Consider the following 137,687-nt stretch of genomic DNA (forward strand, 5'->3'; position numbering starts at 1 on the left):
CTCTCCTCCTGCCTTGCCCATGTGCTTTCCGTCAAGATGTCACCATAGGTCACATCCTCTCCTTCTCGCCCGTCGCCCCGGTGTCCTTAGAAGATGAGGAAGACTCCGACCAATCAGACACCCTGTCTGGGACGGAGTCGGAGCTCGGCCACGCCCACAGCCTGCCGCCAGGTGAGATGGGCATTACTCTGGCAGTTGCCGGGGAGACGGGTCTGGCGGTTAATGCAGAGATGAAGGGTTAGTTTGGATGCGGATCTGGCAGCTTGTAAAATAAGCAGCAGAACGGAAGCCATTTGCATGTGGCCCTCACACAGGGCTTGGGTCATGCTCCCGGAGCGGCTGCCGTGGTTACCTTTACACAGGTGCCTCCCCGTCAGATACAGACCCCTTCTCTGTCCTCACCCTGACACAGCCACCCAGACAGCAGCCACGGGGGGTCATGTCCCAGGCCCAGGCCGCCTGGGGTCATCCCAGGACATCGGTCTGACAGGCGCTGAGTGGCTCAGAAGGGGATTATGGGTAATGCCCCTGTGATGGCAGCTCAGATGTCAGCACTAGACTTAAACCTGCTGACGCCGAGGCCCTCCAGGTGTTGGATCAGTGCAGTAAAGTGTGTAGTGATGCTGTAAAGTGTGTTGTGTGATGCTGTAAAGCGTGTTGTGTGATGCTGTAAAGCATGTTGTGGGATGCTGTAAAGCGTGTAGTGATGCTGTAAAGTGTGTAGTGATGCTGTAAAGCGTGTAGGGGGATGCTGTAAAGCGTGTAGCGATGCTGTAAAGCGTGTAGTGGGTGATGCTGTAAAGCGTGTAGTGATGCTGTAAAGCCTGTAGTGATGCTGTAAATCATGCAGTGGTGCTGTAAAGCCTGTAGTGATGCTGTAAATCATGCAGTGGTACTGTAAAGCATGTAGTGATGTTGTAAAGCCTGTAGTGATGCTGTAAAGCGTGTAGTGGGTGATGCTGTAAAGCGTGTAGTGATGCTGTAAAGCCTGTAGTGATGCTGTAAATCATGCAGTGGTGCTGTAAAGCGTGTAGTGATGTTGTAAAGCGTGTAGGGGGATGCTGTAAAGCGTGTAGTGAAGCTGTAAAGCATGCAGTGGTGCTGTAAAGCGTGTAGTGATGCTGTAAAGCGTGTAGTGATGCTGTAAAGCGTGTAGTGGGTTAGGGTTAGGGCTGTCGGTGTGCGCTGGATGATACCATGTGGCCCGTGTTCCTGACTCCCCCTCCTCTCTCCCCTCATGGTGTGTCCCAGGGGGGAAGCGGGGGCGTTTGCGGGTGCTGTCCGAATCGGAGGCGTCCTCGGCGGTCCGGGGGGCGGAGCCGGAGTTCCGGGATGGGGCGGGGTCAGAGGAGGCGCCGTTTCGGGGGCGGTCCCAGTCGGCCCCCGCCGCCCTGTGGGCCGCCAAGCGCTACGGCCGCCAACTGCGCCGCATGAGCGATGAGTTCGACTCCTGGCTGGACAGGGGGGGGCAGGTGAGTATAGTGGGGGGGCAGTTGAGCATGGGGGGCGCAGGTGGGGGGGGGGGGTCAGCAGTGGGGATATGGGGTTTACGTTCAGTATTCCGCAGAATGGTGAAATAACTGTCGTGTTCTGCCCCGTTTCTCTCTCTCCACCACACCCCCCCCCTTTCCGCACCCCCCCCATAGGAGGTGAAGCGGGGGCGTGGGGGGGGCGCGGGGCGCCAGATGAAGACATCGAGCAGCTGGTTCTCCTTCCTGTGGAGTCCCCAGGAGACGGAGGACGAGCTTCATGGCAACGGCGAGCTGCCTGAGAATGATGCTGCACACTGAGGGGCGGGGCATGGGCAGGAAAGGGCGGGGCATGTGCAGGAAAGGGGCGGATATGGACAGGAAAGGGCGGAGCCAAGGCGGGTCATACTAAACTAACATTGCTGGGGGCGGTGGGGGGGGGTACTGGAGACAGTGAATTGGGGGAAGATTTGATGGTTTTTTCTCTAATTGTTCCTAAGAGCTAGATTACTTCCTGTGCTTTTTATTATTCCAACAAATTCCAGTAGCTAACTTAAACTGTCCATAATGTTTTTTATTATTTTTTATTATTTTGATGAAAATACTTGGAAAATGTATAGAAATCGTTTCGGTTAGTGGAAGAAGGGAAGAGACAGTGGGGCTGGGAAGGAACACTGTGCTGATTTAACCCAGCTGACCACCAATGCTCAGAAAGAGCCTGGAGGACTGGAGTTCATCAGCACAGAAACATAAAAAATAACGCAACCCAAAAGGATGCAAGGAGACGGGCTGCATAATCTGATCAGTGAAGTAATATTCTAGGCCTGCTGAAAGTGGTCCTTGGAAAAACCTAATGTGTATTTACTGATGCAATAAGACAGAGTACAATCTTGATGAGTGACAATCTTTCCAAGTGCCAGCAGGAAGAGATTAATAAAGACTTTAATAAGTGCTTCATAAACACATGCCCTTTTTAAAAATGTTTTTTTAAACAGTGTTACGATTAATAGTTTGAAAATAATGTCTGCATGTGGCTGTAATTAGTTTTAACTGTGGAAATGTGGGGTGTTTTTCTATGAGGAGTCAGGAGGTTGTGTCTTATTTTGTACTGCTGCAGGGAATTGGCGGGTTTAGCAGATAATCCTGAGCGCTGTGTCACTGCTGTTTGAATGAGCGGAGATGGCGGTACAGCTAGGTGCTAATCCCCCCCCCAACGTATGGGGGTTACGCTGCACAGGGAGGGGCATCGAACCCTGAACCCTGAACCCTGAACCCTGCCTCCACCCATCACACACCAGCCACGAGTGGAAATCACATTCTCATTCTTGAGGAAATAAATGATTTATATACTGTCCTTGGGAAATGTAGTTTTCTTTAATTGTAGTCCCCCCCCCCCCCAGGTGATAGTGTGTCCAATTCGCCATTACCATGGAGGCGTGTTTGGAATGAATCTCCCAATGGGACACCGCACATAGGAGGAGATGAACCACCCCCCCCCATTCTGTAAAACACCATACCATCGAGGCTGGCCAGGAGGCGGGGCTTAGGCTACAGAGCAGTGCAGCTGGGCGGGGCTTCCGTCCGATCGCCATCGCTGAGTAACCGCCGACTAATCAGCGGGTTGCTCCAGACCACTGTGCGCGAGACGCAATCTTTTCATACTTCCCTCTTTTTTAAAAACTAAATTTGAAAAAAGCTGTGCAGATGTTTTTTTAAATGCATTTCTTTTTACTGTAATGTATGGTAAAATAAAAATGAGCTTTTAAAATCTACTTTTGTCGTAGTGGTCTTTCTTTGATTACAGAGTGAATGCGAACAGCAGCGTGAGCTCTAAGCTTTATTATTATTATTATTATTATTATTATTATTTATTATCTGTTTGTACATTATTATATGAACTGCATCGCAGTGCAGCCCAGGATCAGTCTGCACATGAAAATGAGCCTCCCTGGCTAATTCTGGCACGTTGACAAATGTTATTAATGTTGCACTGATCCTGTCATAAATTAAAATTAAATGAAAATTTAAACATGGCAGTTTTTCATAGGTACCTGATGCGCCAGACTGTTGTGCATATTTCAACTGTACAATTACCCTTCCACTGTGATTTGCTGAACATTTACATGATGCACAGCAACTAATATATATCATTTTTTTACAGTAATTCCCTATATCTGTACAACTATTAATGTGGCATATACACCATACTTTACAGTAATTCCTCCTGATCAGTATAACTAATAAATGTGACACATATACACCATACTTTACAGTAATTCGCCCTGATCTGTGGAACACTGCTTGTACTCTCTGGTAGCTGGGGTCTAATCAGTGATACAGAGTTGTTACCTTGGCAACAGCAGGGGGTCTGCTGTGCAGTTAGCTCCTCCCACAGACCAGCTCAGAGAGGCTCTTCCTGTCTCTCCTGCCAGACCTGGTGCAAATGCCACTTTTAAAGCAACCCTGCTAATCCTGTAGGGAAGCCTGATGGTTCCTTCTGCAACAAACACTGCTGAAGGTACATGTTTTAAAAGTTGTTTTACGATGTCTACAGAATTAAAGTATTTTAAATAGGTTTCTAGGTTTCCCCACAATGTCTGCAGGTTTAACTCCAGTCCTGGACAGCTGCAGTGTCTGCAAGTATTTCTGTTAACATTTGTATTTGTAAAACTTAAAAAATAGCCAGTATTACTTCATGGGAACCAAATTTAAATGTGCTCAATTTGAAAAAACAGAAAAAAAATGGCATGCATTGTTGGGCTGAATGGCCTTGTTCTTGTCATTATGCTATGTTATGGTTTTACACCTGGCAGTCACCTTGCAGTCCAGGTGTTCGGAGTCACAGTGCAGATCCTGCCAGCCAGCCAGGGTGAGAAGGACTCAACAGGACTCCAGTGTTCGTAAACCAGAAGTTTAATGAAATACAGCTCAAATTAATCATACCGGTGAGCGGCATCACCCCAGACAGTTCTGTACACCTGCAGGATAAACATAGGGCGACCCATGTGAGTGACAGCTCCGCGTCCCAATGTCCTGACCTCTTATTTAGGGGGGAGGGTCCAAAGAATTCATCACTAAACCAGATGGGCAAATAAAAGAAAAACAAACAAAAAAACAAAGCAGTGGATTTACTTGTAAGTAAAAACAAATTTCTAAAACTAAAAGTAAAAAATAAGTGGACATACTTAACCAGAGAAAAATTACCATGGTAACCCAGATATAAGCGTAGGGTCCTTTGCATCTTAGATTAATCAGAGTAACTAACATCACCCTAAAGGCCAAAATTTCAAGTGAGTTACTGCAGAGATCCAGTAGCAATCCATTATGTCTGCTCAAGAAGAGTATTTTAAATGAAAAGTGGGTTTATTTTAAAAAGCAAAGCACTCACCCCAGCCTTCCAGGTCTCAGTTCAGCACAGCTGGTGTGCTTCGCCGCTTCTTCCCCTTTTGCCCGCCTTCTTCCAGCGAAAATAACAGCTGAGGTTGTGCGTGGTTTGGGCACCAGATGGCGCTACAGAGCTGTGATAGGACCCCACAGCCCTCCTTCTGATATCATACTTCATACTGCACTGTGATAGGACCCCACAGCCCTCCTTCTGATATCATACTTCATACTGCACTGTGATAGGACCCCACAGCCCTCCTTCTGATATCATACTTCATACTGCACTGTGATAGGACCCACAGCCTCCTTCTGATATCATACTATACTGCTGTGATAGCCAGCTCCTTGATATCATACTTCATACTGCACTGTGATAGGACCCCACAGCCCTCCTTCTGATATCATACTTCATACTGCACTGTGATAGGACCCCACAGCCCTCCTTCTGATATCATACTTCATACTGCACTGTGATAGGACCCCACAGCCCTCCTTCTGATATCATACTTCATACTGCATTCGTAATGATATATCTGATTATGAGCCAGCAAATCCTAATGATGCTCATTTAAAAAAAGCAACATGTGTCAGTGTGGCTAAAGCAGACAGTGAGTGAACAAGGCATGGTTTTGACCTGAAAATCAGCGAGATGACAATGAAGACTACCAGCTAAAATATGGCAGAAACACAGTCAGAAATATTACATTCTAAATAGAGCTGCGTTCTTGCAAACAGGTGTTATGGAGGAGCAACAGAAGCTGATCAGTCTGCTGCCATCCCAGAATAACACCATCTCTCCCTCATATTACCCCCCCCCCAGAGCTTACTGAAATACACACGTTCCATCTGTCTCCCTCAACCTGATATGCCTATCCACATGCACACACACACACACACACATACACACAGACATACACACACATTAGCAAACACACACACACCACACACACACACACTAGCACACACACACACACACACACATACACACACACACACACACACACGTGCATGCACGCGCACATACCACACACACTTTCACTCACTCAAATACGTACAAGTGCAAATACGTGTGAATGAGTCACAAAAACAATGAATCACTGACAGCATTACAATCCTCCCCTTTAACCCGTTTCCACGCCCTGAGCGGGGATCAGACACAAACCAGCTTTAGAATGATTACGCCACGTGAGCAAGCCAACAAACTAACAAAAACCATTAAAAAAATAATAATAACAGTGAAATGAGTGCAAACTTAAAATTTCAAACTGGCAAATCATTGGTCAGAGGCACTGACAAAATGTGTCGATTGGCTACTTAACAGAGAAACAAAGAACAATATTGCTAATGTAACACATCTTTTTCTCTCTCTAGCACTGGCTTGGTCAGACCTCATTCAGGGGTTTAGACAGACTGAAATTCTCACATGGGAACAGGTTTGAATAGCAGCACGCAATGCTGGGGTAATGGAGGCCCACAGACACTGAAGGCCCACAGACACTGCAGAGAAGGCTACAGAGAAGGCCCACAGACACTGCACTCATATACATGTATATAAAACATTACTGGTAGTGGTAGTAGCAGTAGAAGAAAAAAACAAGAAAGTTTATCCCTTTTTAAGCGTTGTTCCTCTTCTATTTTCAGAGAAAAAAAAGTCAATTTGGCCGGGTCTGGGTAAGGACTGGGTCAGAACTGGAACAGAATGGATGGACGTTCTAGATTCCACCTGTGTGTGTGTGTGTAGTGTGTGTGTGTGTGTGTGAGTGTGTGTGTGTGTGTGTGTGTGTGAGTTGTGTGTATGTGTGATGGGTTTGTGTGGTGGGGAAAGTGGATTTTGTTCTGTGTGTGTGTGTGTGAGTGTGTGTGTGAGTGTGAGTGTAGTGTGGTTGATGTTTCGGTGTGTGGTGTGTAGTGTGAGTGTGAGTGTGTGGAGTGGTGTGGTTTGTATGTTCTCAAAGTGTGTGAGTGTGTAAGTGTGCAGTGTGTAGTGTGTAGTGGGAGGTCTGCAGTGTTGTTTGTATGTTCTCTAAGTGTGTGAGTGTGTAGTGTGTAGTGTGCAGTAGGAGGTCTGCAGTATGTGCAGGACTGGGCAGGGTGCTCTAGGTGGCGCTGGTGCTGCTGGGCACTGGGTCGGGCTGGGTGGGGTCGGTGTGGGTGGGGTCAGGCTGGGAGGGGGCGGGGCCTGGCTGGGAGGGGGCAGGGTGATCCTGAAGGTTTCTCTGGTTGAGGCTGACCTCCTGCAGGGTCTGGAGCCTCCTCTCCTCCAGCTCCTCCAGCCCCCTCCATAACTCCACCCTCTCCCTGTCTCTCTGCTGCTCCCTGGGGGGGGGAGGAGGGGGAGAGAGAGGGGAGGGGGGGGGAGGGGAGGAGATAGAGAGAGGGGGTGAGAGGGAGGGAGAGAGAGAGGGGGGGACAGAGAGAGAGAGAGGAAGGGTGTCACATTCATATGTACACTAGTGTCTCCTTAAGACAAACACACCAATAGTGCATTACACATACACACATACACACACACTCTGTAGTACAAGCTGTGGGAAACTGCTCACTTCTGCTTCTCCACTTTGTAAGAGGCGGTGAGATCGTCGAAGAGTTTGCTGTTCATCTCCATGAAGGTCTTGAGAACGTTATAAATGAGAGAGACGATGGTCCTGAGGGAGAGAGAGACAGGCTGAACTCCACACACAGCCTACACCTGCAGCACCCACATAACTCACTCCCACTGTTACACATCTCTACACCATCAATAAGCCAATGGCTTTTCAGCAGTTACATGTTTTGAGAGCGATGTTGAGTGTTCCAAGTGAGTAATGTTGAATGTTCATGGGTGATTTGATGAGTGATGTTGGAATATCTGTTTTATGTGAGTGATGTTGTATGAGTGATGTTGAGTGTTCTAAGTGAGTAATGTTGAATGTGAGTGATGTTGTATGTTAGTGATGTTGTAGTGAGTGATGTTGTATGAGTGATGTTGTATGTGAGTGATGTTGAATGAGTGAGTTGTCTGTTTTATGTGTGATGTTGAATGTTCAATGTGAGTGATGTTGTATGAGTAATGTTGAATGTGAGTGATGTTGTATGAGTGATGTTGAATGAGAGTGATGTTGTATGAGTGATGGTGTATGTGGGGATGCTGAAAGTGCCAGAGGGGAGCACTGACTGGTTCCAGTGCTCTTTGGAGACTCTGTAGAGCGTGCTGAAGACCAGCGGCAGGATGACCTGGCAGTTCTCCTCGATCAGGCTCAGGATGTACTCGTTATTCCAGAAATACAGAGCCCGCTCTGCAACCTGCAGAGAGAGGGCAGGAGGGTGAGTCAGTGAGGCCCTGACAGAGAGAGGAGGAGGGGGGGGGGAAGAGGGATGGAGGGGTGAAAGGGGAGGAGCATGGTCATGCCTGGAAGTGTGAGCTGGATATGCAGGCAGCGATCTGTCTGAAGAGCGGCTCCTGGACCCGGAGGAACTGCGAGGGTTCAATAACGTCCAAGATCTCCTCCATCTCCCCCAGGAACATCACCTGCAGCAGACACACACCTGCTCACAGGCCACGCCCACTTTACCACACACACTGGCAACACCTGCTTTCAACATACCCCTATGTGAACCTACCTGGTAAAGTCAAATAACCCTGAATTTACCTGAAACATAGAACTCTGAACCCACCTGGTAACTTAATTCAAGCAGAGATATTCTGACTCCTGGATGTCCCTGAACCCTGAACACCTGCTCAGGTTCATCAATGACCCAATCGGATAAGAGCACCTGTAACCCCGCCCAGTGCAGCCCAGCAGGTAAGGCCACAGGTGAGCTCCAGCCTGCTCTCTCACCTCTTTCTGAGTGCAGGTCTTCGGCCAGTATTTCAGCAAGCCGCGGATTATCTGAGAGGGAAGGAGAGACAGGAAATTACATCATTCACAACCTAAATCCCTGAACTCTGCATCCTAAATCCCTGAACTCTGAACTCTGCATCCAAAACCCCTGAACTCTGCATCCTAAATCCCTGAATTCTGCATCCTAAACCCCTGAAATCGCGGTGTAGGGCGATACTTTGTAAATGGCGCAGCACTAGAATAAGGTCTGACTGTCTGATGGGTTAAATGAACAGCAGCGCAGGTGTTGCCATCGTTCTTGCAGGTGAGTCTGCCTTCCTGCGGAGTGAGAAGGGGGAACAGCTTACTCACGTATTCCGTGACGGTGGCGTCTTTCTCCATAAACTGCACCACACAGTACGCCAGCTGGAAAAACAAAAACACATCAGCTGACATCCAAGGGGACAAAAAGCAATGTGGAGCTGGCTTGTTTTCTGTTGGACCTGTAAGTTACCTCCAGATATGCAACAATGTACAGGGTTTTAATGTGGCATGGGCATTAGCTATGCCAGTGTAGAGAGTGTTTTAATGTGGCATGGGCATTAGCTATGCCAGTGTAGAGAGTGTTTTAATGTGGCATGGGCATTAGCTATACCAGTGTAGGGAGAGTGTTTTAATGTGGCATGGGCATTGGCTATGCCAGTGTAGGGAGAGTGTTTTAATGTGGCATGGGCATTGGCTATGCCAGTGTAGGGAGAGTGTTTTAATGTGGCATGGGCATTGGCTATGCCAGTGTAGAGAGAGTGTTTTAATGTGGCATGGGCATTAGCTATGCCAGTGTAGGGAGAGTGTTTTAATGGGGCATGGGCATTAGCTATGCCAGTGTATAGAGTGTTTTAATGTGGCATGGGCATTAGCTATGCCAGTGTAGAGAGTGTTTTAATGTGGCATGGGCATTAGCTATACCAGTGTATAGAGTGTTTTAATGGGGCATGGGCATTGGCTATGCCAGTGTATAGAGTGTTTTAATGTGGCATGGGCATTAGCTATGCCAGTGTAGAGAGAGAGTTTTAATGTGGCATGGGCATTAGCTATGCACTGGCTGTCAGGCTGGCTGCTCTGAATAATGCATGCTGGGGAATGTAGGGCAGATATGCAGCTTCACAGTAAAGCAACAGCTCTAACAGAACTTGGGATACACACACACTGCATACACAACACACACACACACACACACACACACACTGCATACACAACACACACACACACACACACACACACACTGCATACACAACACACACACACACACACACACACACACACACACACACACACACACACACATTGCCTACACAACACACAATCAAAACACACACGCGCACACACACAGACAGACAGACCCTGCCCCAGAGAAGAAGTGAGCGCCATGGCAACAGCTGAACCCGCGCGAGCGTCTTCCTGTCAGCTGACCCTGCTGCTGAGGAGTCAGGGACAGGACCCTAACCCTAACCCTGACCCTGACCCTGCTGCTGAGGAGTCAGGGACAGGTCACAGAACAGAACCCAGCCTCAGCCCCCTGAGCTCACAGCCTTCAGTCACCCCAGTACGGCTGAACCCCCTAACCCTAACCCCAGTACGGCTGAACCCCCTAACCCTAACCCCAGTACGGCTGACACACCCGTCAGTCACCCCAGTACGGCTGAACCCCCTAACCCTAACCCCTTCCGGTCTGCAACAGAGCCGTGCTGCTCATACACGCACCACAGCGGGGAGACTAACCCTGACCCTAACCCTGACCCTGACCCTGACCAGCAGCCCCCAGCCTCAGGTTTTTAGTTCTGTTTTTTTTTTTTTTTTTTTTTTTTTAAATCTCCAGTCCAACAGTACTGCATTATGCTCTAAAACACACACACACTAAATCAGATATCAAATTCAATCAAATTTTATTTGTATAGCGTATTTTACAGCAGTTGTCACAATACGCTTTACAGACAGCCCTGGCCTAAACCCCCACAGGAGCAAGTCTAAGGCAACAGTGGCAAGGAAAAACTCCCTGTGGCAATTATATGAGTGCATTATAGGACGTAATTTAAATTGAAATTAAATTATGTCCTGTAGTATCTTCATAAATGAAAATGAATTTGTTGGCAGTTATGAAATTAGAAATCTCAATAAAGCAGGTCATGTTTTGTGGCCTCTAGTGGAGGACAATGGGTACTGCAGTTAAGGGAAAGACGTGTAAGCTGACCAGAAAATGGTAAGGCTGAGAGAAACCCAGCCTGAACTGAAACCCCTTGCAGCTACTGGCACTTGGGTGCAGCCATCTTGGAACAAGCTAGGCCGTGACATCACTAGGTTGATTAGTCTCGGCTGCCGGTTACTAGACTGCTGAAGAGGGACTGATTGTACCGATTGGCTGAGGGGCATACTGATTATCAGTGGGGCGTACTGATTGATCGTGGGGTGTACTGATTGGCTGAGGGGAGTACTGTTTGGTGGTGTGGTGTACTGATTGGCTGAGGGGAGTACTGTTTGGTGGTGGGGTGTACTGATTGGCTGAGGGGAGTACTGTTTGGTGGTGGGGCGTACTGACTGGCTAAGAGGAGTACTCTTAGGTGGTGGGGTGTACTGATTGGCTGAGGGGCATACTGAATGGCTGAGGGGAGTACTGTTTGGTGGTGGGGTGTACTGATTGGCTGAGGGGAGTACTGTTAGGTGGTGGGGCGTGGCTGAGAGGAGTACTCTTAGGTGGTGAGGTGTACTGATTGGCTGAGGGGCGTACTGATTGGCTGAGGGGAGTACTGTTAGGTGGTGGGGCGTACTGAATGGCTGAGAGGAGTACTGTTTGCCATTGGGGCGTACTGATTGGTGGTGGGGAGTACTGATTGGCTGAGGGCATACTGACCTGTGCGTGGAAGATGGACAGGGAGCGGGCGGTGTGCAGAGGGATCAGCACGCGCACCAAGAACTGCTTATGTTCCGCCTTCAGTGGCAGGGCGAAGCCATTAATGATGCTGAGAGAGAGAGAGAGAGGGAGAGAGAGGAGGGAGGGGGGAGAGGGAGAGGGAGGGAGGAGGGAGAGGGAGAGAGAGGGAGGAGGGGGGAGAGAGGGAGGGGGGAGAGGGAGGGAGGGGAGAGGGAGAGGGAGAGGGAGGGAGTGGGGAGGGAGGGAGGGGGGAGAGAGAGAAAGAGAGAGAGAGAAAGAGGGAGGGAGGGGGGAGAGAGAGAGAGGGGGTGGGGGAGGGAGAGAAAGAGAGAGAGAGGGTACAATCAGAAGGAGGAGAGAGAAAAGGCGAACCATTCAATCCCTTTCTCGCCCCCCCCTTATGTCTCAGTGACAGGGTCCATGTGGGTGGTGCCATAAATAACCACATGAGAATAAAACAGCACCCACCCCCCCCCAGCTCCTGTCTCACTCACTCTCTTCATCCTTACCTCCCCCTGAATCACTAAGATGTGCGCACTGTGGTGTCCGCGTCTTTCAGTGAGAGGGACAGAGTGTGTATGTGTGTTAGTGTGTGTGTACCTGCCCAGAATCTCGAGGAGCTCAGCAACTCCATTAAAACGCTCTGTTTCATAAATAAACCTGCAGAGAGAAGAAGAGAGGGAGAGAGAGAGAGGGTGTGAGAGAGGGAGAGGGAGAGAGGGAGAGAGGAGAGGGAGAGAGAGAGAGAGAGAGAGAGGGAGAGGGAGAGAGGGAGAGAGAGAGAATGTACTCGTTCATGTTTTCCGTAACAATAAAGTTTGTTTGCAGACATTTAGCAGATGCTCTTACACAGCTTACATTCACATTCCATGTGAGGATGAGGATGGTGCGCACCTGAGGAAGATGTTGTTGATCTGCTTGCGGATGTAAGCTCGCAGCCCCAGTAGTTTTCCGTAGACGCGGTGCAGGATGGTCTTCAGGTACTCCCTCTCTCTGGGGTCCTCGCTGTCAAACAGCTCCAGCAGCTGCGTAGAGACCATGCAGACCCACACAGATGGACCCAGGCGTATAGAGACAGACAGGCAGACAGGCAGACAGGCAGAGACAGACAGACAGACAGGCAGAGAACATTAGATGTCCAGAGTCATCAACAGTAAAGTGTCCAGAACAGATACAGTAATAAGTATCTCCCTCTCTCCCTCCTCCTCTCTCTTCCTCCCCACTCCCCACCCCCCCCCCCTACCTGTAGGACACACTTCTGGTCCAGATAGCGTTTGGCCAAAGAGGGCTGGAAGTCCGGGCTCTCCAGGAGCCGCAGGAAGAACTCGTACACCAGCTGCAGGGAGCAGAGGACAGGTGTGACTGTACAGGTGTGCAGTGGGAGGGGCCCTGTACAGGCGCGCAGTGGGAGGGGCCCTGTACAGGTGAGGGGCAGGGCCCTGTACAGGTGCGCAGTGGGAGGGGCCCTGTACAGGTGAGGGGCAGGGCCCTGTACAGGTGCGCAGTGGGAGGGGCCAGCAGGTGCGCTGTGGGAGGGGCCAGCAGGTGTACCTGCAGGTGAGGCCAGGACGCCTCCAGCGTGGGCTCATCCTCCTCGGGGTCGAACTCGGGGTTCTCGCTGGGCGGCAGGGTGCGGAAGATGTTCACCGAGATCTGCAGGGAAGAGAGAGAGGTAAAACGCCTGCCTTCGTCTCTCCTTTTCTCTTCCCTCATCCCTCTCCCCTTCTCTCTCTCCATCCCTCCCTCCCTCCCTCATCCCTTTCTACTTCGCTCCCTCTGGTCCCCCCCTCCTTTATCTCTCCCACTTCCCTCCCTCTCTCCCTCTCTCCCTCTCACCATCTTGACGGCCTCTGGGTAGACGGGTTCGATGAGCACGCCGCGGCCGGTGGCCAGGCCTTCCACCAGCTCGTTCAGCGCCGCCCTCTTGATCTCCTTGCCCTTCAGGTCTGCCACGCAGTCCAGGAAGTCAAACAGCACACAGCACTGCTGCAGCTTCTTACAGAAGAGCTCGTGCAGCTCGGCCACGGGAACGTCTGGGGCGGGGACAGGGCGGGGACAGGGCGGAGTTAGAGAGGGGAGGAGTCACACACTGCAGCAGGGACAGGGCGGGGACAGGGCGGAGTTAGAGAGGGGAGGAGTCACACACTGCAGCGGGGACAGGGCGGAGTCAGGGCGGAGTTAGAGAGGGGAGGAGTCACACACTGCAGCGGGGACAGGGCGGGGACAGGGCGGAGTTAGAGAGGGGAGGAGTCACACACTGCAGCAGGGACAGGGCGGGGACAGGGCGGAGTTAGAGAGGGGAGGAGTCACACACTGCAGCGGGGACAGGGCGGAGTCAGGGCGGAGTTAGAGAGGGGAGGAGTCACACACTGCAGCAGGGACAGGGCGGGGACAGGGCGGAGTTAGATACAGCCACTGGAAAGGGGCAGAGTCACACTCTCAGCAGCTGGAAAGGGGAGGAGTCGGTCACAGTCGCTGGAGAGGGCTCCCATTGGCTGATAAAAAACATACACACACACAAACACGCACGAACACACACACAGGTATACACAGACACACAAGCTTCACTGGGTCAGACAGAAGACCACATAAACAGTATTAAATGGTTACTCATCTGGAGACACAACCTGTTTCTGAAATGCACAATACTATATGAACACATCACCTCATTATTATTACCTCATGATAACTTCCAACAGGGCAGGGGGATATATATACTGATGTGTGCATCTGCATGCATTTCCTTGTGTGTGTGTGTGTGTGTGTGTGTGTGTGCACAAGCATATATGTGCACACGTGTGAATGCCTGCACATTTGTGATTGTGCCTAGGAGAAAGACAGAAGGGGAAAGAGTAGAGAGAGAGAGAGAGAGAGAGAGAGAGAGAGAGAGATCTGAGTTACAGGGTGACATCATCTCTTGCTCCCTCTCTTCCTCCTTTCCTCCCCCCCTCTCCAGATTATTCCTCCTGCAGGTGACTCTGTTGGGGTGTCAGGAATATTTTTGGCTCAACAGGATTCCAGTCCCCACAAAATCATGCACAGTAACAGCCAATCAAACACACACACAGGCGTGCACATGTACACATATACTGGTGTGCACTTGGGCAAACACACACACACACACAAACACACACACACATGAATGGCCAAACGGGGGTAATAACTCACAGTGCCCCTGTAATTAGGGGAGGGGCCAGGCCCCCCCACTCTGTCCCTTAAACACAGAGCTGTCAGTGCTGATCTCCAGGGCTGCATGAACAGCTGCCAGATGGACAGAGGAGGACAGGGATGCCGCTCGGCATGCTGGGTACGGAACGGACAGGGCTGCCACTCGGCATGGTGGATACAGATCGGACAGGGCTGCCGCTCGGCATGCTGGGTACGGATTGGACAGGACTGCTGCTCTATGGAGCTGCTCTCAGAGATCAGCACACACAGGGAGAGTTTGGGCTCTGAGGGCCCGTACACACAGAGCACATGGTGGCACAGAGTGTGGCAGGTTCACTTCAGCTGAGCTGCTTTTTAGCATGGATCCCGCACCTGCACTGAAAGACCCCTAAAAGAGTCAGACCATTCCTGGCAGTCCAGTCAGCTGCACCAATCAGCTCACGGCTGTACCACAGATTCATGTGGGGCTCATAGAGACACAGGACGTAAATATAAACGTGTTAAAACAACACAACAGCGACCTGGAAATCAGGACTGAATATTAGATAAGATTACTAAAAGGGGCGGGGATGAGGACAGCTGTTCGGCGACGTTCAGCGCGTGAAGGCCTTACCTTTGAGCAGCGGCAGCGGCGTCAGCTCCACCTGAGAGCTCTGATAGCGGAACTGCGAGGAGCTGTGCGACCTGCGCTGGCGCGCTCTGCGCATCGACCGCCGCGGGAACCCGTCCACCTTCTCCGCGCTCGGCACCGAGAAGCCCGTAGTGGGCGAGGACGGGCTGGACGGGGGCAGTTTCGTGGTCTCCATGGCTGCAGCTGGCGCGGCACGTAGGAGAGGGGAGGCGATGCACCGCCGACGGGAGAAGTTCCTTTATTTCTGTTCAAAGTGTGAGCAACATAAACGCCGATAACTTTGGAATTGCCGGAGAAGCACAGAATTGCACGGGACGCCCAGACGCGCGCACGCGGAGGGAAGCAATGAGCAGCAACGTCGCGAGACAGCCTCAGAACCACAAGCAGCATTAGACGGGTACGGAATGAACGCGATGGAAATAACCTAAGGTCCCTACGACTCCCTTAAATGTGCGTTCCAAAAGACCAAGGAAGAGGTTTATGTTAAAAAAAGAACCAACGCGCGGATAAAGACTTATTTTATATTTCCGTATCTCCTCATAGAGATGTAGGCTAGCTAACCGCACATGTGCTAGTCCATTACTATAATAACTGCTTTGCAGTATTGGCGTCACCAGTCAGTCGACGGCCTAAATTTGGCATTTATTTATATATTTATCGTTTGAATAAATATAAACATCTCACGCAAACACATAAAACTAATAATATTGGGAATTACATTCCGTAGTCCTAAAACGTTAAGAATAAACATCACTCAATTATTTACATCCACTAATCTGTGCAATTCCATGTTGCAATGTTGGCATTCTTTAAAAACCTGCACACAGTCTCTACCACGTTGCAAATTAAAGCGAATTTGGCAGTTTCTTATTTCTGGTTTCACTTCTGCTGCGCGTTTCGGTCCTTTTCTTGTCCCTAGCCGTGTTCCCGTCAATATTACGTAAGCCGCCCTGTCCTGCAGGATCAGCGCGAGCTGAAGTGGACCTTGCAGGGCGGGGACGGCTGGTTCAAACGTGCCGACATGTGCCAGCCTTCAGCGCTGCACCGCCACCCAGCATTTCCACAAAATTCAGCACCCGCCGCGCGGACAGAGACCCCGCCGGTGATACAAAAGAAGGGATGTTGGAATATTCCTCTCGTCCTCGCGCGCAGTATCCCTATTTCCCTCTTCCCTTCCCTTTCCTCTCCGTCTGCCACTGTCTCGGATGTGCAGGTGATGCAAGGAGAAGGATGCACACTGCGGATGACGCTCACTTCCGATTTAATTATTTATTTTCAGCGCGTCCGCTTCTTCAGTTTTCCGTTCCTTCTCTTCGCCAGTTGTGGTCTGGGATACTTATTAGCTACAGCCGACCCCCGGATTCACGCGCTCACGGTTTGTTTAGTCTTGCCTTTCTTTCAGACTGTCCTCCCTCCCTCCCCTTTCCCCGTGCCAGTGGGCGCTCCGCGTCGGCCTTCCAGTCGCTCCGGATTAGCCTCTTTCCTGCACGCGCAGACACCGCGGAAACCACTGCTCTGGATTTATTCTTCTTTCCGCACGCGTTCAAATTAAACTGTGCTTTTTCCGTCGCGCGGCTGTGTTCGCTCTCCTCTGCGCGCGAGACCAGTCGTTCCAACCCGAGTGAAATTTATTTATCGTTGACGCATCCACAGAAGTGTCGTCATGCTGACCGCGTATGTACCCCCCACCCCTTCCTCCCAGGCCCGGCACACATGGTTTACTCCCATAAACAACTGGGGCTGTAAACAGTGGCGTCTTTCCCTAACGACAGCCGTCCTTAGCATCCGTACGTTGCGCATCAGAATCCCAGGTAGGCGTCTGTAGACCAGTTTATTTACATTACACCGAACCTACAGTGTTACGCTTCTTACTGTAACACTGCCGTTTCAATAAGGTTTCCTTATGAATGCAGCATACTGCCAGCAGGCCTGCATACTAAGGCTTTAGAACACCTGTCGTTGTTTTAAACAGGGACTCGTTTATGGATTGTTTTGGTTTATAACTCTAAGAATAGCTATGTTAGGACAACCACTGATCTGAAATTCCTAAATATTTATTCAGCACAGATATTACCTGTGGCTCACCTAAATGACGAAATTAAGATCCGCTGTAAAACAACTGTTTTGTGTCACTCATGTTGGATGCAGGTGTAATTACTGTACAGATAAATCCCTGGTGTGTAATTATGCAATGCACTGCAGGGTAGTTTACAAAGTGTCCACTAGGGAGCACTGTGCTCCCAATGTGCATGTGCACACAAGCGCCATCTGGTGGCCAGACACCACATCACCATAACCAGTACTAAGGATCTACTGTATTCCATATTATATACTGATCAATGACAGGTTCTGAGATTCAGTCAGGGCCCAGAGCCCACACACACATCCACACATCCTCTGAAGTGCTGAGAAAGATGTGTGTGTGTGTGTGCGTGTGCATGTGCGTGTGTGAGTACGTGCGTGTGTGTGAGTGTGTGTATGTCTGAGACCAGAGTGTTTCGAGGAATTCCACCTCTCCTCAGTTGAGCTGAAGCCAGCCTGCCGACCCCCCAAATATTCCACAGCCCTCATCTACGACCCGTCCAACTAGCCAAACCAAGAGCTTCACTATCAGCAAAAAAATACACCCTTCCAGTATGTAATAAAACATACACACTGGAACAGTGAGGGTAATTTATGAAATATAAAAACACACTGAAACAGAAGTAGTTTCAGAATGCAGAATGATATTATTTTTAAGTCTTGGTAGATCTGATAATGTGGGGCGAAGGCCCAGTTCATCAGGGGGGTGGAGCAGCCTGCTTATGCCCAAGACACTCAGCCACGCCCACCCAACAAGCACACCACTTCACACACCGACCCACAAATCAGCACAGCCCGGTGAGGAGGAAATGGGCGTCTGGAAAAAGGAAGTCACCAGGGGAACACAAACACAAAATAAATCTCATCACAGTCACCTATGACAAATGTCGGTTTATAACCATGAGGAAGTGTACAGGACTATTAGTGCTGATGTGCATTTAGGAACTGGGGGGGGGGGCTTTCTTTCACCACCCGCTTGATAAATTAAAGCTCTGAATAAGAGCAAGTTTCATTCCAGTTAAAACTTTAATTAGTTCTTGGATTTCAGCGACCAGTAAATGTAGGTCAAACGCAGCCCCTGGGGTGCGGGGTAGTCTATCCCTGGATTACAGAGGTAGTGAGGAGACCGTTAGCTACAACAGACTCTAGAACCAGCTGACCACTTCCAGTGGCCTAATGATTCTAGTCTGACATCACAAAAGGAGCTCTGGAACCAGCTGGCCACCTTCACTTGTCCAATGATTCTGTTTATGACATCACAAATGAAGCTCTAGAATCAGCAAGCTATTTCTGCAGTTTCAGTGATTCTATGGTTGTGAGTGATCAGAAGGGAGTTACCACAGACATCATATTACCATATAAACCTTCCAAGGAAGAAGAGTCTGAGCTGAGGTTCTGGAGGCTGGATCAGGTGTCAGAGGAGACAGGTGAGAAGGTGGTAGCGGCTCACCTGCAGAGAGGAAACAGGAGAGAATGAGTTCAAATCAAAGAGCAACAGCCTCATTTCATGAGAAACGAATCAAATGTACGTGTGCTGTTATATCCACAAGCACTTCCACTTCTGTCCACACCCACTGGGCATGCCAGACAAACACAAAGAGCAGGCTGCATTTATGGTAGGGCTGGAAGGAAAGTTTGGGATGGGCTGCCCATACAGTATCCGGAGAACAGGACAAGTGACTGGAGGACAGGAGTGCGTTTTAAACTGTGAGACTTCATCAGAATCAGCTGCAGCTTACACTGGAGGCTTCAGACCATGCAGGGGGTGCTATCCCTGCAGGTTTAACTCCAGTCCTGGTGGAGTAGAGACTCTTCAGCCAATCAGAGACCGAAATTAAACGCTCAACATAATGGGGACACTGGAGGCCTCCAGGACTGGGCTAAACTGTTTTTCTACTGTTTTCCAAATTCAGTAAAATGGGGTGAAACTCTCTTGAGAGAGAGAGAGAGAGAGAGGGGGGAAGAGAAAGAGACAGGGAGAGAGAGAGGGAGAAAGAGAGAGAGGGAGAGAGAGAGAGGACGTCGTCAAACTCCAGTGAAGACGAGATGTGCTGAGCACTGGAGAGGAGCGCCGTGCAGAACTCCAGCCCCCATAATGCACTCCTCACAGGTGAGGTCACGTGACCCAGAGCCCGTAGGGCAAGGCTGGGGAACCACGGCAACTTGCAGTCCTGATGCAAGACCGGACCCTGAACAACACGTGCTTAGTGATGGCTCCAGGAGCAAACTCCATTCACCTCCGAAGTCTACCAGGCAGAGGGATCTTCTGCTGGCCCTCTGGGGGGGTTACAGGGACAATGTGGGGTAAATCTGGGGTGGGGGAGAGTTTGTACCCTGGCCATGAGTGTGTACAGTAAGTGTTTAGGGATATCAGTCACATTAAGTGGCTAATGTTGGTAATTATGAAGTCAGGGATACAGAGGACCTGCTCTCCTAACTCCTGGGGCTTCACTCTAAACTCCATTTCAAATTAATGTTTTTTCTAAAAAAAAATTTAAAAAAAATGACTTACACCTGACAACTGTGAGTGTGAATTGAAAAGAATGTGTGAGAGAATCACTGTTGTTTCTACGTATGTGACATGCACCCCGATTAACCCCAGACAGACAGGTGGACAGATACATAAACACACACACGCGTGCGCGCACACACACACATAAACGTCTGCATGCATACATACACACACACACACACACACAAAAACGTCTGCATACACAGGCATACATGTCTGATGCTGGAGCCTCAGTTTGAGTTCTGCTGGCTTTTGTTTTCCTGGTTCAGACCCATAGCAGACATCTGGGATGAAATAACCAAGCCAGCTCTCTGTAACGTAGGACTTACCATGGCACTGTCCACCACACACAGCACTGCCCGTGCCCCAACCTGTCACTCACTCAGCGCAGATGGGTCACCTGACACCTGGCCCCGCCCTCACCTGCGTGCCCTCTGGCACAGCTAAAGGGACACGGCTGGCCACAGTCAGCTTTTCTGCCATCCAGGATGTGAACCAATAAGCACATCATTTCAGGGGCAGTGACCCACATTTATACTGTTTATACTGTAACCCTCCTAAGAAACAGTGAACAGCGCTACAGCTACAGCAGCAGGACCATAGTGAGAGGGGGTGGGGGTGGGGGTGGGGGGGGGCTTTGAGTTATGTTTTCAGTGTGCATGCGAGTTTGTGTCTGTGTGTGTGACAGTGTGCATGTGAGTGTGCATGTGAGAGTATGTGTGTTGATGAGTATGTGAATGCGAATTTGTGTGGGTCTGTGAGAAAGTGTGTGTGTGTACGTGTGTGTGTGTGCACGTGTGTGTGTGTGTGAGAGTGTGTGTGTGTGTGTGCACGTGTGTACGTGTGTGTGTGTATGTGAGTGTGTGTGAGAGTGTGTGTGTGTGTACGTGTGTGTGTACGTGAGTGTGTACGTGTGTGTGTATGTGAGTGTGTGTGTACGTGTGTGTGTGTATGTGAGTGTGTGTACGTGTGTGTGATGTGAGTGTGTGTGTAGTGTGTGTGTGTGTGTGTGTGTGAGTGTGTGTGTGTGTGTGAGTAGTGTGTGTGTGTGTGTGTGTGTACGTGAGTGTGTGTGTGCGTGTGTGTGTGAGTGTGTGTGTGTGTGTGAGAGTGTGTGTGTGTGTGTGTGTACGTGTGTGTGTGTGTACGTGAGTGTGTGTGTACGTGTGTGTGTGTGTGTGTGTGTGTGTGTGTGTACACGTGCATGCATTCGTGTGTGAGACCCGAGATTCTTTCCTGTAGCGGAATGAAAGACGTGACCGGATCAGCTGAGTCAGAGAATTCGATGTTTTATTATTTATGCGGCTGGAAGACAAATGTCTAAATTAAAAAATTAGAATGACTATTTTTTGTGAAAAGAACCAAGACAAGCAGGAGTGGTGTCGGTGCAAAGCTCTAACAACCGGCAAAAAAAGCAAATAAAAAATAAAAATGTTCTAAGATAACGGCTGGTTTCTCACAGCAGAGTGGAGGCGGACTGCAGGCGCAGTGAGATTCACAGAATTAACAGGATGTGTGTTCAGCAGCAAACGCTCAGACAGAACAGGATGAGCACTGAGCAGTTCAAATGCAGCTATTACAGAATCAGCAGCTACGGCAGGACTTATTGCAAATATATCGTTTTAAATTGCTATTAAAAATTTAGAGAACAAAGATTCACACCAACTTTTTTTCCTTGCCCCTCTGTACAGGGGAGAAGCGAGCGGATCATCCATCAAAGTGAAAGGAAGTAAGCGATCAGAGAGAGAGAGAGGCGTCTGTAACAGCGACCCAGGCAGCGGGCGCGCGAGCCGTCGGCATGGCACTCGTTACCGCGGCGATTTCGTTTGTTTCGGGGTGAGGTGCAGACGAGGCGGCATCGGATCCGGATTCGCTCGGTGGGCCGGTAGGTCGGTTGATGCGCTGCGATTGGCCGGTCGGTCGGTCGTTCGGCCGAGGCGAGGCGATGCGATTGGTCGGTCGGTCGTTCGTTCGGCCGAGGCGATGCGATTGGCCGGTCGGTCGGTGCCACGCGATTGGCTGGCCAGCCGGTCGGTCGATGCGATTGGCCGGTCGGTCTGCCCACCGGTTTTATATACTCCACCAGTTCGGATTTACGGTTTCAAAATAAATTATTTAAAATAAAAAAAACCTTTATTCATCTTTTTCTCCTCCTTTCCCCCACCTACCAACCCAAACACACAGCTACTCTCCACACGCACGCACACACACACACACTCTCTCACACTCACACACACACTCTCTCTCTCTCTCTCTCTCTCACACACACACAAACTCAGGACACGGGGGCCATGGAGAGAGAGAAAGTCCCCAGTCAATTTTGGGGAGTGGTGTTTGGGGTAAGACGGACTGAAAAGATGAATGTCCAATACCTCAGAGGACAAAAAAGCCCACAGTCATCAGGCCTTGCACACACACACAGGCAGCATGGGGGGGCAGAACAGCTGTGCATAACCACAGCTGCAGCACCCTGACCCCCACCTGTCCTCCCTCAACACGCCCCCGCGCACGCCACCTTAAACACCACCTTAAACGCCATGTTAAACCACCACAGCCGCTGCCGCCTGGCGAAGCTTCTGAAGGCAAATTTAAAAAATAAAAATAAATCACTGACCAGCTCCTCAAAGACCCTGTCCACACACTGATTATGGCTCTCATACACTCTGCATGCAAAAACACACTCCACTACAACTACTAACTAAATACTGAGGAAAAAAATCACTCAAATGTAGCATCGAACTATGCGTCTATTCAAAGGCTGATATGGTCTGCAAAAAAGAGCTTGTAATTCAACTACAAAGGAAAAGCTTTTTACAGAAAGTTCATATGCACCGTTTTAACTTCAAACCGCTCCACCGCCCTACACTTCACTCAGCATCTACAGACAGTGTTTATTCCCATTACGCTAAAATATTCTGTACAGTTACAAATGACCTCAGCCCTCTCTATCCTTCAGGCAAACCCCCCGTCCCGTCCCGCCCGCGGCAAACACGTTCCTCTCATCTCATCACCCCTGCTCCCATTCGGGCCCCTCCCGAACTTCCCCCTCCCATTCCAGTGCCAGGCGGGCCCACACAGGACCTGACCCCACGCCCCCCCCTCGCCTCAGTAGCCCCTGCTGAACCCGTTGCTGTACTTGTCATCGAAGTAGTCGTCCTTCTCAAACCCTGAGCCCAGGGAGTAGCGGTGATAGAGGGAGGAGGCGGAGGAGGGCGGGCGGGGGGAGGGGGGGCACCATGCTGGCGCTGGTGGTGCGGGCGTAAGAGCGGGCGTAGCCGGCGGCGGCGGCCGAGGGGGGGGGCGGGGGCGGGGGCAGCAGGGCGCGCCGGCCCCCGGGGGGGCTGCGGTCGCGGTAGTAGCGGGCGGAGAGGGAGGGGACAGCGGGCGCTGAGGGGGGGGCGGCGGGCGGCGCTCGTACGCGTCGCGCTCGTAGTAGCGGGACGACCCGCCGTAGGGGTCGTAGCGCACGCCTCGCTCGTAAAGGTCGCGGTCATAGTAACCGCGTGGGGGAGGGGGCGGGAGCGGGGGCGGGGGGGGCAGGCGCCCGCGCGGAGCGTAGTACTCGCCCGGGGGCAGGCGGGGGGGCAGGTAGTGCGGGTGGGGCGGGTAGTGGGGGTGGTGGGGGGGAGGAGGGGGGAAGTCGTCGCCCCTCCCGTCCCTGGCCTGGTTGCTGCGAGACAGGGACACGAAGATCTTCTGGCCCTCGATCTTGGAGTGGTTGAGCTCGGAGATGGCCTCCAGCGCCTCGTTCTCCCGCTGCATGTGCACGAAGGCGTAGTTCTTGACGATGTCGCACTCCACCACCTTGCCGTACTGCTGGAAGAGCTCCTTGATCTTGCCGGCGGTGACGCCCTCGGGCACGTTGCCCACGTAGATCTTGGTGGCGTTGCGCACCTTGGTGGTGGCGTACTCCACGGTGATGCGCGAGCCGTTGAGTTCGTGCTTGTGCAGCGCGGCCACGGCCTTCTGGGCCGCCTCCTCCTCGTCCATGTGCACGAAGCCGTAGTTCTTCAGGATGTCGCAGTCCGACACGGCGCCATGCTTCTCAAACAGCTCCCGCAGCTCCTGCTCCGTGGTCGACGAGTTCACGTTCCCCACGAAGATCTTCACCATGGCGACGGCGGGCGGGGGCGCGTGCGATCAAAAGAGAGCCTGTACTTCCTGTGCACAGCCTAACGAGAGCCTGTACTTCCTGTGCACAGCCTAACGAGAGCCTGTACTTCCAGTACACAGCGTAACAGCCTCTTCAGATCTGAGGCCTGGGTTCAAGTTATATATTTACTCTCATTAAAAAGCAGTTCCTGTTGGGAAAACAGAGAGACACCATTAAAAACGGAATTGATTTCCTTGCAAAACATTAAAATTACAATCTGATTATTCTGTGCCAACAAGCCTATAGCGAACAAACCGTAATACAAGATCGCGTGCATTCACCCCACCGTACATCAGAGCAGCCTATGAAAGTGGGGGGAAATATCGAATGTTTTCATAAACCGTCCGAGGCCTGTTATCCCATTTCTAACACCCCAGCTGCTAGGCTCACACACGCAGAAACTGTCATTTGTGCCATTGTTTTCAATTACCTAGCAACGGTCAGTGGTCAAACAAATCGCCTAATAAATGTAGCTAGCTAACAATGCGATCTAATTCATGCATTATTTATTAATCTGACAAACCGTAGGCGGCTAAACCTTGCGAGCCAAACTCAAACACAAGCCTCGTTATTCCAACACCGGAACCTTAGCTGCAGAGTTGCTCAACGTTAGCTAGTCAGTCAGGTAGAACTGTAATCTAGCCATCTAGATAGTTATGTAGCTAGCTAGTCGACTTCTCCAAGTTGGCCAACTAGTTAGTTTAGGAAATTACCAAGCCCCCTCCCCCAGAACTAATCACAGGCAGATAACGTTACCTAGCTAACGAAACATGAAATCGAATGGTTAGCTTGCCGTAGCTAACGTAATGGGCTTGCACACCGCCGTCTTAATGAAGCAGAGCCGCAACATACGACACATTAGCGCCCTACGCCCTAACGTACAGGGAATGAATGGAGCAAATGTGTCGCCAGCTAGCTTGCCGACTAGCTACCGTTATCTATCTTGCTACCTTGGCCTTCGAGCTCAGGGACCTAAAAATGTAAAAACCGAAATAAATGAATGTCATTTCGGCGATATTTGTGATTTCCACAATTGACTTTGAACGAAATTGCAATTAAAAAAGCAACCTCACCTTCAGCGAATTCGACTTGGCCTAGCCAGGCTTTTCCCTTAACTTGTATCCTTTCACAACGGAAACTGCGCATTCCACAAAAACTACGGAGCCCCGAAGAGGACATGGACGGTTAAAACGCGCTTGGTACAGAACACAGAGGGTAATTATGTCTATGGTACAGCAAAGGGTAATAATTCAGTTCTGCCAACCTTTTTAATGTTTTGACGTAGACTCATCTCCCCACAGCCATTCAAACTGTCTGAAATGTGATATTTGCTACTACCAAGTTTTGGCTAAATATAGTATGTTCATCAAAACCCTCTTTTGGTGTAGATCCTAGTATATATTCTTCAATTACACATTTTAATTATTTGGAAAGGTAGAAAGCAGTACGTAGGAAATATCATATTCTGTACATTCGCATAAAGGAACCGAGCCGGAATGTACACGAAGTATGGCAATTATTATCCAGCCAAATCTTAATTTAGGTTACTGGAAAAGGGGGAGAGGACTTGAAATGGAACTAACGAACAAACTCATTGTTTGACACGGAGCTGAAAAGAAGTGGGACAGACGCTTTGAAAGATGGAAGTGTAAGACAAAACTAGCTATTTTAAAATATAGCTATTTGTTCAACTCTAAAATGTTTTGCATTAAAGAATATTTTTTGATGTTGTTTGTCGACGATTCGGTTGTACCCATTTTAACATGCTGAAAGACAGTCGGGCAGCCACGCTGGGTATTCTAGATAATGGAGCGTGAAGTTAGCTTCCGGCCAAACAGCTAGCTAGCTGACTTAATTTGTTCCATCGCTAGCTCGTCATTAATATGCTCTCAGGCCTAATATTGTTACTAGCTTGCTAGCTCGCTTTTCTGATAAAAGCCGTTTTAGATTTAGCCAGCTGAGCCGTGGTTATCTGTTGTTCTGTTATGGAGAATTCGATTATACTTTACTGTCTATGGCGAGCTCACATGTAAACTACAGTTCCTCATAACTACAACTACGCCGGTTTACTGGAACTGTCAATTGGTTGTAGCTTTATAATGCCTCCATTACATGACCAGCAGTGGGGCTTGTTACTAGAGAGTGCTGTCAGTCTTATTACCCAGGGCTGAACTCCTGTATTCCCCCTGGGGAGTCCGTACTCTGAACGACTGTATCGTTCACGTTAAGCTAGTGAAATAAGCATCTTGCTGTGGCCATGAACGTACAGTAGATTGTTCTGTACTTGTGTAACTCCCCTGGGCCCAGCAGTATGTTAATACCCCTGGTTTAGGAAGTTTTAATAACAATCATCATAATTCAGCCTGTTTCTTTGGGAGAGGAAGCTGTGGAGTGTGAGGCTGAATGCCAGTGGATCAGAGATCATGGCCTGCATGTGAAACACTGGGTTTTAATGTCTTTCTCTCCGCCTTTCAGGAAGGACGCTAACGCTGCTATGCTCAGTAACTATGAGGTGAGTGCCAGTGTCCGAACTGGAGCAGAGGAACAGGTTTCCTGGTGTCTCTCTCACCCCATTAGCCCCCCTCACCTTTGGGCTGTTCTCCGTACCTATGCACAGGTGTTCCAGCTTCTCACTGACCTCAAAGAGCAGAGGAAGGAGAGTGGGAAGAGCAAACACAGTGCCGGGCAGCAGAACCTGAACACCATCATGTACGAGGTCAGTGACACACTCAGAACCTGAACACCATCATGTACTAGGTCAGTCAGACACTCAGAACCTGAATGCTCTGATGTTCCCTGTCTCTTGTAGACCCTGAAGTACCTGTCCAAGACTCCCTGCAGCCACCAAACACCAGAAACAGTGAAGGAGTTTCTCACCGCCATGTTACCACATAAAATCACAAAGTATGTACACAGCACATCACCTGCACTATGTGTAGTACACAGCCCTTTGTACGCGTGCGTGCGTGCGTGCGTGCGTGCGTGCGTGCGTGCGTGCGTGCATGTTTGTGCATGGGTACATTACCCCAGGCCAGCGATGGTGTGCAGGATCACAGTGTGTGTGTGTGTGTGTCTGTGTGTGGTGTGGCTGCTGGTCTCTAGTTCTTCTGTGTGCTCAGGACCATATAGACCCCAGATGCTGCAGGGCCTGTGGGGCCACTTAGAGAATGTCACGGCCCCGCCCCCAGCATGCCACGCCCCCAGCCTGCTCCGCCCCCCATTTTAATTATTGACGGGAGTCAGGAAGCAAACCACGCAGTTACGGTCCTCACTGTCACAGCCAGCGCTTGTGTCCAGTGTGTAAAGCCAGCTGCGGCCGTTCTGATTACATGTTTACATTCAGAGCTGTGTAATTTAAGCACAGCTCCACCTTATATCCTCCAATCAGTGGGGTGATTAGCTTTGACCCAATGCAGGATTACAGCGCTGTGATTTGGCCTTTCGGCTATCTGCTTGCTGCTGCTTGTCATGTGATTGGTTAAGCTCTTTCTGCTGTTTGTCTCAGAGCAGAGAAACTGCAGCTCCTGAATCACAGACCACAGACAGCAGTGGAGATCCAACTGGTGAGTCCTGTTCCCCCTCTTCCTCCTTTATCTTCATCACCACAGGATGTTTGCTCATGTAATAAAGACCAGAGCACATCCAGAGTTTCAGTACAGAGTGACTCATCGGGTCGGTCAGTCATACAGAACATAGCTGTTAATGACTGTGTTCTGGGATACGTGCACATCGTCTGATGATTCTAATCTCGTGTAGGGGAACACGTCATTTTGTATGTACAGATATGATATGTACATGGACGTGGTTTTTTTTATTTTATTGGGGAAATCCACCCATGCTTGCGTCTTCATCTCCACCATCAGGAGAAAATAAGCAAAGAGCCAAACATCACTAACGCTGTCCTGTCCAGGATTATGACCGGATAGCTGCTTTATTGTCTGCTTCACTCATTTTATTAATCCTGTGTGTGTGCGTGTCTGCGTGTGTCTGCCTGCGTGTGCGTGTGTGTGTGCGGGTCTGTGTGTGTGTGTGTGTGTGTGTGCAGATGGTGGAGGAGAGTGAGGAGAGGTTGACGGAGGAGCAGATAGAGGATCTGTTGACCAGGGTGACAGAGATTCTCCCTGGGGACCCCCAGCAGGACAGTGGCGCCGCCCCCGAGGATGCAGAAATGGAGGAGGGGAAAAGCTAAGCAAACTGCGCCCTCTGCTGGCTGGAGGACTCTGCATCAGTCAGAACAGTGCTGTGCAGCTCTGGGTTAATAATGCGTTAATGTTGAGTTTATAATGTGTTAATGCTGAGATTATAATGTCTTTATGTTGAGTTTCACTGTGCAAGATGCAGCTCATTTTGTTTGATTCTTATGTTTTATTTATTAATAAAAGCTCATTTCCCACAGGATGTGGATTCTCTTTTTTTTTATATGGAAGGGGAGCAAGTGCTGAGAACTCGTGTGTTTTTCATTAACGCTGCCTACCATATGCTTGGCATTAGCACAAAGTCTGTCTTACATGTGCGAGAGAGAATATATGAGAGCATGTCGAGTGTGCGTGATGTGTGAAAGAATGCGTTTCTTGCGTAGGTTTTTGTGTGCGTGTGTATGTGCGTGTGTGTTCATTCTGTTTTTCCTCCACGTTCTGTTCTTTTCTCATGTGGGAACAATGCAGCTGTACTGCTTCACTGAAAAAAAAAATTCAGAGAATTTTACAGTAAAAGACTAAAATAGTGAAGGTCTGAGATTGTGAACAGCTGAAATGTAAATAACTTATTTATGGTGAAACACCGTAATACAGGTAACATTTGTTAGATATACAGTTGGCTACCATATGCTTAACATATTGTTGCCATTATTTATACAGCAAAGTTGTGGTACACCGATCGCCAGTATTTTACTGTACATTTTATAATTTTTTTAGTGTTGAATTGAGACTAAGTGTTGCCCTCTCCTGGCAGCAAAACTACAGTATGTGTGTGAGTGTGAATGTGTGTGCGTGCGTGCGTGCATGTGTGTGAGTGTGAGTGTGTGTGCTTGAAAGCTGTTTCATGGCCCAGTGCAGTGACTGCGGCGCGCAGAGCGGGTTACGTACGATACTGCATGAGAAAACCGAGAGCGGTTACTGAGTTAGCTGGATAACTGCACTGAGTAAAACCCTGTTCACAGAGCAGACCGGTTAGCGTACGCATGAGTAAACCTGTATCACGGCAACATGAGTAGGGATAAGCATGAGTAAAACCTGTATCACGAGAGGTTTATGAGTAGCTGATAACGCCTGAGTAAACCCTGACTCCAACAGACTAAAAGTCTGTCGGCAGACCCAGCTGACACACACAACTTAAGCTGGTCAGAGAGGGGAGCATAACACAAGCCTAGAATGCTCAGGAGTAATCCTGAAAGGACACGCACACATACACACACACACACATACATGCACACACACACACACACACACACACACATACATGCACACACACACACACACATACACACAACACACGCATAAACACACACACACACACACACACACACACATACATGCACACACAGATACATACACACACACACGCATAAACACACACACACACACATACATAAACACACACACACACACATACATGCACACACAGATACAACACTGCTAACTGCGGTTCAGGTGTGTCAGCAGCTGTTATGTGGCGGTGAAGGTGACTCACCTGTGTGTCGTATCTGATGCAGTGCTCTGCCGTGCCACCAGCAGGGAAGTCGCCTTCACTGGCAGCTTGTCGTGTGATTGGCTTAATCACAGATCCTCCCTGAGCCTGCAGGCCAATTATAAACAGCCAGGCTGGGAGGGCAGCTGACCCCTGTGACTGAACTCAAACACATACCCCTCACCTTACATTACATTACATTACATTTATAAGCGGGTACAGTTTGGTGGGGGGCCAGAGGGGTTACCTGGGTAACCGTAAGGAGCAGGATCTACATTTGTTTCCTCTCCAGGACTTCAGAAGTGTTTGTCTGCATGAAGGTGAAACCTCGTTTGTATCAGTTTACTTGGCAAGCACATATTTGCCTTCTCCCCAGTGATGCATGAGGTCCTGCCAGCTACATTCAGCATTCCCGAGCAACCAGAACAAGTTCCACACATTCCAGTGCTACAGTGATTCCGCAGAGAGACCACCGCCACAGAGAGCAGTGTCCAGTGTGACACGCCATCTGCGCTGTGAAAAAGACTGATCTGGCTGCTCCTAAGTTCCCTGTTTGCACTTCCCAGTCTAGAATTCCATTGCTCTCAGTTACCAGTAGTGATTGTTACATCAGCATTAGAATGTTCAGTTAAGAATATTCTAATCACATATTTGTGACCTCACCCCTTAAAGAGTTAAAAGTTCTGGGTGTGATGGTAGCTGGGAGCTGTAGTTTCAGACGGAGTGCCTCTACGCTCCTTGTTAGATGGACTGAGGGTCATAAAGTGCTGTGTGCGTATGAGAATGCACTGCTGCCATGGCTTTACTCCAGCCCCCAGGAGAGTGGGGGTAATTACAGGGGTAGGTGTGGGAGGAGTAACAGCATAGAGGGTAGTTGTGGTGTTTTTTGTAAAGGGGTGCTAACTGCATACAGGGCAGTTGTAAGTGTTGTAATGGGGTATATTGTAGTTAAGTTGATGTTAATCTCATATAGGGCAGTTGTGAAGAGTGGCGCTGTGCCACAGCTGCAACCCAGAGAGAGAGGAGGTGAAAACAAGGGGAGGATGAGGAAGGTGGGGGGGTCAGAATGGGAGGGGCAGGACAGCGGGAGGAATAGCGATGACAGTTTCCTGTCTCTGTTTTTGTGAAATGCCAGGAAATAACACCTAAAGGTATGAAACAACACCCAGTCAGAAGGGGAAGGAGGTGTTTCAGCTGTGAGTGGCACATAAAAGCCTGTCTGGCCCGGACCCCAAACGCAGATTAAAGCAGACAGAGCTTCAGAGGCAGCGCTAAACTGCTGAGTGTGCACTGTGGTCAGTCTCCACAGGTCCCTGGGAGAGAGACTCCAGAGTGCACAGAGAGAGAGAGAGAGGGAGGGAGAGGGAGAGAGAGGGGGAGAGACAGACAGAGAGAGGGAGAGAGGGAGAGAGAGACAGAGAGAAAGGGGGAGAGAGAGAGAGAGAGGGAGAGAGGGAGAGGGAGGGAGAGAGAGAGAGAGGGAGGGAGGGAGAGGGAGAGGGAGAGAGAGAGAGAGAGAGAGAGAGAGAGAGAGAGAGAGAGAGAGGATGTGAGAGAGGGAGAGAGAGACAGAAACAATCCCCAGAGTTCACTCTGAGTACTGTGGTTTTGCACAGATAGAAACAGGAACTGTGCTGTGCTTATGAAAGACACCAGAAACAGCATCACTATATACTACACACTATATACTACACACTATATACTATACACTATAATGCAGACGAGCTGAACTGGCCACGGGTGTGGGATTCACACAAAGGTGGGAAAACTGAGGAGCTGCTAGAACAAGGGCATTATGGGTACAGAACAACAAGCAACACACCAGTGACGTGTGAAGCTGACAACCTGCTGTAAACCACAATAAAATGTGTGCAGCTTTCTGTCTTTTAGCATAGTTACTGTATAAGGGTGAACCTAAATACTATAACCCATACCACAGACACAATGCCTAATGACAACACATGACAAACATGGACTTACACCACATCACTGTAGTGCATCAGGTTACTTAGGCTCTGTATTACAGCACAGAATGTCCACAGTCACGGCACTGTAACCAGTCACTTCCCTTCATGAATATTCACAGGATGCATCAAATTGGACTGTTTCAGATTCAAACTCTCCACATCATTTTCACTAGTCAGGTGAGTACCTGCTGAGTATAAACAATGTGTGATTTAACATATGAAATGCCTTGTAGTGCCTGAGACAAACAGAGAGTTTGGCACAAATCTCCAAGTAAAGTGGCAATATTTTTAGTCTGATTAAGTCATTGACCTTGTCTCCAATGACACCTCTTCTGCAGCCTGGTGTCCATATACAGTGGAGTTACGCCACAGGTATGGACAGGTATAGACAAATATACACAGGTATGGACAGGTATGGGTGCTGTCTACAAAGCACAGCCCCTGCCAAACTAAGACTCTCACCTGCATAAATAAAAAGGTCAGTGTTTCACAGGATGCTGATTTGTTCCATTTTTAAACTGCTATTCTGTTTTTTTTTACCGTTTTATTTTTAGCTAAAAGCCTCCGAATCCTGGAATAGCATTTCAGTCCAAACTCAGCTTTCCCTAAAAAGCTTTCGCCTGCCTCTAAATTTAGCTTTGCATCCAAGCCTGGCATCGCTAAGAGCGGAGCACAGTCAGTTCACAACTTAAAAAACGTTTTTCTTGCACATGCATTATCACCGTTTTAGAGGGGGGGTGATTACTCTTAATGAGTGATCGATTGAAGCAGCGTACTTGCTCTGCTGACCCCCTGTGTGACTCTGAGTGATGTCTCTCTGTGTTTCGTCAGCTGCTGTGAAGGTGATACTCCTCTGCAAATACCCGCGGGGGAAAAGTCCAGCCAGACGGAGCGTAAACAGTCTGCGAGAGGGAGAGAGAGAAGCCGGTCAGTCCCCGGCAGCGCGCTGTAAGCCTGCCAGCAGCGGTGGAAAACGTTTTTCAGAAATAAACTGCATGTTCTGGACCGTGGAAGACTGGTCTGAGGCCTGACCCTGAGTTCTGAGCAGAACCACGGCCGGCGTCTGGACTGGACCTTGGACCGGGCTCAGCGCCCCGGACCAAAGCCAGCCCAGAACCAGAGGGCCAGCTGCCAAATCCACACAGCCTGAAGCCTCCCCATTAGGCCAGTCTACATCAGAATCAGAATCAGAATCAGAATCGAATTTATTGCCAAGTACATTTACACATACGAGGAATTTGCTTTGGTCAACACACCGAGGCAGCCATCTGCGGCGCCAACTTATTAGATGAGAAATGAGAGAACAGGAGGAAGGAGGAGGAAGAAAAACAGTCCTTTCAATGAAACGAGAGGGCACTCGTTTCATTGAAACGAAGAAAAAACCTCAGCACATAGCAACATCATAAAAACATTACAAACATTACAAACATTACAACAAAAACTCGAAGACTTGCACATGTGGTAGGGGGTAGGGTGTCGGGGAGGGGAAGTGTCGCAGCACAGACACTGGGGGAGCGCGCAGCCGCTCAGGCGCAGCGCATCAACCCTCAGCAGACTGCACTGTAACGGGGGAGGGAGGGGGGTGGGAGCCAAGAAGGCGTTGAGTAGGAGGTGGTGTGTGTGTTGTCTTCATGTGCGTGTGTGTGTAAGTCCATGGACTTCATCTCCACCACAGTCTCAACATTGTCTCTGCCGTCTGATACTGATGACGAGGACACGGCCGTTGCCATGGAGATAACTCGAAGAGTCCTGATCCAGAGACAAAGTTCCATAGGAGCAGGGAGGTGGGGTAGGGCCGAGCATCTGGCTGCATAACAATCCAGGAGAGTGGAGAGATATCAGCCTTCCAAGGCCGATGTGGGGGAGCCAATGAGGATAAGGATTGTTTTGGGTTCAGGCAGACTTCTGCATTTTCGTCTACCTTTAGTCCTGTGGTTCTCTCAGCGTTGTTCCAATAATCCGAATTAGTGGCCCATTTCAGTGAGCCGAACCGACAACTTCTCCAAGTTGGTATCCGTCATGCGAATTTGCGATCCAATCGCATCCAGTTTGCGATTGAGCTCACAAATCGCTTGAGTCTGAGTGTTGACAGCCCTGCCCGTTCCCTCAATGGCGGGCAGCTTCCCAATTAGTGCTGCCAACGCCTTCGGCATTTTGCGATAAATCAGGATGCTGCCAGCTCCAAACAGCAGAAAGCCTGTTATCATAATTCCAATCAAGTAAACGTCTTCAACATCCTCAACGGAAAGAATCGACAGGCACACGACCCTCCACTCGTTCCAGGAGTCCATCGTGTATCCGGCTGCAAACGTTCCGTCAGGGCAAGAGGGCTCTCCCTGACCCGTTCTTCTCGTCGAGAAAATACTATCAATTGCGTTGAGAGACCAGTTGATCAGATCCATGCTTTTAGGTTTCGGAGAGAAATGCAGAGAGAGGCTCCGGATAGTTCAGACAGACGCAGCACAAGACAAGAGAGCAGCAAGCAGGGGCAGATAAGGGCAGGGAGGGAGCAGAGGAAAAAGCGTCCGCCTTCGTTGAGAGCAGGAAGAGAGATGAGCTGATGCACAAGCGCTAAAGCTGACACATACACGCATAGACACCAGACTGGAGTTTGGCAGCCCCACCTCTCTGAACTAGTAAACTTGGCAGCACTTTAGCACAGAGATATGCTTTTAATATCCAGAACATGTCATTAAGCACTACCTTACCACTTTAACCTGGGCGCAGGGTTTTGTTGTAGACTAGCGCAATGACGCCTCTGGATTGTACTTCTCAAGGTCTTCACTGAGGACCATGATTGGTGTCGCAGTGCTGGACTAAAACAAAAACCTGCACCCACACCGGCCCGTTTTCAGAAAAGACTGGACAGCCCTGATATATAAAGGCCCAACAGGACCGCCTCAACCCCCGTTTCGCTGAGAAAAAGTGGGCAGGGTAACGGCAGTCCATTATAGGACACGTTCAAAGTGACCGAGTGATTTACATCATAGTGTCATGGCAAATCAAGGACATTTACAGGTAATTTATAGGTCTATAAAACTGCCTGGATCACTGAACCATCAGCTGACCAGCTGAACAGGGGCTGATTTGGGACGTCATGCACTGCAATGGTTCTGCTCAGATACGCTGAAATTTATATGGAACAAATCGGCTGCCGAGCGCGCAGGGGACCGGGTGAGCCAATCGTGCAATTCTATAGAATCTGTGGGCCTGCGCAAAAGTCGGCGCACCACGACGACCCAAAACACTAGAGGGGTTGCTCTATCTCAGTCAACAGCCAATTGACTGTGCCGAAGCAGACTCGTTTTCTGATATTTTTCCCTCTGGTCGACCAATCAGGATCAGGTTTTCTGCCGCCCCGTGTCTGAGCGAAGACAGTCGTGTTCTGGCTTTGGCTGATGAGAAGCTAGCGGAGCGATTTTATTCAAGCGAGGAAGAGCTGCGTGTTCGAATCGCGGAAAAGGAACTGCAGTCCGTAGAAAACTACGGAAGAATTGTATTCGAGTAACAGTGTTGAAATAGTTGAACCGGGTACATTGCTTGCTTCTGGGCCATACACCATCTCTGCAGCTACGGATCATCTTCATTTGGTGCGTCTGAAGCTAGTTAGCTAGTCCACTAACCAAGCTAGCTAGTATGTCTCTGGCTCTACTTCTTTATAGCGACCGACACTAGAACGGGGCGATGCTAATAAAGTTGTTGGCTAGTATAGCTGTATTGGCAACTGCACTATGTCGCCATCTAAGTTAGTCAACAAGTTATGTTTATGACGATGAACTATAGTAATGTAATGTAACTATAACTGTAATGACTAGGGAATCGTATATGTCAGAAATGGCAATTATTTAGGATGACTAGTTTAGTGAGTGTTCTCGATCAGACAAACTGTTTACGCTGTCTACTGCCACCTGTACATGGTGAATATTACATTTTGTATTAGTCTAACTGGTGACTACAGATGTCTGTATACTTGTACAAGACTGTGTCAGGTGACCTATTTAACTAACCGACATATCTATGTTTTAGAACTTATGACTTTGTAGCCTATTCTGTTGCAAATGTTGTTACAACTTATTTGTTTGGCGATTACGATTGTTGGTCTTGGCTTATTGTACATTTTGCGTGAACCACTTTTAAAAATTAAAATCGGATATTTAATTTTGTATAATCAGCGGGTATACAGCCATCTTGCGAACTACAGCTAAGTCGGATATAGTTAGGTGGTTGTGTCTTTTGCGATTTTGCTTTTGACTGTTTGTTTGTACGGATTGATCAGTTTGAAATGACTGGGTATTTTTTGTGGTCATCGGGTTTCTTTTTCTAGCTAGCTTGCCCTGTCTGCATTTAAATGTGTATGCGGTACTGTTTGGCAAAGCAAACTGGCCAAGGGTAACATTTTTTCACGCGCAAATTATTTAAAATTCATTAATATATACCCACATAGTGAGCACTGTTTAGGCGATATGCAAGTGTTGCCACAATGTATTTGTGAGGAAAAATCCTCTTCAAAAACTGGAGACGGCACGTACATGAATGTCTTTTGGCTTCTATTTTTACCCATAAAATTTCGTGAGGTTTTCGGTTATGAATTTTCTGGAGCTCGCGCAACGTTAGCCAGACATTGAACTGCTCGTGTAAATACGGCGTTTGTATTGGATGGCTGCCAGAAACCGATCTGCCTCTCGTGCCAACCGAGCATCCAAAAGCACGGCCAGTCTATCCCCGCTAAAACTGAGGGTAGAAAATAGGGAAAATCTTGTGGTATTATATATATAAATTTTTGTACACAATATGGGAAACCTGCAAGACAGGTATGACGTGCCCTTAAGTCACATGGCAGGTCGGTTGGCTCGTGTTAAATGTGCACAATGTGCAATGTGTGAACAGGTCACAGCTGTTCGGAGAAATCCCTTCTGCAGCAGGGTCCTGTCTTGTCGTCTTCCACACAATCCTGACAAGTGTCTCCATTTTTTTTAGTATTTGGACAGAAATGCTGTGAAACGATAAAATTCAGTCCAGACTTTGCAGTGATTTATGGGTGATCAGGAGGGAGAGGAAGGGGTGGGAGGGCAGGTTTGGGCAGGACCACGACTCCGGGTGCGTACTAATGGTCAGCTTCAGTCCTGCTCAGAGTGTAGTGGCTTGGTTAGGCCGTGCAGGCAGGTCATCTGGATGAGCCCTGAATGGGGGATACTGGGGATCCCTCTGGGGTCCCCTTGGGGGTCCCTTCGCCCGGGGGCCCGCGCTCGCAGCCGAAACGACGCTGTGCTCCGCTGGCCCCCAGATGACTGCACAGGAAATGTGTGGAGCTTTGTGACGTGGCAAAACTGAGTTCCTGCAACTTCCTGGCTTGATCAGTTCAGCATTAAAAAAATCCAAGTTTACCACCAGGAAGTTGCACTTGAACATCTGACACAGCTGTAAATAGCAGGCATAGACTCGTGACTGTGTTAACCACTTTTGACGTGTCACTGATCACCCTGCTGTCAGCAGGTGCCAAACCCAAATGGGGGGGGGGGGGCTTTGTTTCTAGATGGAAACACAAGAGTGATGTTATGTTCTTGAAGTTATTACAGAAACAGGAACTCTTTTCAGACAGAGCCAGAAAAGATAATTAAGGAGATGTGTGCCAAGATCTGTGAACCGTGCTCTTTGGTTTCCTTAAGCATGACACACTTCTCCTTCCTGTGGGTGTGCACGAGGATGAGTCTCATGCAAAACATCCGAGCAGCTCAGGGTGTGCAAGGCTGTGATGGGGTCGCCCCTGTCCGGGAATCTGGGAAAGAAAGATCTGGGAAGACTCCAGGATTCCTCTCATTGCGTTTATTTACTCCCCAGGAGACACAGGCTTCTGTGATGTCAGAGGCTCCTGCTCTTTTTATTGGTTGACAGAATGAGGGGATGTCAGCACTTCTGTGGACCTGTGCAGGCTGTGGTATAGAGGCAGCCAGACTTTTTAAGCTCCTAATTGCCCTTCACCAGGGCTCTCCTGGGGCGTTGGGTTCCTGCCCAACGAGGCACCATTTCCACGCACTCACACTCTTCCCCATTAGCCCACAAAGTTCAGATTGGCACCGTGGTGAAGATGCAAGTCAGCGGGAGCAACATATGAGAGGTCTCTCCTTTAGAAGTTCTGCTCACAATGGAGTCCAGATTCCTGCAATATTATTTGGCCTGAGGCAGCATTAGCCTGATGCAGGGGGGAAAATGCAGGGAACATTATAGGCTGAAGGATGCCGGTCCTGGGGAAGATTATCTGTTCTCTGTGCTTAAATAAGGAACAGGGAAAATGCACAACAACAAAAAGTAGAAAGCAGATGTTCATACAGATGTTGGATGTTTTGTTGGAGAAGGGTTGGGCCTTCTCCAAGTGTTCCAGACAGACTGCACGTTTCTTGGTGTGTGTAATTTGCCTTCTAAAGTGCACTTTTTAAAACCAGGATTTGAGATTAGATGAGTGAAGATGTGTGAAATCGTGCAGTGTAGTGGGTGTATTGATACGTGCACACCATGGTCATCCATGGTCATTTTGAGAGACTCAAAAATTTCTCTCATGATCTCAGGTTCTCGCTCCTAATTGCCTCATGGTCCCAGATCCACACTCCTGATTGGCTCCTGATCCCAGATCCACACTCCTGATTGGCTCCTGATCCCAGATCCACACTCCTGATTGGCTCCTGAGCCCAGATCCAGAGCCATCAGAGTGACTTTGGGACTTTAGGCCAGACGTGAGTTGACCAGATTTGAGGAGTCTTGTTTAGCTGATGTGGACATGTGCTTTCCAGAGCTGATGGAGATGGAAGCTCAGGAGAGAGCCTTGCTGTGCCCCCGAGGGTGAACCCCGCAGGAAGTGACCCGGCCTGCAGGAAGTGACCCGGCCGTGTGCCCCAGACCTCCAGCGTGGCCCGGAAATGATCGGGAAGCTGAAGCACAATCTGCTGCTGGGCTGCCTGGTCATCAGCTCCATCAGCGTGCTGTACCTGGGCCGGCACGCCATGGAGTGCAGCCACCGCGGCGCAGACTCCGCCCACCAGCCGGACGCCTCTGGGGGGCGCAACGCCAGCGGCGGCGCGGGCACCGTCTACAACAAGGACACGCCCCTGATCTTCATCGGGGGGTTCCCGCGCAGCGGCACCACGCTGATGCGCGCCATGCTGGACGCCCACCCCGCCGTGCGCTGCGGCGAAGAGACGCGCGTCATCCCGCGCGTCCTGGCCATGAAGCAGACCTGGAGCCGCTCGGGCCGCGAGAAGATGCGCCTGGACGAGGCCGGGGTGACGGACGAGGTGCTGGACGCCGCCATGCGCGCCTTCCTTCTGGAGGTCATCGTGCGCCACGGCGAGCCGGCGCCCTTCCTCTGCAACAAGGACCCCTTCGCCCTCAAGTCCCTCTCCTACCTGGCCAAGATCTTCCCGCGCGCCCGCTTCGTCCTGATGATCCGCGACGGCCGCGCCTCCGTCCACTCCATGATCTCGCGCAAGGTGACCATCGCCGGCTTCGACCTGGGCAGCTACCGCGACTGCCTGACCAAGTGGAACCGGGCCATCGAGAGCATGTACGAGCAGTGCCTGGACGCCACGGGCCGCTGCCTGCCCGTGCGCTATGAGCTGCTGGTGCTGCACCCCGAGCAGTGGATGAGGAGGCTGCTGGACTTCCTGGAGGTCCCCTGGAACGAGGCTGTCCTGCACCACGAGGACCTCATCGGGAAGGCAGGAGGCGTGTCCCTCTCAAAGTAAGTCGTCGTCGTCCCCCCCGCCCCCGAAATGGTGGACTGAATCAGAAGCGTGACATTTCTCAGGGGGGTTTAGGGTTCAGTCGCTGCTGCAGAGTGTTGCTGTTTCGTTGGACACGGAGAGTTGGGCTGGAACCGGAGCAGCTTGTCTGTTTGGCATTATGAGAGGAGCTTTGCCAGCTGAATCATTCCCGTGATCATTCCAGAGGGGTTCACAGCACTGATGTTCTCGCACGCACTCTCTTGCATGTCTACATTAAATTTAAAAAATCAACATAAAAACACTTTTGTTAATCATACCACAACAGCAGAAAATGAAAGAAACTAGCAGGAACTTGCAGTTCTCTTCATCTCTGCCCCCCTGCTCTCTGAGAGTGGGCACCAAGCAGATATTTAGCGGGGTAAGCTTGTTTTGGCTGGCCTGCTACCCAAAGGCTTCAAACACTTCCTTGTTTTGGGGCTGCTGGGTGGTGCATCCTCCTGTGGCACTGTTCCAGTGTGTGAGTGCGCTCCACGACCTGGTGTCCAAACGCTGTGAAGCGTTCAGCACCGTCGTCCCCTCCGTCTGCCACCGGGTCTGGGGTAGGTGTGTCTGTGACAGACTCGTATGTGTCCGTTCCATATCCTGGGACGGACCCACCGACGAACGCCCGTACCGGGGGACAGGAAGATAGCCCTACCGGGGACCAGGAAACGCCGTATCCGGGGACGGAGCGCCCCGTATCCCTCATCCCTCCCGTCGTCCCTCAGAGCTCCCGCTCCTCTCGGCCCTCAGGGCCTGTGCTCGGGTCAGTTTCTCAGATTAAGATGAGGGTCGAGGACGAGCAGCAGCAGTGCTGACAGACCCGTCTCTGCGTCGTCCTGCAGTATCACCACCCTCCTCAAACCCAATTACAGCGGCCACAGGCCTTCCCGACTGTCCTCTAAAATTAATTACCCTCCCTGAGTCTGATTTACACTGGCGCACTGCACCATTTCCCCCGCTTTCCCTCCATTTTAAGTTGAGAGAGTGCTGACAGAGATTGAGAGACGACCCCATTGATTGCTGATACAGATGCTCTAAGCACTTAGAGGGAGAGAGACTAAAGGACAGATACAGCCTGCAGGGCACTAACCGTGTGATTGATGGGGGCTCTTTCCACTTGGGCCCCCACAGGGCTGGCAGGTCTCTCTCCGCTCCGTCTGCCAGGAAACGGCTGCAGCCCAGAGTCACATGGGCTGTGAAAGAGACCCGTCAGGCTAATGGCGCTCGTGCTAATACCGCTCATGCTAATGCCGCCTGTGCTAATAACGCTCATGCTAATGCTGCTCGTGCTAATACCACTCATGCTAATGCCGCCTGTGCTAATACCGCTCATGCTAATGCTGCTCATGCTAATGCCGCCTGTGCTAATAACGCTCATGCTAATGCTGCTCGTGCTAATACCACTCATGCTAATGCCGCCTGTGCTAATACCGCTCATGCTAATGCCGCTCGTGCTAATGCTGCCCGTGCTAATACTGCTCATGCTAATGCTGCTTGTGCTAATACCGCTCATGCTAATGCTTCTTGTGCTAATACCGCTCATGCTAATGCTGCCCGTGCTAATTCTGTGCAGATTCCCATTAATTGGTTCAGTGGCCTGCAGAGATCTGTGTTAATGTGTGGAGGTCTGTGTTTTGGGCAGCGTCAGAGTTTGTCCTGTGCGGTTTCTTCGGTGGTGTGTTTTTGTCCTCTGACGGGCCGTGTGACTGTCCCGCAGAGTGGAGCGCTCCACAGACCAGGTGATCCGGCCGGTGAACGTGGACGCCCTCTCCAAGTGGGTGGGGCACATTCCCGAGGACGTGCTGAACGACATGCCCCTCATCGCCCCCATGCTGGCCCGCCTCGGCTACGACCCGCTCGCCAACCCCCCCAACTACGGCAAACCCGACCCCCAGGTCCAGGACAACTCCAGAAGGGTGGGTACCTCCTGCACCCGCTGCTGAACAAGCCGTCTGTATGGCTGTACACATGTACGCTCGAGTGTGCCTGTGTGTGACTGTGGGCACGTGTGTGTTTGTGTGCGTCTGTGGACTTGTGTGTGTGACTGTGGGCTTGTATTTGTGCTCTTTCTCTCCCCCCCTTCTCTCTCTCTCCTTTCCCCTCCTCTCTCCCCGCTCCCCGCTCCCCCCCCCCAATCTTCTGAGCACTGGTTCTCTCCAGGGTCATTATCCTGCATCTGACAGGCCAGCCAATCACAGGGCTACAATGCCCCCTTCAGAGAAACAGAACAGCTTTCCCTCTCGTTTCCATGGAGCACATCGGGTCCTTCACTCCAGGGTAACTAGGCAAAATATGAGCAGCACAACACTGGGCAAATCTTACAGACTTTCAGCCAATTCATTTTAATTAGCTCTATAGCACCACACAGACATGATACAGGAAAGATTTGAGGTTTTTCAAGCCTTAGAAAAGCAACCATTTAGTCAGATCATTTTTTGGACCAAAACATTTCATTTGAATATTCAAAAACAATAGAAATGTAAATATATATGCATATTTCTTGTGAATTTCACAAGAAAATGTCAAAATTGCATCATTAATACATTGCCATGAGATACTCTTGGGCACTTATTATGCCTGTTGTGTCCACAAGGGGGAGCAAGTAGGCAGGCACAGGCAGAATAAGGCCTGGTATTGGTGGACCTGAGGCAGAACCAGGCAGAACTGGGATGAGGCTCACGCAGAATTCAGCAGGCAGTTCATCATCTGGCCAGAACAAGCTGGACCATCTGTGTGGATCAGTGGCCCATCCCCCATTCCACTTGCCTTCCATTAGCGGTTAGCACCCACGTAACATGAACGCAAGGCATTATGGGCTACGTGAACATCGACAACATGGTCGCGCCCAAAACTTAGCCAGCCGGGCGCACATGACTGCATATTCAAACGTTAATTTTTAACCATTATAATTTGTTTTTCTTTTTCTCCTATTCAAGGTATATTTGAATACTGAACTGCCAGTCGTAGAGTGGGTTCAGTTGTAACGTCGGTAAGGATGAAGACGGCGACAGCAGCGTGTTTGAGTGCAGTGAGCGATGCTCTCGGCAGAGCTGCGCTGTTTATAGATGGCTTCGTGTTTATAGATGGCTTGGTGTTTGTTCTGTGACATCTGTGCTTGCATTCGCCGTTTTGGTGGTTGGAACCTGGCCTGTAGTTTATCCCCCTGACTGTGTGAGATTTACACTGGCTGCTGTTCAACACCTCGGTGGTGCTTTGATACGCATTCGAGATAAAGATCCCGGTGGAATTAGGGTAATCCATTCAGGATTTGTTTTTTTTTCTCCCTTCTATAAATGGATGATTGCCAGATTGCTTTGATGGATAGACCCGCTCATGTTTCAACAGAGTCGTTTAATGTAGGAGATTTGTTCTGTGTCAGTTCTCTGAACATCAGGATGTTGGGATGGATGTTCTAACGCTCTGCGTTTAGAGGCTCATGTGAAGGTGTCAGACTCCAGCATTGTGCTGGAATCAGGCCTGACTCCGTAATGCAGTCCTTAAGTGTTTCCTACATGCAATTCCTACATGGTCCACCTGATATGAATGTAAATACCCACAGATTAAAGCAGACAGTCTGAACTTTAATGCCACAGTCATTGTTTCATTTCAAAGCCAATGTCCCGGAGTACAGAGCCAAAACAACAGCAATGGTGTCGCTGTCCAAGTCCTCACGGACTACACTGTATATATGCAGTAACACTGCGTATTTAGCCAACACAAAGCAGTGGTGTAGGAGTCTGTCTGCAGTCCCTGGGGCACTGGCACTATACACTCCCCAAAAGAGCATTTCGAGGACGCTGGGGTCCCCCCATCAAACCCCCATCGGCAGGCCGCCCAAACCGCCGGTTTCCATGGAGACAAGCGTGTTCTGATCGACAGTGCGCCTGGCGTGCCCGGCGGTCTGTAAGGAGGGACGCACTGAAGTGAGAATACCGCTGTGGAGCGTAAACGCTTCTCACATCGCAGGCGAGGGTCCCGTCTCTACCGGCACGTTCGGTCATACAAGCGGATCCATCTAACCCCCCCCCCCCAGGGGGGCTCAGATGTGTCACACTGGTCATTAGGCCCGCACTGTGACCTTCAAAATATGAGTCACAGAAACGCTGCCCCTCCGAATAGCGGTGCGGTTTAATGCACCCCCGGGGGTCCCAGCCCAAACCGCGTGATGTTGAAATGTGCCCTGCAAGCAGAGTGGGCCTTTTTAAAGGTGCCTTTGAAATCCAGTGCCAGTGATGGAGTGATTGCAGAGAGAGAGAGAGAGAGAAGGAGAGATGTGAATTGGAACAGTGACGATGATATTGCTCATACGCGCTGGTTATTTTGTGTTGAAGACCGTTTTCGTGGACGTCAGAGCGGGCTCTCCTGATTGCGACGGGTACGTGCTCTGTTTTGAGATCAGCGAAGAGCGACTCATGGACGCTCGCTGTCAAAAATAGGCTTTCGGAGAGCCGCAGGTTGCCTAGGCAACCAGGCCGTGTGTACCGAGTGTGTGTGTTGTGTGGTAATGAGGGGAACGCTGGGGATTAAGCTCGCGCCCCAGGCCCTGTGGCTCTGGCTGGGGTTGGCCTTACTGAAGCTGCAAGGGGAGCCCGCCACCCAGTGGTGGGGAAGAGAACTGCAGTTTGGGGAAGATGTGGAGAGATGCGCCTGGGGAATAGCTGTTATGTTTCTGACGTCATTGTGACATCAGCGTGAGGTCATGTCCTTGTTGATAATAATCTGTTACTATTGGTAACATCTGCGTGAGGTCATGTTCTCATTTGTGGGTTGAAGAGCTGTTTCCGTTTTTTAGAGCAGGCTTGTGTGATCCTGTTTGCCTCCTGCAGGGGGCGACACAACGCCTTCGTGCAGGATCCCTCAAGCCCAGACCCTGTGCCCCTTCCTTCCTGTGTTGCTCTTCCTGAAAGCCTCTGTGTAGAGGAGGAGGAGGGTTTCTGCTCCTAAATGCTCTTCCTCTCTCTGCTCACTCTCCACAGCTGCAGAAGTTTCCAGAAAGCCCGATTCCCAGTTAACAGCAGGAGGAAGAGGAGGAGGAGGAGGAGGACTGTTGGACACACCCGCACAGCTGGCTGCTCCTGCCGTGCCTGGGTTGGGTTGGGCGCATTGCGGTGTCTGATCAGTAAGAAATGGGGATTGGCTGGAATTCCAGTATATTCTGGGAACCTGGAATGTTGCAGTGTTTTACCGGAGGACTGCGACAGGACATCCCGCCATTCCTCCCAGGGGTTTGCTGTTCCCATGGCGACCCTGGGGTGGGACCCACCTTCCTCCGTGCAGGCCCCCCTTTTGAAGGCAGCTCATTTTTAAGCCCCGTCGAGAGAAAACGATTTTAATTTCGCAGCCGGACGCCGACGCGTTCCTTTACTTTCTCCTCATCCCTCCTTCAGCAGGAGGCGCACAGTTCCGAGCGCTTTTCCCCTAAAGTCACAGAACTGTGCGGCGGAGCAGCGCACTAAAGCAGAGGCACAGCCTCTTCACAAAACAAAACGTGTTTTCGGAACATTTCACCTCTGTTCTCATGTCTAAGCATTTTTTTTTAAGCTAATGCCTCTGCAGATTTGACACAGAATTCCATGGATGGCAGTGTTGGGAATCATGAGTGGGAAGGAAGGACCGGCGTTCCGTAAATGACGTTCCGTAAAGCTGCTCATTTATGAGGTCTGGGGGCCAAAGCCAGCAGGGTGTCTCATCTTCATTTTCAAAGTGCAAAAACCAGCCTGTGAGCTGGACCATCTACATCTTGTGGAATGAAAGTCGAGCCTTGTGCAAATATCATCATTATTTTTATAGTAAAAATAAATAAAGATGGCAAACTGCAGCTGAAAGACGTCTTTGTGTTTGTTACAACTCCCCACACTGCAGAGAGATGAGACACACCTTCATTTAGCTAATCATCAATACTGTATACACTATGAGCAGAGAGAGCTAAATAATGTATACACTATGAGCAGACAGAGCTAAATACTGTATACACTATGAGCAGACATAGTGCTAAATACTGTATACACTATGAGCATACATAGAGCTAAATACTGCATACACCAATGAGCAGTAAAATTTGGATCATATATTTTGATAGATACTGTGTATTATATATGTCTTATTATTATACTGCTGTTTTCCAAATGTTGGATTACAAAAGTGCTTCTGCCATGTGCACATCAGGGCAGGACAAGTCGCGTTTCTCACGTAATCATCTGAGTCATAATGCTATAAAAAAACAAAACGATCTACCCGTTCATCATGACCTGCTGTTTCTTTCAGTTGCCAAGCAACGCCATGGCAGCAGGGCCTGAAATCAGAGGCGCTGATGTGGTTTCCTGCTGGGGGAAATCACGGAACACTCCTGCGCCTGGCCTGCCATTTTAAACACAGAAACAGACAGACAGCACCGACAGACAGACAGCACAGACAGGCAGGCAGACAGACACAAACAGATACAGACAGACACAAACAGATACAGACAGACAGCACAGACAGGCAGACAGACACAAACAGATACAGACAGACAGCACAGACAGGCAGACAGACACAAACAGATACAGGCAGGCAGCACCGACAGACAGACAGATATACAGACACAGACTTACAGGCATCAGAGACCGAGTGCTTCAGATCCCTACACTTGCACAATAACACTTCCCAAATAATCCCCTGGGCTATTCTGTTAGCTTATCTGACCACAGAACAACATGTCACCTTGGCATCAAGTCAACAGATGTAACCACCCAAAAACAAGCCTGGAGGTACCCCCTCAGCGGGTTATTCACCCTCTGTACTAAGTGCAGTTCCTCCACTACGGCTTCTGACCGTGTAACATATTGGCCAACAGCAGTGGTTAGCTTTTCGCTCATAAAACAATCAGGGCAAATTTTGGTATTTATGGACATTTATATATATGTTTGCATGCTAAATAAGCTAGCTGTTGTACACTATAAAACTCTGGCACTGTACAGACTGCATACAGACAGCCTTATGCCCTACAGTTGTAGTACAGGTGATTATACCTGCAAGGTGTTTCTTCATCAGCATCAGCTCAAGGACCCCATTGAAAATGAGCCAGCTATTTCTGGCTTAATGGGTAATCCTTGCACTCAGTACTTTACAAATTGTTTCTCATTTTAACATCTCACTTTTTACAACAGTCCTCTTTGTATTGTTATAAGTATGTGTATTTGTTCTATTTTGTATTTTTTATATGATGAGTGCAAATAAATCAAATCAAATCCAATCAAAATCATTATGAGGGGTAATGCAGTTAGACTTTTTTTAGGACTGCATTAAGATGTTTCACGGCTCCATACCTAAAGGAATGCCATGCATGAGTCCAATGTTGTGGAAGGCTGCGTGTTTCCCCTAGTGTGTGCGCGCATATTTTGTTTTGCGCACGTGCGGCTTCAGGAACTGATGCAGAACCTTCGCGCGTTATTCGCCATTGCGGAATCGCGGAGCTGCCTTGCCCGCTATTGACAACGTCGAGGAGGTTTATTACGCCACGTGACATGCGTGTAAATTCACATACAGCGGCAGCAGGCGACTGTGCCTGTGATAAATGACCCGTATTTTAATAGCCGTCAATGCCGGGAACATTGATACACTACTGATGTTTGCAGAAGAGGTCAGACACTTTGAGTGTGCAAAGAAAGACCCACTTTCAAGGCTGAAATATTCTGTTATTATGCAAAACCACGATGGTTGTTTTTAAAGACAGGGCGAACTTTACGAACTTTAGTCGAGCGCTAATGCAGCTGTAGTGTTAAAAGAAATACATTTTAGAAATATCACTAAAAGCATTGACCCCGACGTGATTTGAACACGCAACCTTCTGATCTGGAGTCAGACGCGCTACCGTTGCGCCACGAGGTCTTTTCAATGAACATCCAGCACAAGAAGAAAATTATTCTTTTACAGCCGAGTTCTACCACGTAATGTAAGTTGGACTTGTTACTTAGAGTCACCTACCGACAAAAGCAGTTTTTAACGTGGGCCCTACGATCCAGCCAATAAGTCCAAATAATATCATGTGCGCTTTCATCTACACTGCAAGTTACGGCGAAATTGCCGTATAACTTCAGTATTTTTTTTCTCAGGATTCCACGTACACACCATACCACTCCCTGGTGGTCTAGTGGTTAGGATTCGGCGCTCTCACCGCCGCGGCCCGGGTTCGATTCCCGGTCAGGGAATGAAGCTTTTTTTTACCCTTTTACTTCCACTTTCTCTTCTTCAGAACAAATAACATTGTAAAACCCAGAGGCAAACGGACAAGAGTCAACACATGAATAACATGACTGCCATTAACATACCCACCAGAGGGCGCTGCTGTCCAAGGAATGTCCTGGCTTCACATCTCAAAGTGAAACAAAAGATAATCTGTATTTCCTCCCACTGAACCACCCACTGTAAAGACTTCTGCCCAAGGACCCCTCGTCAGTGGGCCATTAAAGAGGCAGTAGACTCAGATGCAGTTGAGATAAGATATGAACTTTTTTGCCCCACAAGTTGACTCCACCTACACCCCAGCACACTGCACTGGTCACAGCAGTGTATGCACAAAGCAGCACCAGTATGAGCCCAAAAACAATGAATGCCCAGCAACAGTGAAATCTACATTCCCTGACATGCTCCTGACTGATACAATTGCCTCACTCGTTACCCAGCTGTGATGCTTTATGAATCAGATTAAGACTCAATAAAACAATTTTGGCACTGCTACATCCAGCCATTCAGTGTTCACAGAAAAAAATAAAATAAAGTGATTAACATTTTGAGATAACGCATTGTCAGTTTACCCCAAAACTAACATTCCAATCTATTTCCGTTGCCATGGTAATTGCATTTCTCTATAGCTATTTTTTCGGTTCCTTCAGCTCATTTCAGACTGCGAGAACAAGGTGCGAGGACTCTTAGCCTAAGTTAAATAATGACTTAAATTAACCACTGGTGCCGAGAACACCCCAAAAACCAGCAGATACCACGGCCCTCCAGGATCTCAGTTAGCCACTCCCAGCTCAGTTAGCACTCTATTTTCATAGTGTTAGAAAACACTTTCAGCTGAAGCAGGGCTAAGCGATGCATCCAACACCTACTGCTGAAGCTGCAACATCACAATATTATGCATGTTCCGAAAGCGCAGTTCATCCTCGCTCACAGGACAGGCCATGGCACAGACCGGGGACGGGACGCTGAGGTTGAGTATCTGGTGCGTTTGTAGTATCTGTGGTAAAAGACTCAGTGAAGCGCACGCAGTCAGAAGCAGGACAGTGCCGTGGCACAGACCATAGAAGGGTAAGGCTGGGTATCTGGTGCGTTTGTAGTATCTGTGGTAAAAGACTCAGCTGTCAGAAGTATTTTGGGTCCCAGCTTCTCCAGTGTCAGCCCTCACAAAGAGGCCATGGAAACGAGCAATGGGCCAGGTTCCTGCCTGAGCAGGCATCTGATTGGCTGCCCACGTTCACAGGGGACGCTGATGTAACCCTAAACCGCGGTTCTCCGGGGCCACAGTGGTGACCAGCGTGGGGCGCTGGTGTTCGGGGCCACAGTGGTGACCAGCGTGGGGCGCTGGTGTTAGGCCAGCAGATGCCTGCTCTTGCCCCACATGGGTGGGGTACATGTCAGAGCTGAGCAGGGGACACACACACGTGTGCTGCTGCTTGGATTGGGACGACCGCAGCTAAACCAAAAAAATCAGTTGAAACGATATTGTTTTTTAAAATCTGGGGTTTTCCCAGAGGGCTAAAATGACCTCCTCCTCTATGGGTTTGATGCAAAGGGAAGACCAACTTGATTTAGAAAGTTTTGTTCAGTAGAATCAGGCATCTTCGTGCTGGGCCAAATGTTAAAACAAAAACCTGCGCCCAAACTGGCCCTTCAGACCCTTAACCCTTAACCCTTACCCTAACCTACTCATCTGGACACAAGCATCTGAAGAGCAGGCTTTCCAACACCAGCCCTGGATGAAGGCCCAGCCCTTTAATGGAGAAATGCAGGTCATCCATTTTGCACCAGAGTAAAGTTTTTAACATAAATTGTTAGAACTCTGACAGATGACCTGTACCAAGACATCTTGTCCATCAGAAAATAATTCATGAAAACACACCAGAAACCATGATCCTAGATTACAATGCCACCAAAGGGGGGGTGGAACAACTTGGACAAAGTAACGGGGTCCTACAGCACCAAGCAAATGACTGTGCGCTGGCCTTTAGGCATTTTTTATAACATAATTGATGTATCGGCCTACAATGCGTTCATCATCTGGACGGAGATTTTTCCTGAGTGGAATGTGTCAAAGCTGTACAAGAGGCGCATCTTCCACGAGAAGCTGGGGAAGGCACTCGTGGTACCGCATATACAACGGAGGCAGCACAAGGACCCCAGCCACTGCAGCCACAGTGAGGGAGATCCAGGAGAGGGCTGCACCTAGTACACCAGTGCCTGAGGTAAGTAAGTGTGCGTTGCGTGCGTGTGTGTGCGCACGCGCGCGCATGTGCGCGTGTCAGGGGATCGGGATATGCAAAAAGACATAGTAATCATCTCCCTCATCTTTCTAGGTTGCTGCTGGGGGAAGAAGTGGAAAAGGTGCCAGGTCTGCATGACGTCAAGATGAGCACGACATGTGCGACATGCAAAATTCATTTGCACAAAGCATACCGTGACGACTTGTCCCTCATGTGCGGTGTAGATACACAGATACACACGCACACGCCTCGTTCATATTGCTCATCTCTTGTTCATTTTTGTTCATTTCTGGTTCATAGAACTGGCCAAACTGGCCCTTCAGACCAGACCCCTTAACCCTAACCCTAACCTACTCATCTGGACACAAGCATCTGAAGAGCAGGCTTTCCAACACCAGCCCTGGATGAAGGCCCAGCCCTTTAATGGAGAAATGCAGGTCATCCATTTTGCACCAGAGTAAAGTTTTTAACATAAATTGTTAGAACTCTGACAGATGACCTGTACCAAGACATCTTGTCCATCAGAAAATAATTCATGAAAACATTTGCCCACTATTTCAGCATTGTTATCAGTCCTGCCATTGTTTATATGGTCGATTGGACCACTGAAACTTTCATAACATATTAAAACAAAACATGGAGACTAAGGAACAAAGCTTGATGTCCCCAAATAGCACTATTTCAATATAGAACCCTATTATTCACTGACCGGGAACGCAAGGAAAGCACGTGATGCGGTTACTTCCCTTTCTATAATATGCTGTCGGAGATTTCTACAAGACGAAAAGATAAACACCCCCCAGGGAAAGTGGGGTGCAGATGCCTGTTGTTGAAGATATACACAACTCAAACAGGAAGTCAACATTTGAGACAATGTGCGTCTCTACTTTAGCCAGAGAAAAACACAATGGTTCTGACGTTACTAAGGCCACGATAGAAAAACCCTTAAAAAAACCTTACTGTTTTGCCATTACTGAGTAGGCTAGCAATAAAATATTTATATATTTTTAAAATGCCATCCACATCAAAATACCTATTAAAAACGTTTTAATAGGCAAGAAAAGCACATTTGTTGTACTATTTTAACATAATACAATGCATTCGCCAGTTCACACGCCAGGTACTCCCGTTATAGTGTAAAATTATTTCCTGCACGGTGCGTCGCTGTGTTGTGTCTGTTGGAGATAACAGCGGGACCGTGTGGCACGCGCTGGCAGCAACGAAATTGCGAACTGCCTTTGCATGCATGTCATAGTGAGTCCACTGCACTGCGGATGTTAATGAGGGCATAAGAAAATAAAGCGAGTAAAAATTACAAATCGACACGCAATGCTGGCTGTTTATTGATTTACTCCCCAGTTCATCCAAACAAACGCAAATGCTCTCGACATCTTTCCAAGCGGTCTTTAGCTAATCATAAAAGCAGTATCAGTTACTCGTACATGCCGATATAACTATTAAAAATAAAATTTCAATGGTCTGGGAGGTGGTCATTTCTGTGCTTGAATGACCGCTTTGTCTGAAGCGACATTTTACTGCTGATAGTATGTCCACTGCTGACTGCAATAAAACACAGGGACTACACTCATTCCATCTTATTTGTATTGCATAGCCAAAGCAAGAGGGTCGGACATTAGGACATTACGTAGGTTACGTTTATGGGGCTGGGAGGCGGGTTATTAATAACAGACACAAACATCTCCTCCCCTCCCCTCCTCCCTCTCTGTCTTGCTCTCTACTCCGCACTGAATTGTATTTCGCTTTCTGCTTGCCCGTGCAGCTGGTGCGAACGCAGTGACTGTGGCGCAGATGCGTATAGTGTTACAGCCTTTGCCGCAGCGCCCGGGGCTCGGTCGCCAGTACCCGCCCGCATCGCTCGTCTACAGATGTTGTAGATGCGGCCTGGGAACTCTGCCTCTGGCGCTCTCCTTCTTAGCGTGTCGAAGGAGCAGCGGAGCAAAGACAAGCGAAGCTAAAGAAGGCAGCAGCCGCTTTAAAGGCGGCGCCACAAGCCCGACCACAACGGCGCTGCAGCTTAGGCGGGCTCGGCAAGGTAAGCATATCAATGCATTACTCCATTACTCCGTCATTGCACTGCAAAATAAAGAGATGCGCCATTGGAATCAGAATATTAAATATTGCAGAACAAGGTGTAGTTATGCGCGCATGCGCATAAATGTGTTGTGAATAACTGCGGTTCTGAATCCATTTCTCCCCCTTTTTTTAAGCAACCTCGGTCTCATTCAGTCGCTCTAACACACTGCCGAAGCAAGCGCTCTCAGCCGCAGAATGGCGGATCCAAAAGAAAAGGACAACTGAGAAGAGAGAGAAAAAAAACCTGTTAAAATGCGATATAAGGTGAGCGCATTTTCCACGCACGCTGTCACATTGTGCGCGCGCACCAATGTGTAGGTGTCCATGCAAACTGGTCGTCCGCTAATTTTGTTTTCAGGACGCGCAATTGTAACGGAGGCCTGTGTTTGTTCGGGTATGAGTTCACGTGAAATGGTTAGATTTAAACAGTTTATCACTATGCATTCGATAATCTCACACATTGGAAGGATTACTTTTCCACGATCTAATTTATGTTTCGCCTTAAGGTATCTCTGTTTTTACCATTAAAGGCACAGCCAACTTTCTGCTGCAATGGCATAATTTTTGTATTGGAATACAACTTGGCTGCAGTATTAGGTTTATTTCATTTTAAACAAAATGGTAAAAATGACCATTTCACTAACTGAAAAGAATGGTCATTTGGAAAGCCAGAGGAAGAAGAGTTTTACTCAGCGATTTTACACACAGTGCTGATTAAAGCACTCCAGTGGGGTATGCATGGAGCTCAAAGCAGCAGCACTAGCAGAATACACACAGGGGGCTAAGTCTGCAATTGTTCCCACCTTTTATGACAAATCTTTGCTGTTATTTACCTGGTCATAATGCCACCTCAGCACTGCAAACCATGCTCAGTGACTTACAGTTGATACATTCAGTACTTCTGTGATGTCTGTGCTGGACCGATCCTTTCTTTCCCACAATTCAGCTCACTCCAAACTCCATCTCAGTCCTGCTCCCTCTGAGCCAGCTGAGCACAGAGGGATCGTGGGAAAGCATAGAGCTGAGAAAAGGTCCTCCAGTCTGGGCCTGTCCTTTTGCCTGAGGCTCAGTGTGTGCAGTACTGTGCTGGGGGGGGGGGGGGGGGGGGATGGTAGGGGGGGTGGGGGTGGCTGTACCCTCTGAGTTTAGATGCCAAAAAGACCTTCTTTTATCTGTGGCGCCCCAGCAGGGCGTCTTCCATTTTAATCTCAGTCCACCAGGCCGCTGGAAACAGTCCAGTCCAGCCCATGTTTATATCCTCACGTTTGGACTACTTAGCCAGGATAGCAAGTCATATTCCACCTCTGTCTGTGGGCCTCTCTGCTTTTCCCATCTGAATAAAGTGAAAATAAAATCTTACAGAGGGAAAATCTTACTGCTGTCCTTGGAAAAAAACGAAAAAAATGGAAAGTCATAACCCCATTAAAGAGCGGAAAGTCATAACCCCATTATTTCTCAGTCTGAAACACGGGGGTTATTGGAGGTCAGTATCCCAAGGGCCCCTCTGGCAACCCAACAGGCCCTTTTCCCAACATACAGCTCCATTAGATCTCCATTTGGGTCAGCCTGGCTCCCGCTCTACAGCCCAAAAGATACCATTTCTGTGAAGTGGTGATCCACTCCTCATCCGTACCCTTGGAGAGGTGGAGTTCTGAAGGGTATGGGGTATTTTGGGTAAAAGGGTGTGAAAGTAGGGGTGGGTGGGGTTGGCAGGTTCCCGTCCCAGATGGGATGCCGCCTTGTACCCGACCCAAAATAACAACTTTTACTACCTTAGCAAAAATATCCAGCAGCAAAAACAAACAATTATGCTAATGAAAGTCACCTTGGATAAGTCCTCCTCTTCAGGTAACATCACCTTAACAGCACCGTAAGACCTTCTTGCCTTTCTGTGGGGAAAAGCAATCCCTTTCCCCCCACAGTCCCATTCCAGGCTCCTCCAGGGAACCAACCTCTCTGTTCCTACACCTCTCATTCACAGCCAAAGGTCCCCAATTACTCTATTCCAGCCATTTTATATTATTCACGGTTATACACACGGTCTAACAAACATGCTGAAATAAAAATCCAGAGAGCTTTTCTCGCGTCAAGCTAAACAGGCCGGTTTGGGTGGGAGCTGTAGCCTTTTTGCATATGCAAAAGGTAAGTTATACTACCAGCAATGGCAGGGGCACTGTTCTCATGCCCACACAACTCCTGCTCTGAAAGTGAACCTGGTGCCCATAAATCATCCGGCTGGGATTACCCCATAGCAGCTAGACTCGGACGCCAAAGCTGAAGGGACGGAAGAGAAACAGGAAACTGCAGGTTTCCTGTAGCATACCAGGCGACGTAGCTAGAGAGCCGTGAAGCACATTGAGAGCTTGCGCTCAAACTCTGACTAGCTGATTGTGTTTGTAGCGGAAAGGATTAAATCAAATGATCAAACATGCACTCATTGTGATTGTGTGACTGATCGATTCGTCCATAACTCTCAACAGGTGTAGCGGCACCAATCGTTCAAGACCTGGGGAATACTGTATGTTGCAGGGAGCGTTTATGTAAATGGGAGACAGAAGAAGATTGGCTGCTTTGATTGAAATCCAGAAGTGTCAGATCGGGAGCCAAATGTAACTTGCTTGTTTTGTCTTTTGATATTTTTCCACAGAGAAAATGAGGCAAAATCAGTTTGACATGTTTTACAGATTTAGTGTTTTACCAGCTTAATTGGGACATGTTAGACAACACAAGTGACCAAGCAGCTTTAAATTATATTTTGATGTTGTACGGCATTTTGTCTCATAATAAACTCATATTGGACAGAGGATTTGGAGCACAGGCCCAGGCCCAGGCCCACTGCCAACCAACACATTCAGTTTCCCACGACACCTGCAGGCCAGGAACGGGTAAAACTGGTGCACCCTGGATCCCCCAGGGTTCTCAGAGCCATCGATCGCATGCACGGAAATGTTGGGTGAGGTGAGGTTATTGTGGCTGAAATGTTGGGAGAGTCTGTCTGACACAGAGGTGAGGTTATGGGGGCTGAAATGTTGGGAGGTGTTCAGGTCTCTCACACAGAGGTCAGGTTATGGGCTGAAATGTTGGGAGGTGTTCAGGTCTCTCACACAGAGGTCAGGTTATGGGCTGAAATGTTGGGAGGTGTTCAGGTCTCTCACACAGAGGTCAGGTTATGGGCTGAAATGTTGGGAGGTGTTCAGGTCTCTCACACAGAGGTGAGGTAATGGGGGCTGAAATGATGGGAGAGTCTGTCTGACACAGAGGTGAGGTTATGGGGCTGAAATGATGGGAGAGTCTGTTTGACACAGAGGTCAGGTTATGGGGCTGAAATGATGGGAGGTGTTCCTCTGTCTGGCTCCTCTCTCCCCCCTGCAGACCCGGATCTCATTAAGGCCTCCGGTTTCCATGGTGAGCGCGTGGACATGCGCGAGCTTTCCCAGGGGTCTTTTTGACATTTTGTCGTTTGTAATTGTGTGGTTGCCGAGCTGGAGTTGGTCTCTGTCCCAGACGGGCTCTCTCTGAGCTGTGAGCCTTCCCTGAGCTGCTCTATGCAGAGCTGGACTGTGTGGATGGGTTCTGTTATATGGGTCTGTAGTTTGGCCGCATTTTCATGCGTGGCAGTTGGACAGATAGGCTAAGGCTGCAGCTGTCTCACTCCAGTGCTGAGAAAACTCCTCATTCACAGCGTGACTGGCCGTAGATGCAGTTTTGATGCTGCACATGAATTTAAAAAAATAAATTTGATCCATTATGTTCATACAGATGTTTCTTCCTAATTTAATTGAATCCCTTTTTGAAAATAAATAAAGCAAGTAAATATTTTTACTATGAATACAGTAGTCATGTTTTTATTTAGTCGTAGAGGGCACACATGCGTTTAAGATTGTAAGAATTCATATTCATCAGATTTTTTTTTCTTTATTGTATTTCATCCAAATGCTAATTTGAATAAAACAATGTTACCGTATGGAAACGGATACATTTGTTTGCTTCTGGGTTGGCTTTTTAATCCCAGCTGATAAAGGCTAGCATGTTTTCAGCCCTGCTATTGGTGTTGTGGCTATCCGCTCTCAGTGTTCTGCTTTTCATTGGTCGGTCACATTAAGGTCAGCTGTTCAGGACGGGGCAGGTCTGCAGAACGAGACACTGACCTTTTCAGGACTATAGCGGTTCAGCTACGGGCAGGAAGTGGGGTTGGTTAGCGGGTAAATCATTAATGCATTAGAGGTCTCCAGCAGACTGCCTAATATTGGGCTGAAAGTGAACATCTCTGAGTCCCCCCCGGCACTGTCATCATGTCCAGACTATGGCCTGATGGCCTGCCTGCTTCCCCTTGTGGCTGTTCCTCTGTGCTGTAACGGCGGTACGATACCGACAGGTGCGTGCACCTGCAGACAGGAGGATGTGACGCAGCTGTGGGCATGTCAAAATAGTATTCACCTGCAGCTTAAAAATGTGTATGTGTGATGGGGGGTGGTGGCTAAAATTTAGAGATTTGGGCGGCATGAAAACCATGAAGCAATAAATCGTATAGATTACCGACAGGCTGACCACAACGGGGCATGCCACCAAGCATATGACCCGGGAGACAAGGAAACAGGCGGAGCGACACGAGCACAGAACCAGCCAATTAAACCCCTGGAATCATGTAACACGCAAGGCTGCAGTCACACACAAAGGGTAAACTAGCTGGTAATTCCTGGCAATACAGCTTGCTTTGTTAGTCTCGTTCCTTTGAATACGTAGTTTTTGGACTGGAGGGCTTTCCATTTGTACGTGCAAGGGCTGTGAAGGCACCCCCCCCAGGCAGTACCACGTGGAGCATATTCCGTGGAAACTGTGCACGTACCTGTCAATCTGACAACACATCCATGACCATGATCTCTGCTCGGGGAACAGTAGACTGGTCTACATCCATGACCATGACCTCTGCTCGTGGAAAAGTAGACTGTTCTACATCCATGACCATGACCTCTGCTTGGGGAAAAGTAGACTGTTCTACATCCATGATCATGACCTCTGTTTAGGGAAAAGTACACTGTTCTACATGCATGACTATACCCTCTGCTTGGGGAAAACTAGACTGGTCTACATTTTTCCTTCTGCAAAGTCAAAAATAGCCACAAGGCCATCCAAAGATTTATTAGAAAGTCACACAACAGCTGATGTCTTCATATTAACAGTGACTGACTTTAATCACTGCTTGTGAGATCACAGTGAAGGACACAGCATGTGGGTGGAACTAAATCATGAAGCTGTTAAAAATTGTCCTGACAGTTAGTCACCATTGTGCCTCACAGTATTCCTGATTAATAGACATTTCGTTGGAAATTAAACACCCAACAGGTGTAAAATCAACAAGATGTTTGTTCCCGCTTGCCTAACGCTTAATTGAGAGCAGCTTGCAGAGTCCCAGCAGGTTCCAGTCAGCTTCCTCCTCCTACAGTCATAAACCTTCAGGGCCAGGCTTCAGTTCCTGTCCATGCAAGTCGGGTGTCCCTTGGGCCTGATTAAGCTCCACCCTTTCATTCCACCGTTATACTCATTAACTCTGACGCTCCCTCATTATTTCTCGATGGAGGGTCTTTCATTAATGTCTTATGCGAACAGGAATGATCGTAATTACTGTATATGAGACATTAATGTAAATGGCCCCTTTCTGTGGTCTCGAGAAGCATTAAACTCTAAGGCAGTCGCTTGAGGGCATTCCTGTGGACTCTGATTGTCTTTCCTGATGCCGTTTTTTTATGAGGCCGATTAAATGGCTGTCTGTTTGCACTGCCTTGCTCTGATTGACCGGTTAAAGAGACTCAGTCTGGAACAGAGCTCTTAAGGCCAGCTTATAGTTAGGCGATGAATGGTCGATAGCCGACATATCAGTCATCAACATTCCATTACGGCTCGATTTTCATATCGAACGTTGTCGCTCACAGAATGTATAAGCACATAACCGATGAAAACGCATCGCTGAAGTGGAGTCATTAATGGAATCCTTGTAGTCCACCTGTTCGGCAGCTTACAGGCACGAAAACATTGTGCTTATCAAAGTCAGATTACTGGTTCAGAAACGGGGAGTTTCCTGGTTCAGAAACGGGAAGTTTCCTGGGTCAGAAACGGGGAGTTTCCTGGGTCAGAAACTGGAAGTTTCCTTAGTCAGAAACGGGGAGTTTTCTGGGTCAGAACGGTTGTGAAACAGCAGTATTTTTGTATCATTACTCATCATATTTCAGGTGAATCATCTGCGCAGCTGACTGCAGTCCAGTCGGAGTGTGTTTCTCTCAAAGCTGCTGCAAAATGGCCGCTGGTTTGGAAGGCACACACATGCGGGGAGGCGGGGGGGGGGTGGGGGGCTGCTGTTCCTAGGACCCCTGGGCTGCACATTAACCCTGACCCCAGAGCTGACTATGCCCCCCTCCCACCAGTGCTGGGTCTGGGTGGTTCGGCTGGAGTCTGTGAGTCAGGTAGAGGGGCGCCATGCGCAAAACGGCAGATAACTGCTGTGTGGTAGCCAAGGAAACAAGCTGACAACTCCACAGGCTGCAGGAGGGGCTCTGCCCTTGTACCTGTCAGCAGGGCACTGAACCTCAACTGTCTGAGTGCGATACCCAGCAGGATACATAAAGAGTGATAAAGCGCACCCCCTCCCTCTCCCCCCCCCAGATCCCCGGAGCGGCGATGGACCGCGTGAGTCTGCTGTGGCGTTTGCGGCGGCGGGCGAGGCGGGGGGTGCTGTGCATGGGGCTGTTCTGCGTGGCCATGGGGCTCCTGTACGCCCTCTGCGCCGAAAACAGCGTCCCCGTCACCGACGCCATCTTCGGCGTGAGGGCCCGCACCCGCGCCCAGCCCCGCGCCCACTCCATCATCAAGGTGGTGCGGGCAGGGGGTGGCGGAGGGGCCAAGCCCATATTCGTCAACCCCCAGAACCACCCCGGGATCGTCCCCGGGGACCCCCACCGCCCCATCCCGGTGCTGTCCGCCCCCAACGGCACCCTGGAGGGGGGCAGGGTCGAGTCCCGCAGCAGGAAGAGGGAGCCCGGCGGGGGGGCGGGGTTTCTGTCCTGGCTGATGCCCCGCCCACTCCGGAGCCTGCTGGAGGGGATCTTTGGGAGCAAGAGGCGGACGAGTGCAGGAGGCGTGGGAAGCGACTCGGACCTTTTCGGACCCCACGGGTCACTGGGAGAGGTGTGGGACGAGCAGATGTCCAGCAGCATGCTGGGAAAGAGGCTGAGAAAGGTGGTGCAGAACTACCAGGTGAGCGAGAGAGAGAGAGGAGGGGGGAATGGTGGCAATTTATGCCCCTTGTTCTCATTCTGCTGTTTTATGTTTTTTTTGTTTGTTTTTTTTTGCCATTTTCTGTGATTCTTTCAGCTTTATGACAAAACAATGCAAAGCTTGCTTAACAGAACACTTCTCCACGTCTCTCTTTCTTTCTGCCTCCCTGTCAGGCTATGAATAAGTACGGGGTACCATTCCACACCAAGGGGGGTGCGGACAGCGGAGGGGGCCCCAAACGCACGGGTCCGGAGCTGCTGTGCCAGCTGAAAGGGAAAGTTGGGGTGACCACCCTCACCCCCGAACTCAAGCCCTTCTCCAGCCTGCCCTGGGCCCCTCTCCTGCCCCCGCGACCCCTGACCTCTGACCTGGGCCCCTTCAGGAGCTGCGCGGTGGTGTCGTCAGCGGGGTCACTGAAGCACTCTGGGCTCGGGAAGGAGATCGGTGAGAGTCCCTCAACGTTCATGCAACATCTCCCTAACGTTTCTGCAACCCTCTGCAGCAAACGCAACGTTCTCACAACGTCTCCCTAACGTTTCTGCAACGCTCTGCAGCAAACGCAACGTTCTCACAACGTCTCCCTTACGTTTCTGCAACCCTCTGCAGCAACAACGTTTATCGTGTCTCTATCATGTCTCGTACAGCAACCACCAACATGTAGTGCAGATACAAAAACTATTCTAAGACAGTTTACACAATGTCTATATGATGTCATATTCTGCTTTTATAGCAAATGAAATGGCTGCCGTGAGGGAAACCCATACTGTGTCAGTGATGATGTCAGGATTGTGGTTATTACACTGGCTGCTCCTGCTTCCCAGACTCCCATGATGCAGTGCTGCGGTTCAACGCTGCTCCCACAGTGGGCTACGAGAAGGATGTGGGCACCAAGACCACCATACGCCTCATTAACTCACAGGTACCTGGCACACACACACACACACACACACACACACACGCACACACACACACACACACAAACACACGCACACACACACACATATACACGCACACACACAAACATACACATACACACACACTCACATACACACACATACACGTGACTGAACTGTGTTATGTGCTCTCATGGTATTTCCCAGCTGAATGTTTGCTGAATAATTGCTGAGTGTTTGCAGAATGTTTGCGGAATGTTAGTTTAACGTTTGCAGAATGTTGGCTTAAGGTATGCGGAATGTATCGCAGGTGATGGCGTCAGATGATCACCGCTTCCTGTCCAGCTCCCTGTACAGCGCTGGGATCCTGGTGGCCTGGGACCCCTCCCCCTACTCCTCTGACCTGAATGAGGTGAGCCAGCTTTACCTGTAGTACACCTTTACCTGCACATCACCTTTACCTGTAGTACACCTTTACCTGCAGCACACCTTTACCTGTAGTACACCTTTAACTGCAGCACACCTTTACCTGTAGTACACCTTTACCTGCAGCACACCTTTACCTGTAGTACACCTTTACCTGCAGCACAGCTATACCTGCAGTACACCTACACATCACATTTACATGCAGCACAACCTATACCTGCAGTACACCTACACATCACATTTACATGCAGCACACCTTTACCTGCCTCACCTTACCTGCAGCACACCTTTACCTGAAAAATAGATCAGAATGTCAGTGCTGTCTCTGTGTCTGTAGTGGTACAACAGGGCAGATTACCCACACTGTCAGTGCTGTCTGTGTCTGTAGTGGTACAACAAGACGGACTACCCACACTGTCAGTGCTGTCTCTGTGTCTGTAGTGGTACAACAGACGGATTTACCCACACTGTCATGCTGTCGTGCTAGTACTGCGTACACACAGGCACGATTAACCCACACTGTCAGTGCTGTCTCGGTCTTTAGTGGAACAAGAGGATCATATGTCAGTGCTGTCTCTGTGTCTGTAGTGGTACAACAGGACGGATTACCCACACTGTCAGTGCTGTCTCTGTGTCTGTAGTGGTACAACAGGACGGATTACCCACACTGTCAGTGCTGTCTCTGTGTCTGTAGTGGTACAACAGGACGGACTACCCCATATTCCTGCAGTATCAGAAGTACCGGCGGCTGCATCCCCAGCAGCCCTTCTACATCCTCCACCCGCGCGTGGAGTGGCAGCTCTGGGACACCATACAGGCCAACATGGCCGAGGCCATCCAGAGAAACCCCCCTTCCTCTGGCCTGCTGGGTACGCCACCAAGCCTGCGTGTGTGTGTGTGAGAGCGTGTGTGTGTGTGTGTGTGTGCGTGTGTGCGTGTGTGCGTGTGTGTGTGTGTGTGTGTGTGTGTGTGTGTGTAACGCCCTCTCTCTCTCCTGCAGGGACAGTGCTGATGATGTCATTGTGTAAGGTGGTGCTGTGTGTGTGTGTGTGGTGTGTGTGCGTGCGCGTGTGCGTGTGTGTGCATGTGTGTGTGTAACGCCCTCTCTCTCTCTCTCCTGCAGGGACAGTGCTGATGATGTCATTGTGTAAGGTGGTGCATGTGTGTGTGTGTGTGTGTGCGTGAGCGTGTGCGTGTGCGTGTGTGTGCATGTGTGTGTGTAACGCCCTCTCTCTCTCTCTCCTGCAGGGACAGTGCTGATGATGTCATTGTGTAAGGTGGTGCATGTGTACGAGTTCCTGCCTTCTCGCCGTAAGACGGAGCTGTGCCACTATTACCAGCGCTTCTACGACGCGGCCTGCACGCTGGGGGCCTACCACCCCCTGCTCTACGAGAAGAACCTGGTCAAGAGGATGAACCAGGGGCCTGACCGCGACATCTTCAGCCACGGCCGAGTCACCCTGCCAGGGTTCAACAGCTTCAACTGCACACACAGGGCAATGCACTAACACTCTGGCCCGACTGACCCCATACTGACCCACGCACTGACACCCCCGATACTGACCGACCCCATACTGACCCACGCACTGACACCCCCGATACTGACCGACCCCATACTGACCCACGCACTGACACACCCGATACTGACCGACCCCATACTGACCCACGCACTGACACCCCCGATACTGACCGACCCCATACTGAACCACGCACTGACACACCCGATACTGACCGACCCCATACTGAACCACGCACTGACACACCAGATACCGACCTACACTGACTGACCCCATACTGACCCACACACTGACATACCCGACACTGACCTACACTGACTGACTCCGTATTGACCCAATACTGACCCACAAACTGACACACCCGAGACTGACCTACACTGACTGATCCCATATTGACCCCATACTGAACCACGCACTGACACACCCGATACTGACCCATGCACTGACACACCCAATACTGACCGACCCCACACTGAACCCGACTGACACACCTTGACCACCCATACTGACACGCACTGACCCATATGACCCATCATGACACACCCGATACTGACCCATGCACTGACACACCCAATACTGACCGACCCCACACTGAACCACGCACTGACACACCCGATACTGACCGGCCCTATACTGAACCACGCACTGACACACCTGATGCTGACCCACAATGACTGACCCGATACTGACCCATGCTGACTGACCCGATACTGACCCACGCACTGACATACATCATACTCACCCACACTGACACACCCAATACTGACCTACACTGACTGACCCCATACTGACCCACACCGACTGACCCCATACTGACCCACACTGTCTGATCCGATGCTGACCCAGGCACGGACACAACCAATACTGACCTACACAGTGACACCCGATGCTGACCCACACACTTACCGACCCGATACTGACCCACACACTGAGGCAACAGAGACTGACCCACACTCTCATGGACTGGAACCGACTGATGTTAGTGACTGACTGACTTGATTGACTAGCTAACAGACTGACAGACACACTGACTGACTTGATTGACTAGCTAACAGACTGACAGACACACTGACTGCTGTCATGCTTACTAACTGAACACGTGCCGAACAGATGGACAGACTGCAGTTTCCACTGACAGACAGACAGACAGACGTGTGCAGTTTCCACTGACAGACAGACAGACAGACTTGTGCAGTTTCCACTGACAGACAGACAGAGAGACTTGTGCAGTTTCCACTGACAGACAGACAGACAGACGTATGTACATGCGCACAGATGCATTGCCGGTCGCTGATACTGCTGCGGACTGCTCTATACTGGGACTGCTCTATACTGGGACTGCTCTATACTGGCCTGCACTGAAGCTGCAGTATCGCACGGTCCTCATCTTCACACTGTTGGTGTACATATACCATATGCAGTCTACACTGTGATACCGGCTTTAATCTCAAACTGTCATGCTGTACAGAAGACATGGGCCTGGAACCTCCTTTATGTAGAATGTCCCTGCATGCCTACAGTAGCTAAAGCACTGCACGTCTGGAGTTTGGCCTGAAGGCCACCGCTGTTGCACCTGAGTGGAAAGGCAAACTGCTGAAGTTGTTTTTTTTTTGTTTTTTGTTTTTTGCAAACGACTGAACACAGTGACATTTTACAGACATGCAAATGAGCATGCCAGAAAGCAACATGCCCTCAGTATGAATGATTTCTGGCCCAAAAATAAAATCACCAACCAGGGGACAGATAGGGAGATGAAGGTAGGAGGGTATGATCAGAATGAGGTGAGGTCAGTTTGTGCCAGTGCCTGGGTCAGTGCCAGGGTCAGTGCCTGGGTCAGTGCCTGGGTTAGGGTCAGGGTCAGTGCCTGGGTTAGGTTCAGGGTCAGTGCGAGGGTCAGTGCCTGGGTCTGTGCCAGTGCCAGGACAGCCAGAGGAAGACTGAAGCTGTGGCCCAGGTGTGGCCCAGCTGTGGCCCAGGTGTGGCCCAGGTGTGGCCCAGCTGTGGCCCAGCTGTGGCCCAGTGCCCCACGCACGCTCTCCACACCGTTTCACCTTGCCCTCTGGGCGGATGCGAGGGGGAACTGTGCTCTGTTTCCACCTCTCTTCTGAGAAACCAATGCAACACGAAATGAACTATTATTTTTGTATCTCTTTTTCATTTTTTTTGCATGTTGAAGATCCAACTGGAGTGAAGACTGGAACATACAATACTGGACATACGCGCACTAAACTGCCTGCTCAGGCAAGGGAAAATATATATTTTATTACGATATTTTAAGTTGTACTTTTATTGGATGGATAACTTATTTTATCATGTTCAAAAAAAATTAACCAATTTCCTTTGTTTCCAGACGTGTCAAATTACATCAGATTGCATTTGCTGCAGAATATACTGAACCCGTTTAAACTGCCCTTCTTACAGCCCAGATTGTAGGAGAGCATAGAGAGAGCTCAGCTGTCAATCTTGTGATGTCATAATTATACCCGTCATGAGTGGAGTAGTTGGCCCTGCCTGGGACAGCTTGCCTAGCTCACACTCCACACTCAGTCACTCAGCTCTTACTTTCCCGTGCAGTGGCAGTGCCCCTATTGCCAGACTCGAGCAGGTAATAGCGACAGCATGGAAAGCCGAGCGCCTGTCTGATTCCCGGAAGAGTCGCGCTGACTGTGTGATTCACACAGCCAGGACCAGCAATAGGCAGATTACACATATCTACACTCTGATATGCAGCCCTCTCATGGCAAGACAATGGGGAAATGCTGAACTATCCAGCTGGGTCTCTTTTTTGCTTCATGACACCTTGTCTGTATTCATGATAGCCCCGTTCATCCCTGTCTGGCCCTGTTCATCCCTGTTTGGCCCTGCTAATCTCCAATTGGCCCTATTCGGCCCCATTCATCCCTGTTTGGCCCTGTTCAGCCCTGTTTGGCTGTGTTCAGCCCTGTTTAGCGCTGTTCAGGCCTGTTTGGCCCTGCTAATCTTCATTTGGCCCTGTTCGACCCTGTTAATCCCTGTTTGGACCTGTTCAGCCCTGTCCAGCCCTGTTCAGCCTGGTTCGACCCTGTTCAGCCCTTTACAGTCATGTTCAGGCCTGTTGGGCCCTGTTCAACGCTGTTTGGCACTGTTCATTCCTGTTTGGCCCTGCTCAGCCCGGTACGGCCCTGTTCAGCCCTTTACAGTCTTGTTCAGGCATGTTGGGCCATGCAGAGGCAGACTCTGCATGGTTTTGCTCTCCTGCTCTTTAGCTCTTTTATCCCTGGTGCCCAGGTGTTGACTCACACCTGAGCACACAGGCCTTCCCAGGCTGCCAGTCCCAGGACATGTAAATATTCCCTGCTCCAGACACACACATAAACAGAGACAACACTGGCCCACTGAGTAATGAACTACAGCTGCATGCCTTCTGACAGCCTGCAGTGCTCCTGCTGGCCACTAGATGGCAGGCTGCAGCTTGTGCTCATCCCACACACTGCCTCCAGGTAACCGAAGCGCTCGCTTGCACCCGACTGATCAGCAGAGGCTAAACTGCACTGCTGAGGGCAGCGGAAGGCTTATCGTGCCGCTGCTCTCTCCCGTTCCGTCCCGCAGAGTCCGCGTGATGTCTCTCCGTCGTGTTTTAACTGGTGTGGCAGTGTGAGTACCCCATGTGCAGCCAGCCCAGCTGCTCCAACACTCCACCCAGCCGCTCTCCCCACTGGCACACTGCACCCCCTGCCCTCACCGGTAACGCTCCCGAACCGCACCACAATGTTAGCAGGACGTTAGCCCACTCTGTGCGCCATGCCTGTGTGTTGCTGTCTGTGTCTTAGGGCCGGAATGCTAAAAATACAAATGCAAAACCTATTATATTTAAATAATCATATTTGGGGGGGGGGGGGGTGAACTAATAATAAAGAAGTACACTGAAAGATTTGTAAAATAGTCCTTTTGTCCGTTTGTGTTAAAGCAGCTGTGTTGGTCAGCTTTCCGCCATCAGTACCCAGCAGGCAGGCAGGTCCCCTGGCTGGACTGCTCTCTTCACTCTATACCACAGAGGTGGTTTCACTGAGGCTAACACTACGGGCCTTCCAGGCAACAGTCGCACCACATAACTCTGCGTGGCCCCCTGCTGTTCTCAGTGAGCACTGCTTCAGTCTTATCTCAATATTCACTGATAAGAGAAAAAAAGCCTTAGTACCGTTGAAACACATGCTGTGCTGTAAAGTGTATGTTAAATCCATTAGATCATCACAATAATCAAAAGATAATCCTCCCTGTCAGGGAATCGAACCCAGGTCTAAAGCATGTGCTATGCTAGAAACCTGCCAAGATCACAACACATTCCAAGATAGTGACGTAAGTACCCCCGCCTGTCAGGCGGGAGCAACGGGTTCGATTCCCCGACGGGGAGGCCGTTGTTCTTTTCTTTTTAACGAGGACATTAAATAAATCAAAACAATGAAGATCGGGCACCCAAGGAGACGGCAGTGAGGTACAAGAGACTGTCTCTGGAGCAACGACTCGCCTATGCCCACCGGGGGCGGAAAAGCTGCTGATGTACACAGCTCCGCTTTCTAGCAGCCGTTGTTCAAAGTCACTAGACCATACGGAACAAACTGTCTTTTTGGTGAAACTGAAACGTGTAAGTTATCCACAATAATTGAAACAACATAACGTTATTATTGATCCGCGTCGTATAAACTTTAAGCCGGTGATAACACCTCCTTTAAATGTATAATCCCTGATGATAATACGCGCTATGTAAGATATTTATTGAATCCAACCTATTCACAGATACCCTGTGTATCACATCACACACAAATTCTAAGGCGTTGTATTGATACTTATCACTATTAATAACCGCAACTACTGCACAAAACAACTGGACAAAACAGAGTTCCAGTTGCAACTATTATACGTCATCTACCCAAAGTGCATTGCGCATCTAAAATAAAGGTGATCTCCATTGGTCAAAATTTCAGGCTTCAATTTTTTTAAATAACTGAAATTAAGCCCTACAAGTCGTAACAGGCAGGGTTCCCTTTAAGGTATTGTGCTATTAGGCCAAGTCGGTAATATTTTGTGGGGAAATCAGGGACAGTTTGCATCACTGCTGAGTCACTGTATCGCACACGTTTAGTGGACAACTGCACTTCATGTCCGTACTGTGCAGTCTCTGGCTCCAATTTGTACAACATGGTGGCACCCACAAACCACACTTCCCAGGCTTTCCTAACCCTTTTCACCAAGCCCATGGAGAGTCAATGGGTGACGTTTCAGTGACTTTGTTCATATTGTTCTGCAGTCTATGGTAAACACACTGCCAACAGAGATTTGTACAGAGACTTGGGAGAGCACCTCCAAGTTCTGCTCTAGTGGATATTGGCTGCATAAGAAGTGTACATGTGGCAGTCAGACAAAGAAAAAGTATCTCCCCGTCGGGGAATTGAACCCCGGTCTCCCGCGTGACAGGCGGGGATACTGACCACTATACTAACGAGGAAGGACATACCACCTACATAGATCAAGGGAACAGAAACATGTCACATGACTGCCATTGTCATGCCACAGCATGTCTTTGGCTAAAAATTTTTTTGAGATAGGCCTAAAGGGCAAACAGGTCACTCCTCGTTAGTATAGTGGTGAGTATCCCCGCCTGTCACGCGGGAGACCGGGGTTCGATTCCCCGACGGGGAGGCTACCTTACTTTTTAGAGTTCCATGAAGTATTGGTACACCAGACAATTTCTCCAATATTATCTGAGATTTAGGACTAGTATTTGCTTTTTTATATTTGATATGATTTTAATACTTGAAAATAATTGGTATTGGAAAAAGTTTTGATTGGTTTCCATGTTGAACATCTACAATGTAACTTTAATTCAGAAGGCTCTGAGTTTCATACAAACAATTCTCCATTTCTGGAATAAATTATTGAAGTCAAAGCATTCAAATTTCTGATTTTAAGAACGAGTGTCCCATTTAGTGGCTGAAATTAAACATGGCTTATTATTAATTAGTGGCTGGGATACATCAATTTATTGATACAATTGATACTATGAATAGTTAATTCAATAAATTACTCATAGGGTTACTAAAAGTAACTCCATCATGCGAGTAACCTGGGCATCATTTCTTTGATAAAAGCGGATTCAGTGTCATGAAGCAAGTCGCCTTTTCTCATCCAGTCTACATAACCAAGAAATATTAATATTTTCTAATTTCACAAATATCGCACCCCTAACCACAAAAATTCTGCGCTATATGTAATGTGTTGCAACTAAGATATTCACCAGATAACAAAAACTTTTTATCAGCATTTAACCATTTTTAGCCATTTCATCGTACAGGCCATAGTGAACAGTCTGCCTAATTGTAGGCAGCTGACTCCCTCTGGTGGTTAACTTTAGTATATATTTTTTAATGAAGTTAATCTGAGGCAATAAGCCTCCTAACTAACACTTCTGCTACAGTACTTTAAACCTCGTTATTTTCAGCAAATGGCCATAATGCAGTTACATGTATGGTGAAACACAACTAGAACATCTGGACTTTTTAGCAGTTATTACACAAATGTTAATAATACGGAAATTACGGTGTACATACTACAAGACTATGCATACAAACGAAGAAACAAAGTTTATTAATGTCCTGCATTCCACCAGAAGAGGGCGCCATGTACCATACTATAGCTGTAGACTAATACTAGTTGTGGCTCCTTATTCCTTGAAGAGTTTCTATATTTTGTGACAAATACAAACAAGCTTTGCGTACACTCCTAAATTACACATAAAAAATGCAGGAAAAAACATATTTCTCAATATGGTCAGCCAGTTATTTCTTCTAAACCCCAATTAAATTAGTTATCAGAACAATCGTTTACAAGGCAGGTGAAAAACTCAAGAAAAAGTCATTCAAACCATGCATACTCAATTATAAATCACATGCTGCCATTATGATGGTGGTTGCATCATCGTCACAGTGGAGTCTCTCACCAAAAAATGTATACTTTGTCTGGTAAAAGCCAAGCAACTGCTGAAGCAACTGCACTTAAGTCAATTCATAAACTTTACATTCTAGTTGAATACTTAACTGTTGAATAGGCAATACTATTTTCAGTTCAAATAATAATTCCAAATGTCATCTAAGAAGTGCTAAATATGGCCCACAGAAGCAAAAGCGTCCTTCTCGCTAGCTTAGCCTTCACAGAAATGCTTCTCGTACAAAACATAATAATAATTACCAAGATGCAAGTAACCGTACAGAACGCCAATGGTGACTACTCATTTAGGCCAACTAAGGTAGTAATATTAATGACCTAAGCTTGTTAGCCACCAAAAGCTAACTTTAGAAAACTGTTTTGTCCTTCACTTAAGTTTATTGGAAGCTTCTAAAGCGTGCAAAGGATCTTATGCTTACTGTGTGTTTATTTCTTTTATTTAAATGTCCTTGAAACATACTAGTTCTCCTCAAACTAGTTTACCTTCAAACAATAAATAGACATAACGACATAAATAGTTTCTAATAACCACCACGTCTCCCAATTACAACATCACACACAGGGCTGTATTTGCAGGTACCATTCACGCTCATAAGTCGTTTGCTGTGACCCGTTAGTGCTATAATTCATACGTTTTTTATTCTGTAGAGTTGTAAATATTTCTGTTGTTATTGCTGCATGTGTTTTTAGTAATTTCCTTAAGTTGTTTGAGTACTGTAATTTCTTGGCGCACGCTAGCTTCGACTTGCTGGAAAAGCCTCACCACGGCACCTGTGACTTCAGCTGTGACGTAAACAATATATTCTCAGCAGCGTTAGCTAGCTGTTAGCAAAATAATTATTTCGGTTGGAAAGCGGCATCGGAATTACGTGGATCCAGTGCCATTTAAGAGAGATATGTCTGCGGATAAAATCGTCAAATTTTGAACGCCAGTTTAAATCACAGACTGTGACAAGGACGGCTATGTTACTCTCCCATTCATTTTCTCCATATGGAAATTCGCCTTTGATCCACGGGAAATGGTGTTGCTTTGCGTTACGTCAGACTTACAAGCCCTATTGGAGTAGTTAATTTTATTCCAAGGTTGACAAAAGTCCGCGACAATTTCCTTCTGTGTATTTTTAGGTGCGTATAAATTTTTAGGTACGCTTTTCTCTAAGACATAAAATTGCGGGGCATTTCATTTTTTGCTGTGCAGGCGTATTTACGTGCCACTAACGTCATCTAACGGTAAAAGCTGTTTAAAAAGGAACATTCGCTGCGAGCAGGGTTCGAACCTGCGCGGGGAAACCCCATTGGATTTCGAGTCCAACGCCTTAACCTCTCGGCCATCACAGCGCCGCAGGAATGAGACCCATAGAACCAATATAAACACGCACACCAATTCAGAGCCACCAAAATCAGCTGTAACGCGACGGTCCCGGTGACTCAGCTCTGAACAAAAATCCCGCGGCTTCAGGTCGTCACAGCTTCTCAAGAAAACTAGTCATGAAACCCGAAAAAACAAACAAATTAATGAAGGTGCCACGACACTTCCGTTTTTGTACCCAGACACTGTTCAGACAGATATGACCCAATTTTCAAATGTCACTTTTTCAAACATTTAGAAATTTGTCCAACAAAAAAGTTGGATAGTGGTTGCACTCAGTATTAAGTAGACTCAAAAAATAAATTGGATTCACAAAATAAATACAAAGTTAAAAATAAAAACATTTAAAAATATTTTTTCAAATGTCAAATAAACGAAAATTCCAACCAAATGGCTTTGTTCACGAGTTCTGGGCTATTTGATTGTTTGCCCTTGTGAAAGTAAACCAGGCCAGTTTAAAAACGAAACAAAGCTCTCGGATTAAGTTCGATATTAGGGAATAGAACCTTCGCGTGTGAAAGCGCACGAAATGTGGGATCACAACCACAGAAACAGCACTTCAGCCAAATGCATAAAAATGAGTATTACAAATGTAAGATGCAAACACACCACACTGTATCGCGCTCACCTGGTTTTACGGTTGAGAAGCACCTGCATTCTGTCCGACCAGCAGTCCCCCGTAGGCCCGACGCGGCCTGGCATTCTGGCAGCCATCCAAAGGGTTTTTTCCAATACAATTTGCAGTTCATTAAGCAGTTCCAATTGCAGTCTTCAATTTATGTTACTCTGTTGTCAACAAGACAAATATAACGAGAGCCAGTCAGCGTTAAATCCATACAAGCTACTGCTGTAACTTAACAAAAACGCTGCAGTCTACTGGGGATCGTTTAGGTACTTAGCTTGCAAGCTAACTGCCTGAAAGTTATCGTACACATCTAGTGTTAGCACGCTAATGTATTGTAGGCCGACGGTAGCCTTGTTTAGGGATACAATCTAGCAAGCATCAACAACCTCCAAAACTAGTTGCGAACTTAGACTAACTAGCTAACGTAATTCAATTTCATTTCTAAAGCGACCTACCGCTAATATAGGAAGCATCAACTCAAGCTAGCTCAATTTAACCAGCCAGCTAACGTTAGACTAGTACATTATCTTGCAAGCTAAGGGCGTGAGATGAAGAAATGTATTATTTTCTCTTAGAGGTTATATGCGTTTGTGAAATTAATGTTCTACTTTGTGACTGAAGCCTGAAAGACGACGTCAACGTTACTGCAGAGTTATCCAGCTAACATTTAGCATTTATCTGTACCTCTAACTGGGCGCGGCTCCACCACTGTGAGCTCTTTACACCGAACTGGACGTTCGTTTTAAATATGGCGACGGCACAGTTTAAATTTGCGCAGCTGCAGGCGATTGGTTGTCCAAGGTAGGGTCTGCTTGTCAACAGAGATTCTCAACAATGATACTGCGATTTTTGGGCTGGTTCCCAAAAACGCAAGTTATGAAATAAGTATCGATACCCCTCTGTCTTTAAATCAAAGGCGATTCCAGTGACTGGGGCGGGAGGCGTCTGACTGAATTCCAGTTGTCATCATGTTATCCAAAACTCTAAAACAGTTGCCAACCTTGCCTGTTCATAAAATTAAACTCTGACTTAATCCTCTCCAAACCCAATCCTATCACACTTTCCCCACCACATAAAGATCTGTGTACTTTTTGGCCAATTGTTTTCCGTTTCAGGAACAGAAATAAAAAATAAAAAAATGTAATGAATGGTTATTCGACATTAATTTTAAAAACAGTGATTGACCAAGGAGAATCAAATAGTTATTCGTGTTGCTGACAGATTTTAAACATAAAATGAAAGCTTTACAGTTTGTAGTCCTAACAAGACCAGGTTAAAACCTAGTATATGACTGGACCTAACACACGTGATCCGGCCGACCAATGGTGTAACTTCATCACTCAGTCAGTCAGTCAGTCAGTCAGTCAGTCACTCACAGACATTCAAATTTGTAGGGCTGGCCCCACTGTTGAGGTCTAGCCAAAAAACGGAAGTGAGTTCGCATTTTTGAGCCATGGGTTCCCTTGGCAGATTTCCAGTACATTTTTTCCCATTTCGTTTTCTGCAGAAAATAATGTGTGTTTTTAACTTAGACCTAAGACAGATTCACATTTTATTCGAAGAGATAAAGTACACCCATTCATACCGCAACCGTGAGTTTCAAAGCCGTTACGTGCTTTTAAAAAGTAAGTAGCTAACAAGTTGCTACATTGAAACTACAATAACGGTCTCAAACGAAAACGATTGGCCAAAAAGTATACATGTATACAAGTATCCATGAAATATGTGTGCTTAAGTTGGTGCAGTGTAGTTTACTGTATAGCAGTCAAATGTTTTTTAAAGTCCATTGCCATTTACTGAGATTAAGTCTTGTGTTGGAACTTGTGTTCCATCATGACTACAAATCAGACTGTTGGGTGTGGTAATGTTTAAGCAAAAACATTACATTGGACATGATGGTGTAAAAACTTTTCATTGGCTGGTGTGCATTGATTTTGAGGTGTGCTCCAGTTCCAAAAATAAAATTCTATTAATTTGAGAGGATCAGCACAGAGTTCTCTGTGCTACTAAGGAGAAACATAGGCCTCAAACTAGGCCTCTGAAATTAACTACCTGAAACTTACAAAGTAGAGGCTTTTATTCCATGCAAAGGTATTTTCGGTGATAGCAGTTCTATTCATTCTTCATACATACTAATGATCTTACACAAACTTCATGAAATCATGAACTAACCAGTACAAGGAATATGTGGATGTGCAGTGATGACCTAGTTTACACCTGGCCTTGCAGTTTCTAAGTCAGAACTTAACCACACACCTGTACAGGTCCAGCAATAAACAGGCACTGAAAAAAGATGAATACTTCCAATTCCAAAACATTTTATTCCCCATAATTTCAATAGCATTACATGTATAATAAAAAGAGTAAACTTGTACATGAAACAGTAAGCCTGAGACTGTGAGATTTGGCAAATAGATCTTGTGGTCTGGACAGACGCCTGGGTACCTCCCTGTTCTTTGAGACTGTGTGGATGATATTGCACTCTTGTCCAGTGTTATTTATCCTGTTCAGGAATCAGTTAGGAAAATGTGCCCAAACTTTTATCATTCTTGCAACATGCAACACATGCGTTCGGTTGAGCTGAGCATCAAAAGAAAGAAATTGAAATCTGTAAAAGCTACAAGTTAGCACGTAATGGCTGTCTGTAAATATCTGAATGTTATATATAAAAGCATGCAGTTGTGTGGGGTTGATAAAGATTGCTACAGTGTTGTCACACTTCCTGTGGGCCACTTCCTGTGGTGATCAGATGGCCACACTGTTCTCAATGCGATCTGGAGACAGGTAAGGGTATGGCAGCAGCAGCTTGTGGTTCCTCTCCGCAATCTCCCTGCTGACGACTTTCAGCTCTATCTGCAGTGTTTCCACAAGCCTCTGGGGGGCACCACTGCTGAAGTGGGCCTCACGGTAATGGCCCAGAGGAACCTTGGCAAGGGAAAGTGAAAGGGAGATGGGTTGTGTGAAGTGAAAAGCGAGAATGAGAAAGAAAAGAGAGATAGTTTTGTGGTTAGCTGGGTTTGGTTAGCTGAGTTGGGATATTTGGGTTGGGATAGTTGTGTGGTCAGTTGGGTTGGTGGGTTGGGATCACTGGGATCAGTTAGCTGGGTTAAGATGGCTGGGTTTAGTAAGCTGTTTGGGTTAGGGTTAGGGCTGGGTAGGGTTCATACTCACAAAGTCCAGGGATGGTCGGGACAGCAAGGTAAGGGTGGTGAGGATGCTGCAGGTGGCGTTGGCCGGGGGCAGGATGGACAGCAGGTCATCCCTGCTCACGGAGCCCTTGGACTGCGGAGGGGGGCAGGCCATGGTCGCCGGGCAGTTTGGCATCCACAGGCTAAAATCTGTCTGAGTGGACAAACAGACCAGCCCAGTTCACCGGACGGGTGGTGTTCCGTCTCTGACAGTGCATGAAGTGGCCTCTGGTCTGCCTGAAGCTCATGCAAACTCAGGGTTAATTTGACTTAATCAGTCGTCCCTCTCTGACCCGTTTTACGACATTCCAGTGTGTAACTCTGATGAATCAGTGAGCAGACAAAAAGGAGTCCCTTTTCTCACCTGGGAGAAGTTCACAGCAGCATGCAGCGCCGAGCAGCTATAGATCACCATGGTAACAAACTTGCTGAGCTCCGTTTTTGACTGGAAGGCTTGAGGAAAGCCTAGAGACAGGAGCGTGAGATCAAACTCCAGTTCTGTTGGAGGTATGCAAGGGGTTATGCCCTATGTGCTTTCATGGGGCCAGAGGTCAATTTAGGTGACAGGTCTTTCCTCGTTAGTATAGTGGTCAGTATCCCCGCCTGTCACGCGGGAGACCGGGGTTCAATTCCCCGACGGGGAGGCTGTATTTATTTATTTGTTGTTGTTGTTTATTTATTTTTTTTTTAAAAACCAGCAGATCCTGTGCCCCCTTAGCACTGGACCCATCTCCAGGACCACCAGGATAAGCTGCTGCTCTTGGTGAGTAATGGTGTGTGAGTGTGTGGACAACAGTGTGTGTATGTGGTGTGTGAGTATGTGAGTGTGTGAGTATGAGGTGTGTGAGTATGTGAGTGTGTGAGTATGCAGTGTGTAAGTATGTGAGTGTGTGAGTATGTGGTGTGTGAGTATGGAGTATGCGGTGTGTGAGTATGTGAGTGTATGGATATGTGAGTGTGTGAAGAAGTGGTGTGTGAGTATGTGAGTGTGTGAGGATGTGACCTGTGTCGCTCTGTCCCAGGGCCCCGTATGTGAAGATCTCCTGGATCCACATCTGCAGCTCTGTGTCCTGCTGGATGTCCCTGTCACTCGGGTAGTACAGGTCCACCCAGGACCCTACAAACCTGCACACACACACACACACACACACACACACACACACACATACACACACATCAATATCCTCCCTAAAAATTCTGCGCGCACACACACACACACACAGACTCACACACACACACACGCACACAACCTCACACACACACACATACACACACAGCACATCACCTCTAGCAACACTGCAGACACACAAACAATAACTCCCTACCTGTGTAGAGCACCCCACACTCTTAGTGCATCCTGGGAATAGTAGTTTATGGGGAGGCCTCCCACGCCCCTGTCACTCAGGTCCTCCGGCACACAGAGGGCGCTGTACCTCAGCTGCTCTGTGCCTTTCTGCAATAGCACTGGTATCCCCTCCAAACCGACGGCAGCAAACTACCACACACAAACACACACGCACACACACCACAAACACACACACGCACACAAACGCATGTACACACACACACAACCGCAACACCGTACACCACACACGACACACCACACAACACCCACAAGCAATATCATACTTGAAGCATTACAAGACAAAACAACCGAGTTACAAGCCAATACATTAAACTCATGAGATACGTTTTAGTGGCATGAAAGTGCTCTCAGGTAAAGTAATACTTAAGCCCAGTGAATCTGTCTTGAGAGGGACGTACAAGAGCGTGAACCGAGATATCAAGTATACTTCAAACTCTTCTGTATAAGAGGGACACAACTGCACACTCAGAACCTGCAGTCAGACACAACACTCAGACACACAACACTCATAATGAACACACACTCTCACACTCACACACACGCAGTCAGACACACACACACTCAGACACACAGGCACACACACTCACACACACACTCTCACTCTCACACACACACACACACACATACCTTGTCAAACACGCCACCCGGGGCCAGGAGTGACAGTCGGGCCTGGATGTTGATTTGCAGAGTGGTCCACACATGCGGCATGAGCACCTAATACAGCACACACACACACACACACACACACATACACCACACACACGCGCACACGCACACGAACACAGATACAGACACAATGAGAAAATAAATTAACTTCAGGCGTCTCTCCAGGCAAGGTTGCCACATCCTGTGCAGAAAGCTTGCGGGCATGATTATCAGTCCACCGCAGGAGATTCTAAATTGTTTCTAATAACATGAATAAAGAATACAAGCACAGATAGTCATCCATGTGCTCGGAGCTGATCAGGGGGAGCGACGTAATGCAGCACTGGCATCCCTGCCTACCTGGTACAGCGGGTGCACTTCGGGAAGCTGCCTGAGGGTGGCAGTGCAGTACACCTCTCCGAGCAGGTGAGTGTACAGGAAGTGGATAAGCAGCTGGTGACACTGGAATTCTGCACACCTGACCCACATCTTGGCCAGCAACCAATCGGCTTCCGAGTCAGAGGGCACAAACACCGGATTCTGTGGTCCAGGTGTCTGCTGCAGCTGTCAATCAAGACATGTGAAAGTTGTGATTCCAGCTGGTTTCCGGTCACACACCACCACCCACCCCGACGCGCCCTGGAAACTGGGATCAAATCTCAAAGTGATCAGCCAGATGCATGGCTGAAGGCAGCTGAGATTTTGTGAAACATTTTTCATCCTGAGCGAGCAAAGGCCAGGCGTTCGATGAGGAAAGGCCAATCAGGAGAATGCGGCGAAACCCAGTTCAGAGTCACCCTCCCAGATAAATCACGATGACCCTCTTACAGGCCCCAGCAGAGCTGGGTCTCCCTGCCAGTACCTGAATGGCGATGGGCTTCAGCTCCCCCTGCTGGCTGTAGTGCAGAAGGCACAGAGGCGCCGCAAGGTAATGTTGCTTTCCGTTGATCTTGTTGACCGGAACTCCGTCCAGAACTTTATAATCCAGGATATAAAGGGTTCCTCTCTGCAGAGTGAAACAGGTCACAGCAGCGCACTGATGTCATGATGATGTCGTGATGATGCAATGCTCCCAAAAGCAGTGCTATATTACCTGCCCCTGTGGTCTTCTGAGCGTGCCCAGTACCTGAGATGCTTTTCAACAGTGACACACACACACACACACACACACACACACGTGGACACACCTCCATCTCCTGCTCCAATGAGGAGCCCTCTGGCAGGAATGGGCGGAGCATGTCTGAGCTGACGGACAGGTTGGGCGGGACCTGGTGGATCTGTCGCAGCATCAGGGGGTTGCAGCCATTTAGGGTCTGATAGCCGAAAAACGAGTCTTCTGACCAGTGGGACTGAACGAACTCTGCATGGGGAGGGGGCAGGAGAAACTGTGTGTGTGTGTGTGTGTGTGAGGGACAGAGAGTGTGTGTGTGTGTGTGTGTGAGGGACAGAGAGTGTGTGTGTGTGTGTGTGAGGGACAGAGAGAGTGTGTGTGTGTGTACATCCTACTTGCAGCGCTGTTGTCTCCGATATTGAAGGTGAACAGTGTGCAGAGCTCCTCGAAGCTGCTCCAGCTCCTGTCAGTAAAGCCCTTCAGATAGTACGTCTCAGTCCCCGGGCTGGGAGAGAGAAAGCCTCTAAATGAGCAGTGAACACACAGGGTCACAGCCGACAATACCCCTTTGCTTTCAGAGACACAGAGATATGTGTGAGATTCTCAGGGTACTGCTGACATTTGGGATATGTTTTATGGGTATAAGTAACATTTGCGGTAACTCTAAGGAGTACGAGAGAGATTTGGGGTACCTCTTGTGAGTATGAGTAAGATTTGGGGTACCTCTGGCGAGTATAAATGAGGTTGGGTTCCAGTGGCTTCAGGCTGTTAAAGTCCACACAGCTTGCGACTCCCTCTGCGAATGTCTTCCACCTACAGGGCAGAACAAGAAATGCATGATGGTCAGGTAGATAGTGAGAGGACCAGAGTCTGGAGAGCAAGTGTAAGGAGTCAAAAATAAGTAAAGTCACAGGAACGAAAACACAGTAAAAGAAAGGAAGGTGGAGAGATAGAAAGAGAGAGACAGGGATGAAGAAAGATTTTTTAAAAAGAGGCTTACCTGAAATGCTGCTGTTTGGTCTGAAGCTCTCTGGCTCTGTGCTCTTTCAGTATCTGCAGAGTCTCTGAGTTCACAGTACAAACTGTGTGTGTGTGTGTGTGTGTGTGTGTATGTATGTGTGTGATTGCGTGTGTGGGAGAGAGAGATAAATAAATCTTATAAAGGTTAAACACACTTCCACTTTCAAAAACCCCACGCTGGCTTCTCCTGTATTTCTCCCCCACCCCCATCCCACCCTCACCCTCACCCTCACCCTCACCCTTCCCTCTCCCTCTCTCCCTTTCACTCCTCAATGCTCTCTTTCTCTTCATCTCTGACTCGTCTCCCTCCCTGTCTCTCTGCCCTGCCCCCAATTGGTGCTACTTACCCTGCCCGTTCCGCAGCTCAATGTCTCCATCTGCTGGCCGCAGCCACTTATTGCAGGGGAACTGCTGTACCTGGCGGCCGGCCATGCTGCAGCTGCTCACCTCCACGGCCTCGCAGTGCCAGTCCTGCTCGGGGAAGCCGGATCGGGCCTGCAAACGCAGCCGCACCAGCACCACCGGGCCCAGAGCTACCTCCGCCTTCACTGTCACTGCACAGGCCTGCCACACAAACACACCCACTCTAAGGCTGATTACTGCACAGGCCTGCCACACAAACACACCCACTCTCAGGCTGATTACTGCACAGGCCTGCCACACAAACACACCCACTCTCAGGCTGATTACTGCACAGGCCTGCCACACAAACACACCCACTCTCAGGCTGATTACTGCACAGACCTGCCACACAAACACACCCACTCTCAGGCTGATTACTGCACAGACCTGCCACACAAACACACCCACTCTAAGGCTGATTACTGCACAGGCCTGCCACACAAACACACCCACTCTCAGGCTGATTACTGCACAGGCCTGCCACACAAACACACCCACTCTCAGGCTGATTACTGCACAGGCCTGCCACACAACACACCCACTCTAAGGCTGATTACTGCACAGACCTGCCACACAAACACACCCACTCTCAGGCTGATTACTGCACAGGCCTGCCACACAAACACACCCACTCTCAGGCTGATTACTGCACAGGCCTGCCACACAAACACACCCACTCTCAGGCTGATTACTGCACAGGCCTGCCACACAAACACACCCACTCTCAGGCTGATTACTGCACAGGCCTGCCACACAAACACACCCACTCTAAGGCTGATTACTGCACAGACCTGCCACACAAACACACCCACTCTCAGGCTGATTACTGCACAGGCCTGCCACACAAACACACCCACTCTAGGCTGATTACTGCACAGGCCTGCCACACAAACACACCCACTCTCAGGCTGATTACTGCACAGGCCTGCCACACAAACACACCCACTCTCAGGCTGATTACTGCACAGGCCTGCCACACAAACACACCCACTCTCAGGCTGATTACTGCACAGGCCTGCCACACAAACACACCCACTCTCAGGCTGATTACTGCACAGGCCTGCCACACAAACACACCCACTCTCAGGCTGATTACTGCACAGGCCTGCCACACAAACACACCTACTCTCAGGCTGATTACTGCACAGGCCTGCCACACAAACACACCCACTCTCAGGCTGATTACTGCACAGGCCTGCCACACAAACACACCCACTCTAAGGCTGATTCTACTCATGAGCTGTGAAACTACATGAGTCAGTGGAAACCAGCCCTGATCCTGGAGATCTACCGTCCTGTAGGTTTACACTCCAACCCTAAGAAAGCACACCTCATTCAACAGCTAGAGATCTCATTGAGCTGCTAATTAGTGGAGTCAGGTGTGCCAAAGTAGGGTTGAAATAAAAACCTACAGGATGGTAGATCTCCAGCGACAGGGTTGGTTAGCACTGACCTAGGCATGTAGCTATGTAGCCTTAGAGGTGTCTACGGTTTGCCAGAAGACACCCTGACTACGTGGTGGAGGAATAAGTCAGATGAAATATTATGGATTCTACGCAGCGTGCATCGCCGGTCTCACTCACGGCCTCATGCTACTCACCGAACCAGGGGTTAGGCACTGGCACTCGTGGTCCAATGACGCGGGCGGACTTTCACCTTGCGCACCAATCAGAGTGATCTGCACGCTGCAGTAAGAGCCGGAGCGTGGCACCCGCGACGTTCGGAGAGTCACCTCGTACACCACCATCTACAGGGGTGGCGTGGCGCAAAAGGGAACAAAACACAAAGAGCAACCACAAATGAGTCTGACAAAGTCTTGCAGTCTGAAAAGCAGAACACAAAGAGCAGCAACGAATGAGTCTGAAAAGCAGAACACAAAGAGCAGCAGCGAATGAGTCTGAAAAGCAGAACACAAAGAGCAACAGAAAATGGAGGGTAACAATTGGAGGGTTGGGAGGGAGAAGGAGAGGTAGTTCAATTGACTGACAACTAATCTAACTTAAGTTTTTTTTTTAACCACCTAATGAGTATCTACTTTTTCTCAATCTTTCTTGGTCCAGTGTTGATGGTGCTCGGCCCCCTGAAGTCTTTACTTCTTGTTAACAGCACGTAGCAAGGGCTTTTTTTTTTTTTTTTTTGCAGATACACATCTGAGAAACTGGTCTCTCTCTCTACTTGCAATGAGCTCTTCCTGTCAGTGTGGTGTGGGTTAATGACAGTTTCTTTTTATAGACACCACAAGACATTTGTCTTGTTCCTCAGATGTTATACTTATTCTTTCTGGTCTTCTCCATCACTCCCCATCAGCTGGACCCTTCTGAGTGTGCACTGAACTCTTTCGAGCTCTGCTTCTTGAAATATTAAGCTTCTTTGCAATTTCTCACTGGGAATAACCTTGCCACCGTATGTTAACTTGGCTCCATGCATCTAAGCTTCTAAACACCTTCTTTGCCATATTGCAACTTTGGTGCCTATTTTACTTATACTACAGGCCAGTGGTATTAGACTATGTGTGGTTTAAAAAACTTTTAAAAGATTTCAGTCACTTTAACTACCCCACCTCCACCTCACACTTTGCAAAATGATTGCATAGACTTCCAACAATTTGTTTAATTGCAATTAAAGCCAGAGAAGGCTTTATGTTGAGGCTTCATGTTGAGGTGTCTAAGATTGTTTTAAAGTAAAACTTATCTTTTTGTGTGTTTTTTTTTTAAGGTAGACATTGAAACAAGTTTGTACGTTGGTTTGTTATTCAATAATTGCACGTAAATTAACTGAATCCTTCTCCACCTAAAGTTAAAAAAATAAAAACCACAGATGGCGTAATACTTTTGGCTTGTACAGTAATCACATCTATCCTGCAGACAATGTGATGGTAACGATATGAAACGTAATAAGCCAACATGAATTTGCATGTGCTATGTCGCACAAGAACAAACGCAGGCTATAGTCATTTTTATCTGTATTTGAATTGCAAATCTGTTAGCACTGCATAGCAAGTTCCACCAGTTCCATATTTCAGTCTACCACAAAGCTTTATTTTAAAATGTATTTCATTTATTTACTGAAAACTACTATCAGAGCTGCACTCAGAGAACTGGCATTCCACTGAGCTGAGTTACTGTTCATAGGGAGATATGCTAACTATACTAAAAGAGTATATCTGGGTTTCAAACAATAAACTAATTTTAAGAGGCAAATACTGCGATAGATTGGCAGTCTGTCCAGGGTGTATTCCTGCCTCTTGCCCAAGGCACGGTGGGATAGGCTCCAGCACTCCCTGTTACCCTGTCCAGCGGGTATAGATACTAGATGGATGGATGGATGGATGGATGGATAATAGGCAAATATTCAATCATAAAATGACTTAGCAGCAGGACGAGACAAAATGCATAGTGGCGGGTGACCCAATCTAAATATATACAATAATAATAATACCTTTATTTATATATCACCTTTCAACCACTACAATGCAGCTGAAAGTGCTTTCCAAACATACTCAAATAAAATATAATATAGGAAAACATGATAAAATAGAGTAAGTATAGAATGATAAAATAGGTTAATATATAAAACAGTAAAGTTTAAAACATAATAAAAGCACATATTAAAACGGTCAAACCAAAGAGTTATAAAAAGAAAAAAGAAAAGCTAATTGAAGGCTAAATTAAAAGAGGAGTCTTGAGCTGTTTCTTAAAACTGTACAGTAGTTGTCTGACGGATAGCAATTGGTATCCTTTATAGCATAAAAACTGAACATGGCTTCGCCGGATTTATTTGAATTGCTCTTCAAGTTAAACTTTGTAACTATAACTTTCTGCGCTGCAGTGCAGTCCAACCCCATCAACCAGCCGGCCTAAACAACCCAGCAGCAGCGACCAAGGCTGCTGTATGCCCTCATCTGTGCCGATCAGAAAGCAACAGATCGCTGCTAAGATTTCACAGACTATGCAGTCCTCAAGTACCGATGCTTACCTCGGTTTTACTGTGGGAGCCGATTGTACCCAAGTAGCGACGGCAGCGCAGCGTGTGACCCTGCACCTCGAGCAGAGCTCTAAGCCTCGTTGGTCCGCGGCGGTCGGTTTTTATATGTGTGGGCGTACCCGCTGGCGGGAGAGAGCAGATACAAGGAAGTTTTGCTCTGTTGACTCAACAATTATGACGGAAATGATGTTGGTCGTGGAAGGTAGTTACACCCAATAAGTTAGCAAAGCACACTCACCAACCAGTTCATTGGGTGCACCTATCTAGCACTGGGTAGGATCCCTTTAGCCTGCAGAGCAGCCTGAATTCTTCATGGTATGGATTCAATGAGGAACATGGCATGGTGTTCTGCTTACTGGGCTTAGATGTGTGTTGTGCATTCAGAGATGGCCTTATGCACGGCACTGTTGCTAACAGATGTTATCTGAGCATCTGTGGCCTTTCTGTTAGCTTAAACAAATCTGTCCATTCTCATAAACAAGGTGTTTTCACCTGCAGATCATCCATTCAGTAGATGTGTTGGTTTTATTAAGCATACTTCTCAGTAAACTCTAGAGACTGTACTGTGTGAAAATCTCAGGAGGGCAGCTGTTTCTGAGATGCTGGAACTACCACGTCTGGCACCGACAATCATACCATGGCCAAAGCCACTTCGGTCATGCATCTTGCCCATTCTAATGTTTGGAGGAGCAGGCAAAAAAATAAAACCTCCCCACCATGTCTGCATGCGTTATATACTGAGTTGCAGCTACATGATTCACGGTTTGGACTAGCAGGGTATTTGTGTTAACAACTAGGTGTACCTAATAAAGCGGACAGTGTGTGCATTTTTTTCTCTTCTTTTAAATAAACCATTTCTTTTTGGGCTATTTGAAAAATAAATAAATAAATAAGTAAAACTTACACCACCCCCTAAATCTGAAAGGGATGCACTTCCTGAAGTAATCTGATACATGCTGCCTGCCAAAGTGTAACTTGGCGAGATCCCAATTTTATTTCAGTTCTAGTGTAGTATGTCTTCTATTGGCCCCGACAGCTTCTGCACAAGATAAAAGATTTCAGATATTTAGCGACAGATGTTTCTGACGGTCTGTCAGCTTTAGGGAATTCGGTCCCATAAATAAACAAGAACTGAAGATGGCCGGAGTACAGGCCTGGCAGAGCATCACGGAAGAAGACACCCAGCGTCTGGTGATGTCTGTGGGTCACAGACTTCAGGCAGTTATCAAATACAAAGGATCTGCAACCAAATACTAAATATGACCTTATAAATATATACCTTATTTCAGATTATTCATATTCATTTTTAATTGAAATTCCATGTGTTGGAGTACAGAGCCAAAACAACAAAATTGTGTCATTGTCCCAGTACTTTTACATTGAACTGTCAGAATCATATGAACGAATGACTATTCAAGCTGTATAGTCATTTGCAGGGACAATGCTTATGTTCATATGCTAGGAACAAGCAAATATTTCATTTCCAATCAGCTGATGGGAAATATTAACAGGCGGATGTGTAAAAAGGAGTGGAGATGCCGGGGATTGAACCCGGGGCCTCATACATGCGAAGCATGCGCTCTACCACTGAGCTACATCCCCACGTGATTAGGTATAAAAAATTTGTAATACTTTTTGTTCGTGTAGACGTCAAATGTGTAAAAACACGTAGGTTTAACTTAACGTTTGAACAGATCGTTTCTTCTAATCGTTGCATGGTGATGTTTGCAAAAATTAATGTAGCGAGTTAAGTCCCTGCTAGCTTCAGATTGTTTTGAACAAAAACCGGCGAACTAACTGACGTTAGTTGCTACAATACAAAATATAGTTCCCTGACAGACAGCCTACAACAACATATTGTTACGTCTGGATTGTTCGAACATTTTGTATTATGCCTTTTAACGGTATTTGGCTGGCCAAATTGTACACGTGCATTTAATTATAAATGTGCTTTTCCTAAACCAGCAGTTTATTTTGCGACGAAAAAAAATTACACGGCTCTCCGCACATATCTATATATACATTGGATGGGTAATGCTCCCTCTATGGGCTGCGATGGCCGAGTGGTTAAGGCGTTGGACTTGAAATCCAATGGGGTCTCCCCGCGCAGGTTCGAACCCTGCTCGCAGCGTTTCTTTTGCGTCATCTGCACCTACATACTTAAACACTACAAAAACCCAACATTTACATTTCTTCCAAACTTTATGCTGTTATCACTAACACAAAAACACAGACCCAATTGCACACAGGCTGGCAGAGTGTTGTACTGTCGATAATTTTCTGAGTGTCTGTAAATTCAACCCTTTGAAGAGTAGGTGTCTTGAAATGTTTTTCAAAATTCTAAGTTGGTGTTCTAGAACTCTGTTGCTTAGAATTACCAGTGGTGATTGTGACATCAGGATAAAAGAGTTCAGTTAAGAACTTCCTAATCACATATTTGCGATCACACACCTTAAAGGGGTTAAAGGCGACTCAAATTTGACGGAAAGCTCTGCAGTGCAGGCCCTCGTGCTACTTTGAATGCCTCTTTCGCCCACCATGTCTGCGCCTCCCTCGACTTTGCCCCCCTGTCCCCCGCCCAAGCGTTATCAAACACCTGATTTAATGTCCCGCCAAACACAGAGGCCCTGACGCATGCCTCATTTTGCTAACAGTGGTATATTAAATGTTTTCGGTGAAATCTACCCGCTGCTCACTGCTGAAATGTTCCGCCTGCTCTCCAGGCTCAGCGCTGTCCGCTGGCAGACCTGTCTCAGGGAATGACTCATCCCCCCTGCTTGCGGGCGAGAGCCGCTGTCCAGCAGGACATTCTGCAGAACTCACGCCCACGTGGAGCGGCGTGGAGGCGCTGAACTCACGCCCCCGTGGAGCGGCGTGGAGGTGCTGAACTCACGCCCACGTGGAGCGGCGTGGAGGCGCTGAACTCACGCCCCCCGTGGAGCGGCGTGGAGGTGCTGAACTCACACCCACGTGGAGCGGTGTGGAGGCGCTGAACTCATGCCCCCGTGGGCCGGACCAGTGTGGAGGCGCTGAACTCACGCCCACGTGGAGCGGCGTGGAGGCGCTGAACTCACGCCAACGTGGAGTGTCATGGAGGCGCTGAACTCAAGCCCACGTGGAGCGGTGTGGAGGCGCTGAACTCACGCCCCCGTGGGCCGGACCAGTGTGGAGGCGCTGAACTCATGCCCACGTGGAGCGGTGTGGAGGCGCTGAACTCACGCCCCCGTGGAGTGTCATGGAGGTGCTGAACTCACGCCCCCGTGGGCCGGACCAGTGCGGAGGCGCTGAACTCAAGCCCACGTGGAGCGGTGTGGAGGCGCTGAACTCATGCCCACGTGGAGCGGACTGGTGTGGAGGCCACTGCCACAGCGTCTGGGCTGTTTAGCAGAAGGCACATTATCCAGGGATGGAGAAAGCAGGGGAAACAAAGAAAGGACAATGAGGGGAGTGGAGGTGCGTGTGTGTGTGTGTGAGTGTATGTGAGTGTGTGTGTGTGTGTGTGTGTGTGTGTGTGTGTGTGTGTGTATGTGTGCAAGTCTGTGTGTGTGTGTGAGTGTATGTGAGTGTGTGTGTGCGTGTGAGTGCGCAAGGCTGTGTGTGGGTGTGTGTCTGTGTCTGTGTGTGTGCACGTCTGTGTGTGTGTGTGTGTGAGCGTATGTGAGTGTGTGCGTGTGAGTGTGCGAGTCTGTGTGTGTGTGTGTTTGTGTGTGTGCATGTGAGTGTGTGTATGTGTGCGAGTCTGTGTGTGTGTGAGTGCATGTGAGTGTGTGTGTGCGTGTGAGTGTACAAGTCTGTGTGTGTGTGTGTGTGTGTGTGCATGTGAGTGTGTGTATGTGTGCGAGTCTGTGTGTGTGTGTGAGTGCATGTGAGTGTGTGTGTGCGTGTGAGTGTACAAGTCTGTGTGTGTGTGTGTGTGTGTGCATGTGAGTGTGTGTATGTGTGCGAGTCTGTGTGTGGGTGTGTGTCTGTGTATGTGTGTGACTCTGTGTGTGTGTGTGTGTGTGTGTGCATGTGAGTGTGTGTGTGTGAGTGTATGTGAGTGTGTGTGTGCATGTGAGTGTGTGTATGTGTGCGAGTCTGTGTGTGGGTGTGTGTCTGTGTATGTGTGTGTGTGTGTGCACGTCTGTGTGTGTGTGTGTGTGTGTGTGTGCATGTGTGTCTCTGTGGGTTGAGGATGTTTCTAGACAGTGAAACGTGTGTTATCTCTGAATCTTATAGTGGGGGTGTTGTTCTCGTGTTATCTCCTCTCTGGTTATCTGTTGCTGGGCTGCAGCAAGGCTGTGAAAATGGTGGTAATGAAAGCAGAGGAAAGCAAAGCGCCTTGTTTGCAGATATCGCTGAGCGATACCCTCATACCCTCACTACAAATGGGGGGGTGGGTGTGCACCCGACCGCCGAGGGACAGGAAGTGACATCACAATGAAGAGGGGGGGCGGGGGGTGTACATGAGAAAGCACATTCTACTGCACTTTTTTTGTAAAACATTCTAACTGTGTATATATTTTTTTTATTTTAAAACTTTTAGTTCACCTTAATAGATTGGGTGAAACTGAATAAAATATAAATCACCACTTCTCAGATGAAGATTCCATTATAACAAAAAATGTGTTTTTGAAGAATAATACTTGAAGGAATGATACATTCCAGTTTATACATTTTTCGTTCCGTTACACATCAGTGACATTGACAACAATGACAAGACTAAAAGCTAGAATCATAAATATATATGAGTCACTGGCGTTTATATGAGTGGAGCTGGCTACAGCACAAAGACAATTATAACAATGTCCGCAGAAGATAATGAGAGCTGTCTCCGAGATCGATTTCTGACTGCACTGTTCATTCTGCATTTCCGAAGACAACCTGTCTGTGCCATTTAAATGATGATACAGAGGCTGTGACACACACAAAGTCTTTGAAAAGAACTGACTAACAGGTGTACTGAACGGGAAAAAAAATGTTTGGTGGTGTCAGAGCTAGTGAGTAACAGCTAGCGAATAATAGCGGTTTATCATGGTGGTTTATAGCAATCATTACTGCTGCCGGAGGAGCCAGGGTTATAGGACAGACATGAAATAGCCTGAAGCTGCATCTCTGAAGGGCTGAAACCAGGCAAAATGCACACTCAGTAAACGTGACCCCCCACCCCATTCTGCCCCGCATTAAAACGACATGCGACTGATCCTAACTGATCTTTCAGCTGCAAGTGAGACCTCCTACCAACACTGGAAATTGGCATATATTTATTGTCCCGATTGGGAAAAAAATAAACTTTTTTAAGATGACTTTAGGCCCCTTCCTGGCACACGTGTGGGAGGGAGTCTGTGACTAAGAGAAAGCTCCATAATGCGCAGGGAGATTAATCAGTAGAGTAGGTGAGGTGCATGCTGGGAAAGGCAGCAGGGAACGATGCTGAAAAACAGCGTGCTGACAGTGCCGACAGCTCTCGTTGGCTGTTAATGAAAAGAGATAAAAGCCAAGTGACAGCTGACCGCATGTCAGAGTCCACATCCTGTCCATTCCACAGATAAAGCTCCCCAAAGAGACGCCTACTCCTGCTGCTGCAACAGACACACTCCCTGCACATGCAGATTTCTCAGGTCACATCCCATTGGTCGATTGTGAAGTCTGAGAGGAGGCTGTAATGCTACACTTAAGCTATTGTTACAGAGATTGTTGTTCTGTTGTTCACTTTTTTTGCATGCTGTTGATGTTTGGTGCCCACTGTTGTTGTTTTTCAATTGCTTAAGAAAGGGAAATGTATCTGAAGTGGTATAAAGTAGTGGTGTTGGGGAGCCAGCAGGGGGCAATCTTCTATCAGGCAAAATATACCCCAGTGCAGTGAGGGGGACACTGTGCTGTTGGAGATGCTGTCTTTCAGATGAGACGTTAAACCGAGGTCCTGACTCAGTGTGGTCATTAAAGACCCCATGACACTTGTTACAAAGAGTAGGGGGTTCCCCAGTGTCCTGCCTAAATTCCCAACCTGGCTAATTGCTACCTAATTGTTCCCTGATTTAATTGTCTAAAAAATGTTCTCTCCCTCTCTACCTTAGCTAATTCTGGTGCAAAATGGCTGCTGTACATCACCCAGGTGGGGGCTACACAGTGGCGGTGGGTGAGGTGAGCTCCCACTCATCACCGTAAATCACTTTTAGCAATCAGAAAAGTGCTATACAAATGGAATGATTAATTTATTCATTCATAATCGTGTGTGAGTCTTGTGCGTGTGTGTGCTTGTGTTTTGTAGGCTGAGTTTTCCAGCTTGGTTTTCCTGTTACTGGATGTCACATTTCTGTGTGCTCTTGTTGATATGCTCTGATATGTAAGGTATCTTTCAGTGACAGGCTTTTAAGTCGCTCGGGATAAAAGCATCAGACAAATAAATACATAAAGTGAGGCTTGTCATGCCTCTGGGAGCCAAAACGGTGTTACTATGGAAACAACGTTCTCCTTCGGTGATCAGTTTTCTTCCCATCAAAGTACTTGAATAGGGAGACAAAGGCGAGTTGTCTTGGCAACACCGAACGGCAAACTCGTTAATCCTCGGGTGGCTAGATGTGCGGGGCGCGCATGCGCAAGCGGCGTGACGAGTTTTCTGGTTTCCTGCCTCTGTCCATTCGGCGATTCGGGTCTTACAGATGCTGTTAATGGCTGAATCCTGTTTGAAATGTTAACCTTTTCGGGGACTGAAACTGAGAAAAATACTTGAACATTAGGCTTGGACCGGGAGACAAGTGCGACAGAGACATCCCTGCCCAAGATCGTGGAAGAAGCTGGCAAGATGGTAAGTTTCGGTTCAGTGCTGTAGCCTAACGTCAGCTAGTCTACATTACTTAGCAAGGTTTAACATTATCAGGTTATTTCTCCGTGTAGAATGGGAAGAGCCCCAGCGAAGGCAACTGACGGCAACGAGCTTTTCGTTTATGCTGGTTATCAGGCATTTGCCGTACTAGTTACACAGCAGCACGACACTATCCCGATTTGCCTATCTTAGTTTTAGCTTAGCTCCCTTGCCGGTTCCCTATCATACGAGCTACCTGTACCTAAAATGGCAACTACTCGGGAACAGGTAGGCTATCTCAACGCCACGCTGTGTACAGTCACGCCCAGATAGATTCCAAAGCGAAGCGCAGATCAGTTAGTCGATTGCCGGCATCCAGAGTCGTAGCCATGCGTCAAGTTTTGGCTGATCAGCTGGTGTGAGCTGTCATCATATTAAGCGAATACCACGTAGTGACAACGTCAGATCAGGTTGTGGGGCCACGGTCATAACAGTAGCCTGTCCTGTCAAGTTAACTTGCCAGTTCATTATTTTGGTAATGTTTATTTATAGCTTAATATTGTTTGCTATATAGCAGGCTATCTGTTGACTTTGTAAAATGGGACCGGTTGCGACTTAGGTTTAGATAGATACGGGTCGTCAGTTATTCCAAGCGAAGCAACGAGTTGTCTGGTTAGTTGGGATAACCGTAACTTTTTACTGTGAAATTAATGTCCTCTTATATGTCTTTACCAACATTAAGGTCGTTGTTTCTCAGTTTCTAAAAATAGCCTATATATATTCAAGTTCCTAATTGCTGGGATTCATGATGAGTTATTTGCATAATTAAACAAAGACATAATGAAAAGCTATTAATGTTAACTGGTCACGTGGCAACTAAACAGCTGAACCTTTTTTTAGCAGTTGAACCATTTCGGCGGAATTAATTTTACCATTGACCAGCTTCCGCGTTCACCTGCTTCACCGCAGGTACAGTGCAGTGCTATGACCAGGCTGGCTTGAGACTGAGCAGCGGTCCCAGTCTCCCTCCCACTGGTTCTCACGCTGTCAGTCCAAGTCTGTCTACTCATTCTTCATTCTGTCTCTCTTTCCCTCTCCGCGGGTCGGGGATGAACTCCCTTGTGTTCGGTTTGTCAGCCCGAATTAGCGCGCCCGCCAGTTGCCAGTGTCATGTGGCCGTCGTCTCTCGTCAGGGTAACCGCACAGACACTAGCCGCAGTAAGTAGCCTGCCGGGCTGTCTGGTGGAAGCTAGTATGGCTGCAGTATCCTCGCTAATATAATGTACGATTGTTTAGAGCAGTTCTTGCTTCGGAATGTGTGATGCGTTCACGTGGAAATGCCTCGAAGGAGTGTTAATATTTGTCCCCTGACGTGGTCACAACAAAATGCATTGTCTCGCTCCACTTCTAAGTTCGTGTTGGTTTAGTTTGAGCGCCAGACGTAGAGAGAAAACCGGAATTACTCAACCGACCGCACGTTTTGCATGAGAGGCGTTGGCTAGGTGTTTGGTTTTTAGAATTTGCCTCGCAGGAACACTGGGCCCTCTCTCCGTCTCTCAAACTTCTCTGGAATAGCGCTCGAGAGAGTCGGGCCGTTGTTTTTTAACGACCAAACTGTATTCACAGCTTTGTGTGTGTGTGTTTGTTTGTCTGTGTTTATCATATTTGTTTAAACTCTTTGAACAGCTTCCGCCTTTTATGGAAGCACGTGTTGTGAAAGCGACAGGTAGGCGGTCAGCCAACCGGAGAGAACACGCCCCTGTACGTCAGTGGGGGAGATAATATTCTGGAACTGGGGGGAATTAGAGCAGGTATTTTAAGAAGAGAGTAAAAAGTAAAACAGGAATTACCTGAATTTCAGGTTTTTACAGCCTGTGCTCATTTGAAACTGCACAGTTGGCTAAAAGTGCACATGGACATATGCACATACATGCACCTGTATGTATGTATGTTTTGCCATGATACACTGGATGATATTTTTATATAAATGAACCCGTTTGATTACATAATGTGTTTCATGGATTTTTCTTGCCCTGGTTTGTATCTGCCAAGGTCCACCACTCAAAACAGAAAGAAAGGATCACACAGAGCAGTTCCATCATACATTTTCAGTTGCCAGTTAACTGTATGCATCAGTGGCAGTGTACAAATAAAAAGCATTCACGCAATCTACTGTAATAATAGAAAGGTGATTAATTTGAGCCAACAGGCTAACACACAGGCTATGTAGCCTACAAACAGCATTTTACACTTTTTGCCAGATCAGTCCCTCACATGATAGAGACATATTCATGTAACCTTTCAAGGTGAGATCACAAATATGGGATTAGAATGTTCTTAACTTTACATTCTAATGCTGATGTAACAATCACTACTGGTAATTGAAAGGAATGGAGTTCTAGAACACTGACATGGAATGTTGGGGGGAAAAAACATTTCAAAAAAAAGAAAAAACCCTACTCTTCAAAGGGTTAATTCTGCTTATAAACACCCTGCTTTCCCGATGGCAGGGGTTCATATGTGCCCCCCCGGAAACCACTGGCCTGAATAACTGTGTGCTGCATGACAGTGCTTACCTGGGAGTCAAGTAAATATTATCAGACCTAAAACCAGAAGTAAAAAAGTATGATTTTTTTTTTTTAAAAGCATGGTATGTAATTTGCTAATTCTAGGTTTCCGATGTAATTTCATTCCTGTTCAGTATTTTCTCTTCTGCCTATTTTCTTCTCTGTTCATAATTGTCAGTTGATAACTATACACTTAAAGTGGCTCAATACAGCAGGGATGTCATGCATCCATTGGAATATGGAGTATAAATGATTTTGGATGAAAACATTGGATTGACAGGGTATTAATTGAGGATAAAACCTGTCAAAATGTAGTCAATGAATCATTCAATTAGTGTGCAATTAAATGTAAATGACCTTCTGAAATAAGTGTATGAAAATTATTATTGAATAATTGAATTAATATTCCACTATTCCATTCTAAATTAAATATTTAACATATAATTCAGATTTAATTTATGGACTTTTAATTGTGCATTTATTTTATGATCTCGTTTAGTGATTCAGATTGTCACAGCCTTTGTTCTTGCAAGCTGAAGTTTTATTTTAATGGCAGCAAAAAGTGCCTAAGTGAGCTTCCTTTAAATGGGTACTTATCTGTATTGTGCAGTAGCGACTGCACGATTTGACAGTGTTGTGATGTTTGTTGTGATGTACTGTGAAGTGTTACCATGACTTAAAGATGAAGCTCAGACCCCTGCACATGGGTCTCTGTGCAACTGCGTCTCACCCCAGATTCCAGGCCAGATTTTGATCCAGGATTCACTGAGAGGAGGCCAAATTGGCCCCCTGCTATTTTTTAGCAGGCCACTGTGAAATGTCAGGGAGTCAAAATAAAAACAGAAATACCCTGGAAGTAAATTTAAACTTAAATTTTTTTAATTTTATTGTAAAAACAATATATTAATAAATATTTAAGTAGGCTAACTGGCTAATCTTTTATTTTAAAAACACTCCATGAACGATACCTTCATTGAATGTAGTTTTGTGTTTTTTACAATAAAAGTTGAATTAATGTATATATTTCAGTAAATTAATTTGTTCTTTTATTATTACTATTATTATTATTATTATTATTCACTCTTCAGGATGCAACTCCCACAGTTTTAAAGCTAAACATACCAAACTTGTTTGTCAAACTTCCACCCACCTATAAGGGGGTTTGCTGTTTGTTAAGCAATACAATTTGTAAGTCTTAAATTCTAAAGCTTTTAAAAACTGACCCATTGAGTTAACATTGGTAGAATGCTTAGTTTACAGCAGAAAATACCAGTATGGCAGTTGAAAAAACGATGTCCCTTTACCATGGTACCGGCCGTGTTATTATTATTTTTTTTTTTGCTGCAAAAAATTCTCTACTATAGCTAATATGCTTTGGTAGCTAAGTAGTTTAGCCCGCTAGTAAGCTCACTAGCTAGCCCAACATTACCAAAATAACACTGACTAAACAGACTCATGGCTAATGGCTAGATGGTCAACTAGCTAGCTGGCGGACAAGGAATGCTAACTGTTATGCTTTTGTGAAGCTAGTTAGCTCACTTATTTGCGACATTCTGTTACGTTACTGCTTGCGATGACCCCTGACCTCTGGCTTTGCTCGCATGCGGCAGATGCGCTTCATGCTGCTGTTCAGCCGGCAGGGGAAGCTGCGGCTGCAGAAGTGGTACACACCCACGGCGGAGCGGGACAAGAAGAAGATGGTGCGCGAGCTCATGCAGGTGGTGCTGGCCCGCAAGCCCAAGATGTGCAGCTTCCTGGAGTGGAGGGACCTGAAGATCGTCTACAAGAGGTACGTTACTCAGAACCCAGGTTCTGTAGGGCAGGAGCCCAGGTTCTGTAGGGAAGGAGCTCCCAGCCTCCTTCTGAAAGTGTGAATGGTCTGAACGAGCTATGAGCGTGTCGTGTGTGAGCGGTCGTGTGTGGAGAGTGTGTTGTGTGTGTGAGATGGGGTTGGAGCGTGTGTCGTGTGTGTGAGAGCTGTGTCTGTGGTGAGAGGTCTGTGTGTGAGTGTTCTGTGTGTGTGAGAGCGGTGTCTGTGTGTGTGAGAGCTGTGTCTGTGTGTGTGAGACGGTGTCTGTGTGTGTGAGAGCGTGTGTCTGTGTGTGTGAGAGCGTGTGTCTGTGTGTGTGAGAGTGTGTGTGTCTGTGTGTGTGAGAGCGCGTGTCTGTGTGTGTGAGAGCATGTGTCTGTGTGTGTGAGAGCGTGTGTCTGTGTGTGTGAGAGTGTGTGTGTGTGAGAGCGTGTGTCTGTGTGTGAGAGCGTGTGTCTGTGTGTGTGAGAGCGTGTGTCTGTGTGTGAGAGCGTGTGTCTGTGTGTGTGAGAGCGTGTGTCTGTGTGTGTGAGAGCGTGTGTCTGTGTGTGTGAGAGCGTGTGTCTGTGTGTGTGAGAGCGTGTGTCTGTGTGTGTGAGAGTGTGTCTGTGTGTGTGAGAGCGTGTGTCTGTGTGTGTGAGGCTGTGTTGTGTGTGAGAGCGTGTGTTGTGTGAGAGTGTGTGTTGTGAGAGCTGTGTGTGTGAGAGCGTGTGTCTGCGTGTGTGAGAGTGTGTGTTTGTGTGTGTGAGAGCGTGTGTCTGTGTGTGTGAGTGTGTGTGTCTGTGAGAGCATGTGTGTGTGAGAGCGTGTGTCTGTGTGTGTGAGAGCGTGTGTCTGTGTGTGTGAGAGCGTGTGTCTGTGTGTGAGTGTGTGTCTGTGTGTGTGAGAGCGTGTGTCTGTGTGTGTGAGTGTGTGTGTCCGTGTGTGTGTGAGAGAGTGTGTGTCTGTGTGTGTGAGAGCGTGTGTCTGTGTGTGTGAGAGCGTGTGTCTGTGTGTGTGAGAGCGTGTGTCTGTGTGTGAGTGTGTGTGTCCGTGTGTGTGTGAGAGTGTGTGTCTGTGTGTGTGAGAGTGTGTGTGAGAGTGTGTGTCTGTGTGTGACTGTGTGTGTGTTTGTGTGTAACACACACTCCCCCTCTCTCTCTGCAGGTATGCCAGCCTGTATTTCTGCTGTGTGGTGGAGGAGCAGGATAACGAGCTCATCACCCTGGAGATCATCCACCGCTTTGTGGAGCTGCTGGATAAGTACTTCGGCAGCGTGAGTCACTCTCTCCCTCTCCCTCTCATCCCCCCCTTCATTCCCCTTCTCCGAAGCGCGCGTGAGTCAGTCCGCCTCTCCGCCTCTCCCCCTCTCTCCCCGGCCGCGGCACGCCCCCTTTCTCCCCCTCTCCTCCGCTCATCCCCCTCTCCTCCGCTCAATTAGGCCTGATTGGTAAGAGAACTGGAAGCATAAACAGAGCAGTAATATTAGAGCTGCTCCTTTCATCTTTCATCTCCCTCTCGCTCCCTCCTTCCCTTTCTTCCGTCTCATCTTTTCCCCCCTCTCCCCCTTTCATCATTTCCAATCCCCTCTCACCCCCCCGTCCCCTCAGGTGTGCGAGTTGGACATCATCTTTAACTTTGAGAAGGCCTACTTCATCCTGGACGAGTTTCTGATGGGCGGGGAGATCCAGGACACGTCCAAGAAGAGTGTCCTGAAGGCCATCGAGCAGGCGGACCTGCTGCAGGAGGTGTGTGTGTGTGTGAGAGAGAGAGAGGGTGTGTGTGTGTGTGTGTGTGTGTGTGTGTGCACGTGTAAGAGAGAGAGAGGGTGTGTGTGTGTGTATGTGTGCGCGCGTGTGTGTGTGTGTGTGTGTGTGGGTATGAGAAAATGTTTGAGCGTGTGTGTGTGAGAGAGAGAGAGAGAGGGTGTGTGCGTGTGCATGTGCATGAATCTTACTCCCTCTCTGTTAACCAGTAGATTCTTTATATTCATAAACGCAATAACTTGAGCTGTGGACAGTGAGGCCGGTCACACCAGCGGCCCAGCCTGGCAGGTCAGGTGGCTGAATCACAGCTCCAGTCCAGGTTTGACGCAGTGCTGGGTACTCCAGCCTGCAGGTGAGCGCTGACCCCAGACAGACTGAGTGGCCTGTTTGAATGGGAATATTAATGTGTTTTTCCACCATGTTGACGTGGCAAATATGTTGCTGTGCTTGGAATGTAAAGTGAGACAGTGGTACATCAGTGAAAACCTGAAGACTCACTCTCTCTCTCAACCCCCCCCTCTCTCAATCTCTCTCTCTCTCACCCCCCCCTCTCTCTCTCACTCACTACCCCCCCCCCTCAGGAGGACGAGTCTCCTAGAAGTGTGCTGGAGGAGATGGGGCTGGCGTAGTCTGCAGGGCGGGGACTACAGACCTTAAAAGGACAGGGTGGGAGGAGCCTTTGTGCTGCAAGAGGAGGAGTTTGACTTGTGGAAGAAACCAGGACAAAGGAGATGAATGGAACCATAAAAAAAAAGAAAATTGGAACTAAAAAAAAGTGGGTCTGAATTCTTAAATACTGGGGGGTTGGGGTGGGGGGTGTGGTAAGAAAAATTTGCAACAAAAAAGGATATATTTTCTCTTTGCTATTAATGGGGTATGATGTGAATTCTGAGTGTATTTAAGCATGGCTGTGGCCTGTAACTTTTTTTTTTTTTTCGGAGGTGGGGGGCTTTGGAGGGTGAACAGCGATCTGCTGTGGTTGGCTTTTAGGAGGCGGAGCCTGATCTGGCACCCCTCGCAGGCATTACTGCCTAGCCCTCAGTTTCCCCGGTAACCGCTGGCCTGCCATGACCGTGCCTGAGACAAACCCGTGGTTGATTGGCGTTCTCATCCCCCCCCCCCCCAAACAGGGGAAAGGGTGCTGCCGGTCAGCGGGGGGGAGGGAGGCGGGCGGGGGTCTTATCTGCCGCGGCTCAGACGTGGTGGGGGTGGGGCACCCTCTTCCTGGGGTTGTTCAGACCTGATAACCCCCGTCACCTCTTCCAGAAACACTCAAAATGACGCGCGCTTTAGATGGAGATCGTCAGAGTAATCCATTAACGGATCAGGTCCTGGGTCTGCCTGAGGACAGATAGCGAGTGACTCGCGACAGGCCCTGGCAGGTCCCCTCTGTGTTTAGGGGGCGGAGCCCAGAGGCTCACCTATGATTGGCCTTCTTGATTTTTTTTATTTTTTATGTTTGTTTTTTATTTTCACTGTTTCCAAAGAGATTACTTCCGTCTTTCTGCCTGTAAGACAGCAGTCAGGGAATGGAGAGACCGAATAACGGGAACAGAGAGGAGGAAGAGTAGGGCCTAAGGCCTCTGCTCGCTGGCGAATCACACCGAGGCACTCGAGTCTTACCGAGCGTGCGTTTCCCGCGGAGCACGGACTCACCGGGGGTGAGGGTTTACCCACAGGACACTAACCCTAACGGTGTGGGTTTACCCACAGGACACTAACCCTAACGGTGTGGGTTTACCCACAGGACTGTAGTCCTAACGGTGTGGGTTTACCCACAGGACACTAATCCTAACGGTGTGGGTTTACCCACAGGACTGTAATCCTAACGGTGTGGGTTTACCCACAGGACTGTAGTCCTAACGGTGTGGGTTTACCCACAGGACTGTAGTCCTAACGGTGTGGGTTTACCCACAGGACTGTAGTCCTAACGGTGTGGGTTTACCCACAGGACTGTAATCCTAACGGTGTGGGTTTACCCACAGGACTGTAGTCCTAACGGTGTGGGTTTACCCACAGGACTGTAGTCCTAACGGTGTGGGTTTACCCACAGGACTGTAGTCCTAACGGTGTGGGTTTACCCGCAGGACTGTAATCCTAACGGTGTGGGTTTACCCCAGGACTGTAGTCCTAACGGTGTGGGTTTACCCCAGGACTGTAGTCCTAACGGTGTGGGTTTACCCCAGGACTGTAGTCCTACGGTGTGGTTTACCCAGGACTTAGTCTAACGGTGTGGGTTTACCCACAGGACTGTAGTCCTAACGGTGTGGGTTTACCCACAGGAATGTAATCCTAACGGTGTGGGTTTACCCACAGGACTGTAATCCTGGGTGCATGTCTAACATACTGTATCAAAGTCCCAACATAAAAAGGGAAGAATGTTCAGATTTTATTTTATAATAAACAATAAGTGCTTAAAAAAAGATGAAAGACTTGAATCAGTTTGTCCAAGAACTTCTGTGTTTGTGGAGGTGAATGCAGAGGTGTGTGTGTGCGTGCGCGTGTGTGCGTGTAAACAGCAGGACCAGCATATCCGTCATGGCGAATAAGTGATTTGTGTGTGTGAAGTGGCAAAATTTCATGCATGTATGCACGTGTGTGTGTTTACGCCTTTGGGATGAATTGAAACACTGACTGTGAGCCAGGCCTTATTGCCCAACATCAGTGCCCATCCTCACTAATGCTCTTGTGGCTGAATGGAAACGAATCCCTGCAGCCATGTTCCAAACTCTAGTGTAAAGCTTTCCCAGAAGAGTGGAGGCTTTATAGTGGCAAAGGGGGGAGCAACTCCATCTTAATGCCACAGTTTTGGAAAGAGATGTTCAATAGAGATGTCTTGTGTACTGTGTAGCGTGTGTGTTTGTGTGGTGTGTGTGTCTAGAGTGTGCATGTCTGTAGTGTGTGTGTGTGTGCGCATGCGTGTTTGAGAGAAAGCGAGAGGGAGAGAGAGAGAGAGGTGATATTAAGTGGGGATGAGTCAGTAATCCTTTCTGACAGCACTACAGTGAAACCAGACTGCACCAAAATCCATTCCATGGCTTTCTGCGCAGACAACAAAGGAAATTGGGTTTGAGAGAGAATGGGAGGGGAGGCGAAAGAGAGAGAGAGGGGTCATGAAGTGTATGAAAGGGAAGGCATCAAATAAAAGAGAAAAGAGAGGACCCCCAACACTCTTCTCCAATTTTCTGACGTCTTTAACTAAAATACCCGTCCTCAATTACCCCCCTCCTCCTCCCCCGCATCTCCGGGAAAAAATGAGTCGAAGACACACACAAAAAACGGCGGCAATATTCTAATAAAGAACATGTCTGCACATTTTTGCCCTGTCTGTTTCTTTCCATTTGATTATTTTCGATCCCGAAGCGTAGCCGCAAAATAACCTATAATAGGCTAATGAATAAACACGTAATTGTGACTAATTAAGCACATACATGAACTAAACGCACATTTCAACGTCAAAATTATCACACACGTCTTGCTTTGCTATTTTACTGCTTGTCGACATATTTTGGAGGTTTACAGTTAAACTTTTTGTGCACACAATGGATTCGTGCACGATGACGCCATCGACGGCCCACGGCAGAGTTGCGTCCATCAAAGAAGAACAATTGACTTCTGCCCGTTGCTAGACAACTCGATATACACAGTCAGAGAATAAGGTAAGGTGTCTGGAATATAGATAGCTCGTTGGTGACAGTGACATCATGATACCACTTCATCTATATGCCAACAACATAATTTATGAATTTAGCTAGCTAGTAAATGTTTTACCATTGGCTCTATGTGCATTAGTGCATTAGCATGTATGAAATCTATAACGTCAGCGTAAAAAACGATTTGGATGACGTCAAATGTTATCTCCAACAGTTTCAACCACCAGTGCGACTAATGAAGCCTTGAAACTTTCCTTTGGCAATACAAAAATAGATTCACCTTTAGAACTTTAGAAATTTCAGCCAATAATACACAGGTAGGAGTGTGACGTGTAAAATGCTACATGTTAGGCTCTTGAATTCTCCCATGTTCTGAAATTATCGTGCTTATTTTTGTTTGCTTGCGGTCGGTGCTCATTTAAACAGAAACCCATAAGAATACACATAACAAATTTGTGATAATGGTAAAATTCAACGAGCCTGCGTCAACCATGGGTGCAACTTAAAAATAAAAAACGGTTTGAACTCACAGAAGACAGTAGCTGGGTGCAAAACCGCAGGCCTCCACGCGCCGCATCCCTCCTCGCGCTGCAGGATGGCTCTGTACTCGTAGCATGGAAGAATCTTAACACAAAAACGGGGAGACATAAATGTTGTGGTTTGCATAGTGCAATACTCGTTTTGCTTTCACAAATACACCTATTAAATCTTAACAACTTCAAAAAATATGTGTCAGGACTTGTGCCTCCGACCTATAGCCCATTATCTAAATGTTCAATTGTTTAAATGAACCGATTTGAAACAGACGCGCGCACACTACAGATACTCACATCTGGGCCTCAAAGGCAAGGGCCTGTTACTCAAAGCAGGGGGGTATTTCACCAAGCTGTGGAAGAAAAGCCGGGCATACGAAAATAAACTTCGCTTGAATTCGCCAGGTTACATCGTCTGGATCAGTTCCGTTTCATGGACCTTGGTAGCGTCTCAAGAGTTGATGCTTGATGAAAGCCAGGTGTGCAGTGAAGTTACGTGCGCGTTCATGGACCACAGACCGAGTAAGTGAATATCGATTGAAACATTCGATCCAAGTAAAATGGCCAAAAGAACGTGCAGCATCGTTTACAGCCGTGAGCAGGAACTCATAATGCATTTTTATGAAGATTACGAGCCTATATTTACAAAAAATGCAATACGACAGTAGTTAAAAAAGCTAGAGACGCAGCCTAGGAATCGATTATCGAGCGAATAATTACTTAAGTTAGTCCTATTGCGCAATCAGTGCTATGCGCTATAGTGTGTGTTCAGTTTTTCGGTCCAATCCCAGCGAGACTGAAAGGACCGTAACACAAATCGAGCTGAAAAAAATGGGCAGAGCCAGGCCATTTGACCTCTATGTTAATGAAGAGGCCAATCAGAGTAGCAGATCATCCATGGTGAAATGATGACCACACAGCCAGACAGCTGTGGCAAATCTAACGGTGCAAAGTGCAAAAATTATAGGCCTGCATATATAGGCTAGGGGTTAGTGTGTATGCTATTTGGTTATGCTGACTGTGCATGTTGAATGAGGTGTGCTTTGTTAGGGTTGGAGTGAAAGCCTACAGGACGGTAGATCTCCAGGAGCAGGGTTGGGCAGCCCTGCTCTAGCTGTTGAATGAGGTGTGCTTTGTTAGGGTTGGAGTGAAACCTTACAGGAAGGTAGATCTCCAGGAACAGGGTTTGGCAGCCCTGGTCTAAGTCTCTTCAGCTCAATCAAGATCTTCAAATCAGGTTGTCTGGTGTTTCAGTCAGAAGAAAAGCAGTGGCCTAACTAACTGAACCACAGCAATGGGCTAAATTAACACGATTCTGCACAGATGGTCACTAAATTCACAAATGAAAAAGCAGTCAATGTTCAGGCCTCCTGTCTAAATAAACTTAGTTGGCAGACAGAAACATTGTATGATCCACGACTGTGCTGTGTGCAGAGTTGTCTGTTTAAATGGCTCATTCAAAATGGTTCCTTACAAATAATTCTATACAATTTTTATATCATGTTGCACATTGGTGTGGCATGTTGGACAGGATGCAAACCGGTTTCTCTTTCCATGTCACTTCATTATAAATTCAAAAGTAGTTCTGTTTCAGCTGCCTTGCTTTATCTGGTGGGTGCTGTGCGTGCTTGAGTGTGTGCATTTGTGTTTGTGGGAAATAGTGTCTTTCCAAGCATGTGTGAATTTATTAGCATATGATTTTGGGCAAGTGTATGACTGGATATGTAAGTGTGTGTGCGCTATGTGAATATGTATGTGTGTGTGTGTGTGTGTGTGTGTGTGTGTGTGAGTGCATGTGTTGTACGGTATGTGTGTGGAGTACGGTGTGTGTGCGTTTTGGTGGAGGTACTGCAGTGTGTGTGTGTGTGTGTGCGGTGTGTGTGCGATGTGTGTGTTTTGGTGAAGGTGGAGGTACTACAGTGTGTGTGTGTGGAGTACGGTGTGTGTGCGATTTGGTGAAGGTGGAGGTACTGCAGTGTGTGTGTGTGTGTGTGTGTGCAGTGTGTGTGTTTTGGTGAAGGTGGAGGTACTGCAGTGTGTGTGTGCGGTGTGTGTGTTTTGGTGAAGGTGGAGGTACTGCAGTGTGTGTGTGCGGTGTGTGTGTTTTGGTGAAGGTGGAGGTACTGCAGTGTGTGTGTGTGTGTGTGTGTGTGCGGTGTGTGTGTTTTGGTGAAGGTGGAGGTACTGCAGTGTGCGTGTTGTGTGGTGTGTGTGTTTTGGCGGAAGGTGGAGGTACTGCAGTGTGTGTGTGTGTGTGTGTGTGCGGTGTGTGTGTTTTGGTGAAGGTGGAGGTACTGCAGTGTGTGTGTATGACTCACCCCTCAATCATGTGACTCATCAATCACTGCAGTTTCATTATCACCCCTCTCCCTCTCTCCCTCCCTCTCTCTCTTTCTCTCTCTTTTTCTCTTCCTCCTTACGGGCTGATTACATGGTTAAGCATCCCTCCTCCTCTCTAACCTTCCTGCTTTTCTCTTCCTTTTCTCCCCTTTTCTCTCTATGCTCTCTCTCTCTTTCTCTCTCCCCTGTGAGTCAACCATTCACCACCCTCTTTGTCTTCTTTTCTTCCTTCATTAAACTCCATCCTTCTTTCTCTCCCTCCCAAAGTATGAAGCACAGACAGCTCTGATTTATGTGTGTGCGTGTGTGTGTGTGCATGTGCGTGTGCATGTGTGTGTGTGAGCATGTGTGTGCGTGCATGAGTGTGTAAGCCTGTGTGCATGTGCATGTATGTGTGTGTGTGCATGTGCGTGTGTGTGTGTGTGTGTGTGTGTGTGTGTGTGTGTGTGTGTGTGTGTGTGTGTGTGTGTGTTTTTAAGGGCTTAATATCAGACATGATCACGCATATTACTGCACACAGAATATTTTCTCAGATTTGTTATCAACTCAAAACCCACCTACCACCACCAGCTACTCAAAAAAACATACTGCACACCTCACACACACTCGCTGTCCAGCAACCATGCATTGTTAAAATACTAATAATAATAATTATAATAATAATAACAGCAGCTTTATTTATATAGCACCTTTCATACATTAAAATGCAGCTCAAAGTGCTTTCCAAGCATAATAACAAAACATAAAACATAGTAAGGATAGAATGACAAAATAACATATATAAAGTTAAAAACATTAAAAATAAAAGTGTATAATAAAAGCAGATATCTTTTTTTTTTTTTTTAAGTACAACCGAAGAGGGAAAAAATAAATAATAATACTAAATAAAATAAAATAAATCAGAATAAAAAAGAAAGCTAGATGAATGTAAGGTTAAGAAATTAGTCTTGGGCTGTTGCTTTAGACTGTGTGCAGTAGTCGCCTGACTGATAGCAGCATTGGTATTACATTCCAAGCCTTCGGATCAGAAAAACAGGACACGGCTTCACCTGATTTCTTATGTTTTATTCCTGGAATGTCAAGTAAGAAGCCAGCTGATGATCTAAGTGGTTTGGCTTGGAACCCATGCTGACAGCCAATCAGAAATGGTGCTAAACCGTTAAGAGCTTTGTGAACCAAGAGAAGCACTTTTAAAATCAATCCTGAAAGACACCCGGAGCCAGAACAGCAGTGATGTGTTCAGATTTCCTTGATTTACTTAAGATTCTGGCAGCGGCGTTTTGTGCAAGTTGTAATCTATCAATCAGCTTCTTTGGCAGTCCCTGTCAAGAGTGCATTGCAATAAAAACAAATCCATGTGTCTGCTTCAGAGTATCAATAAAAATAAACCTATTTAACACCTCACTAGCTGAAAAAACTGAAGTTTTTTTTGACCGGATTACTTTCCCCTCAAACTCCAGCGGTTGGGAGCACAAGCTTGAAACATTTGCATGAATATATTTTAAGTGGAGTACGGGAGTGCAGTGTTTGAGTGCTCCTACGCCTACCTCTCTCCAGGTGTGTTCGTGATCTGACATCATCAGGACCGCAGCCAATGGGGGCTTAGGATTTGGAGGGCCTCTGTGCACGTCTTCGGCCTCTTCTTCTTCAGCCAGAGATGACACGCACAGCCAATCACGGGCTGCCAGCCTCAGTGTGCAAGAATGCGGGTTGCGTGCACTTACATGAACTTTACCTGTAATCCCACTGTTCTGGGACTGTGGGGTTGTGCTCGAGACCAGGATGTGGTCTCCTGCGGAATTGTGGGATATATATTTTTTTAAACTACAGCAGCATACTTATGATTTATCTCTCCAAAAAGGCATTAAAAAAACTAGATCGTAATAAAATAGTTGCTTTTATTCATTTGTCTCTTTTAGCAAAACTAGTAATAGACATGCTGTTATTTACACCCAGGCCACGCGTGTTTATTCAGCAATGCACAACACACATCTGGAACAACAGGAACAAAGACGCGTCCTTTCACAAGACTCAAAACGTTTACTCGGGTACGCTAGTCATCATCAGTACACGGTTTTTTTTCTTACTTTTTTTTTAATTTTTTTTTTTACTTTTTGCAATGATCACAGTTTATTCAAAGAAGCAACTTTTTAAGTTTTTTTTTTTAAGTTTTTTTTTTTTAGGAGATGCAAGTACACACAGACGTGCAGATTCTTTCGTTCTTAATCTCTTTTGGCTCACCTCTCCCTTCCTCCTCTCCTTCTCTTCCTCCTAATTCCTTTCATTACTGTCCATCCTTTTTATTTCTCAAATTTCTCCAAAGAAAAAACATAAATGTTTGTAATGTTTCTACTCTGTCTCTCTGCCCAGTCCATGTTTGGTAGTACTGATGAGAGCAGGTTCCTCATCCCCACAATGGGTGGGTTTACTGTGTTCTGTCAATCAATCAATGAGCCAATGAAAACAGCTCTGTTTAGCACAGCAACCTGAGCAGGGGTTGGGCTCAATTCCATTTCAGTTCAGTCGGCTTCATTGACGGCCATTTTTCAGTTGACTTCCTGAGTCAACTGCATTGAAATACAGTCGACCCTGACCCTGAAAGATCCGATTGGCTGAAATGACTTGGATCGTGTGACAACTGCACGCAAGCTCCACCCATTTTGGGGCCCCTGAAGCTTCACTCTGCCCTCTCTGTAGCGCAAGCTGCTAAATGGCCAGAGGGGGTATGGGGGTGTCCCAGAGGGGATATGGGGGTGTGCCAGAGGGGGTATGGGGTGTCCCAGAGGGGTATGGGGGTGTTATAGAGGGGGTACAGGGTGTCCCAGAGGAGGTATAGGGGTGTGCCAGAGGGGTTATCCCAGGGGAGGTATGGGGCTGTCCCAGAGGGGTTATGGGGTGTGCCAGAGGGGGTATGGGGGTGTCCCAGAGGGGATATGGGGTTGTGCCAGAGGGGGTATGGGGTGTCCCACAGGGGGTATGGGGGTGTTATAGAGGGGTACAGGGTGTCCCAGAGGAGGTATAGGGGTGTGCCAGAGGGGGTATGGGGGTGTGCCAGAGGGGTATGGGGTGTCCCAGAGGGGGTATGGGGGTGTTATAGAGGGGGTACAGGGTGTCCCAGAGGAGGTATAGGGGTGTGCCAGAGGGGGTATGGGGCTGTCCCAGGGGAGGTATGGGGCTGTCCCAGAGGGGTTATGGGGTGTGCCAGAGGGGGTATGGGGGTGTCCCAGAGGGGGTATGGGGCTGTCCCAGGGGAGGTATGGGGCTGTCCCAGAGGGGTTATGGGGTGTGCCAGAGGGGGTATGGGGGTGTCCCAGAGGGGGTATGGGGGTGTGCCAGAGGGGGTATGGGGGTGTCCCAGAGGGGTTATGGGATGTGCCAGAGGGGTTATGGGGGTATCCCAGAGGGGATATGGTGGTGTCCCAGAGGGGGTACAGGGTGCCCCAGAGGGGGTATGGGGTTGTCCCAGAAGGAGTATAGGGGTGTCCCAGAGGGGGTATGGTGTGTGCCAAGAGGGGGTATGGGGGTGTCCCCTCAGGTCTTGCATTTCACTCATTTTGTGGTTTTCCTCATTAGTGATTGTCATTGTGCTGTTTTGTATCTTGGTTTTTGCAAGCTGCAAGGTGTTTGATGGTAAAGAGGAAACAGAGAGGTCTGGCTTGTTTCTGTGTGTTTGATGGTAAAGAGGAAACAGAGAGGTTTGGTTTGTTTCTGTGCTGAAATGCAGTGGATTGTGCTGAATGTCGTGGGGGATTTGGGGTGTAGAGGCAACCGCACAGCTGAAAATTCACATCCTATCCCCCCCCCCTTCCCCAAACCAAGTGATCAAAACTATGGTGACTAGTCACATTATGCCTTGCTTTTCTCTCAAACTCCAGGCCAGCCAATCCCTAGGAAGTAGGACTGGGGTCCTGCCCAGCCATTGGTTGATTGGTTGTAAGGCAGTTAAACTGTGTTCACACAGTCCGTGTTCACGTCACTTGGTTTCGCAGAAACATTTTGAATGTATGAATGTCTTTTGCACCACTTTCAGAAAATACAATAAATACATTAAATTTAAAAAATAATCATTTTCTTTCTTTTTTTTCTTCTTTTTGTAATTATGACTACAGATACAAACTATCCCTGTACATAACTGAGCATTGTTTGTAACAATCACATGTGGAAGGTTAAAATAAAATCAATAAATAAATAATCTGAGGTCACGAAGGCGTTTCTAAACCGATCGGCTCACGGACAAAGGCTTCAGTCACAGCGTGATTGTGACCTCACTTGTTTTTGTTTTTTCCCTCCATTATGACGGGGGTGTTTTTCGGAGACGTTGCCATGGCAGCCTCCGCGTTATGAACGCTCACCGGGGCTAATTAACGTTAGCGCTGATTGAAAGCTCGTTTGCTTTCTTTTTTTTTTCCACAGTGCACACACTGGTTCTGTGTAAAGGGGACAGATTTGCAAGTGTATCCCTATCAAATAACCAAAAAAAGGTGTAAACTTCTCTTGCATTTGGCCCTTTGTAAAAAATCAACAAAAAATACAATAAAATAAAAACACGAGTAATTTTATCTTTTCGACTCGAGGAGCATGCAAGAGTGGACTGACCTGAATGGCAGCAGAGAAAGTCTCTGACTGAAACAAATGAAGCAATAGACAACATGGCCGCCACAAGATAAACAGGAGGAGAAAAGAGAGGCTCGTTTCTCCGTTTCCCAGCACACAACAACACAGTGGAAACAGAAATAAATCGTAAAATGCAATCTTTCCACCGTTGCATCTTTGTCTCCATCTCTCTCTCTCTTCCCCTCCCTCTCCCTCTCTCTCTCTCTCCCTCCGTCTCCCTCTCTCCCTCTCTGTCTGTCTGTCTGTCTGTCCGTCCGTCTGTTCACCTCGCCCCTAGTAGTCCTCTCGTTTGTCCCTCACTAGTACATTCTGCGCTTCATGTAGACCTTCTCCATAAAGTTCTCCAGCTCCTCGTCGCTGTCCTGCTGTCCCGCCTGTCCGTAGAACTCGTCATCTCTGGGCGCCATGGCGGCGGCGGGAAGGTAGTAGACAGACTGACGCTGCAGCAGAGGGGGGCGGGGCTTGGGCAGGGGCGGGGCCTGGTAAGTCCGGGGGTGCGGAAGGATGTAATTGGAGATGTAGGGGCTCTGCGGGGGGGCCGGCCTCTTCCAGGGGGGGTACCACTGTTTGGGGGGCTTGAAGTCGTAGTCCATGGAGTTGCCCAGGAGGTCGTCCAGCGAGAGCGCTGGCTTGGCAAAGTAGCGGGATTTGGGGTGGGGCGAGGGGAAGTAGACGGGGTAGTAGGCGCGGTACGGCTTCTGGTAGAAGGGGTAGGAGGGGTAGGCCAGGAGCTGTTTGGGCGGCTTGCCCCAGTACTTCTGTTTGCTGCCTTTCATTTTCCCTTTGTCCTGGTACCACTTCCTGGAGGGGGAGGGGTACGAGCCCAGGTAGGGGGCTGGCTGCTTGCGCAGGGGGGGGCGAGGGGCGGGGTACGGGGATACGGGGAGGAAGGCCGGCGGGGGCATGAGGGGCCGGTAGCGGGGGATGACTTCGGGAGAGTCCTTCTTCTTCTTCTTCCTCCTCTTCTTCTTGCCCACGTCGCTGATGATGTCGACCACATCGTCGGCCGGCAGGTGCAGCTTGCTGGAGATCTCGATCAGCTTGTCGATGGTCTGAGGGTCCACGTCCTCTTCATCGTCGTCATCCTCCACCTCCTCGGAGCGCTTGTCCTCCACAGCGTTCCCGAGAATCGCCTTCCTGCGGGGGAACCCGCCAGCGCCCCCTTGCTTCTTCACCATGTACTGCAGCAGCATGTCGGAGGCCATGTCCGCCAACTTCGCCTCCTCCTCCCTGTTCCTCTGTGCCTCCGCCACCTGCCTCCTGATCTCCTCCTGCTCTGCTCGAGCCCGAGCCTCCTCTTCCTCCCGCGTCAGCATCTCCTCCTCGTCCTCCTCCTCCGGAGTGAAGACGTCGTCGTCGGAGGCGACGGGGTTGAGCGTGTTGTAGAGCGGCCCGTTCTTCCCTCCCCCCTCCTGCCACTTCAGCTTCTTGCCGGACCGCGCCAGCTCCTGGTTGTACAGCTTGTAGCCCTTGAGTGGCGGCAGGATCTCGTTGTCCTGGAGACCCAGGTCGATGTTGGGGAAGTAGCCCCGAGCCGCGCGCTGCAGCGCCCCCTGCTGCCTCCCTCTCCCGCCCGCGGGGGAGCCGTAGCTCCACAGCTCCTCCAGCGCCTCCTGCAGGCTCGACTCCTCCTCCCGCTGCGCCTCCCCTTCGCTCGACGCCCCCTTCTCCTCCTGTCCGCCCTCCTCTGACTCTGACCTCCTCTTCCTCCTGTCCTCCTCCTCCTCCTCCTCCCTCACTTCGGCAGCCTGCTGCTGCTGCTCATCCGCCCCGCCCCCCTGGGGTGGGCCCCGGGCCCCCAGCAGAGACGCCGCTGCCTCCGCAAGGGCGGGGGCGTGGCCTAGACCGTCCCTCTCTGCCTCCGCCCCCACCGGCCCCTCCACCACCTGGGCGACGCCCACAGGAGCTGCTGCATGGCGTGCGTCCTCGCCGTTCCCCTCGGCAACCACCGGGGCGGCAGCTGTGAGCTGATGGTCGATACTGTGCAGGATCAGCAGCAGGTAGAGACACCCTGAGATCATGACCATGCAGAGAGGGAGGCAGGGAAGGGGGCACCTGGGGGGGGGGGGAGAGAGCAAGGGAAAGAGAAGAGACAGACGGAGAAAGGAGAGGAAAAGAGGAAGCAAGGGAGAGAGGGAGAGAGTTCAAATTAATTTGAGAAGCCATGAGAGGGAGACACAGAGGGAAAGCAAGCAAGAGAAAGGAAGAGAGAGATTGAAGAAGAAAAGAATTAGAGAGAGGAACAGAACGAATGAAGGAGATGAATGCATAGATTTCTTAAAATTTTGAAAGATAAATCACTCAGCTGTATCACTAAACCAGCAATAATCTTTAAATCAACCATGTTTACCAATCCTCCCCCCACCGCCACCCCGAAAAGAGAATCGAATAAACAAATAATCACAGACAAGCCGTAGAATATTTTCTGTGCATAACCACTGAAGCGTTTAATAAGCATTTAACGGCTCGAGCAGAGACCAGCTGGTGATTTTTTATCCGCAGGGGTGAAAAGGAGGTTCACCCAGGCGGCAGGGAGCCTGTCTTCTGTTTTTATTTTATTTTTTATGGCTGACCACCACATTATGACAAAAAGTTCCCAAACAGAAAAGCTCAAAATCTGATTTGAAGTTAATGTTTAAGCAAGGGTTTATCATATTAATTATCACCTGACACCTAAAAACCGCATTGTCTGACTGAAGCGGTTTGACACAGACGCAGTTATAAATCGATTTTAAAAAAATATATTACTGTGCTCCTCACCGGCCTTGTATGCAAATCCCTGGACAAACACCGTGCGGTGTGATATGTTGCCTTAAGTGAAAGTTTTTCTAAAGCCAGCGTTCGATATTTTGCTGCAGATCCAGCCATAGATTGACAGAAAGGGAAAAACAATTTAAATTTCCTCAGCAGGAAAATATTGAACGCCGCTGCAGGTCCGGTTAATTGGCTTTTAGGCTCGCGCTGCTCAATTGCTGCTTGGCGTCACGCCTGCCCGCACGCACTAGCGATTGCAGCGCTGGAACCGAGCGGGGAAGCGGCGCAGACGGCTTTAGAGGGAGTCGCCCATTGTAACTGGAGAAAAAAGAACAAGCACTAAAATGTATATATTTTAATGAAAACCCTCTTTTATGTTTTGATGTTATATTGCGCCATCATTGTAGCGGCATTTAATCAATAAAACGGCCTGGAAAATCGCAAATGGGCTTAGACATTCAACGAGCAGAGGCAGGAAATTCTTTTTGAACGTTCTCAGCTTTATAACAACAGAGGTAGTAATCTGCGACACGATTCGGTCTCCATGGGGAGGAACTCAACAGAGGGAAAAATGAAAGCACTGATTCCATATGTTCAGTGGTCTGAGAGCTGTTAGTCTGGGTGAATTTAACACACTGCGCAGAGAGACTGTTAATCTGAGAGAACGCAGCAGCCCTGTGCATTGAGAAGCGGTGAGTTTAAATGCTTGTGATGCATTGTTGTCTCTCACCCACCTCAGCTGAAGGCACTTATGGTAAATTGCTCTGGATAAGAGCATCTGCTAAATGGCTACATCTTGTTCTGCGTGTGCGTGAGTGCACCGCTGTTCTTTTCAAGGCTGCCGGTCTGCGCGGATGAGGCACTGCGGTGTGTTCAGCCACTGCTTGGCTGACGGGAGTGTAAGCATTCACTGACACGGCCTGCCTGGCTCTGATTGGCCACCTGGGCCAAAGGCTTCAGACGCAGGAGCCTTTAAAGATCCGCCATCCGCCATCCACAAGCGTCTCAGGTGCTCATCACACTCTCAGTACCGCCAGTGCTGCAGCTGTGCGGATGCAGGCGTGCGTCCGGCTGCGCACCAGGCGTCTGCGGCTGCACTGGGTCGGTCTGCAGCTGTGCTGGGTCAGTCTGCAGCTGTGCTGGATCGCTCGGTAGCTGTGTTGGGTTTGCAGCTGCGCTGGGTCAGTCTGCGGCTGCGCTGGGTTGGTCTGCAGCTGCACTGGGTCAGTCTGCGGCTGTGCTGGGTTGGTCTGCAGCTGCGTGTGAGGTGGCTGCGCTGGCTCAGTCTGCAGCTGTGCTGGGTTGGTCTGCAGCTGCGTGTGAGGTGGCTGTGCTGGGCCCAATGTGAGTCAGTGGGGTTACTGGCAGCACAGTGTCCACCACACTGGACCGAAGGAGCGTGACCTCAGAGAAAGAAGAGCTTTTCACCTTTAACTTCTGAGGCCAGGGTTCACAATTCTGAGCTCGAGTGAATGTGTGCATTAGTGTCGTTTTAGCAGTGCAGTAGTAGTAATAATAATAATAATAATAATAATAATAATAATAATAATAACTATATAGAAATATTATTTTAACTTATCCTATTATTGTTATTATTTCCTGAGCAGGCACCAGTATACAGGGTGGGGTTCCAAACCCACATTATTACTTTTAGCATTTTATGCATTTATATACATGTGAATACCTACACAACGCGTAAGCTGAAGGGCCTTGTTGATTTGTGCAACAGTAGTACTGTTTCATCCATGGTGCGATCCTGAAGCCATCAGGTTATAAACCAGACTTCATGCCACACACGGAGTCACTGGCAGTTGGCTGTGCAATACCTTTCCCCCTGCCAATTCTTCAGAGTGTAAAAATGGAGCGCCTGTTTCCACGCGCAATATGAATTACTCAAGTTCGCTTCGTATCGCCAATAAGAGCCTATACTTCGCTGCTTTTTAGGAGCTCGCGCGCTTTCTGTGCCGCCTCAGCCCGTTAATACGCGTCATACGATACATTAAGCAGCCTAATCTCGACGGTAATCTGATCGTGGGAGTGGTGCCCACAGCGCAGATAATCACGGGGAGCCTCTGTAAAAGCCTCTGTTGCCCAGTTATATCTGAGTACACCTGGTTTGCCTGCATAAACGAAGCAGCTAAGCGGGTGATGATTGGGGAGTGACGTAAAATCTTGATTATCTTAATCATAAATCATTATTCACCTTATCATCCTCATCAGCCGGAAGTTAATAACAGTAAAGGTAATTAGACTGAGACGCCGTGACCATACTTCTGTCACGACCCCGTATCGCACTGTTCACTCCATTTTCTCTCTCTTCACCTGGTCCTCCTTCTTTCCATCGTCTCATTCTGTTTGTTTTAGTTACATTCCTTCACACGGATCTTTGCAGACGATATCTTGAACGTGTCAATCCGTTTTTTTCCCTCCGGTCCTACGGTCATGTCCAAAATCCCAGTTAATTCCGTAGCCCAGTTTTAAAGACCAAGCAAATAAACAATCGAGTTTTTAAAAAATGATTTACTAAATGTGTAATTTCCAACTTTAAATACATAATGTTAGCCTACGCATTAATCATACCAAATACTAGCCTACTGCTTCCAATGCTGCTGCTGTTGCAGGATAATAGCCATTCTGGTGGTGGAATTTGCTTACCTGGAATCCTGGAGGGGAAAGCCGATTCTTTTCTTCGTTTTGTTCTCCTTCTTCTCAGTAACAAGTTACCACGAAAAGTTACGGAACTTATTTCTTCTTGGATGTTCTGTTCCTACACAAACTGCTGGACGTTTTGTTTTTTTTGTTTTTTATTTATATTCTTTTTGTTCTCGTACAAAAATGTGTTCGTATAGGTATTCTATGAAACGTACAAATGCTCCAGCAGCACGGCGGTCGGAACGCGTTTTCAGCACCACGGCCAGCTTTTCTTTCGCATAAATACGGACCGGTTTGTCCACGTGACCCTGCGTCAGGGCTCCTCATTGACGTCAGCCCCTCCATTGATAAGAATTTTCGTGTCTGGATCGAACTCCGAGCCTTCGCTACGCTGCATTGCTCTGGTGAATGAACGGAAACGGGGATGAATGAAGTAGTATTTTTTCACCTGAAGAGAGAAAGCTATGAGGATACGGGTAGAATGTGGGGATTAAAAAAAATATTATCTTAAGTCAGTTCTACCCAGATTTTCTCTCTTTCCATTTGGAGTAATGATGAATAAAATTATAAGTAATAACAATAATATTTATTATAATAATAAAACAAAACTGCGATTATGACTGGGATTTTAATCCCCGGCAGATGTCACAGACGTCCATTTCAGCCTCCCCACCACTTCACGGCGTCGGTCATTATTGGGGTGCCTGTAATGGGCACGAGAGGGGCGCCGCTCTGCTGGAAGGGGCATGACGCAGGCAGTTCAGCCTCGCTGCTCAATTTCCGCTCAATTTCCTGAGCTCTTTCAATTTTCTGCTCTTTGTCTCGCGCTGTCTCTGACTGGCCCCATCTGTCTCTCCCCTGTCAGCTTCGCTTTCACTTTCTGACATTTTGTATAATACCCATTTTTGCTTGATATCGCGTGGAAGTTTTCTATTGATCAAACACCCGATCGCTCAGGCGCGCACGGTCGGAAGCGCGCGCGCGCGCGCACACACACAGCTGTATTAATACAAAGAGCTGGAAGCTGCTTAACTGGCTGAGCGGACATTTTTTTAGTATTCGTATGTGCAATATAAACTATTGTCACTGCACTGAATTGTGTTTGTTTCAAAGTTACCCATAACCCCTCCCGTGATTCAGTCGAATCACGAGTCCCTGTTCTGAACACGTTTTTTTTCATTTTAAAGAAAACATGTTGTACTGGGCTTCTGTTGGATCACTTCGCTAAATGGTTACCTAAATTAACCTGTGTCGGTCTAATTTGTCTGTGTGAAGCCAGTGCCATAGGAAACCGATATGTTATCAGTAGATAATTCTTCGGTCCATTACTCATTTCACCGACAATTATGGTGGCAGAAGCTATCCCATGCATAATCTAGCAGTCCATAATTGCTTAATAATAAGATAATAATAGTTAAATGCAGAATTCATTTTTTCTTTTCAAAGTGAATGTTGATTTATTGAGTTCAGCGAGTTGTCGTAGAGAATATACATTAAAACTAAACACATCAGTAGAATGAATCAGGACTGATATTATGCTCCATGTGAACTTCTAGACTCGTGTGTTGCTGTGACAGAAAAGACGCCTGACGGTGATTCATTTTTAAATGAACCAAAGGTTATAGGAACACAGGCTTTCACATTTACATTTTAACAAGAATAAAATGTATTAATATTAATGGATTTAGTAATGTATTAATACATGTACTCAGCCCAATTGTATAACCATGGCACCATATAATTGGGTTATACATACGAGAGCAGAGGTAATGAAATGCACATTAACAAATAAAAATAAAATATATAAGGCCTATACATATTTACTGGTGACATATTTAAAATGAAATATGAGATCAATTTGATTTCAGAGAGGTACTGTAATTAATACATTGCATAAGTTTTTATAATTGATCCAAAGACACCAAGTGATGGGATTTTATCATAATCACGGAAATAAATTAGTAATTAAAATTATTTTTAAATCAGTTCAAACTTATTAAAGCTCTGAGCACACAGGCAGTGTGATGATTGGTGCTTTGCGTCTTGTGCCTTGTTTTGATAATTAGTACATAACAAAGACTCGTAATATCCTGTGTACGTGGGATTGCATTCAGCGGGTGTCGGGTAGCCTACGTTTGTGGGAAACTGCCGAGGCATAAAAATAGAAAATTAGGAATACAGGTGTTCCATTCGGAATTAACACCGCCTAATCACATTTCCGTTCGCCTTTCGTTCCTGGATGTCGCGACATTGTACAAAATTATAAGCCAATAATTAATAATGAGAAAAGATTGTTAGAAGATATCTAATTGTCTCGCGATTGGCCTGGGCTATGCGCGTGGAGAGTGATACGCGGGCGGGAATGTATCTGCACCCGGATCGCCGCATGGGTGGCGGTGTTCAGCGCGAGCCGCACAGGCCACATTCTGATATAACGGCTTTGCATTATCGACTGCCACTCAGCATTAGCGCGGATCCGACCCCCTCAACCCCATCCATTCCCTCCGAATGACTCACCTCCTCCACATTCGCTCGTCCGTTTTAAGAGATTATGCTTGAAAGCGCATTATAGAGAGAGAATAAACTCGAATACCAATGGATGTCTGAGCTCCGGGTTAGTGTTTTACCATTCACGAAAATCCATGAATGGGAGAAGCAGACACTCTGAGAATTACGTCGGGTGTCCTTTAACTAAACTCGGGCTACGCTGGTACAAATACGACGAATAATATCATAACAACAATAACAATGATAATTACACTAATAACAATGATGATAACATCAACAACAACAGCAGTAATCATTACTATTATTTCATGTACTGCTAATAATAACTACTATAATAATCATATTGTCGTTCTTATTATCATCATAATAGGACAATAATATAGGACAATAACAATAATAACCACATCATACTTATAATGTCGGTATTTACGGAAATACGCAGATCTCTGCAACACGCAAAAAATAATACCAATAAACTGTAACTGTAAACGAAACACATTGTAATGTCGTACTACAATATAAGGCAAAAACGGGAACATATAATGTACCTCGTGAACGAAACAATATGTGCCATTGACAAACAGAAACGGTAGCCTAAGGTTCAGACCCCGATTAATTGTACAAGGTAAAGAATTTTCTCTGCTTCGGCTGGTGCTTAATGGTGTGTGAGTCTCGCGCCCACATGCGGCGATGAGTCGGCGACAACGCATTAGCTTTCGATAGTATTTCCATCTCTAAGGCAGAAGCCGACAGTGAGACCGGGATCAAGGAGTCGGGGAGCAGAAAGAATCTTACTTTTTAATACTGTTTTGAAAAGCAATAGCTAGGCTACCTCTTTTTGTCACACCAAGCTTTAACGGTAAATTTTCGAACATGACATTTCAGGTCTCCAACAGAAGACAGAAATCACATTGCGAACATATGTCACGCGCGAACGAGAGTAACATCGAATGGGAATAATGTTTCGGATTCCGTGTTCCCTCAGTAAATGTAAAATATGCATATGCATTATGATTCAAGAAATTGTTGTCGCACAATGTCACATTCTGCACACGCTGCATGCTATCAGTCGCCTGCCTCCTAAAATCTGTGTTTGGCCGCGGGCTATTTGTGAAAAATCGTCTTCATTCCTCATATTTCCATACTATCTTTTGCCATTCATCATGCGCGCGGCGGTCCGCTGAGCGCGAGGTTGGCATTTCGAGCGGGCACTAGCCTCCCAGTGTAGCACAATCGTTTAAAATGCGGGAAATGCCTACAGTCCAGTCTCCATTCCTTCACTTCATTCATAAAAAAAAAAAACGAGTGAAAGCACTAGTTGGGCGGGGTGGTTCGCTCACTACGTCACACTTTACGCATTAATCTCCAATTTAGAATTTCTCTCTCCTCAGTGCCTCTCTCCCCTCCTGTCCTCCCGTACATTCCACATCTTTTGCAATTTTCTATTTTCAATGTCATCTTCGATATCGCTCATTTCTCCTCCCCCCTCCCCCCCTCCCCCGAATTTCCCGGCCTGTCATTCCTCTAATGAAATGGCACGCGGCAGACGCCAAATCAAGAAATAAGTAGCCAGCAGCCTTTTGTCTGCGAAGCGGCAGGGAACAGAGAGTGTTTAAAATGTCAACTCCCCAACCTGAGACACGGCGGCCATGTCCGTGTGTGCGTCTCCTGTAGCATTTTATTTATTTGTTTATTTGTTTATTTATTCATTCACTCATTTATTTATTATTGATTATTGGTGTTGCAAAAGGATGAAGACATTTATTAATTTGCATTATTTTTACTTGCATGCCAGACCCGAAATGTCAATGGAAGAATAAGCGATCCTAATAAGCGATTACTGTCCTGGTCAACGGCATTAGTGCAATAAAAAATAATTTAAATAAAAAAATCCGCTACACATCTATACACTGCCCTTCTAGTCGTTATATACAAATCCACACAAACGGTAGAGACCAACGATTTGTCCGATTATAGCCTGGTGTTTTAAATAAGCTCCCTGCGTTAGATTTGAATGCATACGTACGCACTGCATCTTAAACGAACAAAAGGGAATCACGACCAAATTGGTAAGGCCAGCGACCGTAATCTCAAGTTCATGTTTGATTTCACCTCGTTAATTGGGCGATAACTGGCACACAACGGTGGGATGCAGAATTATGGATGATGCCTGCCCAGCGAGATTAATCTTTGTCTTTTTTGTAAGCAGCTACTTCAGCGTAAGAGGCCTTCCCTCTGGGTGCGCTGAAGCAATTCGGTCCATAAAAAAGTGGAAATCTGTAACGTGCGCCAACAGAAAACATCTCACCGGGTTTTAAAAGATCTTATTGGTTTAAAAAAAGGCGATTTTATGCTTGCAAATACCAGGTAGCCTCAAGTGGATGTTATTCAGATCAGTTATTTTCAAATGGTCTTACACACACACACACACACACTTAAACACAGGGTCGATCCACCAGTCAAATGAAGGGAAATAAACGACTAAAACAGGCAATTGTACCGCCGCATATTACCCACAGGGAAACAGAACTACTAATTTAAAAATAAAATAAAATATTTTTTTATTGGTGGCCACAACCTCTCATTTATTAACTCCATTAATTGTTATTAACTGCACTTTATTTATATGGAGTTTTCAAATGGTTCATCGGTGCTGTGATGTGCAGGCCATTAACGTCCAGATTTTTAGGAGCCGGGGGTCGGTTGGTCTTGACCTCGTTCCAGTTGACGTAATTTAACTGAAAATGAACAATGATTCCTTCTTTCCGCCAAAAAATAAAATAGTATAATTGCAATGTTTTACACCATTCTTAAATACAATAAATTCTGATCATTTGAGACATTTGCCCAGAGGTAAATCAATGATAATGAGAAGTACTGTGAACGTGCACATTTTTTTCTGATGCGATATTCACTGTTTTATATTCAAGGTTTAAATTAATAACGTTTTATTGGCCGACAGTATTTTATCCCAAATGCACTCCTGTGGGCTCATCTCATTAAAACAAAATTAATCAAAATGTTTACAACCAATTAGATGTAAAACCCTTAGTAGGAATGAAATTTAAACGGTGAATATGACTGTGAGCAAGGAGCTGGAAACGCAAGTGCTGGCTCCCGGTTTCCAGAGATAAAAAGCACTAATCTGGAGATTAATTTTCCGATCTTTGGCTTCAAATGGTACCTCCTGTATTTGAAAGGTACCACTTGCTTTTAAAAGGTACCCCCTGTTTTTGAAAGGTACCCCTTGCTTTTTAAAAGGCACTCCTTGCTTTTTAAATGTACCCCGTTTTTGAATGCATGACGCCCCTTCGCCGAGATCCTTTCAATGTGTAATTTGGCTACTTGCGGCACGTGGGTTGTGTGTAATCAGCAATCTAGGTCTCCTCCTAATCCTGCGCCTGCACTCCCGCGATGGGCTCGTTGGTGGTGCTTGTATGGACACCACAAAAGGACCAATTTCCCCCAAGACTGTGGGGAAGGCCGAGATAAGAATAATAGGCGTAATTCTGGCATAATTTCGCTCCGGGCGCCACGTGGCAAAGCAGAAACGTCAGTAATGGCCACTTGGTACAGCTTCCCTGTTTAGCGCTCTTAAAAATATTTCTAGTATCGCCTTACACGCAAAAAATAAATCATTTACAATGTGCTTGCTTTAGCGTGACTTAATTATCCAATACATTAACAAATGCTCTGAAAAGCATTGAAAGCCACAAGACCCAAAACCAACCGTGAAAAAAACTGGGACATTTTAAATTATTGGCCCATTAAATAATTATCCGATATGCGCTTCAGATTGCTAAACTAATACATATAGCAGGCAGGTACCAGCTACCCAATCAGGCAACGGTTTTCTGTTTTTTTTTTAATGCTCCATGAACTTGATGAAAAAACAAACCAAATAAATAACAGAGTAAAACATGTATTGAATGTACAATATTTTCGCCAACGCCGCTGACGAGCAAGTAAAGTGGGAGTATTTCGGGATTACTGATCCATCCGGTGTGTAGGACTTTAACAGTATAGGCCTAGCATTATTGTGTCAAATGTTAATCTTTATCTAGCGAACAAGTTATCCTTAGTAGTAGAGTAAAATCAGGTTTGCAATTGGCGCCTGTTTATAGACTAATTAGACTCTATCAGGCCTTGCAAAGTGGAAAAGGGTTAAAACATCGCAAATCATATACAAATTATATATATATATTTGTATGTGTGCCCATTTCAGATTTTGCGTAAGTACACCTGAGAATTATCAATAGCATGTCACGTTATTTTAAAAATACTCTGCGAGATAAGCGCAAAAAAATATTCCAAAGAGTGTAATTTCATGCCTCGTCCAGAAGGGGCGGTAGAGAGCATGCAAAGCTTACCCAGACAGTCACCTTAACTCCCATCGTTTCATCTTGGGGCCAACATATTCAACTGCTCAGGACACACAGCCCTGAAAACTATAATCAGGTCCATGGTTTGTCTTTACGTTTGCAACAAAGATAACCAGATCCAAAAATAATATTAATTATAATAGTAGGCTACAACAAAACACGGCGTAAGTTGTCCCGCTTCCCCAACATACAATTTGAATTGTTAAACTTAAACACCTTTTCGGTCCTACCTAAATTTCGAGGATTAGGCAATGTCCATTTTTTCTGACTTTGAACATAAACCGTTTGTTCCCAGATTTGTGTCGCAGTTAACCGAACTTTGGTCATGATCACCCACCCTACTATGATTATTTACATTTCTACAGCACGTGCAAAAACTCTCGAGACTGATTTTCTTTTGGATATTGGCTGGACATTTTTTTTGTTATTAGAATAATATCGAACGAACGCAATTATTTATTTTGCCATTTTAACTGGGGAAATATGCTCAACAATGTTCAACCACGATAATAAAAAATAACAATACCATCAAAAAAAGGGGGTGTTCTGACACATAAAGTAAGGATATTTCGGGCATAAATATTGCGTTATGTGAGCTCTGATCTCTAGGGTTGTGCATTGCAGTCGCCATTAGAAACGTGCGGCTCTCGGGCAGCAAATTGTACGTTTTCCAGCATGTCTCCCCTTGTTCAGCTCGCGGGCAGCTGTCTCGTGCTTGTGTCCTTTGAAGGGACAAAGTGTTTTTTTTTCCTTCCCGCATCATGATGTGGGGAGTGGGTGTCTTGGAGGGGGGGGAGGGGGGGGCGGTGTTCAACGTGAGGAAAAAATGAATACGGAATTGAAGCAAGGTGCCCGGAAAGGTAACAGGAGACAAAAATACATAAAATAGGGCATTAGCCTACTCTAACACGCGTGCTTCAAAATAATTTATTGGAAAATGCCGGGGGACTAAATAAATAAATATGACAAATAAACGAATAGCAGAAGAGCTCAACTCTCCCGAGCTTTCGAATTAATTACAGCGGTGAATTGGATTAGAGCGCATTTAATTGTGCACAACAGGAAAGCTAATGCGTGCCACGCGCACCCCCGAGGACTATTAGCTGATTCATTTCCCCCCTTTTCCCTTCCAACGATTGTGTCGTCACAGAAGGGGAGAGTATTCCTCTTTCGTTCGGTATAATTGCTTGTCCAATACAATAGCGACAGGACTAACACATTACTGATTATACCTTCCTCAATGGTGGCTGGTGATGATCATAATGATGATGATGATGATGATGATGATGATAATGATTGCAACACTACGCCATTTTGTCATTGTTGTTTTGTTTTTCGCCTTTTAAGTTTAGTTTTTTATTTTTACTGTGTATATCTGCGGTTCTGTTAGAGCGAGTACAGTACAGTAATGCAACCCTTCCGCATTACAGTGCTGTATGCCAGCTTTCCGCTCATTACCAACCCACCCAGAACGAAGTCATTAAAGGCTGTAAGAAAATAGTCCAAATAATCACTTACATTAAATACGACACGATACCCCGCGCGCTCCCAACATTAACCGAGTGTGTATAATGCTCTTTTCGCAAATATTATGTGAGTTTGGTTGAGCAGTTTCAAGCGGAAGTCCGTAAAAAAAGAAGTGCCCATAAAGTGCTTTATGAAGCACAGCTGCACAACTGAGCTGCTTTACACCCGAGAACCAAAGCACGAGACAGGGGCCACGTGATCCAATAAATCAAAAACACACTGAATAGACTACGACGGAACAACTTAAACATGCTTCCATTGTGCAAGAACACTATGATCGCTCTCTCTATCTCTCTCTCTCTCTCGCTCACGCCTTCCAGTTTTGTGAATGACTGGACCATAGTCATTTACAAAATATGAATAATTCGTTCATAATATTTGTAATGAATAAATTCATAGTGTTTGTGACGGTAATTTGTAATTAGTTAATTATTATGATAATTATGCTATACTGCAATTCTCTCTTATTACGGTGTTCTTGTGGCGAGTGAAATAAATGCAGTTTAGTATGCATCTGGTATCACAGCGAATCCAAACTGTGCGGAGGATTTTCGTATTTGCGCTAATCTCTGTAGAACACAGCCGCCAAATCGTGTCCCCTTAAACAGGGTCTCCAGCCTCTTCAGCGCGGTTAGCGTGCAGTTGCGTTCGGTTGCGTGTAGAACAAATCTCTTACACGAAGAAGACTGCGCAAACACTGCTTCACAGGTCTCTGTCATCTTAAAATTTCACAAGCTTCTGTTCACAAAGGTCAGCGCAGTCCGGACCACCAGCCAGTCATCCAGTTTAGAAATCCCATTTATTTGAGGGAGGGATTCAAAATTGAACAACTCGAAGTACATTTCTTTGCTTCTGCTTGAATTTATTCATTGATTCATCAGTCCGTGGGCTTTTTAAATGTCAATTCTTGTGGCCTTTATGGAGGTATTTAGAGAACTGATATAAAACAAAAAGAATGAAAAAAACAGACAAATTGAGCCAGTGCTGGAAAAAAAGACTGGGAAAAAATAATCCCACTTTTAACATGAGAGTGTTAAAAGGTAAACCTACACTATTTCAAGTCATTTTTTCATGTTTTGAAAATGTTGAATTTCATGTGATTTCATGTCACGTTTTGTTTTTCGCATGTGGAAATTGTTTTGAAAAATCTTAAATTCACATGGCATAGGCAAATTTTCCATGTGATTTTTTTTTGGGGGGACTCCAGAATCACAGACAATGCACCAGGAAATCATTTTTAACAGATATAGTCATTTTTTGAGATTATTCTATTTGGTGATAAGCAAAATAAATCAGTTGTTCAGCAGAAGTGTACCTTTTTAATTCCTTTAAAAACATTTTTTTAAACCCTTATTTGAATTGTTATTTTTCAGTTTGGCTCAGGAAGGTCTGCTTCACATTGAAAATTAACGCCTCCCAATAATCCATCCAGCAAATTATTCCACTTTGGTTTCTGTTTTTGGCTTTGTTTTCTAATTGATATTGATGACTGAGTATTCTACCTGATATTGATGATTGATTGTTCTACCTGATATTGATCATTTATTGTTCAACGTGATTTTGATCATTGATTGTACTACATAATATAGATAACTGATTATTCTACCTGATATTGATAATTGATTGTTCTACCTGATATTGATCACTGATTGGCTAGAGATCCCGCTGACCTACTGGCCTTGAGGGTCCAGGGTATGTACAGGCCAATGGCATTCTAGTTTGAGGTGAAAGGCACAAAGACAGGGTGTTACGCTGAGAAAGCTCCCCCTAAGGCTCGGAGCCACGTCCCACAGAGTTCCGCTCTAAACGCACTGAGGACTGGGTGTTACGCTGAGAAAGCTCCCCCTAAGGCTCGGAGCCACGTCCCACAGAGTTCCGCTCTAAACGCACTGAGGACTGGGTGTTACGCTGAGAAAGCTCCCCCTAAGGCTCGGAGCCACGTCCCACAGAGTTCCGCTCTAAACGCACTGAGGACAGGGTGTTACGCTGAGAAAGCTCCCCCTAAGGCTCGGAGCCACGTCCACAGAGTTCCGCTCTAAACGCACTGAGGACTGGGTGTTACGCTGAGAAAGCTCCCCCTAAGGCTCAGAGCCACGTCCACAGAGTTCCGCTCTAAAGCACTGAGGACTGGGTGTTACGCTGAGAAGCCCCCCTAAGGCTCGGACACGTCCACAGAGTCCGTCTAACGCACTGAGGACAGGGTGTTACGCTGAGAAAGCTCCCCTAAGGCTCGGAGCCACGTCCACAGAGTTCCGCCCCTAAACGCACTGAGGACAGGGTGTTACGCTGAGAAAGCTCCCCCTAAGGCTCGGAGCCACGTCCCACAGAGTTCCGCTCTAAACGCACTGAGGACTGGGTGTTGCGCTGAGAAAGCTCCCCCTAAGGGGGAGCACTGCGCCTTTAAAGGTCAGGTGTCCGTGAGGGTGATGGCGAACCCAGGGCTGATTATCTACAAGCCTCAGCTGTGAGCCCGTGTGTGTGTGCAGTGACTGCTGTCCAAGGTCCTGAAGGCCTCCTGGGCATCGAACTGTAACAGAAACTAATGACAGCCGCTCCTCCCCCCACACCCCCCTGCGAGCCTTAATGATTGGAGAAGGAGCGATAAACGAGATGTCAATCAATGACCTGTCTTATTGCATCACTGTGATTCGCTGCTGAGAGCGAATCCTTTTCACTTGCCCCGGACAGATGAGTGATTGACAGCTCGTTGTGGCTCCACTCATCCCCAAGCCAGCCAGTCTGCAGCCCAAGCCTCCTCTTTTGCCCTTCAGTCGGAGTGCATCTCAGAGTAATTAACTTCTCTGAGTGAAACTGTCCTGCCTAAAATTAAAATAAAAAACCCTAGAGCTGGAGAAGAGGTTTTCGCTGTCAGTGATGAGTCAAAACACACGTGATGGAGCAACGGTCACTTGCACTTAAAGATAACAAATTCCAAAAGTATATTCTTCTCATAAAAAATATTTTTAAAAATTAAATCCCATCCATTTTTCTAAACAATTTATTCCTGGTCAGGGTCATGGGAGGGGCTGGAGCCTATCCCAGCATGCAGTGGGTGACAGGTAGGAATACACCCTGGACAGATCACCAATCCATCACAGAGACCCCATTGACTCACACATTCATAACCCAAGGACAATTTAGACTCTCCAATTAATATACCCTGCATGTCTTTAGACTGTGGGAGGACACCGGAGCACCCAGAGGAAACCCATACAAACATGGGGAGAACATGCAAACTCCACACAGAAAGGCCCAGGCCGGGATTCAAACTGAGTACCTTCTTGCCCTGAGATGACATCACTACTCACTGCACCACCATTCCGTCATAAAAATCCCAAATTCCTGACTGGAATTCCCGGTCACAACCTCAGGCCCATGACACTGTTGCAACGTCAGTCCGGAAGGATTCACACCATCACACCTGTCCTCTACACCTGCAGGACGTCTGCTCAGCTGCCACACCTGGACAGCGCACCTGCACACCCTTATCGCAGGTGCCTGGGCAGCCGGACGAGCTGCTAGCATCACACCAGCAAGCACTGAGGTGGGAGGAGCCCTTTCAACCAGCCAATCACTGATAACACCACACTGTCCGCATCTGCTATATCCTGGTAAATCTGGGGTTTGTTTTCCTCCTAGTTTGCTAAGTTCTCTAAACTTGCGGGAGGTAAACAGGTGTTTTGTTAGCAGGTTTGCTCATAAAGAGCAGTGTCTGGCCTCAGGTCCGCTCTGAGCCTCCTTGCTGCACCAGCCCAATTATAGATCATATCACATAATTCCTGCTTCTGAAATCGCTGACTTAACCTCCGCTTGCTGCTGCTGCTGCATTTCACACCTTTATCTCTCGTTTAATACTGCACAGCATCTGCTGGGACTTCACAGTAACTGTGCCTCCTGTGCAGAAACAGCCCTTCACAGAGGAGCTGGATATATGAGATCATACGCAGTAAGTTGGAAAAAGACACCAGAAAGAGGAGATGACACCACACTGGTCCACGCACTGGGGCACGGGAGAGGTGGGGGTATAGAGGGACAGAGTGGTTTTGGCCTCAATATGATCTTACTCTGTCACAGGAGGCAGACTCACCTCAACGCTGAACTGTAGGTTAAGTAATAATCTAACTGAAAACAGAGACAATTATTGCTATTTTTGAACGCTTTCTCCAAATTTGGTGCAAGAAAATGTCACAGACACTTTAGTAAAAATTTTCATAATAGATAAAGCGTCATGAATGAATAAATAAATATATAAATAGCTTTTTAACTCTGGTCATATCCGGTGAATAAAACCCAACATACTTCATCCTGCAGAACCTCATTCCTACACAAAAAGCTCATGTCCGCAGCATGAATGCAAAAAAAGAAAAATAATTTAAATCCCGCAAGAACTGTGAAACCTGATACGAGGTTTTATCGTCTCGTGTAATCGCTGCTTTAAAAAGACTTTCGACTTCAGCCACCGCCGCTGGTACCGGTGTGAATCGATTTGATGGTGCCTCTAATCTGCGTTAAAAGGGCGGACTCGTTGTTTAAGCCTCACACGCACGCGCACGCAAAACCCCAGACGAACGCACCCGAGTCCTCCAGAACTCCTTGTAGAAATGAAAGTTGTTATCGGTTATCAGCACAGCACCCAACTGGAAGGGAAGTAATTTGAAAGACGCTTTAAACTGGGTAATTTGCCAGTGTGACTCATCGCAGACACTCGCGGTGACGAGTTCTTGGTCCACTACAGGGAGAGGGAGGGCAGCGATCTGTGTGTGTGTGTGTGTGTGAGAGAGAGAGAGAGAGACAGAGAGAGAGAGAGAGAGAGAGAGAGAGAGAGAGAGAGAGAGAGAGAGAGAGAGAGCCTGTAGGCTACGTCTGGCTAATGCATATAACACATTAAAAGGGGGCATGCGCCTTTTGTAGCGCTTGCAGTGTTGGCCTCCAGTACCCGCATTTTCGCGGAATGTGTGAGCCCCTCGAGGCGGTCGCTTTCACATCGCGCGTGTCTGCGGTCTCCCGTGCCCATCACGGCTGCGTCACGCTGTATTCCCACGATCTCACTGCCAGCGGTTTCGAATATGTGTTACCAGTGTTACCAGGTTGGGGGTTAATTCCCCTACTAATGAGGGATTTTCAAATTGGAGTACAGTTGGAGTATTCTATGGGGAATTGGAATGTGGATTTTGTTTAAAAAAAATAAGGAACTCGTTTAGAAAAAATGAAGGACATTACAACGTTTTAAACTGGTTATTCGTCACTGACAATGCGAAATTGACCCACGCTGACAAACACCAGTAGAACGCATCTTACAATCACACGATTGATGTCATTTATTGCTAATTTGCATGCATTAAAGAATTGTTGGGGACCTGTGAAAACATCTTTAATAGTGTATGTGCGACTCATTTACAGGCGGAATTTGATGACGGACTTGGCAACCCTGATACTGTCTGAGGTTAGGTCGCTTCGTGAGATGTGTCTACATTTCAAACAGGGCCGCCTTCGACTCTAAAATTAACACCGAGGTGAATTAGTAAATTGGCATCCAATGACCAAGATTCTACAGTAGGCCTACATCTCTTTCCACAGTGTAGCCCACCATATAGCATATGGTGGACTACACAGCTGTGCCAACGAGTCTGTGTGCAGTACACTATTTTATAGTAAATTAACCGAAGGTGACTGTTTTATGCACAGTTATATGTCTTGACGAAAACAGCCTTCATTACGCTTTCTGATTATTAACAAAGACGGTTAGATTAGTGAGTTGGTTACGTAACATAAAAGGCTGGTGGATACGCTGCTGTTCCTTTTTCTGGAAAAAAAAGGAAAAAAGAAAGAAAAAAGACTGGCCTACTCAATATTGAGTCGCGGGCGTATGATTAAGGGGTGAAGTGAACTTCCTGCTTAGTAACCAACTGTGCCTTCATGCTTTCAACCGTATCAGACGGTGGTAAGGCGGTCGCATGTGTCAGGGAGCTGGAAGACAGTAGATTAACCGCCGTTATATTCGATTTCCACGCGCCTAAGGCACGAGGAGAATGTCCAGATAACTCTAATGCTGCTTCGGTTTGGCCCTGACTAGCTCCGTGGGTTTTATAAGAGCCAAGGCCTGTTTCTCACATACAGTGGCAATTACATAAAAACGAGATCCCTAAAGCCAGCCCGTTGCCTTTTATTGTGTATATTTACAGGACATTAGACCGTAGTTTTCTTCCTCGTTTACTTCCATTGAAACGACCTCACATTAAGTAGATTCTGCGTTCGTGCGCTCAACCAAAGTTACGGCTCGAGGGACTAAAGAGGCCTAAAAGCACATCAGTCCACCCAATAGAAAACGTGAGGAACGGACAGCACGTCACCCTCGTGCTTTCGGTAATTGCTAATGTAAGTAATTAAGCGATTTTCGCTTAATTTCCTATTTAAAGTTGTTTTGAATAGCCGTTGATTGTAGCCACAATGCTAATCACTTGGGAGTGTGCGGTCAAGTACTCCCGCGGCTCACAGCCGTGGGTGCCGTTTGAAATGCACACCTCTGTACGCAACCACGCTCTCTAACTCATCCACCAAAACCGCTGCTTATATAGGTGGACTCAACAATTATGCTGAGCACCCATGCAGATGTAGACAGCTATTTAAAAACAGCTGTGACAAACTCATGACATCTTCACAGCGTTGTGGTAAAAATGCAACGCGGTAGCCACGCCGTCACAGGATATGTGAGAACATCCCGCTTTCACCGGGCGGACCGGAGACGCACTCGACTTACGGTGTGCGCTTTTGACAAAGTGACGGCGACCCATTCATTCATTCCGTGCGGTAACGTAGTGACTAATCATGGCTGTTATCGCAGCATCACTCACCATCAAATGTCATCGCTGCGCCTTTCGCAGGCTTTTCACTGCAGATTATGCCGAAAGCAACAATCTGTCCGGAACATATTTTTTGCTGGGACCTTAAAAATAAATTGCATTCATTTTTCAAAACAATGAAGATTATTCAGACACAGATTGAAACGCAGTCAACCGTTTTCGCGTCTTAGAAAAACCTTAATTCACATCTCGTAATTGCTTTTCGAAAGGTGCCATCATATAAAATGACATTTCATCTAATATTCATATATATATATATATTAAATATATATATATAGTAATGTGATATTTAATAGTATGTATATAGTAAGTGTATACAGTATGTGATATTTAATATAAAATTGTGTTATGGAGGCTCAGGAAGTATTCAATTTTTCCCGGCGGCGCCGCGGTTCTGTGAGCATTGTGCGCTTGCCGGCGCGGTCTCGTTTGATCCGTTCCCCGCAGGTTTACCGACGCCCAGCAACCTTTAACCGATAACGTTTCTGATCGCAGGGGGCGCTCTTGATCCTCAGACTGCCGGCGGAACCCTGAGGGGCCAGGCACGCGAAATAACCTTTCCTTTGACACTCTTTAATGGCAATCTGTCTGACTAATTTTCCCCAAGGGAACATAAACTACCTCTGTGCCAGGGGACCAGATATTCATGAGCCAGTCATGATTTCTTTTTTAAGTGCCATTTTAATTTGGATTTGGGCGGGGGACGCACAGCACTTCAGCCGTGGAATTACAGTCGTGAGTGAGTAAAACTCTCTCTCTCTCTTTCTCTCCTTCTCTCCATCCCTCTGTTTTTTTCTCTCTGTCTCTTGTCCCCACCCTCAGTGCCCCTCCACTCTCAAATTCACTTCAGATTCAGAAATGTTTTGATGGCAGTAACCACAAAGGTGCATACTTTAAAATAGGTTTATAGATGTTTTCCCCACTAACACAAACAACACCATTTATACCAGAACCATAATGGAATTTGGAACCACCATAAGAACAAAAAAGCAACAAATGAATCCCCCTTATCCCCCCCACCCCTCTCTTCTCTCTGAATGAAAACCCTGTTTGTTTCGTGTTGCTGTGACTGTAGTTATCTGCGATCTGACCACCAGGGGATGGTAAAGCAAACAGACAGCAGTCTGAATTGACTGTGAGTCAGATGAAGGGGATCAGTGGAGGGCTGGTGGGGGGCGGAGCCGGGAGAGAATGTTAATGGCGGAATTCGGCGGCTGAACGGAGGCTCCAGCACGGCCAGGGGAGCGGACACTCGCCCTTCTTAAAATATACGCACCTGCGAATGGAGCGTTACTGCTCGTGAAACTTCTGCCTTCTTTTCTGTGAAACTTTCAAGCCAGAAAAAATTTATAAATCTTCCGACAGACAGGAACAGAAAAGCGGTGAAAAAAGTGCTGTAGCATTTCGGGGATACTGTGATGCAGGAGCCGAAGCCTGTTTCAGATAATGATGTTTCACATTTGATTTCAGAAAGAAAAAAAAATTATTGAACAGTGGCTGCACACACGGTTATTACATTCGCTAGGATAAACAGATTAAGCTGAAGACGTCACACATACTTAATTGCGTGTGACCTGTCCATAATTTTATTAAGGAAATCCTACAATTTTATTTATTTAGTGAATCCAATGGTTTATTTTTGAGTCTAGTTAATAATATTGTGTACAACTACTAGCCAACATTTTTTTTTTGAGTGTAGTACTCTAGTGTTGGGCAGACCCACTAGCTTAAATATGCTACACTTTCCAGTAACATATGTGTAGTTTAACTATTTCCAGAATCATGTAAAATTGTAGGTTACCTGCATTATGTGAAATCGTTAGACCAGCATCATATCTGGACAAGAAAAAGTCCCAGTTTAGATTTAAAACACCATTATCCATCGGATATTGAAAGCGAAACCTAAAAGATTGCGTCACCACTATGACTGCCCAGTGCCATTTACATTGGCAAAGTTAATTACTATCATGTAAAAATATAAGCCAAATTGTATCGAAACCTGTATTGGCATGAAAGTAAAATCATTTGACCAGTGTCATAGCTGGACAAAATCCCATCTTAAGATTCACGCCATTATCCATCGGATTGAAAGTGAAATTCCCTGCTTAAAATGGACCAGATGTATCGTATCACCACAGCTGCCCTGCCCCTATTAAATGAATTGGTAAATTTATTGTGTTGCTATATATGCCTTTCCCCCAAAATCAGTTATTTACAGTGTTTTCTACTTACATAAATGTTAAAAATAAATAAAAATGGCAGATCTTTGCGGGCAAATCGATTTATGTATAAGAACGATGTATTTATGATGTTCTCATAACGGTTGCAAACAATCATTCCTTATTAAAAAATGTAAGTTGTGATAAATGTGATTTATATTAAGGCATAATGTTTGTGTCCATCTGATATAATAGCAATAAACCCCTGTCATCTATCAGTAATTCGCAGGCCTTGTCTGTTAATACGATGTTAATACGTGCAAACATTGCACTTTGAATTTGAGGGAGAGAGCGGGGGCTGGGAGGGTGACTGGGGAGGGGGGGGTGGTAGGGTGGTTGGGAGAGGGGGGACACACACCCTACTAAGCTGTGGAAGCACTGGAACTGTTTGCTGTTTAGGGACAAAAAGAGAGAGAGAATACAAGACAGGGAAAAGAGAGGGAAAGAGATAGGGTGCCTGGCAAGAGAAAGAAAAGAAGGAAGAGGGAGAGAGAGAAAGAGGTAGAAGGAAAAGGAGATGGAGGGAGAGAGGGAGAGGAAGGAGGGGTGGCTGTCTCTCGGGGCTGAATGAGTCACTCCTGCAGCAGCTTGTGCGTCACCAGCACGGCTGGAGGAGGAGATAGTGCAGAGACCCAGTGTATTTAATTACACACACGCTATACACACAGCATACACACACACACACACATGCTATACACACACACTATACACACACACACGCACGCTATACACACACACACACTATACACACACCCTCTATACACACACACATTATACACACACAGACCCAGTGTATTTAATTACACATGCGCACAGTATACACTACACACACACACACACTATACACACAAGCGCGTGTGCGCGCACAGTATACACTACACACACACTATACACACACATTATACATATTATACACACACACGCTATACACACACACACAGACCCAGTGTATTTAATTACAGACGCGCTATACACACACACACACACGCGTGCACAGTATACACTACACACACACTATACACACACACATTATACACACTATACACACACACACACAGACGCAGTGTATTTAATTACAGACGCACTATACACACAGTATAAACACACACACACGCCATACACACTATACACACACACTCTATATACACACACATGCTATACACACTATACACACAGTATATACACACACACTATACACACTATACACACACACTCTATACACACACACACTATACACACACTCTATACACACACAGAGACCCAGAGTATTTAATTACACACGCGCTATACACACACACATGCTATACACATAGTATACACACACACTATACACATACACACACAGTGAGACTGAGTGTATTTAATTACACACACGCACAGTATACACTACACACACACACTAAACACACACACACAGTATACACCCACACTATAAAAACACACACTATATGCACACATACACACTGTACATTCACACACACTCTATACACACTATATACACAAACAGTATACACACACACACGACATACACTATACATACACACTCTTTACACACTATACACACATACGCGCTATACACACAGTATACACACACAGACTATACACAGACACACACACACTATACATACACACTCTTTACACGCTATACACACACTATACACACACACTACACACGCACACACACTGTAGGTGTCATACTGGCTGAAGCTATGTTTCTATGTCTGTGTGCAGGTACACAGACGGGCTGTTTCAGCAGAAAGGGCTTTCACAAAAGTGTTTTATTTGATGTTTGGTGCAATTTAATTCAACAGAGATCATTTCTTATTATTCTCATCATTTGTAAGGATTTCTAATGGCTCGTTTGGTAATACGGGAACAAAGCAGACGTCTCCAGCGCGGTGTATTTGTGTCTGTATAATGGGAAGCCAGGCAGGAAATGGCACGCAGGTCATGTGACCCACATTATACCTGCAGCGGAGTTTCTGTGTGGGTGAAATGTGTGGGGGAGGGCCTTTATTCACGCTCTGTGAGGAGAGTGTTTTTACATTGTTCCTCCCTTTTCATGTTTTCTCTCAGTTGGGAATGCACAGTTGTATTTAGTCCGCAGTGCTCACTGTAGCCGCCTCCACTGTCGATTCGACCAAGCGCAAACCAGCACGTGCTCTCTCCCAAAGCACAACGTACTGCCCTCCTCTCCCCCGAAGCAAAACGCACTGCCCTCCTCTCCCCCGAAGCACAATGCACTGCCCTCCTCTCCCCCAAAGCACAACGCACTGCCCTCCTCTCCCCCAAAGCACAACGCACTGCCCTCCTCTCTCCCAAAGCACAACGCACTGCCCTCCTCCCCCAAAGCACAACGCACTGCCCTCCTCTCCCCCAAAGCACAACGCACTGCCCTCCTCTCCCCCAAAGCACAACGCACTGCCCTCCTCTCCCCGAAGCACAACGTACTGCCCTCCTCTCCCCCGAAGCAAAACGCACTGCCCTCCTCTCCCCCGAAGCACAATGCACTGCCCTCCTCTTCTTACCACAGTGCGGTCTACAGGTCCGGCTCACAGACATGAGTAAGAGGAAGACACTTTGACCACTGATGTGTGTCCCCTGCACCATGAGACACTGTCATCCTGACCCACCAGAACCTTTCCATCCCTTCATCCCTACCCACCAGAACCCTTCCATCCCTTCATCCCAACCCACCAGAACCCTTCCATCCCTTCATCCCAACCCATCAGAACCTTTATATCCCTTCATCCTGACCCACCAGAACCCTGCCATCCCTTCATCCCAACCCATCAGAACCTTTATATCCCTTCATCTCAACCCCACAGAACCCTTCCATCCCTTCATCCTGACCCACCAGAGCCCCTCCATCCCTCCATCCCAACCCACCGGAACCCTTCCATCCCTTCATCCCAACCCACCAGAACCCTTCCATTCCTTCATCCCAACCCACCAGAACCTTTATATCCTTCCGACACAAACCTGCATCCTCATCTCACCCACAGAACCCTTCCATCCCTTCATCTGCAACCCCCAACACCACCCAGAACCTCACCTCATCCACCCCTCCCTTCTATCCCTGACCACCAACCCCTCATCCCCATCCCACCCACGAACCCTGCCATCCCTTCATCCTGACCCACCAGAACCCTTCCATCCCTTCATCCCAACCCACCAGAACCTTTATATCCGTTCATCCTGACCCACCAGAACCCTTTCCATCCCTTCATCCCAACCCACCAGAACCCTGCCATCCCTCATCTGACCACAGAACCTTCCCTCCCTTCATCCACCACAGAACTTTAACCGTTCATCCTGCGCCACCGTAACCCTTTACACGCCTTCATCCTGGCTCCAGACCCCAATTACATGGCAGGTTTGGAGCACGGCCTTCTCCGCTGGGCGATTACGCGGTAGGTTTGGAGCACGGCCTTCTCCGCCGGGCGATTACGCGGTAGGTTTGGAGCACGGCCTTCTCCGCCAGGCGATTACGCGGTAGGTTTGGAGCACGGCCTTCTCCGAAAGGCGATTACGCGATAGGTTTGGAGCACGGCCTTCTCCGCCAGGCGATTACGCGGTAGGTTTGGAGCACGGCCTTCTCCGATGGGCGATTACGCGGTAGGTTTGGAGCACGGCCTTCTCCGATGGGCGATTACGCGGTAGGTTTGGAGCACGGCCTTCTCCGATGGGCGATTACGCGGTAGGTTTGGAGCACGGCCTTCTCCGATGGGCGATTACGCGGTAGGTTTGGAGCACAGCCTTCTCCGATGGGCGATTACGCGGTAGGTTTGGAGCACGGCCTTCTCCGCCGGGCGATTACGCGGTAGGTTTGGAGCACGGCCTTCTCCGCCGGGCGATTACGCGGTAGGTTTGGAGCACGGCCTTCTCCGATGGGCGATTACGCGGTAGGTTTGGAGCACGGCCTTCTCCGATGGGCGATTACGCGGTAGGTTTGGAGCACGGCCTTCTCCGATGGGCGATTACGCGGTAGGTTTGCAGAGAAGCCGAGTGCCTCAGACAATAGGCTCAATCAGACCACCTCTCAGCTCAGACTCTTTGTTCAGCCATCACGGCGCGTGCCGAGTGTAATTTACACAAACAACGCTGTCCCCATAAAACGCTAAGCCTGATTGCAGTTTTTATGCATCTTTCTATCTGACAATTTATTTATTTATTTATTTATTTGTGAGGGACTGAAGCTGCTCTGAAGAGCAAATGTCTAAATGAAAAGGAGCCACTTTAAAAAGCAAAGCTTTAAATTCTATTTAAATAGAAAATTTAAGAGACTAAAGCATGATGAAAAAAACTTTCCGACTGAACAGCAGTGATGGGATGTGAATTTATTTATGGAAAAATTCTGCTGCTTCACACAGTGTTATACCAGAACACAGTACCCGTTGTGCACACACACTTACACACATTTGGACACAGACACACACCTATGCATTCACACACACACACACTTAAGACACACTCACTCACACACATTTAGAAATATTCACACACACTGACACACATATAGACACACTCACACGTGCACAAACACACCCACGCTCACACACACTTAGACACACAAGGCACCAACACTCACACACAATAACACATTTACACACACACTCTTCCAAACACTCACACATGGATGTACACAGAAGAGGTCTTAAGTAACAGGTCATAGGTTGCATGAATTGTAAATAAGATGTTGGTGCTCTTGCATGTTAGCGGATGTTACAGAAGAGAGATGGGCCAGTAGTTACACTCAGGAATACAAAACAGGCAGTAAAAGCTGTTAAATAAATGTGAAGCAGACGGAAAAATCCTCTCATTTTTCTTCCACTGTTTTTTCCACATTGCACAAATGTAGCAGAATGACGTGGACAAAACAGATGGTCTTTAAACAAGGCTTGTGGAGACAGGGAGCGGAGCACCATATTTAAACTGTGGAAATTGATTTTCTGTGATCGCTTTGCTAATTAACTGCATCTCTTCATGATTGGAAAAAAAGAAAACAAAGTTCAGAAAAGGCGCAATCAGTGTAATAGAAATGTGTGACTCACACGGTTTTCACTTCTTTATTTATGTTGTTAAACTGTCTCTGTTCACATTCACACTAATGGAATGCCATTCTCGCCTTGCATCAGACAGCAGATGAAGTGAGAGGGTGTGTCTACAGAGAGGGCTTGTCCACAGAGGGGGCGTGTCTACAGAGAGGGCTTGTCCACAGAGGGGGCGTGTCTACAGAGAGGGTGTGTCTGAGGGGGCGTGTCTCTTATAATCCGTTACTATCCACATCTAGCACACTAACAGTGAGGTAAAATGAGTATGTAGTACGTTTCATATGCATAGCATGTTCCTTTTGAGTATGTCAAAAATGTTTGGAAGTATACTTCATTACCAACACATTCTCAGTGTGCAGCTGAGGCTACAGAGAGGCAGAGACTCCCAATAACACTGCGGCAGGGGAGTCGGCAGGCAGCGAATTTCAATGAAATTTAAAAAATATAAATGTGAAGACGAAAAGTGGATGTATGTGGACAGAATCCGAGAGCAGGGACATTAAGCGGAAAATTACAGCAATCAGAATCAGCATCGCCACAGCAAAACAGCCAACAGCAAAACAGCCAACAGCAACAACTACATCAACAATAAATATGTGTGTCTGACGTTCTGAGCAAATGAAGTAAGCGTAATAAAGAGCAATAACCATAAAGACTGCAAGATAGGCTATGTGTATCCCCCCGTCCCAGGGACAGTGGCCTGGAGGGGCCTGTTCTCTGTCTCTCAGGCTCTGGCGTGTATCCCCCCGTCCCAGGGACGGTGGCCTGGAGGGGCCTGTTCTCTGTCTCTCAGGCTCTGGCGTGTATCCCCCCGTCCCAGGGACGGTGGCCTGGAGGGGCCTGTTCTCTGTCTCTCAGGCTCTGGCTCGCTCCCACACACTGAGCAGCCCGTCCAGCTGTGGGTCCCTCGCCCAGTGCGGCGGGTAATCTGCTTACATCAGTCATTAGTTTGAACCGAGGGAGAGACATGTTTAATTTTCTAAAATATGTTTCTCTTAATTTCGTATACTCTTCACAATGTAGGAGATGTTTTTCCACCGCGCTGGTTTCTCAGTGACCACATAGACTTTCGTCCTTTGGCAACCATGACTGTTTGTAACAACCTTTCTCATTGGCTAGGCAGTGGTCACTGAGCCTGGGCGTTTGTAAGGACCTTTCTCATTGGCCAGGCTGTGGTCACTGAGCCTGTACTTGATCAGGATTCGTCTCTGCTTGGCATCTCTGACACTGAAGATATACTCAATCAATGTGTAATCTTTGTTTGTCTTTGTCTCTTTGTCTCTCTCTTTCTGTCTGTGCCCTTCTCTTTCTGTCTCTCTTGCTATTTCTATTTTTCTCCCTTTCTCTCTCTCTCTCTATAGATAGAGGGGGAGAGAGCAGGGTGCTTCATTCATGCATCACGGTGCAGGGGTCAGAAACAGCTCACCCAAACACCATCAAATAAGGATACAAACAGCACAGCAACACCTGCCTTATTGAGGGAGGGGACACTCGCACACTCACACACACAAACACACATTCACACACGCACACGCACACGTACACACACACACACACACACACCTTGTGTAGCTCCAGAGTTTTCTTCAGGCTTATAGTGTGTGTGATATGATTCAGTCTGTGTTTAGGGAGAGCTGCAGCACTGAGGCAGTCTGTGTCTGACTCATGAATGCGGTCCTCACATCGTGGCTGTATTTTCATGCTGGCCCTAATGGGCCCTACTCCAGCGCTGCTTTTCGCACAACAGGCCACATATTCTCCTCCACAGGCAAGAGAAACCAGCTGGTCTCACTGGGCCAGCACTTGGGGCTTCAAACCCAAGCTTCCCCAAAGATAGCGGTTTGTCAGGTTAAATAATGAGTGGTCTGAGGACTCAGGGTCAGCCTATGGGGTCTGTACTGGGTCCCACGCCCTTCCCTCCATGTGTTACCCATGGGAAAACAGACATGGTGTTAACTACCTCCGCTACGCAGAAGACACTCAAATTTACATATCAGTTAAACTTGGTCCACAGCTTGCCAAACTAGAGGCCAGCCTTACAGATACAAAGACCTGAATGGCCCAAAACATTGTTTTATTGACTTCAGATGGACGGCTTTGCCCCCACAGCGAATGCATTTGTTGAAAAACTTAACGTGGTACTCATAACTTCAGGACAACCTTAATAGAACTGCATGGGTGGCGCTCTATCACCTTTAAAATATTCCTTAATTTGAGGAAGATATTGTCCCCGGCATGACGGAAAAAGATGGTTTCTGTGTGTTAGACTGGACTGGGCTGGGCTGCAGCAGTGACTCACTATCCGGCTGCACTGACCTGACCTTGTAAAAGAGTACAGAACGAGGCTGCTAGGATACTTACAGGACAAAGAAATATGAGCATATCCGTCCACCACTCGCGATTCTCTTCATTGCTTACCCGTTAAATTTAGACCTGACTTCAGGGCTCTTCTTATAACTGATAAGACTTTAAATGGTCTTGCTCCAGAATATCTTAGCGAATTACTTTGCCGTAATCCTTTACTCTCCACCGTGATTGTTCCGGTAACAAGATGCCGGCAATTTGGAAGTTCCAAGAATAGTTGAAATTACAGTCGGAAGATGAATCTTCTCCTACAGTCCTCCTGTCTTAAGGAATAATCTTCCTTTGCGTGTTTGGCCTAGAGACACACTCTCTGTTTTAAAGTGGAGGCTCTAAACACGCACTAGGCCAGTCCCTGTAGTCAGTGATGAGTGGGTTGGCCAGTCCCTGTAGTCAGCGATGAGTGGGTTGGCCAGTCCCTGTAGTCAGCGATGAGTGGGTTG

At 47.5% G+C, this 137,687-nt stretch overlaps 9 protein-coding genes, 3 long non-coding RNA genes and 8 other non-coding genes across 25 annotated transcripts in view; 10 read left to right on the plus strand and 10 right to left on the minus strand.

Moving 5' to 3' along the window:
• The window catches only part of LOC135264228 (bcl2-associated agonist of cell death-like), a 4,455-nt gene extending 1,214 nt beyond the window's left edge, over positions 1-3,241 (plus strand). The window contains exons 2-4 of the mRNA XM_064352989.1: positions 37-171; positions 1,252-1,472; positions 1,647-3,241. Of these exons, the coding sequence (XP_064209059.1) occupies positions 37-171; positions 1,252-1,472; positions 1,647-1,790 (500 nt within the window). The 3' untranslated portion in view covers positions 1,791-3,241. The remainder of the gene's footprint in view (positions 1-36; positions 172-1,251; positions 1,473-1,646) is intronic.
• Positions 3,242-6,787: 3,546 nt separating this feature from the next.
• LOC135264229 (serine/threonine-protein phosphatase 2A 56 kDa regulatory subunit beta isoform-like) lies at positions 6,788-17,046 on the minus strand. Its single transcript, XM_064352990.1, has 13 exons — positions 15,361-17,046; positions 13,416-13,612; positions 13,131-13,232; positions 12,823-12,915; positions 12,474-12,604; positions 12,180-12,239; positions 11,559-11,667; positions 9,026-9,079; positions 8,672-8,722; positions 8,242-8,361; positions 8,008-8,135; positions 7,397-7,498; positions 6,788-7,169 (listed from the first exon to the last, which is right to left on the minus strand). The coding sequence occupies exons 1-13, from the start codon at positions 15,551-15,553 to the stop codon at positions 6,950-6,952; spliced, it is 1,560 nt and encodes a 519-aa protein (XP_064209060.1). The 5' UTR covers positions 15,554-17,046; the 3' UTR covers positions 6,788-6,949.
• Positions 17,047-21,241: 4,195 nt separating this feature from the next.
• Positions 21,242-25,328, minus strand: LOC135264230 (RNA-binding protein lark-like). The gene is given in 4 exon segments (XM_064352991.1): positions 21,242-23,188; positions 23,190-23,341; positions 23,344-24,273; positions 25,199-25,328. Coding segments are annotated over 3 exon segments (1,005 nt in total). The 5' UTR covers positions 24,086-24,273; positions 25,199-25,328; the 3' UTR covers positions 21,242-23,077.
• A 326-nt stretch (positions 25,329-25,654) lies between these two features.
• Positions 25,655-28,521, plus strand: crcp (calcitonin gene-related peptide-receptor component protein). Its single transcript, XM_064352993.1, has 6 exons — positions 25,655-25,773; positions 26,601-26,637; positions 26,743-26,841; positions 26,935-27,029; positions 27,631-27,688; positions 28,171-28,521. Exons 1-6 carry the CDS (start codon positions 25,766-25,768, stop codon positions 28,312-28,314), a joined length of 441 nt encoding a protein of 146 aa, XP_064209063.1. The 5' UTR covers positions 25,655-25,765; the 3' UTR covers positions 28,315-28,521.
• A 6,526-nt stretch (positions 28,522-35,047) lies between these two features.
• On the plus strand, positions 35,048-45,352 carry LOC135264232 (protein-tyrosine sulfotransferase 1-like). 4 transcript variants are annotated; one of them, XM_064352994.1, is made up of 5 exons: positions 35,048-35,367; positions 38,563-39,509; positions 41,252-41,450; positions 41,695-41,811; positions 42,471-44,504. In XM_064352994.1, exons 2-5 carry the CDS (start codon positions 38,689-38,691, stop codon positions 42,516-42,518), a joined length of 1,185 nt encoding a protein of 394 aa, XP_064209064.1. In that variant the 5' UTR covers positions 35,048-35,367; positions 38,563-38,688; the 3' UTR covers positions 42,519-44,504. The 4 variants fall into 4 exon arrangements, with proteins under 4 accessions (XP_064209064.1, XP_064209066.1, XP_064209067.1 ...); XM_064352996.1 differs by lacking the exon at positions 42,471-44,504 and adding an exon at positions 44,511-45,352 and having other exon boundaries at positions 35,049-35,367; XM_064352995.1 differs by lacking the exon at positions 35,048-35,367 and adding an exon at positions 35,402-35,694.
• Positions 45,353-47,328: 1,976 nt separating this feature from the next.
• trnaw-cca (transfer RNA tryptophan (anticodon CCA)) lies at positions 47,329-47,400 on the minus strand. The gene has a single exon. It is a non-coding gene; the product is annotated as a tRNA-Trp (tRNA).
• Positions 47,401-47,648: 248 nt separating this feature from the next.
• On the plus strand, positions 47,649-47,720 carry trnae-cuc (transfer RNA glutamic acid (anticodon CUC)). The gene has a single exon. It is a non-coding gene; the product is annotated as a tRNA-Glu (tRNA).
• Positions 47,721-51,696: 3,976 nt separating this feature from the next.
• On the plus strand, positions 51,697-62,290 carry st6gal1 (ST6 beta-galactosamide alpha-2,6-sialyltranferase 1). 2 transcript variants are annotated; one of them, XM_064352999.1, is made up of 8 exons: positions 51,697-52,047; positions 52,223-52,352; positions 58,746-59,336; positions 59,531-59,801; positions 60,179-60,276; positions 60,561-60,662; positions 61,371-61,545; positions 61,800-61,876. In XM_064352999.1, exons 2-8 carry the CDS (start codon positions 52,341-52,343, stop codon positions 61,859-61,861), a joined length of 1,311 nt encoding a protein of 436 aa, XP_064209069.1. In that variant the 5' UTR covers positions 51,697-52,047; positions 52,223-52,340; the 3' UTR covers positions 61,862-61,876. The 2 variants fall into 2 exon arrangements, with proteins under 2 accessions (XP_064209069.1, XP_064209068.1); XM_064352998.1 differs by lacking the exon at positions 61,800-61,876 and adding an exon at positions 61,925-62,290 and having other exon boundaries at positions 51,701-52,047.
• Positions 62,291-62,465: 175 nt separating this feature from the next.
• Positions 62,466-62,678, minus strand: LOC135264236 (uncharacterized). The gene is made up of 2 exons (XR_010332635.1): positions 62,566-62,678; positions 62,466-62,502 (listed from the first exon to the last, which is right to left on the minus strand). It is a non-coding gene; the product is annotated as an uncharacterized LOC135264236 (long non-coding RNA).
• A 46-nt stretch (positions 62,679-62,724) lies between these two features.
• LOC135264234 (uncharacterized) lies at positions 62,725-66,105 on the plus strand. Of its 2 annotated transcripts, none has more exons than XR_010332634.1 (2): positions 62,725-64,180; positions 64,214-66,105. It is a non-coding gene; the product is annotated as an uncharacterized LOC135264234 (long non-coding RNA). The 2 variants fall into 2 exon arrangements; XR_010332633.1 differs by having other exon boundaries at positions 62,725-64,169.
• Positions 66,106-67,603: 1,498 nt separating this feature from the next.
• On the minus strand, positions 67,604-67,675 carry trnad-guc (transfer RNA aspartic acid (anticodon GUC)). The gene has a single exon. It is a non-coding gene; the product is annotated as a tRNA-Asp (tRNA).
• Positions 67,676-67,797: 122 nt separating this feature from the next.
• Positions 67,798-67,869, plus strand: trnad-guc (transfer RNA aspartic acid (anticodon GUC)). The gene has a single exon. It is a non-coding gene; the product is annotated as a tRNA-Asp (tRNA).
• A 2,558-nt stretch (positions 67,870-70,427) lies between these two features.
• trnas-cga (transfer RNA serine (anticodon CGA)) lies at positions 70,428-70,509 on the minus strand. The gene has a single exon. It is a non-coding gene; the product is annotated as a tRNA-Ser (tRNA).
• A 2,957-nt stretch (positions 70,510-73,466) lies between these two features.
• Positions 73,467-83,022, minus strand: zgc:152891 (uncharacterized protein LOC767741 homolog). The gene is made up of 15 exons (XM_064353000.1): positions 82,873-83,022; positions 80,498-80,644; positions 78,843-79,059; positions 78,476-78,557; positions 78,199-78,288; positions 77,871-77,980; positions 77,552-77,724; positions 77,227-77,370; positions 76,725-76,928; positions 76,347-76,433; positions 75,679-75,848; positions 75,357-75,478; positions 74,718-74,818; positions 74,337-74,507; positions 73,467-74,090 (listed from the first exon to the last, which is right to left on the minus strand). Exons 2-15 carry the CDS (start codon positions 80,642-80,644, stop codon positions 73,911-73,913), a joined length of 1,998 nt encoding a protein of 665 aa, XP_064209070.1. The 5' UTR covers positions 82,873-83,022; the 3' UTR covers positions 73,467-73,910.
• Positions 74,926-74,997, plus strand: trnad-guc (transfer RNA aspartic acid (anticodon GUC)). The gene has a single exon. It is a non-coding gene; the product is annotated as a tRNA-Asp (tRNA).
• A 1,389-nt stretch (positions 83,023-84,411) lies between the features above and the next one.
• trnaa-cgc (transfer RNA alanine (anticodon CGC)) lies at positions 84,412-84,483 on the minus strand. Its single transcript has one exon. It is a non-coding gene; the product is annotated as a tRNA-Ala (tRNA).
• Positions 84,484-84,930: 447 nt separating this feature from the next.
• On the plus strand, positions 84,931-85,012 carry trnas-uga (transfer RNA serine (anticodon UGA)). The gene has a single exon. It is a non-coding gene; the product is annotated as a tRNA-Ser (tRNA).
• Positions 85,013-89,454: 4,442 nt separating this feature from the next.
• Positions 89,455-97,345, plus strand: LOC135264239 (AP-1 complex subunit sigma-1A-like). The gene is made up of 5 exons (XM_064353003.1): positions 89,455-89,668; positions 93,843-94,021; positions 95,189-95,297; positions 95,632-95,769; positions 96,369-97,345. The coding sequence occupies exons 1-5, from the start codon at positions 89,666-89,668 to the stop codon at positions 96,414-96,416; spliced, it is 477 nt and encodes a 158-aa protein (XP_064209073.1). The 5' UTR covers positions 89,455-89,665; the 3' UTR covers positions 96,417-97,345.
• An 818-nt stretch (positions 97,346-98,163) lies between these two features.
• On the minus strand, positions 98,164-100,686 carry LOC135264240 (uncharacterized). Its single transcript, XR_010332636.1, has 3 exons — positions 100,271-100,686; positions 99,971-100,064; positions 98,164-98,679 (listed from the first exon to the last, which is right to left on the minus strand). It is a non-coding gene; the product is annotated as an uncharacterized LOC135264240 (long non-coding RNA).
• Positions 100,687-104,194: 3,508 nt separating this feature from the next.
• On the minus strand, positions 104,195-112,617 carry si:dkey-175g6.2 (neurofilament medium polypeptide). Its single transcript, XM_064353001.1, has 2 exons — positions 112,337-112,617; positions 104,195-108,982 (listed from the first exon to the last, which is right to left on the minus strand). Exon 2 carries the CDS (start codon positions 108,952-108,954, stop codon positions 107,227-107,229), a length of 1,728 nt encoding a protein of 575 aa, XP_064209071.1. The 5' UTR covers positions 108,955-108,982; positions 112,337-112,617; the 3' UTR covers positions 104,195-107,226.
• Positions 112,618-137,687: the final 25,070 nt, after the last annotated feature.

This window comes from Anguilla rostrata, chromosome 9 (assembly GCF_018555375.3).
Source record: "Anguilla rostrata isolate EN2019 chromosome 9, ASM1855537v3, whole genome shotgun sequence".
Classification (NCBI taxonomy): domain Eukaryota; kingdom Metazoa; phylum Chordata; class Actinopteri; order Anguilliformes; family Anguillidae; genus Anguilla; species Anguilla rostrata.

What these genes read in the sequence shown, in the direction of transcription:
- LOC135264232 (XM_064352994.1), top strand. Translation starts at nt 38,689, where the DNA reads ATGATCGGGAAGCTGAAGCACAATCTGCTGCTGGGCTGCCTGGTCATC. An exon ending in GGAGGCGTGTCCCTCTCAAA is followed by an intron (nt 39,510 to 41,251) that starts GTAAGTCGTCGT and finishes ACTGTCCCGCAG; the next exon opens with AGTGGAGCGCTCCACAGACC. An exon ending in TCCAGGACAACTCCAGAAGG is followed by an intron (nt 41,451 to 41,694) that starts GTGGGTACCTCC and finishes GGTTCTCTCCAG; the next exon opens with GGTCATTATCCTGCATCTGA.
- LOC135264229 (XM_064352990.1), bottom strand. Translation starts at nt 15,553, where the DNA reads ATGGAGACCACGAAACTGCCCCCGTCCAGCCCGTCCTCGCCCACTACG. An exon ending in GCCGCTGCCGCTGCTCAAAG is followed by an intron (nt 13,613 to 15,360) that starts GTAAGGCCTTCA and finishes TCCCCGCCCCAG; the next exon opens with ACGTTCCCGTGGCCGAGCTG. An exon ending in TACAAAGTGGAGAAGCAGAA is followed by an intron (nt 7,170 to 7,396) that starts GTGAGCAGTTTC and finishes TCCCCCCCCCAG; the next exon opens with GGAGCAGCAGAGAGACAGGG.
- crcp (XM_064352993.1), top strand. An exon ending in CTATGCTCAGTAACTATGAG is followed by an intron (nt 26,638 to 26,742) that starts GTGAGTGCCAGT and finishes ACCTATGCACAG; the next exon opens with GTGTTCCAGCTTCTCACTGA. An exon ending in TGAACACCATCATGTACGAG is followed by an intron (nt 26,842 to 26,934) that starts GTCAGTGACACA and finishes TGTCTCTTGTAG; the next exon opens with ACCCTGAAGTACCTGTCCAA.
- si:dkey-175g6.2 (XM_064353001.1), bottom strand. Translation starts at nt 108,954, where the DNA reads ATGGTCATGATCTCAGGGTGTCTCTACCTGCTGCTGATCCTGCACAGT.
- st6gal1 (XM_064352998.1), top strand. An exon ending in AGGTGGTGCAGAACTACCAG is followed by an intron (nt 59,337 to 59,530) that starts GTGAGCGAGAGA and finishes CCTCCCTGTCAG; the next exon opens with GCTATGAATAAGTACGGGGT. An exon ending in CCCTTCCTCTGGCCTGCTGG is followed by an intron (nt 61,546 to 61,924) that starts GTACGCCACCAA and finishes TCTCTCCTGCAG; the next exon opens with GGACAGTGCTGATGATGTCA.
- zgc:152891 (XM_064353000.1), bottom strand. Translation starts at nt 80,644, where the DNA reads ATGGTGGTGTACGAGGTGACTCTCCGAACGTCGCGGGTGCCACGCTCC. An exon ending in AAGTGCACCCGCTGTACCAG is followed by an intron (nt 76,434 to 76,724) that starts GTAGGCAGGGAT and finishes GTGCTGTATTAG; the next exon opens with GTGCTCATGCCGCATGTGTG. An exon ending in CCCGACCATCCCTGGACTTT is followed by an intron (nt 74,091 to 74,336) that starts GTGAGTATGAAC and finishes TCCCTTGCCAAG; the next exon opens with GTTCCTCTGGGCCATTACCG.
- LOC135264239 (XM_064353003.1), top strand. An exon ending in TGGATAAGTACTTCGGCAGC is followed by an intron (nt 95,298 to 95,631) that starts GTGAGTCACTCT and finishes CCGTCCCCTCAG; the next exon opens with GTGTGCGAGTTGGACATCAT. An exon ending in AGGCGGACCTGCTGCAGGAG is followed by an intron (nt 95,770 to 96,368) that starts GTGTGTGTGTGT and finishes CCCCCCCCTCAG; the next exon opens with GAGGACGAGTCTCCTAGAAG.